This window comes from Cnephaeus nilssonii (genome assembly GCF_951640355.1).
Source record: "Cnephaeus nilssonii genome assembly, chromosome: 7".
NCBI classification, from domain to species: Eukaryota; Metazoa; Chordata; class Mammalia; order Chiroptera; family Vespertilionidae; genus Cnephaeus; species Cnephaeus nilssonii.
In genome coordinates this window covers 93,791,296-93,916,707 of record NC_137078.1, presented here as the reverse complement: position 1 = coordinate 93,916,707, position 125,412 = coordinate 93,791,296, and the positions used below count along the sequence as shown (strand labels likewise).

The following is a 125,412-nucleotide window of genomic DNA, read 5'->3' as shown; positions in this document are numbered from 1 at the left end:
CCCCGGGTGAGGAGTAACAATCAATCAATCAATCAATCAATCAATCAAATAAAACCGGGCACGTGGCTGTTTGATGCACGAAACCTTGCATGTTTCAGGGATCTTTTCTGCGAAGGAGAAGCTGGGCATCAGAGTGACACACCCTTCTGGCAGCTGCAGGCTGCCGGGGGCAGGGAGGCCGGGGCAGACCCAGGCACCAGGCTGCGGGAGAGCTGGCTTGGCCTTTTCGAAAAAGACCGATTCAAAAATACTAAATGTGAGAGCAGAGGCACAGCCCCAAGTCTGAAGGCCCTCGGCAGACTTTTAGTTCAATCCATCTGGGAAAAAAGGGCACAGACCTGAGTTCAAATCTCAGCTCGACCTCTTCCTAGGTGTGTGACTTTGGGCAAGTGACGGAGCCTGTCTGATTCCATTCAATTTCTTCACCTGTAGAGCAAGGCTAATATCTCCAGCTCAAAGGATGCAATGAACTATGCAAGCAGGGTGCCAGCCTAGTGCTTAGCATGAAACTAGGAGCTTCCATTTTGCAAAGTAAAAGAAAAAAAAAGAAGAAAAATGGGCACATTCTGGTCCCACAGCACGAGGGTCCATATTTCCAGCAGACACCTGTATAAGAAGGCACAGTTTACTGGCTTGTTTCACGCCTTCCAGCATATTCCATCCCCTCATGCCTCCCACTAGTCTTCAGGGCACCGTCTCATCTTTCCCACCAGTTCAACGTGGAGTTCTCTCCGTTCACTCAACGTCGACTCTATGCCAGGCCCCCAGGAACAGCCAAGGACAGTCCAGTGACCAGGGCTTCCACAGGGAAATCCCGCTCCGCTGGCCCTGGGCAAGGTCCTGCTGGGCCTCAGTTTCCCCATCTGTGACACGCATGTCAGCCTGGACCAGAGCTGCGGGGACCCTGCTGGCTCTGGCCTCGGGGTGGGGTGGGGCGGGGGTTGGCTGCTGCTGTCGGGAGGCTGAGGGTGCGAAGGGGTGAACAGCGTGTTGTGAGCTGGGCCAGAGAGGCATGCCCTGCAGGTCCCGACCTGTCCCTTGACGGCCCGGCTGGCCGGGGAGTGAGCCCACAGCGAGGTTTTAGGGAGGCATTAGCCCGGGATTAGGGCGGGCGGCGAACGAATTAGTGACTAAGCAGCCCCAGCCACAGCCCCAGGCGCCGGCCGAACTCCTAGGAACCGGGTGTGCCCTCCTTCAGTCCTAGGCCCGGTCTCACCCCGAAGCTCATTGGCTGGTGGTGTCACAGCTGCAAGTTTGTGGAGGCCCCGCCTCCTCCCTGGGACTAGAGAAAGCCAGATGGGGCGTACGTGGTCCCTAGCACACCCCACCAGCCTAGCACCTGGAAGAAATCTGTGCTTCTCAGTACTTGTGCGTGGGAGCTCGCTACTTTTACAACTTTTCCTCCCCGCTTTCCACGTGGGGTGATTGAGAATCCCACCTCAGGAGCTGATAGCTTCTTTCTTTCTCCCAACCCACGGGCTGCACTTGGCATCTGGGCCAGGCCCCGGGCCCTGCCTCTGTGTCTGGCAGCCTCTCCCTTAATCCCTTCTGCTTTGACTTGGTCAGGTGACACGGCTCAGGATCAAAGGACCAAAGGATTGGGGTGGTGCTAGGCCACATGCCTCACTGAGGTGGGGACAGGCTTCTCAGGGGGCAGGCAGGGGGCTGAGCCCCGTGGGGGCCTGGCTGGAGGCGACCGAGACTCTCTTGTGAGTCTGCTTTTGAACCCTGGACTTTGTGATTTCAGGGCTGGCCTCTCAACTTCTAGTTCTCCCAGGACGCTGTGGAGGTCAGTTGCCAAATGAGGAAACCGGGGCTCAGTGTCTGCATTCATTTCCTATGGCTCTCGTAACGAATTGCCACTAAGTGGGTGGCTGAATAATACAAATTGGTTATCTTCTAGTTCCGGAGGTCAGAATTCCCACGTAAGTCTCCCTGGGCAAAAATTGAGGTGTCAACAGGCCTGCATTCCTTCTGGAGGCTCTGGGGTCCATGCATGTCCCTGGCATTTCCAGTTTCTACAGACCACCCACAGTTGCTGGCTCAGAGCCTCCAGCCCCCCTGCTTTAGTCAGCAATGTTGCATCTCTCTGACCCTTCTCCCGTGGCCACGTCACCTCTGACTCCAGCTGGGGAAGATTTGGACTTTTGAGGATTCATGTGATTAGATTGGGCCCGCCGGGGCAGTCTAGGAAGATTCCCTATCTCAAGATCCCTAATCGTAATCACATCTGCAAAATCCCTTTTGCTTTGATCACAGGTTGTGGGGATTAGGATGTGCACGTCTTTGGGGGACCATTATTTTGCTTGGCACAGAGAGGGTAAGTGATCTGTCCAAAATCACAGCCCAGAAGCAGCAGGGCCAGCACTTGAACCTAAACCCAGACCCCAAATCCCAGTGACCTCTCCCACCATGCTCCTCGGTCTCTGGTTGTAACCTCGATGGACTGTGTCTGGCAGCCTCTCCCTTAATCCCTTCTGCTTTCAGGAACCTTCTAAATTAATAAAACATTTTATGAACTAAGACATCTCAGTAAGTAGGTGCTCAGTAGATATGATTAGTTGGAGGATGGAAATACCAAAGGTGGGATGGAGGAGTTGGACTGCTCAAATGTCACTCTGCCCTCAGAAGTCAGTCTTTCTGCCAAGGCTGCTGAGAGGCAGGAACTTGTTTGTGAGATGTGGCTCCTTTAAGGTGGAACTGGGAAGACTGGCCCGGTCCTGGCCAGTTTTCTCCACGGTGGGCTCTTTAGGACTGCCTCCCCACTTACCCAGCAGCCTCCAGGGCTTCATCCTAGATTTGCATTTGGGGGTAGAACCTTGAGGTCATTATTTAGCAAAAGCCGTGGAGAGGAGAGGCAGTATGGGTGGAGCAGGAGGGTGAGTAGCAGTTCCCTTGCTGCTTGCTTTCCTACAATCTACCTCAATGACAACTGGGGTCAGGAGTCCTATACAAACAGTCCTGTGTTTATCATTGTTGTGGGGTCGAACCCTGGAGTCAAAAATAAGACCACCGGAGGCTGCTAATTGATTAAAAAAGCAGGCAAGGATTTATTGAACTGGCCAGGACGGCCGCGAGGGCACCACACGCAGGTAGCCACACTCACGACCGCCCTGTCCCAGGTGTAGGCAGTCCTTTTAAAGGTCTAAACCACAAGAATTTTCCTTTGTTCTAAATGCTAAATTCTAAATTCTAGACACTGGAATGCAGACTTATCTTGCGAAAGCAGATTGTACAAAAGCAGGACTGAGCAGGGTTAATAATCTCTAAAGGTAGTCAACTCTTGGAGCCACTGAGTCAGTGTGAATCAATCTCCTGTGGTTCTGGTCCACAGGCACAGGAAAATGACCTTTGTGATGTGGTATAGATTAATGTGAGTTTCCAGGTCTCGATCTGGGGGCTGAGGTAGCTACCCTATTGTTTAAGCAAGTAAGTATGTGCAGACGTCAAAATAGCAGGGTTAAAGTTTAAACAGCAGTCTTTACCTGAGATGGATGTATGAATGTTCTCAAAGCCTTATTTCAATCATGGGGATATTGTTGAAACTGTTTATATCTGTTAGCCTACTTTTCAGCAGCTATCAGTTGTAGAAAACCCAACCCAAGTAATAAAAGGGGATTTATTGGTTCATGGAACTGAAAAGCCAGAAACAGGTTAACCTTCAGGTACAGCTTGATCCAGCAGCTCACTAATGCTCAATTCTATAGCCTCAATACAAGCTCCATTCTCAGCCAATCTTTACCCTTGTGTTCCTAAGACAGCTCCAGAAGTTGTTGGGACCCTGTTCCTAGCTACAAACGCAATAGAAAAGAGAACGTTCACTTCCCTGGTGGCTCAGAGAAATTCTGGAATGGGATTTGTTGGCCCCTGTTGGTCTGCTCTGGGTCATCTGTCCATCTTCCATTCAATAACTGTGGCCAGAAGGAGGACATGTTGAGTGGCTTAAGCCAGTTGGTGCCCGCCTCTAAAGCTGGGGGTGCAGCCAATTCATTCCAAAGCACCAGGTGGGCAAATCCCAGGCCCCATTAGGAAGGGAGAATGGATGCTGGGCCGTCGATGGCGTGGCCCTTCCAGTCATCATCATGGTCTCTTTGTGAGGACACACAGCTTGGCTCCTTCAGAGCAACGGGCATGTTTGTCCCTTTGGAGGTCATGACACGTGTGTGTGTGTGTGTGTGTGTGTGTGGCATTCAAATGAAAAAGAAATTAGGGAGAACATAAAATAAAGTTCAGATAGAATAAAGCCAGGGAGAAATTAACATCACAAGCTTGTACTTTGTCCCAGGCTCTCGGAGCCTGTTTCCTCACCTAGAAAGTGGGGATACTAACCTTTATAGTATCTAATCATGGGGGTCTAATGATGGACAAGACAGATGTGATTCCCTGACCAAAGGGCCCAGAGTTTTCCAAGTGTAAGAAGCTGTTGTTGTTATTAAAAAACGCTAACATCAGAGGAGCCTCCCCAGCTAGCCATGGAGAGGTAGTGACATTTCCAAGGCTGCACAGTGCTGGAGCTGGGACTTGAACCTGGAGCCTTCAGCTCCCTTGGCCGCCATCCACACCTCTCCCCTTTCCTCATGGTAACCACCTCCTGGTTAATGGTCCGGACTTGCTTCTGGTGCACTGAGGAGCCGGTGTTTGATGTTGTTCTTCCTCGTTCCAGGAGCGGACAGGCCCTTCGGAAATTAACGCAGGTAATTGAGGTGGAGAGTTAATCACGGCTTTGGGTTCCACTTTCCCCTGGGGCAGCCTGGCAGTGCTGCCCAGAGCGGGAAGCAGAGTGTGAGCGCCAGCTAATGATTTTTTGTTCTGGGATGAAGCCATGGGGAGGAGGCCAGGCCAGTTCGGCTCCGTGTATGTGTATCTGGGTGCTTACACACAGCTGTGTGTGTATGTGTGTGTGTGTATGTGTTTGTGTATATGTGTGTATATGTGTGTGTGTATATGTGTGTGTATGTGTATGTATGTGTTTGTGTGTGTATGTGTGTGTTTTTGTGTGTGTGTATGTGTGTGTGTATGTGTGTGTGTATGTGTGTGTGTGTATGTGTTTGTGTATATGTGTGTATATGTGTGTGTATATGTGTGTGTATGTATGTGTTTGTGTGTGTGTGTGTATGTATGTGTTTGTGTGTGTGTGTGTGTATGTGTGTGTGTGGCGTCCTGAGTTTTCCAACCTCACGGGGGGTGCAGAGTAGCCAAAACTTCCAATGGTGTGTGGTGGCACCGTGGAGTCCTTGACTTTAGGCCAGGCAAGGCAGCCGAGACTCACAACCGGAAACCAGGCGGGGCTGCAGACTTCAGACGCCACATGGCGCAGTGTCCACCTCTGATTCTACCCGAAATGCTAGATGGCCTGGCTCTGATCAGTGACATTATGATGCTGTATTTAAGTTATTAACTGAAACTTAAATGCAACTGAGAAAGGAGGAAGGGGTGAGGGATGGGGAGGATGAACCCTGCATTTATGGCACTCACCCTGACTTGCTGAAGGCAAACAAATCTTAATGGGCTGAAATTAATCTGAAGTGACCAAAGTTACCCATTGGCTAGTTTAGGTGTCCACCAGCAGGAAACAAGGAACTTGAAACATAAACTGCGTTCAGTTGCAGAAAAAGAAAGTTGTATTTCTTGCACACCTGAATTTGTGGCCTGAGAAATCCACAGCCACTGCATATAGGGTATTGCAAAAGTAGGCTTACAGTTGTGAGTACCTGAAATACAGAATTTATTCTTGTATTGTTATGTACTAATTATTGTATTATTTTCCATATGAACAACTGTAAGCCTACTTTTGCCCCACCCTGTACTTAGATACATGTGCCTGTATAAACAGATGATCATTCATGTACCTATTGATATAAGTAGGAAAAAGAATCAAAGGAGAAACATCAAATATTAGCATAGGTTCCCTTTTGATGGGGCTTCCCTGGTTTGTATTCAGTTGGCAAACGGGTTTTGCAACCATAACAAAGGCCAGAAAAGCAGTGGCTTTCACAAGAGAGGAGAGGAGCAGGCAGAACATATACCATCTAAGAGTGACTGACATGTTGGAGTCCAGGCTCCTTCTGTCTTGTTGCTCTGCCCTCCTCAATACTTGGCCTTCACCTCATGATCTAACCTGGCTGCCACGGGTCCCTCCATTACATCTGTATTCCATCCAGTGAGAAGGGAGAAAAGGGAAAAGGAGGATAGATTTCTTTCTTTTGTTTCTTAAGGGCACAATCTAAAAGTTGCATTTATCACTTCCTATTGTATGACTTGGACATATTTTGGTCATACGGTCACATCAGGTGCAAGGGATGCTGGGAAACGGAGTCCTAAGCTGTGTGCCCATGTGCTCAGCTAAAGCTTCTACTATTAAATAAGGGGGGAGTGGCTCAGCCGGTGTGGCTCAGTGGTTGATTGTGACCTATGAACCAGGAGGTCAGGGTTCGATTCCCAGTCAGGGCACGTGCCTGGGTTGTGGGCTGGATCCCCAGTGGAGGGTGTGCAGTAGGCGCCTGATGGGTGATTCTCTCTCATCATTGATGTTTCCATCTCTCTCTCCCTCTTCCTTCCTCTCTGAAATCAATACAAATATATTTAAAAAATAAAAAAAAAGAAGGCGAGAGTGGATCTGGGGGACGGGCATCCAGCAGCCTTCTGCATGGGTGGATTTCAGTATTCCTTTTTCTACTTTCACGGTCAGTGAAATCATCCTGCCCTAAAATTGCTGATTCCATTTTTATGTGTTTTTTCCCTTCCCTCTCTGATGGGAAGCACAGGGAAATAGAAGGAAGAATGAGGCTCTGAGGAGGGCCTTTAAATTCTGGATTGGTCACTCTCTAGTTGGCAAGCCATGTAAACTCTGGTGGATATTGCCGTGTGCTACTAGGTGCTCTCCCCACCAATAAAATAAAATAAAATAAAATAAAAAAATTCCTGAAGCGTCTTTTCCAGCTTGAAGGGATAGTGATGGCTGGCGGCTCTCAGGTGAAGTTCTCTCCAGGACTTGCCCTCCGCCAGTGGGAGCTCTGCCTGGCCCACGGCCGGGCCCCATTCCAGAGGGGCCAGCCCATACCCAGTATCTGGTGACCCCTCGCCTCAGTGGGCCATCTCTGAATGTAGGACACTCAAACCAGCTCCCTCATCCTGTGAAACTGAAACAATATTGTTATGAAGGTTAAATGTGATACTTTAAGTACATAGTAGGTGCTCCGTAAATAGTGACGTTAGCAAACACTTAAATGGTTAGCACCGACTCTGCCAGAGGGTGTTCTACGCCCTGGACACGCATAACAGCATCTACTCTTCACAACAAGCCCATGAGAGAGGTACTACTATTATCCCCATTTTACAGATGAGGAAACTGAGGCCCAGAGAGGTTAAGTAATGTGCTCCAGGCACCAGCTTGTAAATACTCAGATGTAGCACAGATTCCTATCAACTGGTTGGTCCGGATTACGAAGTCAGAGCCAGGAGGATGGGCTCGGCGACTCCAGGCAAGGAGCCTGGACCTCTAGAGCCTCCACCCATGTCACCTCACAGGGGTTTCCATGTCACCTCACAGGGGTTCCCACGAGACCATGGATGGAAGTGTAAACCGTGCTGCCCCGGGCACCTCTGAGCGTGACCATCTCCTGTGACTCTTTTTCTAACAATGCTAATTGTGCCCATTTATGGTACACTCACCGCATTAAACCCTCCACAAACATTGTCATTTACTTCTCATCACCCCCCGAGGCAGGTGGCTGTTGCTGTCTGTGTGTAATAGGTGAGAAGAGAGAGGCTGGGAAGGTTAGGTAAATGGCCCCCGGTCCCAGGGTGCGATGCGGATGCAAAGCCAGGTCAGTGTGAGTGTGGAGGTTGACCCTCAGCCGTTGGCCTTCGGCAGGGTGAGGCTCTGAGTGGCTGCCTCCAAACAGACCCCAAAGAGAGAGGATAGGTTTACCAGGGCTGGCCAGTCTCCCAGAGCCAGGGGTGCCAGGGGATGGGGAGACACAGGTGCCCTGGAGAAGCCCCCAGTTTGATGGGCAGGCTCAGAGGCCCCAGGAAAGAAGAGACGGTGGTGAGAAGGGGGCAAGGAAAGGGAGAAGCTGGAGCAGGAAGCTGGCCAGAGGCCAAGGCCAAGGCCAAGGCCAGTCTCTATTGCTTCACTGCTCCTCCATCTGTTCAGCCTCTGAAACAAGCCTGTGAGTAACAGCCCGGTGGCTGGGCTGTCAGTCATGAGGACGTGATGGGCCTCACGAGGAAGCCACACAGTCCGGTGTGTGGGACCTGGTGACTCAGGAGCTGCCCCGTAGGGTGGTGCGTGGACCAGCTCCCCCATTGCCCCTGGTTGCTCCCCTCCCCTGCTTGCTGTGTGGTGCTGTTTTTCTCTCTGGGCCTCAGTTTCCCTATCTGCCAATGGAGGTGAATGGTCCTGGACAGCTCTGTCCCTCTATGGCTCAGTCATCTCAGGCCAGACCTCCCAGGAGTCCTCAGTCTGGGAAATGTGGTGCTGCAGACCCCTCCCCTGGTCCTGCCCCTGCTGCGTCATTCCTCACACCTTCTCAGCTCCCCGCGCCCCCAAAGAGCCTCTCCGGAGGAAGTCCTTTCTGTCAAAGCCAGGCGTCAGTCCCTGACCGCGTAGTGGCTTTGACTTTATGTCCTACCCCGCCCCTGCGATGGGTGACATAGCAGCTTCCCAGGTCCCCTCCTTCTTGTCCTGACTGCCATCTCCTTTCCTGTGCCCTTGCAGGGTGCTGGGGATGGGGGACACGCAGCCAGACTCAGCTGTCCCTCTGTGAGAGGACCTCCCAGGTGCACGTCCAGCTGCACATCCAGCTGCACACGGGGTTTCCCTCTGGGGTGTCCCCAATGCAACCCGACAGGGTCAGTGATTGTGACGCTCCCTGCAGCTCCCTCTGGATGTGCTATATAACATTCCCTTCCCCACACTCCGTAATGTTAGTGAGACCTTTGCATCCCCCCACGCAGGGCTTGTGGCTGGGACCCAAAGCCAGGCACCCCTCAGATGGTGTGCTCTAGAGATGGCACTGTGTATGTGTTGCACATTCGTTTACCCCACTCCTGGACTCTAGACCTGGCACATAGTAGGTGTTCCATACATTTTCGTTTAAGTAAATGTGGGTGACTGGGTGATGGAACAAATGCATGAACGTGTCCTCCTCCGTACCGTGGGGATGGTATTGGTTCTGACTTCGTAAGGCTGTTGGGAGGAGAAATGAGAAATGCCTGCGAGGGGCTTGGCACACGGGAAGCGCCCAGTGCCTGTGGACTGAGATGGGTATTAGCTGGCTGCAGTTTGGCAGGGCAAAGTGATGTGAGCTGGCACAGGCCGCTCTGCTGGTCTCTTTTGGGCCTGGATCAGATTCCTGCCCGTGGCCTTTGGGAGTGAGTCCAGGCCAGCGTCTGATGGAGGAGCGCAGGACCGCTGAGTCTCAGTCTCCAGCTGCTGGGGACTGTGGGCCACCCAGACCCCTGTGTTGTTATCGGCTCGTGCCCGTAGCGGTAACTAGAGGGCAGTCCGCAACCCTTCAGCGGGTGAGGCAAGACCCCGCACAGAGGGCGACTTGTGGGGCTGGACCGGCCTTTGGATCAGTTTCTGTCTCTTTACTGAGCACCTGCTTTGTGGCTCACCCGGGGAGGGTGGGATCTGGGTAAGATGTGAGAGGCAGCTGCTTAAATGGAGCTTTGAGTCAGGCAGACTTGGGGTCACATCTTAATGGGGGTGACCATAGAGGGATCCCTTCGCCTCTCTGAGCCTCAGTCTCCTCAGTTTGCAAGTGACTGAGTGAGCACAGAACACAGGCTCACACAGCCATGCTGCTGGCACAGTATGTAGCATTTGGAAAACAGCATCTACCTCTTACACGTAATATGAGGATATGGTCTTAGCCCTTAAGGATCTTACATTCCAGCTGAGGAGACATGACGGTAAGAAGCAAGCCGGGAGTCCTAATTCCAGCCATGGTACGGGTTTCAAGTGCTATGCATCGGGGAAGAGTTAAGATGGAAACTCTCCTGGCTAGAGTGATCTGGGAGGGCTTTCTGGAGGAGGGGCTCTCTGAGCCAATCCCAGGGGAAGAACAGGCGCATGGGAGAATGGAGGGCATTTGGTCAGGGGAACAAGGTACAGGGGGTGTAACAAGAAGGGTGCTGGAGCAGGTGGTGTTTGCTGCGGGGCCTGGTTTAAGGAAGGTGTTTATCGGTTCCGCACCCAGCAGGGCTGAGAGCTCGTTTCAGCCGCTCAGGGAAGAGATGAGGGGTGTGCAGCCTCCAGTTGCCTTCAGAGTCAGCCCACGCCCCTCAGCCTACCCAGGGACCTTGGCGACCTCGCCTCTTCCCACCTCTCCGACCTGAGCATCCCCCCCGTGAATTACGCCTTGTCCCTAAATGTGCTTCAGGGCCTTTGCTCCAGTCCCCTCAGAGCCCTACGAACCCCTTAGGACCTGGCTTAAATGTCGCCTCCTCTGAGAAGTCTTCCTTGATCTGCCCAGGAGGGATGGACTCTCCTTTGTGTCCCACAGCACACCCTGTCTTCATCCGTCATAGCAAATGCACTTCGCTCTGCCGGCTACTGGCTGTGTAACTTTGGACACGTTATTAAATGTCTCCGTACCTCAGTTTCCTCCCCTGTAAAAGCAGGGGCAGTCATGGTGCCTACCTTGACTGGGTTAACCCTTGTCCAGCATGTAGAGCAGTGCCTGGCACTTACTAAGTCGTAAATGTTACCCATTATTAAAATAATGACTGTGACCTCAGAGGGCTGTTATGACGATGATGAGTTAATGAGTGTCAAGTGCTTAGCACGGTGCTGGGCACGTAGTGAGCCCTCAACACATGGGACCTATCATCTCCACTGTCACCACCATCACCACCACCACCATCATCAGTTTGCCCACCTGCCTTTCCCAGACTGAACCCTGAGGCACAGTTGTGTCTGGGCCAAATGTGATCCCCAGGGCCAGCTCAGAACCAGGCACACAGTAGGTCCTTAGTATTTCTTAAGAGAATGAAGGAAGCAAGGCGCTGAGCCAGGGATGCTGAGGAGAGGAAAGACATGAGTGAGGTTTTTGGACCGGCCCCAGTGGTGGGGTGGGCGTAGGGAAAGTGCTAGGCTGGCCTCAGCGTGGGAGCAGCCAGGTCCGGGCGGTTCTGTCGTCGGCGAAGCCAGGCCAACCTTTGGATCCAGAGCTGCGGTCTCTGCTGGAGGCCTCTAAGAGGACCTGCCGGAGAAACAGGTCCCCTCTGAAGTCAGCACCCTACGCCTCTGGTCTCAGGGAGCACAGGCCCTGGAACCCTCTGGACACTGACAGGACCGAGCCAGGCCCATCCTTAGAGTCCTGCACCTCGATGCCCGCCCACCCATGGGCATGCGCGGACACCCCGGAGCCCGGTCAGGCGGCCGCCCCTCTGGCTGCCCCGCTGTTCCCGGCAGCCGGGCCCTGAGTCACGCCGCGCTGCCTCCCTGGCTGAGAGCCCAGTCAGCTGCCTTCTGTGCATCACAGTTTTATGCCAGTTAATTATCGCCATTAATGTTGTGATGAAAAAGTTATGTGATCTGGGAGGCCCAGGTAGCCCCCAGACGCCCCAGGGCAGCTGGGGAGGCGCGCCTCCCTGCTGGCCTGGTTGTCGTCCTCCACGGGGCCAGGAGCCTTTGAGGATAACGATGCTGTCTCCCTCGTTAGTCTGGAGCTCTGGGCACAGAGCTAAAAGCATGTTTTAAAATGCACGACTGAGCCGGCAAGAAAGTAGACGAAGCACTTAAATGCAAAAAGGTGATCATGAGAATAGTAAATGAAGACGAATGTGTACACAGACCAAGAGAGGCAAGCGGGCCCTGATCGGGCAACCCCCTTCAGAGATTCCCGGAGCCCAGACCTCTGCTGGTTTTTAAATTGAGGCCACATCTACAGAGAGTGAAATTCACCCCTTTGAGTGTAAAGCTCTTGGAGTCACTTATCCGTTTTCCATCCTAATCTAGCTTTGCCCTTTCCTGAAGGTCGTGTAAATGGACCCATGCCGTAGGTCACCTTTCCTGTCTGGCTCTTCTTAGCAGAATGCATTCGAGGGTCCTGGGTGTGATGGCGTGTGTCAGTAGTGTATGCCCCGGCACGGGTGTACCACGGCTTGTCTATCCATCCACCTGTCGCAGGACAAGCTGGGTTGTTTGCGGCGCTTAGGAATAAAGCTGTTCTAAACACTGTGTGCAGGTTATGGTGTGCCTGTAGGGTTCAGTCCACTTGGGTACATAGCCGGGAGTGAGCTTGTCGGGTCGTATGGTAAGTGCATGCTTCTTCGCTTTAGACGAAACCGCCGCACTGCTTTCCGAAGAGGCTGCGCCCTTTTGCATCCCCCTCCGCAACCAGCCACGGGGAGCTTTGCTTTTCACAGATGTACACGAGATGGGAGGCATCGCCCACGACCCGACCAGGTAGAGCATGGGATCTGAGATTCCCCATCGGGTCAGGGCCTCCTCAGCCTACGCCACGAATGAAGGGGTAAACTTGAAACAGATCTGTCTTCCCAAAGGAGGTGGCAAGAAAAATGGTTGGCTGTGGCTTTGACTCAGGATGGAGGGGAAAGAAAGTCTTCCCTGACCCCCTCAGTGAGGTCAGAGCCCCGGTCCCTACTTCTTGCTCTATTCAGAGACCTCGAGCTGAGAACTTAAAGTCGTTCTTGCCGAATAGCACTCCCAGGGTCCAGTACAAAACAAACTAAAATCCTCTCTGGATGCCAAAACTGGTTTGGCTCAGTGGATGGAGTATCGGCCTTCGGACTGAAAGGTCCCAGGTTCGATTCCGGTCAAGGGCATGTACCTTGGTTGCGGGCACATCCCCAGTAGGGGGTGTGCAGGAGGCAGCTGATCGATGATTCTCTCTCATCGATGTTTCTAACTCTCTATCCCTCTCTCTTCCTCTCTGTAAAAATCAATAAAATATATTTTTAAAAAAATCCTCTCTGGAGGAAAGCACAGCAATCTAAGCCTCTGAACATTCCCACAGATGGAGTCCTCATGGTCATGAGCTCACAATAAAAAATCAAAACCCACAAAAACCAAGGTTGCTGGAAACAAATCAGTTTCACTAAAAGAGAGATGTTGACAGGAAGCCAGGAAGGCTGGTCAACAACCTTAATTGCTCTAACCACTCACCCTTTAGTTGAGACATTGTTAGCTGAAGCAGCCTCCACCTTTGTTTTTCTCCGCACCAGAGGCGGCTTCAACAATGGAGTCCCACTTCCCTTTAAGACTTCAGACTCCAAATATCAATCAAGATTCCAATTTGAACAAGAAACCACATTCTTTTAAGCATGCAAACCAAAAGTCTATAATAAAGTTTACTTTATATTTATAACCTAATTCTTCCCCATTAGCCTGGCTGAAAAAAGAAGTTCCCACCCTACTTACAGTTCGCGACTCTGCAGCTGGCCGTGGGCTTTTGTGTGCGGTGAACTTCCCTCACCTTTTTCCGGTGAATTTTCCACACCTTTCCTCGGTGTACTTTCCTTCCTTCGCTCTTAGGCGAAACAAGGTTCCATGAACAAGTTTTACTAGAACAAGAAGCAGGAGACTCGGGCCTGCAAATACTCCCGGCATTGGAATTAGAGCATGCGTATTAGGAAATAAGGGCGCTCAACAACTTAAACAAATAAAAGAAAGCATTGAACGCAGGAACACGGGATATGAGACTATTAAAAATGACCAGGCACGGTTTCTTATAAAATTAAACATGTATTTGCCATACGAGCTAGCAATTCCACACCTTTGCCAAAGAGAAATGAAAGCATATGTCCTGGAAAAGACTTAAATATGAACGTTCATAGCAGTTTATAATAGCCCATGGGTCAGGGGGCCAGTGGCAGGCCCCAGCTCCGCTGCTGATGTGCTGTGTGACCTTGGACAAGTTATTGCCTGTCTCTGGTCCTCACTATGCCCTCCCGTAAGAGGCAGGGGTTGGCCAGCTCAGCCAACCCCTCTGGCTCTGACCGTTGAAGCGTTCCCGCCTCCCCCAGCTGTGGCTTTCAGAGAATACCTGTGGCAGGCATTTCCCTTGGCTCATGCAAAAGCTGTGCCTCGGGCTCCCCGGGCCAGATCAATAAACTGGGCTCGTAAATGCCTGGCAGGGCAGCAGCCTCCCTCAAATAAAAAACGTCTTCCAAACCGGCTTGAGAAAGGCCTGCTCTGGCGGCCCTGAGTCAGGCCCCCACGGGGGCACTGGGGCAGAGGGCACCGGCTGCCCAGCCTTTCTGGGTCAAGGGCCTGGGGAGCCAGCTTCCTTAGTTATCCACCCCTCTTCTCCGCTTTCCTCCTTCCCCGGGAGATAACTCGGGCTCCAGTCCTGCCTGGCTGTAGGGCCTCGCCCCTGCCGCTTCTCTTCCTCCAGTGTCCCCAGTGGTCAAACAGAGAGGCCAATCTCTGGCTGGCCTCGCTCCTGGATGGTGACGAGGCTCCAGGGAGACAGCGCGTGGGAGCTCTTCGCCAGCAGTAAGCAAGTGTGCATTAGAGAGAGCGGGTCCCTTCCACCGACAGGGAGAGAGCTTCCTGAGGGCTCCTCCAGACTGGAGAGTCCTCCAGGACAGGGGCTGCGCCTCCTCCATCAGATCAGAAGATTTGCAAAAGGGAGAGAGGGCTTTGCCTAACTCTTAACTCCTATGAGGGAGGAGCTGTGTTTGTCCCAGCAGACAAAATGACCTGTGTGGCTGGACTGTCTCCCCATCAGACAGGAAGCTTCTCCGGGATAGGACTGTGCCTCCCCCATCAGACAGGAAGCTTCCCCAGGATGGGACTGTGCCTCCCCCATCAGACAGGAAGCTTCCCCAGGACAGAGACTGTGCCTCCCCCATCAGACAGGAAGCTTCCCCAGGATAGGGCTGTGCCTCCCCCATCAGACAGAAAGCTTCCCCAGGACAGAGACTGTGCCTCCCCCATCAGACAGGAAGCTTCCCCAGGATGGGACTGTGCCTCCCCCATCAGACAGGAAGCTTCCCCAGGACAGAGACTGTGCCTCCCCCATCAGACAGGAAGCTTCCCCAGAATAGGGCTGTGCCTCCCCCATCAGACAGGAAGCTTCCCCAGGATAGGGCTGTGCCTCCCCCATCAGACAGGAAGCTTCCCCAGGACAGACACTGTGCCTCCCCCATCAGACAGGAAGCTTCCCAAGGACAGAGACTGTGCCTCCCCCATCAGACAGGAAGCTTCTCCAGGACAGAGACTGTGCCTCCCCATCAGACAGGAAGCTTCCCCAGGACAGAGACTGTGCCTCCCCCATCAGACAGGAAGCTTCCCCAGGACAGAGACTGTGCCTCCCCATCAGACAGGAAGCTTCCCCAGGACAGAGACTGTGCCTCCCCCCTCAGACAGGAAGCTTCTCCAGGACAGACACTGTGCCTCCCCATCAGACAGGAAGCTTCCCCAGGACAGAGACTGTGCCTCCCCCATCAGACAGGAAGCTTCCCTAGGATAGGGACTGTGCCTCCCCCATCAGACAGGAAACTTCCCCAGGACAGAGACTGCCTCCCCCATCAGACAGGAAGCTTCTCCAGGACAGACACTGTGCCTCCCCCATCAGACAGGAAGCTTCCCCAGGACAGAGACTGTGCCTCCCCCTTCAGACAGGAAGCTTCCCCAGGACAGAGACTGTGCCTCCCCCTTCAGACAGGAAGCTTCTCCAGGACAGACACTGTGCCTCCCCATCAGACAGGAAGCTTCCCCAGGACAGAGACTGTGCCTCCCCCATCAGACAGGAAGCTTCCCTAGGATAGGGACTGTGCCTCCCCCATCAGACAGGAAGCTTCCCCAGGACAGAGACTGCCTCCCCCATCAGACAGGAAGCTTCTCCAGGACAGACACTGTGCCTCCCCCATCAGACAGGAAGCTTCCCCAGGACAGAGACTGTGCCTCCCCCATCAGACAGGAAGCTTCCCCAGGACAGAGACTGTGCCTCCCCCATCAGATAGGAAGCTTCCCCAGGACAGAGACTGTGCCTCCCCATCAGACAGGAAGCTTCCCCAGGACAGAGACTGTGCCTCCCCCCTCAGACAGGAAGCTTCTCCAGGACAGACACTGTGCCTCCCCATCAGACAGGAAGCTTCCCTAGGATAGGGACTGTGCCTCCCCCATCAGACAGGAAGCTTCCCCAGGACAGAGACTGCCTCCCCCATCAGATAGGAAGCTTCTCCAGGACAGACACTGTGCCTCCCCCATCAGACAGGAAGCTTCCCCAGGACAGAGACTGTGCCTCCCCCATCAGACAGGAAGCTTCCCTAGGATAGGGACTGTGCCTCCCCCATCAGACAGGAAGCTTCCCCAGGATAGGACTGTGCCTCCCCCATCAGACAGGAAGCTTCCCCAGGATAGGGCTGTGCCTCCCCCATCAGACAGGAAGCTTCTGAGGGACGGGCATTTGGTGTACATTTAGTCTGGGGATCCCACACCCCGCCTGTCCTTGTCTTTCTCCTTCAGAGCCAGCAGCCAGGAGGCGGGTGTTGTGTGTGGCTGGCACTTGGGGACCAGTGCTGGACATCTGGGAGGATGGAGGCCGCACATGGTCTCAGGGGAAGTGGAGCAAAGCAGGTGCTAAGGAAAGCAGTGGTTCGGAATGAGGTGCCCGCCCTGCCCGGCCACGCTGGCAACTAGAGCACCCAGGGCAGAGGGCCAGGGTCGGGCTGGGTGATTCAGGCCTGGGCTGGGGCTGGTTGGTTCTCAGACTCAGTCCCACCCTGACTGGCCTCACTGTGGGTCACGTGGGGAGCGGGTGTCACTGAGGCTGGGGGAGCTGGGCTGACTGACGCAGGGGAGAAGTGGGGGAGGGGGAGCAGGAGGTATGGGCTGAGTCTCTGAGTCAGAGCTGGACACTCTCTGAGGATCAGCTGCCCAATCCTCTCCTTACAGATGTAAAGACCGAGGTCACGGACAGGTGCCCAAGGTCGCCCAGCCAGTCTGCCGGGTTTTAGGGCTGGAACCCAGGGATCCTGACTCCTGGTCTGGGACTCCTTTCATTCTGGTTGCCTACTTCTTGGGGAGACCCAGCTTGTGCAGTTAGGGGCCTCCCCTCCCATCCGAGGGTGGCTAGAACCCCTATTCTCACCCCCCTGTTAGCGCTGAGCCCAGCTCACCCAGGGGAAAGCCTTGGTCTTGTCTGGAAGACTCCCTGCGCCTTTCAGCCTTCCTCCCGGCATCATCATTCACCCTCCTTCCCTTTACCTTTCCCCTGGGCACTTTGCATGAGACTTTCCAAAATTTACCCCCAGTAAAGGCCCACGTGGGTGCATGCCTGGGGGGCAGGGGAGGCTGGGGTAGCAGCCGGGAAGCTGTGGGCGCAGACTCCCGCTGAAGGTCTTGCTTAGGATCTGGGGCGCGTGGAGTTTGAGTTTCACTCCACTTATAGGGCCTGTGATTTGTCCCTTCACGTCGATTCGCAGGCATTTCTCATCTGTTCTGGGTGTCAGGCTTTGGCCGAAACAGGAGGTATGCGTATCCTCTCCTCTCAGTGGAAATGTAACTCCTTTAGTCATCAGTTCCGGGCGTCAGTGATGGATGGGCTGGGCCCCGTATGTGCCGGTGCTGGGCACCAAGTCCATGGCTGGGGCCCCTGCCCACCCAGGGAACTCACCTCTGACGGAGGAGACACGTTTCAATTAGAAGGAAATAAAGGGGCCAGATCCTCTCGCCAAGCACACATGGTTTTCTTTACGAAGGTTAATGAAGAGGAATTTTTTTCAGAACCCAGGCAGGGTGAAAGGAAAGGTTTCCCCATGTTTGTTTTCTGGGCTGGGTCTTGAATTCTTTGCAGCGACACTGCTTCTAGAAGTTTCCTTGACTCCACCAGCCCCATTGGCTGACCCTGAGCTCACCTGCTGACCTCTCCCCTGGTTTCCACCCTGGCTTGGGTGTTCAGCAGGACACTGTCGAAGTCTTGGCCCCGGAACCTGGTCCCCAGTGCTCAGTGGAGGTGAGTCATACAGCCGGGAGGGTGGGGCCCCGGTGGGGAGCAGGGGTGGGTCAGGCCTGGGGAATTCGATGCTGAGCTGGGTCCAGTTTTGAAGTCCTCACCCGTCCTGGGGTCAGTGTGTGCCATGCCGGGCAAAGCCAAACTCCCCCTCCCACCCCTCGGGCTGCCAACCCTGAAGGGGACTTTGGAGGATGTGAGCTGGACAGGGCGCAGGCCAGCGCTTGGAGGGAAGGGGCCAGGCAGGGGCCGGGTCGGGTGGGCCTGCATGGAGGTGGGCCCAGGCCACAGGAACTCTGCAGCCAGTCGCACAGATGACAGGGCCTCGCAGACTTGGGGGCAGTGTGTCCAGGAGGTCGCACAGTAGGAGAGGCAGAGGGTGCCGGCAGGGAGCGGGAGGGGCCGCTCAGGGCCTCAGTGCTGTGATCTGTGAGGTGTTCTCTGAAGCTTGCCTAGGAAGGAGATGCCGTGAGCACCTCGGAGCAGGTTCCCAGGGGACTGACAGAGAAGCAAGGGGTGTGTTTGACCCCGGGATTGAAAACCCAGACCTGGAATAGATCCAGAGACGCAGAAGCACGGGACAGACCGCAGGCCCTCAGAGAGAGGGCGGTGGGTGGGAAGAGATCCACCAAAGCACTTGCATGCATATATGCACACCCCATGGACACAGACAAGCGGGGGTGAAGGCCTGGGGTCGGAGGGGGGGGGCTGGAAGGGGTCAATGGCGGGGGGGGGAGGGCAGGCATCACTGTGGGGATGGGTGATCACCCATGCGTGGCCTCTGCCGACTGTGCCGACCCGAACTCTCGCCCCCACCCTCTTGAAGTCTTGGGGTCAGTGTGTGACCCGTTGTCTCTGCCTAATGCCAGCCTTCCTGGGTCAGGAGGTGGGAACAGGGGCCCAGGCAGATCACCATATCCATGCCCTTCCCCCTGTCCCCCAAGATCCGCGGGTGCTGTCTCCTGGAGGCCTGGGGATCCTGATCAGCCCATGAAGCCTCACAGCCACCTCAGAGGGTGGAAGTGAGGACCCCGGGCCCCAGAGGGCATGTGGTCAAGGCGAGGGTCAGGAAGAGGCAACCCGTGGACCCCCAGAAGGGGGAGTGTATGCGCCCCACTTCCTTACCCAGCCATCGGGCCCTCTGGAGTGGGCCTCTGCCCCAGGCTGGCTCCGGAGCTCAGACCAGGCAAGGCCAGCAGGGCTGGGCGGGGAGCAAGAGTGACAGAGTTGGGCAGCCAGTGCCCGAAGCACTCAGAGACCGTCACACCGTCTCCTGCCCCCCGACATATACAGATAGGGAAACCATGGCCCAGGAGGGCTCTCACTTGTCCGAGGTCTCAGTCAGGAGTGTCCCCCTCTTCTGGGCTGGGGGACCTACCCTTTGACCCAGGACAGGGGTGGGTGCAGAGCACTGGAGAGCAGCAGCTGGGGAGCACGGGCTCGGGGTCGGACGACTGTCCCGATTGACCTGTGTGACCTGGGCAGCGGCGGCCCCTCTCTGAGCCATGCTTTGCTCCCCCGTACCTGCCTTGCTGGGATGCAGGCGACCATGTGAGCTCTGGGGAGTGCTCCGAGCAGGCGCTCAGTGTGTGTCCTCCCTCCTTCCTGTCAGGGTGGGGAACGTCCGGCCCGAGGGCCATATAAGGCCCATGAAATCATTTGGTCTGGCCCTGCCAAGGCAACGCAGGTGGGACTCAAAATTCAATAAGGCCAGGAGCGTTTTTCATAGCAGCATAAATTTATATTCAGTGAATTATATTTAGCGAGTGATGTTATAAATACCCAAATGGCCCTTGGCAGAAAAGAGGTTCCACGCCCCCTGCTGTAGGGGGGCAGAGCTTTTGGGGGAGCCTGAGTTCTCACGTTGCTGACGTCAGCAAAGTTAGGGTGTAGCAACAGCTACGCTGCCTCTTGTCCGTTCTGCACGGGAGTCCAGGCTGGAGGGCAGGGGGTGGGGAGGGGGAGGGGCCTCCTGTGGGGGCCTGGTTCTGAGGGAGGACACGTTTGTGTGGTAACAGAGCCCTTTCCCAGAAAAGACCGCGGAGGTGGGCAGGAAGGAGGATGTGGCAGGGGTGTTGACAGCTTCCAGGGTGTTGGCCACAGCCCGTCTGGTAAGACCTGGCTTCCTTGCCAAAGACTTAAGGAGATTACTTTGTTTTCTTTGGAGCCAGGCAAGGTGCCGGGAGCTGGCTCCCAGCCTCCGCTCTGCAGCTGACTACGGTGTGTCCCGAGCCCCTCACCTCTCCTCTCCGGGCCTCAGTCTCCCTGTCCATGACCTTCCGCCTGGACCCCAGCAGTGCTGGAGCCAGTGTCATGGGCTGAGTCACCTGATGGCTCCCAGCCTCAGTTTCTTCATCTGCAGAGTGGGGATAAGCACGGCCACCACAGAAGGTGTGAAGGAGGCCGTGTTGTCAAGTGCAGGACAAAACAGCAAGCCCCATTTTGCAGAGGAGGCCAAAACAGCCCAGAGGGGTCAAGTGGTTGCCTGGGGTCACACAGCCAGTCAGTGACGGGCCAGGGCTCTGTCCACTGTTGGCCCAGCCTGCCCAGCCACTGACCACCTATCCCCCAGTGCCCCTTCTTTTCTCCCCAGAGACTGGGCTGTGTGGCCTCGGATCGCGTGCTGGTCCTCTCTGGGCTCATTATCCGTGACAAGCCAGGCTCCTCACAGGCCTGTAGGGACTGTTGGAGGGGGAGGGGGAGCGGGTGGGCTTTGAGCCCCCACTCTGCTTGGTCCTGAGTGTCTACTCTTTTATCTGTTTTAAACGTGAACCCACAGACTTCCAGGTTTATCTCCAAAGCGTCCTCTTCCCTTGATGTTCTAGGAATGTACGTGCCCCATTCCCCACCCCAGCCATCAGGGCCCTCCCTGGGGTGGGCCTCTGCCCCCAGGATGGCCCCAGGGCTCAGACCAAGCCAAAGCCAGCAGGGGCTGGGTGGCCTGGGCCCGGGTCCCAGGAGGCTCCAGGGCTTGACGGGGTGCCAGGGTGACAGAGTTGGGCAGCCAGTGCCCAAAGGACCGTACTGGCGTGAGGCAGCTGGGAGGGGTGTCTCGTGAGTCCTCCTGCAGGCCAGACACAGGGCAGTTTTGCCCTTCCCAGGGGGGACGTTGGGGCGTATGTGATGCAACAGGAGGCTGAGGCCAAGTGGCCCCTGAGCCTGGAAGCACTGGCACAGGCAGGCAGTGCACGAGGTAAGAGCCACCCTGGCTCCACCGTCCTCGGGGGCAGGAGAACGTAGCAATTAACACCCCATTCCCGTGGATGGTCCTCATTAGCAGGAGATCTGGGACTTGTTGCTTCAACTTCCTGAGACTGGAGTCCCTCCTCTTCAAAGCAGAAGTGATAACTCATCTCCCAGGTTTGATGCAAGATTGAAAGATGGTGCTGACACGTGCCCGGCCCAGAGCTGGTGCACCGGATGTGCTCAGCGACACCGGCTTCTGCTCTTACCATCCCTGTCTCCCACACGGTCCTCGGCGCATCCCCTGTGGTGGCTCTTACAAAACTTCCTCGCGATGACGTGTTCACACATCCCACCTTCTCCATAAACCATGCTTTCCTCTAAGGGCGGCTGCGCCAGGCTTGTTGCTCCACCGTGGCCTGGTCCCTGGTAGCGCCCACGAAATTATTGTCGAGTAAATGAGTGAGTGGTTTGGGGAAAGATGTTGACCTGTCGGTGTCATGCTTTCTCCATTGGGGGTCTTGGCAGAGGCGATCTCGTCAGCAGCCTAGATGGTGAGAACAGCGGCTGCCAGGCCAGACCCGGGGGGCGGGGGTGTCCCATGGGACAGAGCGGCCCTGGAGGAAAGAAAGGGGAGTTTTTCACGGAGCCATGTCAGGCGGCTGAGAATCCACGTGTCTGACTCTGGAGTCGGCTTTCTGTCCTTCATCCCACTTGGCCTCCATGAGGCTGTGTGTTTTGTGGCTCTCGCCCGCTCTGGGCCTCTTTGTGTCTGTGTGTTCAGTGAGGCGGGCAGGGGCGGGGGGAGGGGGGCACGTTTCCCGGCAGGGCCTGCCGAGGTGCGAAGCTCTGTGTTAGGTGATGTCCAGCGAGGTCCCTCCTCACCCCCTTCCCAGGCCTGAGTCCCCAGCTATGAGTGAGCCCGCAGGAGGTGCTGGACCCGGCTGATTCTCACAGTGGGATCTCAACTGGCGCTAGTTGGCTGACATTGGAAAATACTGGATCCCTGCTCTAGCAGCTGCAAGGAAGAGCCCATGTCAGAGAGGGAACCCCCAAGTCCCCTGCCTCTCCCTATTTCATCAAAGGGTCAGATAACGCAAAGAATGCTCATGGAGGGGGTCTGAAGGTACCAAGCAGACACTCCTACAGACACCCCACCCCCAACACACCTGCGGATCAACCAGACCCAATCACAAGGATGTTGTGAATCACTTAGTTCATTGTCCCACACTTGCCCCGTTTCTTTATTTTCCATATTTTTATTGATTTCAGAGAAGAATGGAGAGGGAGAAAGAGATAGAAACATCAATGATGAGAAAGAGTCATTGATCAGCTGCCTCCTACAAGCCCCCACGCTGGGGATCGAGCCCACAACCCGGGCATGTGCCCTGACCGGGAATAGAACCCTGACCTCCTGGTTCATAGATCCACACTCAACCACTGAGCCACGCCAGCTGGGTTTCCCTATTTATTAAACCCCACCCAGGGGTGGGGGGATTTCCTTCAGCTCGCAGGGCCTGGAAGAGCTGGCTTCTCTTCCCTGTCTGGGTTAGTTTTACCTTGTGAGCACCATGATTCATGGAATACTAGATTGTATTTCCCCTTTTTCCCTGGGCCACCAGGGAACTCAGAGAGAAGTACACCAACCAGACAGGATGTCCACCTCAGTCTTTGTCTCTCTCCACCCCACCCCGACTCTTTGACTTAATTTTCTCACTTAAAATAAACTGTTATCCTGGTATATTTTCATTCAGATGTGGGATATATATGGCTAAATGTCTGTTTCTTGAGGATCAACTACCAGGCACTTTACCTAAGTCATTGACAACTTCTACACTATGCCAGATTTTACGAATCAGGAGACTGAGCCTCAGAGAAGTTAAATCATTTGTCTAGGGTCCTGAAATACAAGACATGGCCAAGCCCAGATCGAAACCCTAGACGGTAGGGCCCCAAGTCTAGGCTTTGTCCACTCGGCCACCCTCCTTTAACCTGGAGGCCATGGGGGGCTGCAGCAGGCTTTTCAGGGGGAATGTCACATGCTTCCGACAGATCACTGCTGCCTGTGGTGTGGAGGACAGTGAGCCTGGGACCGGGAGACCAGGAGGCTGCTCAGGTCTCAGCTGAGAGATGGCAGTGGCTGGGGTGGGGGTTGGGGTGAAGGAGGGGGTGGAGAAAGGGATGGGGCAGAGAGATTTGAAAGGTAGAGCTGACAGGTCAGGTGGGGTGACTGTTTTGATGTTGGGGGTGAGGGTGGGGGAAGATCGAAGAGGTTGCCTGCGCCCAGGTAGTGTGGTTCAGTGGTTGAGCATCAACCTATGAACCAGGAGACCACGGTTTCATTCCTGGTCAGGGCACATGCCTGGGTTGCGGGTTCGATCCCCAGTGTGGGGCGTGCAGAAGGCAGCTGATCAGTGATTCTCTCTCATCATCGATGTTGCCTCTACCTTCCTCTTTCCCTTTCTCTCTGAAATCAATAAAAAAAAAAATATTTTTAAAAAAGAGTTTGCCTGGGTTTCTTTCTTTCTTTCTTTTTTTTTTTTAAAGAAACAGAAAAGTGTCTTACTTTTTTAAAAAAAAATAATATTTTATTGATTTTTTTACAGAAAGGAAGGGAGAGGGATAGAGAGTTAGAAACATCGATGAGAGAGATACATTGATCAGCTGCCTCCTGCACACTCTCTACCGGGGATGTGCCTGCAACCAAGGTACATGCCCTTGACCTGAATCGAACCTGGGCCCCTCCAGTCCGCAGGCCGACACTCTATCCACTGAGCCAAACTGGCTAAGGCTGCCTGGGTTTCTTGCTTGGGTACCTGGAGTGGAGGCAGCACCATTGGCTTAGATGGAAACAGGCCAGTTGCGGGCAGAGAAGGAGGTGATGTGCTTGGGTGGGGGGGGGGGTGAGGGGGCTGACTCCACTGACTACAAGCTCCCTCCACACCCCCACACACACCACCAGGTCTGTATTGTGCCCAGCCAGCCCCACATCTGCTGTCATTAGCACGGCCGACGCGGCCACACAGGACCTTGGCGTTCCCGAGCCCAGCAGGGAGTCGGTGATTCCTGAAGGTCTATGGTGCCCAGCGGAGACCTGGACCTGGGGTTCGGGCTCTGAGGGGACCGAGTGGATTGAGTTGGGTGACTTGTGACCCTCACGACGTCCTGCTATTAGAGCCACTGGCCCCAGGCTCTCTGCCCTGCAGGACGCAGTGTGTACCCTGTTTTCTCACGATGGCTGAGTCAGAGCCTCTGAGGTCCCTTCTCCACCCACCCGGGGGGCCAGGATCCTGCCCTGGGTTCCAGGGGCACCGGAAGGGTTGGGGTGACCTAGGGGACCCCAGGGGAGTAAGTCAATATAAGAAGCTGAGAGTTCTCAACAGGTGTGAGAACTTGGACTTCTAGAACAGCACCTGTATCCAGTGTCCAATAGATGTTTTGTTAGTGAGGGCATGAATGAAAGCCTTGGGCCCAGGCTTGGCTTCCTGAGACTCTACTGGGTCATCACAGGTATGTCATTGCTCTTCTCTGAGCCTCAGTTTACCCAGCCGGAAGTGAGGCTGGATGGATGGTCTCTAGGGGCCCTTCCAGCTTGAAGTCGGGGGTTCCGCAGAGCACCGTCCCTGAGCCCGGGGCGCTGCGAGTGGAGCAAGGCCAGGGCTGGCTCTGCAGGTCCCCCTTCTCCATGGCTGTCTCAGGCACGCTCAGGCACAGACTGTGTGTGTGTGTTGGGGAGGGGGGGTCCCCCAGAGTGGAATAGCTGGTGTCAGCAATCATGGGGGCAGCCCAGAACCCACTCTGTCTGGTCACAAGGCCTGAGGCAGGCGAGGTCCATGCCTGATGGTGGCAAGACTCACCTGGGCCCAAGTGACTTCTCATCAGCATCAAATGACTTCCCAACCAGCGCTATTCCCTCCATCACCCTCCATACCCACCAATCCATACGTAGGCAATGCTGGGGTCTGGAACTAACTGCCCATGGTCGGGTCTGACTTACAAATGGGTTTTGCTTGACCCATACATAGTGTTCTGTTGAATTTTAATGTGTGGCCAAAGCTCTATTCCCTTTGCCACAGTTGCCACTCTTCCTTATTGTCTTGCATTTGGCAGCTTCACACATTTATGGTATCTGCCTGACCCCTGAAAGCATCTGAGTTTGGAAACGGTCTAGCTCAACAGCCCCATTTGTAAACAGGGAGACTGAACAGGGGGTACTTCTAGAGCAATGGAATCCTAGATTATTTGAGATTGGAAGAGCCCATGACATCGCCAAGGTCTTATTTTCAGATCTCAGCTCCACTGTCATTTCCCCAGATAAGCCTAACCTGACCAGCCCACTCACAACAGCACCCCATCCAGTCTGCCCCTGTACCCTGCTTCCTCATGTCTCACCCCTCCTGACATCCTAGTCTCTATCCTGTGGTTTATTCTGTCTCTCTTGCTACTCTGTATGCCCCCTGAGGGTTTATCTAACGCACGTGGTTTATCTAATTCACTATTGTATCCCCAGGGCCAAGGATAAAGCCTGGCACATAGAAGATGCTAGGAAGAAATTGCTGAAGAATGGGGAAAATGAGGCCTTAGACACGGCAGCACCAGCATCAGACACCTCCTGCTGCGTTTCCCTGGGTTATTCCGGGACATCCTGGAATCGAGCTAGAGTCCCACGGTCACCTGGCAGTGGGCAGGCCTCCCCCCGCCGCATGGGGTTGCGTGTGAGGTTGACCCGGACAGGCCGTCCCAGCGGTATGGTATGTTCTACCGGGAGGGGAGAGGGGTCAATGATGTCATTCCGCTCCGCTGCCTCGGCGCCTCCCAAATTTGAGCTATTAAGTCTGGAATTTCAAGTTCAAGTAGACCACAGAATGGGTGTACAGGAGATGACTTTTGAGGTTTCTGAGCAGGGCAGTGGCCCTGGCAGGTCATGGTGTTTTGAAAGAAATATTCTCAGAGCCGGAGGAAAGAGGGAGGGAGGCAGGGAGCAGATAGCAGAGGGTGGGCAGGGAGGCCAGAACAGGAAGCGCTTCCAGTTTTTCTCCAAGAGTAAACATTTTTGCTCACCAAAGCTGTCCAAACAATACACAAAAGCACGAGGAAGAAGGTAGAACGACCCGATATTCTACCTCCCAGGGATCTAGCCAAAAATTACGAGCCCATTTAGGGTCAGATGGCCGGGGCTCTGATCCTGGCTCCACACTTTCCAGCTTCGGGTCTTGAAAGGGTCCCTTAGCGTCTCTGTGTCCTGGCGTTTTCATTTGTAAAGTGATGTTCCTCTCAGCCTCTCTGCCCACTCTCTGCTATTTCCCACTCTTTCTGCCGGCTCTGAGAACATTTCTTTTAAGACACCGTGACCTGCTCCGGCCCCTGCCCTGCCCACAACCTGCAGAAGGCACCTCCTGCACACGCATGCTGTGGTCTGTTTGAACTTGGGATTCCAGGCTTAATTGGTACCTGCCACCTAGTATTGTTGTGAGGATTAGATAAGTCAGGACATGGAAGGGGCTTAGAATATTGCCTGGCATGTGGTGAGGGCTCTGTATGTGTTGGCTCGAATTTTGTCATCATCATCATCATCATTGTTGTCATTGTTGCCATCATCGTCACCATTATCATCATCTTTGTAGATAGCTCTTTGTACACCATCCCATCTTTTCCATCCATCCATTCACCCATCCACCGACCCACCCATCCACCCATCCACCCAGCCATCCACCCATCCACCCACCCATCCACTCATCCAACCATCTATCCACTCACTCATCCATCCATCCATCCACCCACCCACCCACCCACCCATCCACCCATCCATCCATCCACCCATTCACCCACCCACCCACCCACCCACCCATCCTTTTCTAATGGGAATATGCCATGTGCCCTTAGGGAACCTGCATTTTACACGCTACATTACATTACATATGAACAAAATGGCTCTGGTCCTGGTTAATGACCTCACATCCCTGAAGCACGGTTATGTGGGGTTCTGTGTCCGTGGGCAAACCTAGACTTTGTCTTGGTGCCTTTGGGTGTAATGAACTTTGTAGCCCAAGAATATTTGTAATCAGATATGCTGGCAGTAAGAAAGATCATTCCAGGAAGAGCTTCAAAATCAAGAGTAGCCAAATAAATGTTGATGCTATTTTTATGTTTCTCGTCTCCCTCATCAGGTTGGGGGGTCCTGGAGGCAGAACCTGTGTCCCCCTCTGGCCCCATCAGACTGGTTCCCAGACAGTGGGCGTTCTTCCTTTCTCCATCTCTCTCTCTGCCATCCTCCCACCCCAGACCTGTGAGGGGGGAGTTCTGGTTGTACGTGGGCCCTGTGGCTGAGGGGGGGGGGGCTGTGATTGCTGAGGGAACTTTCCTCCTCATCACCCTCAACCTCCCACATGGAGGGAGCATCTCCACTCGCAGGTCTAATAGACTTTTCATGTCTAACAAGTCCAACATGGAACAGCCAACCTCCTGCCCAGCCTGCACACCCCCAGCCTTCCCCGTCTCTCTGATGACAACTCGCTCCTTCCTAGCTGCTGGGCCCCCAAACACTCCAGCCATCCTTGACTCCTCTCTTTCTCTCACGCCCACATCCAATCCATTGGCAAACCTTCTCAGCTCCAGCTTCAAGAATCCAACCACTTCTCACCACCTTCACTGTTCCCCCCGGGACCAAGCCACCATCATCTTTTGCTTGGAAGAATTTCACTGCACCGCCTGTTACCCACACTTTACATGTGTCCCCATTGCCCTAAGGATTGCCTAACCCATAGCTGGCGCTCAATGAATGACTGTCAAATGAATGAATGGAATTCCATAAACACCCAAGCACAGGTGGGAGCCAGCACTTGCCAATGCTAAAAGGAGGGGATTTCCAGAAATGAATCACCCCTCTCCAGTCCATTGCTCTGGGCGCCTTCTCTGAGCGTCAGCTCTGGAGTCGAGGTAGGAGGGCAGACCCTCACATGGTGGGGGTGGAATAGTGCTGGAGTCAGATGGACCTGGGTGCAGACTCTGGCTCTACCACTTACTATCAGTGTGACCTGCAGCTGTGCTTCTCCTCCTGTAAAATGGAGATACTACTGATAATTACTGGCATTTCTTTTAAAAAATATTTTTATTGATTTCAGAGAGAAAGGGAGAGAGAGCTAGAAACATCAATGATGAGAATCATTGATCAGCTGCCTCCTGCATGCCCCCTACTGGGGATTGAGCCCGCAACCTGGGCATGTGCCTTTGACCGGAATCGAACCCGGGACCCTTCAGTCTGCAGGCTGATGCTCTATCCACTGAGCCATACCAGGTAGGGCTGGCATTTCTTGTACTGAATGCTAGGTGCCAGGCACTGCACCGAACCTCTCACACATAGCTCATGCGATCCCCATACCACAGCTTTCATCTTCCATGGGGAGCCGGAGCCGCAGAGAAGTGAACTAACTACCCAAAGTCAAGGCCGTAAGAGGCAGAGCGGATTGGAGCCCAGGCATTCCGACCTCACAGGGCTTTATATGCTGCCTGACGTCCTATCACATGAGATAAGATCTGTAAACTGCCTAGCCGGCGCCTGGCGCATAGTCAGCCCTCAGAGGACACTGACATCTTTACAGTCTGGGGTCAGGCACCCAGAGTCTGAGGAGAGAGGCAGAGCCAGGGAAGGGGGCCGGGGGCTGATGGGAGCTCAGTAGTCCTGTGTTGGCCGCTGAGCTCCCCACCAGGGGCAGGAGCTGAAACTGCCTTCTCCATCCTCCAGAGAAGCCTTGGGGCCTCCTCCCCAGGGCTCCGGATTGACAGGCCTGAGTGAGGAGGACTGGGCGTGGGGCCAGGAGGTGGGGACTCAGCTCAGGCAGGCTCATCAGGTCTCTGGGTGAAATTAAAAGGGAGGAGGAAAGCACGACCCGTCAGAACTCACACTTCTTCCCGGCTCCGAGGTGCCCAGGAGAGGACCTGGGACGCCGGGAGTGAGGAGGTCGGGAGCCAGGGTGTAGGATGGCCTCGCAGAGGGCGGTGCGGCTGTGCCTGAGGAAGCCCACCCATGCGGTGTGTGTGGTGGGAGCCGAGACCTATGTGGATGTTCGCAGGTGAGAACCGCGAGGCGCTCGCCTGGCCGCAGAGTGAAGGAGTCGAAGCAATGGGGTGGGTGTGGGATGGGCGCGTGGTACCTGTTTTGACAGTCGAGCAGGTGGGGTTGGCTGTAGAGCTTGGGAGGGAGGTTCTAGGGTATCAGGTCCACCTTGGGGCCCTGGCTCTTGGGCACCAGGATTAGGACCCTGGCCTCGAGCCCTTGGACAAGGGTTCCAGCTCTGAGCCCTGGGGTCAGGCTTTGGGGTCTGGGCTCTGCGTTCTGGGGTCTGATGGAGCTTGTGTGGAGCATCAGAATGAATTGCTCAAACCAGGGATCAGGGCTGGGTGTCCCTCAGTTTCTTGCCAACAACTCACCTCTCGGAGGTGGAGGGGTGAGGTGTGTGGCAACTTGATCTTTGGAGGCTAATCAGAGTGATAGGCATCAGGAAGGACTAATTAGGGGCTGATTCAATGAGTTAAAAAAAGGAAAAGAACTTGCAACAAGACTGGGGTTTGTGTTGGCCACGAAGGGGGTGGGGGTGGGGGTAATGGCGGCAGCGATGACATCCGAGGGGCAGCAGCAGCAGCTTCTGCCGGCCCAAATCCTCCCTGACCTGGCTCTGCCCAGATGGGGGCGGGCCCAGGGACCTGGCGCAGGTTCCCCATCTGGCCCCTGATGGAGTTAGACTTGAGGATCCCTGGGGCCTTCCCAGCTCTGACAGATGAGCTGTGGATTCCATCTTGCTGTACGGACAGGGCTGGGGCCCCTGCAGATGGGGGCTCAAGCGGGAACCCTCTCCTAGAGGGGGCTGGGCTGTTACACGGTGGGGGTCTGAGCTCCTACGTCCCTCCCGGGTCTCAGTACCTGCACTCTCCCAGTCCGGTGAATGAAGGCTGGGCCCGGCTTCCCACCCAGCCTCAGGTGAGCCTCTGGCCCAGAAGCCCTCCGGGCTGGCCCTCTCTCGGCAGTGGCCTGAGGCCCCAGTGACAGGGCCGGGGAAGGAGAGCCAGGAACCCTGGAGGTCTTACTGGGGGCCCTGCTGTGGGGCTGGTTCTCTCAGAACTAAGTGGCCAGCAGAGATCCCGTTTTCTCTTGCTCCTTGACAGAACATGTGTTTCCTTCTTCTGATTTTGAGAGCATGTTTATTGAAGCTGGAGGCAGTGAAACAAGGAAGGGCCTAGGGTAGAAGAAGCCACAGGAGAGAGGCTGGGCCGAGCTGCTTGGGCTCTAGACATGTTTGGAGAAGAAGCGAGCCCAGGCGGGGCTGCTGTCAGCTCCCTGAGAGTCAGAGAAAAGGGGCCTTGGGGTCAGGCTCGGGGGACCAGCGGTTGCTGCCCATTGCTCCCCTGGCTGCAAGTTTCCTGGGGTCCCTTAGAGTTTAGGAGGTGCACACCTGTGGGGGAGGCAGACGGGGGAGGCGAAAGCGCAGGCATGCTCCTGGGAGGGAGAGCGGGTCAGTTTTTTTCAGTTACAGTTGACATGCACTATTGTGTTAGTTTCGGGTGTACAGCATAGCGATTAGACATTTATGGAACTTAGGAAGTGACCAGCCGGATCAGTCTAGTGCCCATCGGACACCATCCATAGTTATTACACACAATATTATGACTGTACTTTATTCCCCCATCTCCTGCCCTTTTAACACGGGGAGTTGCCAGACTTAGAGGACTCCCGGTGAGGGTTGCGTTTCAGATAAACAGCAACTTTTGTTGTTGTTGTTGTTAAGTACAGTAGTTCCCCCTGATCCGCGGTTTCGCTTTCCACGGTTTTAGTTCGCTGCGGTCTACCATGGTCCGAAAATATTAGATGGAAGCTTCTAGAAATAGAGAATTCAGGTGTTTTAAGTTGTGCACCGTTCTGAGTAGTGTGACGAAATACCTCGCCGCCCCGTTCCGTTCTGCCTGGGATGTGAATCACCCCTTTGTCCAGCGCCCACCTGCTTGTGTCTCGTCACGTAGGCCTCGTATGCTCTCACCTCAGCACGAGAAACGGGAGGGTGAGCCCCGTACAATAAGGTCCTTTGAGAGAGGAGAGGCAGTCATATAACTTTTACTACAGGATCTTGTTATAATTGTCCTATTTTATTATTAGTTATTGCTGTTCATCTCTCACTGTGCTTAGTTTATAAATTAAACTTTACCGTGGGTATGCATGTGTAGGACGAAACGTGGTATGTATAAATACCACCCACACGGTGTCAGGGGTCCACTGTGGGTCTTGGAACGTATCCCCTGCGGGTAAAGGGCGTCTAATGTATTGCATGGGACATACTTGTATTTTTAAATCTGCTGTTCAGCTGAAATTCTAATTGAGCGAGGCATCCCGTACTTTCTCCGGCAATCCTGTTTTAACACCAAGGGGAGGGAAGAGGTCCCTTGTGGGCCCCATCTTCCCGACTCCAGACCCCTGTTCTCATCCCATCGGTGGCTGTTTCTGGAAGGTGATTTCAGAACCTCAGGCCCTTGGTGAGCATTTGACTGGGAGCCAGGTCACCTCTGACGGAGTTGGACGAGGGGACCTCTGGGAGCCTTCCCCTCCGCCACTGACTTGTCTGGCCTGGGCCAAGTCCCTGGCCCTCTCTTAGTCCCAACAAGACGAGCTGCGTCCCCTCTTCAGTCCAGCGTGGAGGTGAAGTGCCCAGACTCTGGAGCTGGACAGACTTGGCTTCTCATCCTAGCTCCCCGATTCATGGCAGAGTGCCCCCGGGGCAAGCTGCTGCACGTCTCTGAGCCTCAGTTTCCTCATCTGACAAATGGAGAAACAATAGCACGCACCGAATTGGGTTAGGAGGAGGATATATGAGATGTGCATTGCAGGGCCCTGTGCATGGATAGTACTCACAGCCATGACGGCTCTGGGGGGTCCTCCGGTACCTGCGCTTTCCATCATGCCTCAGAGCGCGGGAGGACAGAGGGCAGATCAGGGTGCGTGTGGCAAGGAACAGAGGATGAAGCTGACTGTGTCTCCTTTGGGACCACCAAGCACCTTAGCAGCTCCAGTGCGGGCCCTGGGTTCCTCGTAGCTCCGGGCTCTGCTTGACTCTGGGAGGGGGTGTTGCTTCGGGGTCCTGAGTGAGCACTCTGAGAGGCCTCCACTCAAAGGAACCTTCTGCCTGGCGTTGGTGGTGACGAGGGCCCTAGCCACTGCGTCTCTGCACTGGAAAGCAGGCGCTGCTTCTGCAGCGGATTGGTGGAAAGTGACCCAGAGAACTCCCTGCCGGCGAGGCCTGCCCTGGGTGCAGACAGGGACGTGGAAGTGTCCGGGGAGGTGAACAAAGGGGGATGGTGTTGTCAACCCGGGGAAGTTTGAAGAGGAGCCTGAGGCTCACTGCAAGGCCTTGGCCGGCTAGGGGGAAGAGGCTGCACCCGATCATGAACTTGGGGCTCCCCCACCCCCTTACTAGGTGCGTAGCCAGCTGAGGCCATGCAAGGGGTTTTTAGCCAGCCTTGCTGGTGGAAGGGGGAGCCTCCCAGAAGAGGAGGTGTGCCGTCACCCCAGCTGCCCGGAGTCTGAACCCTCCTGGAGAGCCCGTGGGGATGGGCGTGTGGGGTGACATCACGGGAAGTGACTCATTCTCCCAGGTGCGGAGTGGACTGGTGGTTTGGAGAGAGATTTGTGTTTGGGTGATCATGTGCCCCAGGGTGTCTCAGCCCAAGAACCCTTGGAGTTCCCCCTGTAGCATGTGCTGCAGATCCTACCCCTCCCTGCAGCAGGCAAGCTAACCACCCTGACCCCTCACCCCAGTGGGCCAGCTCACCACCCTGCCCTCCCCGCCCCTCCCCAGTGGGCTAGCTCACCACCTTGACCCAGGTCTGGCCAGACTTCCCTGGCTGTCTACATCCTTGCTTGGAGGTGGCCCCAGAGGACTACATGGGGAATCCATTAGTGGTCCAGCCTGGCCCTCCTTGTCTGCCCAGAGGCCACAACCGGAGCCCCAGCCTGGAGGCCATGATGACCATTTACTTCGGGATGGAGGAGAAGAAGGCTGGCTGGGTAGGGGACAGGGATGTCCTCCTGGAATTTTCCCCAAGCCTCCCTCAGCCCTGCAAACGCATCAAAGCAAAAGAGCCCTTTGGGATCCGAGACTAGAATTCAAGGAGCGCAGGGGGAGGTGGCTATGGGACCCCTCAGACGAGCCAGGGTGAGGACCCAGGCGGCTGCCTTTCTCGGGGGCTCCCTTATTTCAAAACAAGAAAATGCCAGAACAGAGTTCTAAAACGTGTGGCCAATATGTTCTTAATTCCTTAATTATTCAGGAATAAACGAATGCCTTTAACGTGCACAGAAGTGCAGTGAGGCATAACCGTGCTCTTCACGTGGTCATTTAATTACAGGATTGATGCCGGGGTTAATCCCAGTGACTGGCAGGTTCCGACAGCCGGGCTGGGACACGGGTTTCACGCCTCGTGCGGACCTTCTCTCCTCCTCCCTCCATCCTGTTCCGCATCCGATTCCATCGCACGTGTTAACGTTTGGATTTGAGGGTTCTTGGAAAATGGGAGGCCAGGGTCCCCCATAAGTTCCCCAGGGCCACAAGAGGTCCGTGAGCTGTAGACTCTGGGAAGGTGGAGTGTGTGTTCCTGACACTGTTCATCAGGGAGGGCCTCAGTGGCCAGCCACCCCTCAGCTCAGGGGGCCACCTGACCCCTGACCCCAGCTGCCACCTGCCATTTTCAGCCCTATCGGCCCCTCTTTCCCGCCCGCTTCTGGCCCCATCGCCGCTCCCCTGTGCCCCCCTCTCCTTATCATTTCCAGTTGTGGCATCACCCCGATTCTTCACCTTCTCCTTTCCCTTCCCAGCTCCTGTCACTTCCAACCTCCAGTTTTCCCTTCTCCTCCCGGACCCCGCCCCTCTGCCCTGGGTGGGCTGGAGGGTCTGAGGGAAGATTCCAGATGTAAGGAATGGGGGTGTCGCTCACTGGCGATGGAGGTTCCTCCTTGATCCCTATTCAGCTCTGCCAGGTGCTCCTGATGCTCAGGGATGTGGGGTGGGACGTGGGGCTGGAGGGGTAGGAGAGTCACGTGATGACGGCTGAGAACAGGGCAGCGCTTAGTCATCACCACCGGCCGGGGCCAGGCTGGTCCTCGCAGTCCCTGTGAACTTGGCCATCGCTTAGCCTCTCTGAATCTTCCCCCCGCACCCCTGCCCCCGTGCTACATGGCGAAAAACATCGCCTGTGAATTTGACCCCCACTTTGCAGACGGGGAATTTCACGATCCCAGAGCACAGGCTGGCTGCCTTCATTCTACGGATGGGAAACCGGCTGAGCGGGGAGAAGTGACTCTCCATTCAGGGCCTTCGCTCAGGCCGTTCTGGCCCCGGCCCCTGTTCGCCGCTGCCGGGAAGGCTCCTGGGCTGAGCTGCCCCCCCCCTGTCCCAGCCCCATTCCTGGGCAGGCAGGGTCCCCTTAAAAGAAGGCCTGGCCAACCTGGGCCCTCCTTCCAGGCTCCGAGTGTGCCCCCCCTGAGCAATGGCAGGCATAAGGCACCCATAATTGTTATCTCGGGGAAGGAGGAACTCCCTCTGAATTTCAGTCCATCTTCTGTAAAATGGGGAGAGGAACCCCCCCCCCCACACACACACACACACACACTCAGCATACAGGGGCCGTGGGGGTGGAACTGGAATGGAGGGTAAGTGTTTTGTAGACTGCAGTGTACCTGCTCCGTCTGGGCCCTACCCTTGTCTCCCTGGGGCGACTCATCCATCCGTGCCCAGGGCAATGCCCTATGCACAGTAGGTGCGCAGGAAATGAGTGTTGAGCGGCAGCACTAGCAGGAGCCCCAGGAGCCCCTGGGAGCTGCCATCCTTCAGGACTGGAGCTGGTGGGGCCAGTCGGCCAGGGTGAGTCTCAGCTCCAGGCAGACGTGCCCACAGAGCTGACCCCACCTGCCGGGACCTGCTGGCTGGTCCCATGGTATCTCTTGTGGCTTCGGTTCAGGGGCCTTCAAGTCCAGGACACCTGGGGGGTGGCACCTCGGGGCTCCTGGCCTGCAGGCGGCCGGCCAGGTGTGAAGAGGAGCCACGGCTGCTCACGGGCTTGCTCTCCCGCCTTCCCACTCAATTCTGCATTATCCTCCCCTCCTGCCCTCGCCTCTCCCTGGCACAGTGCCGTGGGCAACCCTCCAGGCACACTGGTCCTTTGCTACCCACCCCCCCCCACCCATCTGCAGGCTGGGTCAGTGCCATTCTGACCTCCCTGCCCAGACCCTAGTTCAGGGGTCTGCGGCCCTACCAGACCCTCAGCTCTGTCCCCACGGGCTGGCAAAGTCTAAGTGGCAGGTAGGATGGATGGCATGGGAGGAACTTTGCCATGACCTCTGTATCTCTCCTCTACCTAGAAACCAGATGGTAAACTTGAAATTAGGTGTGGCCTGTGGGGCTCCAGCGAGTGGAAGCTTCTGGGAGGCAGGTTCCAGCCAAGCCAAAGGAAAAGCTTTCTAATGACCCGCGTTGTCAGAGCACAGAGGGGTGTCAGGTAGTGAGCTGCCTGTCATGGGAAGTGTTCAAGCATGGAGTCCTGTGCTGGGCAGGGGCTGACCAGGGGGACCTTCGAGAGTCCTTTCTGAGCCAAGGCCTGTGCAGGTACCCTGCAGTCTCATTCTCCTGGGGCAGGCAGGGCCCAGCAGGTCACGAGCACTGTTCCCTTGCCCTGCACGGCCTCACTCCTGCGAGGCTCAGGTGCGTGGATGGGGCGGGGGGAACATGGCTTTTCTGCCTCGGTGTCCTCTATCCTGCCTTAGGCCTTCCTATCAGGCCCCAAGGACTCTGATGAAGAAATTTGTGTTGCAGCGTCTACATTTTCCTTTTTCCTTCCTACATTTTCTGGTCGCGCTGGGGCACGCACACTCATTTTAATGTCAGCCAGGGCAGCATGCAGTAGAAGACAAATAAGCTGCTTCCTCGTCTTTTTGACCCCAGGGAGTTACGTAACCTCTCAGATTTCTTCATCTGCCAAATGCAGACAATAACACATACCTGGGAGGGTTGTTGTGAAGTGTGGGTGAGGTCATAGGTATCAAAAATTGAGCTTGTGCCTGGCACATAGAGTAAGTGCCTGAAAACACCACCCCAATAGACCCCGCCCCCACATTGCCCGTGAAACATGCCATCCTTACGCCAAAGCAAGTGGGCCTCGCTGAGGATGACCTGCTGATTTGCAACTCCCCGTCCTACCCTCTGTGCCTCCTCTCGTGAGATTCTCTGAGAACTGGCTCCATTCTCCTTGTACCTCTTTACTGACCTGGTGACCGGGCCTGCTCCGGGCAGGGGGTGCAGGGTCGGGCAGCGTGAGTCAGGCAGGGAGCTGCTCTGGCCAACACAGACGGACTGTGAAGGGGCCCCAGGAAGGTCCGAACCAGTGCTGTGGGGACAGAGGCAAGGACGCGGGCTCTGGCTCCAGTGGGCTGGGCTCTTGAGGGAAGAGTTATAGGAAGGACAATGATGGCACCTAACACTTATTAAGCACCTACTGTGTGCCAGACACTTTAACTACCTCATTTCATGGACTCCCCCGACAGCCCCAGGAAGTAGCTCTTCGGGTTACATCCATGTGACTGAGGAGGGACGTTGAGGGGGGATTTGAGGCCACACTCCATACAGAGTCCACACCCTGTTCCATGAGAAGGGGGTATTTGAAGTGGATATTTAAGAATGCCAAAGATGGCCCCCTCCCACATCCCCTCTACCCCCCTCCCACATCCTCTCTACCCCCCTCCCACATCCCCTCTACCCCCTCCCACATCCCCTCTACCCCCCTCCCACATCCTCTCTACCCCCCTCCCACATCCCCTCTACCCCCTCCCACATCCTCTCTACCCCCCTCCCACATCCCCTCTACCCCCTCCCACATCCTCTCTACCCCCCTCCCACATCCTCTCTACCCCCCTCCCACATCCCCTCTACCCCCTCCCACATCCTCTCTACCCCCCTCCCACATCCCCTCTACCCCCCTCCCACATCCTCTCTACCCCCCTCCCACATCCCCTCTACCCCCTCCCACATCCTCTCTACCCCCCTCCCACATCCCCTCTACCCCCCTCCCACATCCCCTCTACCCCCCTCCCACATCCTCTCTACCCCTCTCCCACATCCTCTCTACCCCCCTCCCACATCCCCTCTACCCCCCTCCCACATCCTCTCTACCCCTCTCCCACATCCTCTCTACCCCCCTCCCACATCCCCTCTACCCGCCTCCCACATCCTCTCTACCCCTCTCCTGCAAAGATGGGGGAAGGGCACTGGGGGGCAGAGGGTGGAGAGGTCACAGACTCATCATCATGACCCTGGAAATGATAAAGATCAGGATAATTATCCTGCCAGGCGTCTCCCGTGTGGAAATGACTGTAGTTCCTTTCATTTAAAGGGATATTTCAAGCCCATTACTTTGCCTGGCACGCCAGGGCTGCTCTTGGGGTTTGGTTGTGTCTGGGGCCTGAGCCAAAGGGACCAGGTCGAAGAACTGGCGAGGCAAACCCACTGGGGGCAGCCTGGGACTCACCCAAACTCCCGTGCCTGCCTGTCCCACCCCCAAGAGGGTTTCATATTTGGGTGGGTTCTCAGGGGTCCAGGAAAGGACGGAGGCGGGAAGATCTATCCAAGGACCCCGCTGGCCCTGGCATCTTTGCAGTCGAGTGGGTCTATGTACGTGGACTTGATCTTGGGAGGTGACCTTGAGGCTGGTGGCTCTGCCCTGCTGATGGCCGTGGAGAGCCCTGATGTGTGGGGAGGGAGAAGCACCTGTGGTTCCCTCCTCTGACTTCCTCTCCGGTCGTGAGCTCCACGGGGCCCAGGCCCTCAGGGAACCCAGGGTGCTCAGCAAGGGTGTGCACAGTTCAGGTTTATTCAGGGGACGAAAGACAGCAGGCACCCTCTGAGGCCTCGTTGGCTTCGCTCTGGGGGCCTGTGGCCGGAGTTTGCAGAACATCGCCTCCTCCACGGCCCAGGAAGGCCAGCCCCTACGCGCTGTGGCTGTGGCTGGAGCAGCTGGTGGTGTGAGGAGTGGGATGGAGGCTGGCAGACGGAGGGCTTCTCAACCCCCCTTTCTGGAGCCCAGAGCCCTGGGGTATCAGGTGGATGAGGTGGACCAGGTGGACCAGGAGAAGTTGCCCTGGGTACTGGCACCAGCCAAGTTCTAGATCCCTCCTGGGTACAGATGGGCCGAGTCTCCTTGCCGAGTAGAGGTACCTGAACCCATTCATGCCTTTAACAAGGGCTTATGAGCACCGACTACGTGCCAGACACTGTTATCGGTGCTGGGGACACAGCGCTGAGCAAAACAGACCACACTCCCTGCCCTCATGGAGCTGAGCTTCCAGCAGGAGAGATGGGCAATAAACTGAATGAGCAGAGTAACAGGAGAGTGGGGGAGAAGGCGGGGTGAGCTGAAGATTAAATGGGGTGATGGGAGAGCTCATTGAGAACATAACATTTAAGCCAATCCCTGAAGGGGGTAAGGGAGGGAGCCTTGCGGATAGCTGGGGGGGAGGGGGGAAAACCATTCTATGCAGAGGCAGCAGCCAGTGCAAGGGCCCTGGGGCAGGCCAGCCTGGCAGCTTCATGGAAGAGCTGGAAGGTCAGTGTGGCTGGAGCAGAGTGGGCAAGGGGGAGGGGTGCGTAGTGGGGAGGAGGAGGTCGGGGAGGTGGCAGGGAGCCCACCAGGAGGGGCCTTGTCTATCACTGTGGGGGCTTTGTTGAGTGGGACGGGACCCACTGTTTTTGAACGTGGGTCCACAATGTGACTTAGGTATGCTGAGTGTGGGACAGCCGGAGAGGGCTCCGGAGGCCCCGGGAGACCAGTGAGGAGGCTGCCCAGCGACCCCGGGGAGTGGCGCGGACAGTGCATTTCCTGATGGCAGCACGAGAGCGGGAAGCCTTGGGGTGGGGTGGGGTGGGGGTGTCCAGAGGTTTGCTGTCTCTGCTTCCTGGAGTCTCGGGGTTGCTGTGAAACTGGAGGGTTGAACTTTGTGGCTTGGCCCCATCCCCATCTCCCCTTTTTTAAAAAAACCCTCACCTGAGGATATTTTCTCCATTGCTTTTCAGAGAGAATGAGAGGGAGGGAGAGAGAGAGAGACCGACAGACAGACAGACAGATTGGTTGCCTTCAGTAGGCACCCGGACTGGGGGTGGGGAGTGAACCCTCAACTCAGGTACGTGCCCTTGACCGGGAATTGAACCCTTTAGTCTGTGGGCTGAGGCTCTAACCACTGAGCCTGGCCAGGGCCCCAGCTCCCTTTGGGCTGTCTGATTCTCGGGCTCCCAGGAGGTCTGCTGAAAGGGCTCCCCCCCTTAAACGAAGCTCAGCACCAGTGCTCTGCCCCACCCCCTCGTGATACAGATGGGGAGACTGAGGCCGGGGGTAATGTGCCTGGATGAGCCACATGAAGGTCAGAGGACAGCTGGATGGAGCCTAGGCTGCCCAGTGCCCAGCGGGCTGGCCTCCTGGCCCGTGGCCCTCCCCCCCATTCCCAGCCCAGCTGTCGGGGTGGCATTTGGGTGGCCTTGCGATGGTCACACTCCTGAGCCCCGGACCCTTCCCCCCTCTCCTTTCTCTGGCAGCGATGTGCCCAAGGGCGCCAAGAGCTTCAGGGTCTCTGGGAGCTCCGGGGTTCACATCTTCATTGTCTACGACCCAACACGGGTGACGGTGCCCACGGACAAAGCCCACTGGCCCCTGGACACCCATGTGGACCTGACTGTGTCCGTGGAAACAGCCAGTAAGGCCTTAGATGATCTCAAGGTAAGAGGCCCTTCCCCACAGGAGGGGGCTGCATCTCCCCCCCCCTGCACCCAAGGTAAGAGCCCCCCAAAGCATACCTCACTCACGTATCACTCCACTCACCCAAGCCCCAAAGGCTTTTGGCACCTGCGTCCACATGACACATCCTGATACAACTCCACAGACACCCCAAACACGCAAGCCCGCCCAATGCCGAACGTGACACGTCCTCATGAATGAATTCTCCCTAAACACACAGCCTGCTCCTCTCCCGTCAGGGTCACAAACATCCCACACCAATCCTGTGCTCACCCTACACACAGACCCCAAACCAGTCCCCCACTCTGGTGTAGGCTGGACCTGTGGGCGCACCTGGGCAGACGCAGGGGCACACCTAGATGTGCGGCGTCTCCCGCACCTAAACAACTGGGAAGTCTTCTCTTGCTCAGATGACAGCCTCCTCACTCGCCCCAGCCTCCCACCACACACAGTGACCCACTGATTGGGCAGGGACAACGCTCGCACAGACTGAGCAGCCTTTGAGAGCAGAGGCCCTGGAGCCCACGCGGGCTCAGACCTTGCCTCCTCTGCTTACGCGCTCCACGCCTGCCAGCAGGGCCCTGAACGGCCTCATTACACATGGGCCCTGTCTACTGGGGCCATTCTGGGGGCCCGTGGAAGTGGCCTGGAGAGAGCACTTGGCATGGGTTCTGGATCCGGGGAAAAGCTCATCACCACTGGCTGTTATTATGGGATGGAGGTCATTGTTCCCATTTTACAGGCGAAGAAACAGAGGCCTTGAGTAACTTGGCCTAAGTCAATGGCTGTGGATGCTCCTTCTCTCATTCTTTCTCTCTGACATCCCCCATGAATTTCTGAGGGTCCACCTGCTCCCTCTAGAATCTGCCCCCACCCTGCCCAGCCCTGGAAGCTGGGGAGGCACCCACAGCCCCTCTAGCTGGAGAAGGCAGCTCGGGATCCAAGCCTGGAGCCCGTGAGACATGGGCCTGCAGCAGCAGAGAGGACCTGGGGACCCCAGGCCTTGCCCTGCCTCTAAGCAGGGCTGTTGGGAGGTGTGGGTCACCCCCAAACCCCTGGTCACTGCCATCTCTGAAGGGGCGGCCATGCTGGCTTAGGGATGACCATGTCCCCACAGGTGAAGGTCTCCTACTTCGGGCAGAGCGAGGACCGTGCCCTGGGCCAGAGTGTGCTCTACCTCACTGGCGTCGGTACGTACCGCCTCCCTGGCTCTCTGTATATCCCCAACTCCTCCGTGGTGGCTGTTGAGGGTCTTAGGGGGGCCCTGAGTGCAAGCCCATGGCCAGCTGCTTCCTCCACCATTGAGGGGTGTGGCTCCCTCAGAGATGGAGACCCAGCAATACTTAGGGCCACAGGCATCTAGCAACTGCACTGCCCGTGTGTCAACAGCTAGACCCACAATAGGCCCCTTCACATGGAGTCCCAGCTGTCACACCCGCTGGAACCCCCAGGCCAGCACTAAACCCTGGAGAACCACGTGCCCCCCCCCCCCCGCCCCCCGCCAGCCTGAGCACCAGGGCAGCTGGCCCCGAAAGCTATGAAACCAGCACGCAGAGCCTCAGGCCTAGTCCCCAACCGTGGGAGTCAGGGCCTCCAACTCAGCGAGTGTAGACGAGCAAGAAATTCAAGACACGAAGGCGTGGGTCCCTCCAACACGCAGCACCACACAGGGCTGCCCACGGGCGTCCCAGAACAGGGCTTCCCACTTCTCAGGGACCTGGGGAGGGGCAAAGCTTTCCTCCACCTGGATGTTGTAGGCGGAAGGTGGGGCCCGGTGATCTCTAGCAACTCCTCTCGGTCCCTTTCTAGACATCTCCCTGGATGTTGACACAGCCCGCAAGGGCAAGGCAAAGCGGAGCCAAGGCGACAAGGTGAGGCTTTCCTGGCTACCCCAAGCCCGCAGGGTAGACAGGTAAACCTGGGCATGGGCCTGGGGTGGGGTGGGGTGGGTGGGATGCCGAGGGTCTGTGGCACCCAGCAGTGCAGGGGACCCATCTGGGGACTGTCAGATTGCCAAGGGGGAGTAACTTACACTGTGTGATGCACAGCAGCTTACCCTCTGCGTCTCTCTTATGCCACCTTACACTTGGGGCTGGTTCGTTTGCTTGGTACGTTTTCTATTTCTAGGCTGTATTTGGAACTCAAACATGGCGGGTGCTTCATAAAGGTTGCTGAGTGACTGAAGGAAGGCGAGGGGAAGGCGAGGCTTCCAGTGGCGGAGGCTGGGTGGGCAGCCCAGTTACACCCTAAAGAGTGAGGGGGAGGGGGGGGTGGGCTCAAGGCAGTACCCCACAGGAAGTACCCGGAGCCATCCTGGAGGGTAGAAGATGTAGTTTGCAAAGAAAGACCCCAGAGAGGAAGCCTGGACCACAGGGTTCGTGGACAGGATGGGGCAGGGCTGCCATGGATGGCTGTGCAGGCCATTCCCCGCACGGGTTGCCTGGATCAGGTGGTGAGTGGGGCCAATCTCACGAGGCATGTCTTGGGCCCTGGTGCAGGGCAGCCCCTACCCAGAGGGGTGAACTCAAGCGCCATATATGCCAGCAGTACCCCCAGACCAGAGTTTGAATCCCATCGACCTGACGTCCCACAGCCTCTCTCCCCTCTCCTGTGAGGTGGGAGAGTGAGCCTGCACTGCGGGGTTGGTGGGCAGAAAGCAGAGACGTGTCAGGAAGAGCGTGGATCATTCGATCAACCATAGAGACAGGGCTCCAGCCATCCTTCCCGCCTCGGCTCGGGCCTCTGTGCGGGGCCTGCGGGACTGGCCCCAGGAGGGTGCGGGGATGAGGAGGGCTTTCCAGGACTCTCCAGTGCCATCGAGGTCAGGGCGAGGCAGCCTCTGCCTGGGCAGGGCCAGCACCGCAGACTGGCGCAGGGCAGGCTGGTGAAGGCTGATCTGAGTATGGTGACTGGTGGCTGGGTGGGGCCGCTGTGAACGGTGGCGCCGGTCATTCACCCCACAGGGTGGAGTGGCTCTGGGTCTAGAGACCTGGATGGAGCTCAGTGCCCAAATCCATGAGCCCTCTGTAAACCTTCTTTTAAAAAACATTTTACTTATTTTAAAATATATTCTTGTTGATTTCAGAGAGAGGAAGGGAGAGGGAGAGGGAGATAGTAACATCAATGATGAGAATCATTGATCAGCTGCCTCCTGCATACCCCCTACTGGGGATCGAGCCCACAACTTGGATATGTGCTCTGACCAGGGATCGCACCGTGACCTTCTGCTTCATAGGTCGAAGCTCAACCATGAACCATGCTGGCCGGGCATGTAAATCTTCAAGCAAACACAAGATACAAACGTCTCCAAGCTAACAAAGCAGCCAGCCCTAGCCATGTCCAGAGCCCCTTCCCAGAGCCCCCTGGGTCCCACTGACCCCGAGGTCTCTTGTTTTCCCACAGAAAACCTGGCACTGGGGCCCTGCGGGCTATGGGGCCATTCTGCTGGTGAACTGTGACCGGGATGGTCTCAGGTCCAGGGGGCTCGACCTTGACAACAGCCAGCTGACATCACTGGATGGTGAGCGACAGCAGGGACATGTGGTGTTGTCCAGGGTGATGGTGTGCGGTGGTAAAGGGTCAGAGGGGATGGGACGGGAGCCGGTCAGTGGGGTAAGAGGGAGGCTTGTCTCAAGGGTGCCACTCGCTGCAGACCTGAAGGACATGTCCCCAATGGTGCTGACCTGCGATGGCCCTGACAAGCTCTTCGACAGCCACAAGCTGGTCCTGAACGTGCCGTTTTCTGATTCCAAAAGAGTGGGCGTCTTCTGTGCTCGGGGTGAGTGGCCTGGTGTCCTGCCCTGTCCATCCTCCGCTTCCCAAACTCTTTCTTCTCTCGTCCACCTCTCTCCCTTCCTTCCATCACCTTTCGTAACTCTCATTACAGCTTACAAACAGCCACTCCATCCGGACACAACATGTTACCCAAGAAGGAGGCTCGATAACTAGTCCCATTTTACAGAGGGATAAACTGAGGCTCAGATGCTTGAATTTACTGTCTTAAGGTCACACAACCACTTGGGGGGTGGAATAAGCATTCAGACCCAGGTCTCTTGAGTGCCAAAGCCCCTTCTCTCTCCACTGCCCCCATGTCCTCTCCTCCTTCTCCCTCTGGTCACTCAGCTCGGGATGAGCCCCCGATGCCATGATAAGCACTGTCCAGTGGGGGTCAAGGAGGGCAGGAACCAGCAAAGCTGAGGCCCAGGCCTTCCCTGGGAACTCTGCTCTACCAGAGATTTAATTAATCCAAGTCTGTGGCTTAAAACATACCCATCCTTAACCCTGAGGTGCACTTACTCGTTTGTATTAATAGCAAGAGGCCTCTCCTGCCCCTTCCTTCTTCCTCTTCATGCACCTCTGTTCCAACAGACCCAGAACTTGTTGTTCTGGCTAAATGAGCCTGGCAGGAACCAGAGGGTTCCTTGAATGCATCAGTGGTGGCAGGTTTAGGCAGGGGCCGGCCTGGGAACACCGTGACACCAGAGCAGGAGCAAGCCTTGGTTCAGGAACCGGCAGCCTTCCCGGTTGAGACCAGAACCGCCATGGACAGTTCCCAGGAGGGAAGGAGGTGGGCAGAACTACCATTTTTTTCTCTCAATTTTACTACTCTTTTTTTAAAAATCCTCACCCGAGGATATGTTTTTATTGATTTTTAGAGAGAGAGGAACATTGATGTGAGAGAGAAACATGGATCAGTTGCCTCCTGTGTACACCCCCACTGGGGAACAAACCCGCAACCTAGGTATGTGCCTAATTGGGACCTGAACCCGCAACCTTTTGGTGCACGGGACGATGCTCCAACCAATGAGCACCCAGCCAGGATTACTACTCAATTAAAAAAAAAAAAACTGAGGTGAAATTCAGATAGCATAAACTTAACCATTTTAAAGGGAACAATTCAGTGGAACTTAGTACATTCTCAATGTTGTATAACCACCACCTCTCTCTAGTTTCAAGACATTTTCATCCCCTCCCCCAAAATAAAACCCTGTACTCATTACTAGTCACTCCCCATTCCCACCCCCACCCCCTCGACCCCCAGCTCCTGGCCAACACTAACCTGCTTTCTGTCTCCATGGATCTGCTCATTCTGGACAGTTCATATCAGTGGAATCATACACTGTGTGGCCTTTGTGTCTGGCTCCTTTCACTTAACTTAATGCTTTCAAGGTTCACCCATGTTGCAGCATCTATGAGCACTGCATTCTTTTTTCTGCATGAATAATATTCCATTGTGCGGACATATGACAACTTGTTTATCCATTCATCTGTCGATAGACATTTGGGTTGTCTTCACCTTTTGTGCCAGCTGGTTTAAAGCTTATATTGACCTCGTGAGAAATAGAATGTTAGCCCATTTCACAGATGAGGAACTACGGCTCAGAGAGGCTGAGTCGTTGAGCTGACGTCACACAGCTTGTGCATGGCAGAGCTGGAGAGGAGCCCAAGTAGATCGAACACAGAGGTGGCTCTGCCCCTGGTTTCCTCTCGTCCTGTCCTTACAGCCCCACACCCATATCCCAGAACTGGCCCCTGTGCTGACTCTGGTCCCCCTAGGTGGGAATTCCCTCTCACACTACAAGCAGGTGCTGGGGCCCCGGCACCTGTCCTACGAAGTCGAGCGGCAGCCAGGGGAGCAGAAGATCAACTTCTATGTGGAGGGGCTCACCTTCCCCAATGCTGATTTCTCGGGGCTGGTCTCTCTCAGCGTCAGCCTGGTGGACATGGGGGTATGTACGGCATTGGGGGCTGGGATAGGGGCTGAGGGACTTGGGGGACCAGTTTGGAGGCTCCAGGACCACTGAGTCCTCGTTTCCCCCTAGACCCTGCCCGAGGTGCCCATCTTCACAGACACTGTGGCCTTCCGCATGGCCCCCTGGATCATGACCCCCAACACCCAGCGCCCCCTGGAGCTGTATGTGTGCAGGTGAGGCCTCACCCCCCCTGCAGCTCTCCTGCCATCTCTGGAATCGTGGAGACAGGAACAGATGCTGTTCTGTGGTGGGCCCCTCACTCGGACTGGATGGAACCCGTGAGGGCTCCCACAGGCGCAAGCTGGGAGCAGGACAGCAGCCGGCGGGCTTGGGCCCCTCAGCCCACACGCCCTGAGCAGCTAAGGTCCTGGTTGTGGTCACGGACTCAACCTCCAGTGCCCCTGCCTCTACCCTGTCCTGCCTGCAGCAGCTCCAGGACATTTTGGGTTCAGTCTAGGCCAGTGATGGCGAACCTATGACACACGTGTCAGCACTGACACGCGTAGCCATTTCTGATGACACGCGGCCGCATGCCGAGGATGAAACATTTGCTGCTCCTGAGGATGAAACATTTGCGAAATAATGTTTTTTCCTCAAAGTGACACACTACCCGAGTTATGCTCAGTTTTTTGGCGAAGTTTGACACACCAAGCTCAAAAGGTTGCCCATCACTGGTCTAGGCAGTGAGACCCGGCCCTGTTCAGGCTGCTGGGGGCTGCAGGAGACCTAGCCTCTCTCTGATGTGGGGATGCTCCTGGGCCTGAAAAAAATGTGGGAAGCCAGACTCTGGGGTGGACTGAGAGCCCTGGCCCGTCCCAGGTCCCTGTCCTCCTGCCATCTCCCAGAATCCTTGTCAGGCCCCTCTCCTCGATGGCTGGGTGAGCCTCTGTTGGCAAGGCCACCCCAGGTCCCTGCATCGAGGTCAGACCAGTGGAAAGTGCCGCTGTTGACCTGAAACATAAATCAAGAGGCAGGAAGGGTGTGGCCAAACAGGTTTGCTCTGCTCACCTTGCGCAGGTGCTCAGAGGGAATTCTTTCTTTCCTTTGGCTCCCTAACCCCACCCGGACTCCTCCGTTCAGGTCAGGCATGTGGAACGGGAGTAGATGGGCTACCTGCCCCCCTGGCCACCACCTTAACTAGTGAGATCAAGTCCGTGGGTCACCTCCACTATGGCTGCCCCTGCTGGTGCCTCACCACCAGGCTCCGTAGCCCTGGGCTTGCCCCTCACCTTGCACCTGTCACTGATGTGACAATGGGACATAGTCCGTCTCTCAGCCTGTGAGCCTCTCTAAGGCAGGGCTGTGCTTGAACCCCTGCATCCAAGGGCCACACAGGTCCCAGCACAGACTAGATCAAGGCCACCCCATCCATCCCCCACCTCCTGGCCCCAAAGCCAAGGTCAAGGTCAGAGGCCGTTATTACCCTCCCCTCTCCCTCTGTTTGCAGCGTGATAGACGCTCATGGCTCAAATGAGAAGTTTCTGAAGGACATGTCTGACCTGGTGTCAAAAGCCAACTGCAAGCTCATCATCTGCCCTTGGGTCGAAAACCGAAATGATCGCTGGATCCAGGTGGGCGAGGAGCAGACCCTGGGGGAGAGTGGGGTGGCCCGGGCGGCCTGAGCCCGGCCTTCACCTGGCTTTGGGAAAGGCTCCAGAGAAGCCAGGCCACCTGGGACCCAGGACTCAGGGTGGGGGTATGCAGGTTAGGGGAACGCTTCCCGCTGCCTGCATCACCCCAGTCTCTCCCGCTTCCCTCCAAATGCCCTGGTCCCAGACAGAGTTCTCTCCTAGCCAGGGTCCCAAGGGGCCTTTCCTGCACCCCCCAGATCTTGGGGAGGATCTGCTGCCCCGCCCTGCCCCAGGCCAGGGGGGATCACCCCGTTCTGAAAAACCACACCAAGGAGGTCACTGTAGTCTTTTCGTCTCTCTTCCCAGGACGAGATGGAATTTGGCTATGTGGAGGCACCCCACAAATCCTTCCCCGTGGTCTTTGATTCCCCCCGAGACAGGGGCCTGAAGGAGTTCGCCTATAAGAGGATCCTGGTATGTGGCAAAGGGCAGAGTGGGGAACCCTTGGGTGGCTCCTCCTATAGGACCCCGATCAGTTTTGCCTAGTCCTGGTCCTTTAGGGGGCAAAAAGGACACAGGTGGAGGGCTATGGCAAATGGGGTGTCAGTGGGAGGTTTGAGCAAATATGCAAATAGAATGCAAATTGATTCATGTTCTGGGAGGGGCTAGCTAATAAAGTCTTCTTGAGGACCTTTCTCCCCCAAGAGGGAGCCAACAGAAGGGAAACCAAACTGCCTTTTGAGGGGAATGCACCCTTGTTAAATCCTCATGGCTCTTACTTTTTTTTTTTTTTTAATATATTTTATTGATTTTTTACAGAGAGGAAGAGAGAGGGATAGAGAGTTAGAAACATCGATGAGAGAGAAACATTGATCAGCTGCCTCTTGCACACCCCCTACTGGGTATGTGCCCGCAACCAAGGTACATGCCCTTGACCGGAATCGAACCTGGGACCCTTGAGTCCGCAGGCCGACGCTCTATCCACTGAGCCAAACCGGTTTCGGCATCATGGCTCTTACTTTTATGAGCTGGGGCCTCTCTTCAGGTAACAAAGATTTTCTGAACACCTACTGTGTGCCAGGCGTGTGCTGTTTCCTACACATAAGAGCAGCTCTAGCAACTGAGCACTGAGGTCCAGGCACTCCCCAACTTTACAAGGTTATTCATTTAATCCAGGGGGCACCTCAAGTCTCTCCTTCCTGAGGCTCAGAGAGGTTAAGGTACTGGCCCAAGGCCACCCAGCTAGTGGTGGCACTAAGATGCAAAACCAGAGAGGCTGCCTCCATAGCTCCTGCGCTTTACTGCTGGGCTAGCCTAGAAAGGTCCTGAAGCTCAGGGACTCTGCCTGTTACCAGCCCCCACGCCCCCACTGCCCGGATAACCCCGGTGTCTGAGTGGGGGGGGGGGGGCTGTGGTGGGGAAGTTGGGTGCTCAGGCACACAGAGCAGGACATTCACCCCAGCCTGGCGGGGTCAGGACGAGACCCAGCAAAGGGACAATGAGCCCTGCAGGGTGAGTCTGCGTCAAGGGCTTGACCTGACCCGGGCATTTCCCCACTGACTTCCACTCGCATCTTTATCCTTTCCTTCTTTCTACTTCCTTTGGGTTAATTTGTCATCCCCTCCCCCCCAGCCCCAGCTGGAAACAGAAGCTAAGAGTTGTCAATCTTTTCCCTTCCTAATATGCGTCCAGAGCTAAGTGCTTCCCCAGGAGGACAGCTTCAATCCGCTGTGTTTTTATTGCCTTTCTGTTCAAAAGACTGTCCCGTGTCCACTTGGATGTAGTCTGTGGCCCACAGGTTCTGCAGGAGTGTGTCACCCAATTTCCAGACACTGGGGGCTTTTCTAGTGATTGTGCTCTCATTGGCTTGGACTTGAATTGCAGGGTGCTCAGAGAGTGGGGGGTCTGTGAACAGTGGATAGAGGTGGTTTTCCTGTTCTAACTGACCCTTCCTTCTGGGGGTGGGGGCGTCTTGCTGGTTCTCCCACAGGGCCCCGACTTTGGATACGTAACCCAGGAAATCCCTTTCGCTGGCGCCTCTGGCCTCGACTCCTTCGGCAACCTGGACGTCAGCCCACCGGTGACCGTGGGCGGCAAGGAGTACCCCCTGGGCCGGATCCTCATCGGCAGCAGCTTCCCCAAGTGAGAGGCAGGGCGGGAGGGAGGCGCAGGGCGTAGGACACTGACCGCAGCATCCACCCTCCAGCTCCCTCACCGCGAACACAAGTCTCCAGTCTGAGAAGCGGTCTTAACTTCCTGCATGGGTTCAAGAATCAGAGACTCGGAGGCATAGACCAGTTGTTGGCAAACTACAGCTCACGAGCCACATGCGGCTCTTTGGCCCCTTGAGTGTGGCTCTTCAACAAAATACCACGGCCTGGGCGAGTCTATTTTGAAGAAGTGGCGTTAGAAGAAGTTTAAGTTTAAAAAATTTGGCTCTCAAAAGAAATTTCAATCGTTGTACTGTTGATATTTGGCTCTGTTGACTAATGAGTTTGCCGACCACTGGCCTAGACTCTTCGATTTGGAAGGTCACAGAATCTTAGGAGGACACTTACAAACTGATGTTCACGGTCTTTGGCCTGCCTAGAATTGTGTGAGCTTAATGACACATGTACATATATATCTATGTCTCAGGAGGCCTCACATAGAAAGCCAGATTCCCAGCCTCCTGAAAGTCAGAAGAGCTGGGGAGATGTGCAGTTTGATGCACAGGCAGGAGATAGAGCTGTTGCCCGCTCCCTGTAGGAGGTCAAAACATCTGCTGACCTAGCCAAGCTCGAAAGGGCCCAGGGGTCAGCATGGGTTGCAGGTGGCTGGTTCGGATAGTGTGGGGAGCCTCAGGCCGGCACACGGTGCCCAACAAATGCCGGTCCATGCTTCATCGTGGGTTCTCCACTCTGCGCTCACATTTAGAACAATCTCTGTGCAATGCTGCCTCCTGGTGGCAGCTCTGATGTAGCTCAGAGACCAGGTCCGATGCCTCCTGGGTTGCCCCTGCCTCCGGGCAGATGGCTGTAGAGCACCCCTAGGAGGGACTCTGCCCTTCCTCCAACCTCCATGTCTCTGATTCCTGCCGCTTTCTGCTCATGTGCAGTTTCTTCTCCACCATCTCACTGTTTTGTAAAAAGTCTTTTAAAATTGCCAACACTGGCCCTAGCTGGTTTGGCTCAGTGGATAGAGCCTCGGCCTGAGGACCAAAGGGTCCCGGGTTTGATTCTGGTCAAGGGCACATACCTTGGTTACAGACTCCTCCCTGGCCTGGGCCTTGCTCGGGGCACGTGCAGGAGGAAACCAATTGATGTGTTTCGCTCACATCGATGTTTCTCTCTGTCTTTCCCTCTCTCTTCTACTCTTCCCTCCAAAAAAAGAAAAAAAGAAAAAATACCCTCAGGTGAGAATTAAATAAATAAATAAATAAATAAAATAAAATTACCAGCACTCTATTAAGATAACAGAAATACAAGAAAAATATTTCCCACAATCCCATCCCCAAAATCAAAGCAGTGTTGTCCAATCTGGTGGTTCTACCTTGTTGGGACTTCCTTCTAGACGGTGCCTATGACATATTCGAGTTATATCGGCCCTGGATTAGCACACAGTGGTTCGAAGGAATGGATATCATTCACATCATTCACAGATATGCTTTTAGCATCTATTATATAAGAGATACGGAGTGAGCATAGACAAAAATCCCAGCCCTCCTAGAACTTGGATCCTAGTGTGATGCCAGACAGGAAGACATCAAGTGTGCCAACCAGTAGCGGATGGTGTAGAGAACAATAAAGCTGGTAAGAGGGTTGAGGGATTGTTTTAATTTCAAAGGCCTCATAGTGAAAGAAGGTAGCATTTGAATTAAACTTGTGGGGAGTGGGCAGCAATTCTTAGTAGAAATAGCATGTGCAAAGGCCCTGAGGTAGGAATGTACCTGCTATATTTGAGGGACAGCAGGAGGTCAGGCTGGAACTGAGTGATTGAAGAGGAGAGTGGCAGGAGGGGGGACGTCAGAATTGGTGGGGCTGTGCAGGTCCTTGTGAAGACTTTGCATTTACAGTTAGTGAGATGGGAGTGATGTGAGGGTTTTGTCCAGAGGAGGGATATGCTCTGACATATTTAAAAGCTTCCCTCTGGTTAGGCTGCGGAGGAGCAAGGCCGAAAGCTGGGAGAATGGGGAAAGGGACAGGCACTGGGATTATTTAGGTGAGGGAGGTGTCACTGGCTGGGTGGTGGCAGAGGAGGAGCCCGGGCAAGGCCGGATTGTGTTCTGTTTAAGGTGGAACCACCAGATTGGATGCGGGCTGGGAGTGCATCCGTGTGTCCTTAAACTGACAAGCCAGGGCAAGAAATGTGACCCCTTTTTTGTAAAACATATTGAAAAAAATCTTTGCACGTGTGTTTGCACATGGTTACTTGTGTCAAGGAGAGTGGAAAGTGCCCAAAGAATAATATATTGTTCTGACTTTAGACAAGGCTTCAGCTGCCTCATCTGTGAACTAGGGACATGGCCCTTCCTGGGTAACGTCTCCTCAGCTCTGGGACTCCAGCTCCTGCGCCCCTGTCCCCTGTCCCCTGTTCTAGGCCACCCTCGTCCCTCCCTCCTTCCCTGTCTCTGCTAAGAAAGGCTGGTTTGAAAATGCTCAGACTTCATCTCAAGAACCACAAACTGAGTGGGCAGTGGTTCTCTTGAGTCAGCTAAGATGCTTGTCAAAATGCAGATTCCACACCCTCAGATGAGCTACATCCTCGAAAACTCTGAGATGTGGAAGACATCAGGGCCCTGCATCTGACCTCCACACCCACAGGTCACCATGAGGTGATGGCCACTCTCTCCCTCCCCCGGCAGGTCAGGTGGGCGGCGAATGGCCAAGGTGGTGCGTGACTTCCTGAAGGCCCAGCAGGTGCAGGCGCCCGTGGAGCTCTACTCTGACTGGCTCGCCGTGGGCCACGTGGATGAATTCCTGACCTTTGTGCCCACCTCCGACCAAAAGGTGTGCCCCCTCTCCTGCGTGAACCACCTCTACCCTTGCCTGACCTGATGGGACGAAACAGGGCAAAGCTACTTGGGACCAACTCAACACCTAATCCGTACTGAGCTCAGAGGCAGGGTACCCCTGAGGCCAAGGGCATTAATCTTGGAGGGCTTCTTGGAGGAGGTCAGAGCTCAGGTCAGGAGGGCACTCAGTGGCTCACTACTCACACACATTCTCACACTTACTTGGTGTTTCCTCTGATCCCCACCTCTCAGCCAAAACCCTTGTGAAATGACACTGATAAAAAATTGGTAACATTTACTGAGCACCTATTGTGTGTACACTTGAGGCCTGGTGCACAAAATTCGTGCACGGGGGTGTGTGTCCCTCAGCCCAGCCTGCACCCTCTCCAATCTGGGACTGCTGGCTCCCAACTGCTTGCCTGCCTGCCTTCCTGATTGCCCCTAACTGCTTCTGCCTGACAGCCTGATCACCCCCTAACCACTCCCCTGCCAGCCTGATTGATGCCTAACTGCTCCCCTGCCAGCCTGATTGCCCCTAACTGCCCTCCCCTTCAGGCCTGGTCACCACTAACTGCCCTCCCCTGCAGGCCTGGTCGCCCCCAACTGCCTTCCCCTGCCAGCCTCATCGCCTCTATCTGCTCTCCCCTGCTGGTCTGGTTTCCCCCTCCCCAACTGCCCTCTCCTGCAGGCCTGGGTCCCCCCCAACTGCCCTTCCCTGCAGGCCTGGTCCCTCCCAACTGCCCTCCCCTGCTGGCCATCTTGTGTCTACATGGGGGCAGCCATCTTTGACCACATGGGGGCAGCCATCTTGTGTGTTTGAGTGACAGTCAATTTGCATATTACTCTTTTATTAGATAGGATGTTTTAATTCACTTAATTCTCATGAGGTGGCTACTATTATCATTGTCCCCATTTTGTAGATGAGAAAACAGGCTCAGAAGGGCAATTAACAGGTAGGGTAGGATTCAAACCCAGACAGTGGGCTCTGGGCCAATATGTTAATCCCTTAGTTGACCGCCTTGCAGAGAGGGCACAGCCTTCAGGGAGCAAGCAGCCTGGGAGGGGGCCTGAATTCCCAGGTGGGTAAAGCAGGGAAGGACCCCCAGGCAGGGAGAACGCCATGGACAAAGGCCTAGAGGCCTGAACCAGCTTGGAGGACCTGTTGGTAGTTCTTTGTAGCCGGTGGGTGACGTTGAGGTGAGAGGAGTGTCCCGTGCGTGGTCTGGCCTCTGAACTCAGGCCCCTCCTGAATTTGGGGTCTCCGGCACTAGGGGGAACCCGTGCACTGAGCTCTTCTCCCTCCCTCTGTGCCAGGGCTTCCGGCTGCTCCTGGCGAGCCCCAGTGCTTGCCTTAAACTGTTCCAAGAGAAGAAAGCGGAGGGCTACGGGAAGGCGGTCCAGTTTGATGGTGAGTGCCAATGACCCAGGCGTCCTGCGGGGACGCTGCCCTGACACTGCCAGCCCTGGGCACCGCTGCTGCGTTTCCTGACTGTGCCCCGTCTACAGGCCCTTTGACTGCAGATCTGAGCTCAGAGCCCGACGTCACTAATTCTCCTGACTCTCACGTGGGAGCTAAGGATGAGGGCGCTCCCTCTCTTGGGCTAGGAAAGGGGAGCCGATAGGTGGTGATCTGCCCGAGGCACACCCAAGGGGGTGACCTCCTCCATACAGTGGGCGGTCCCTGGCCACACCCCGGGACAGGAAAAGAGCAGGAAGCAGTGAGCATGCCCCTGTGCCATTCTGTGCTGGGCACTCGTTCTGACCCCTTCGGATCTCCCACGCCCTCTCCTTATCCCTTTTCACAGACGAGGAGACCGGGACTCAGAGGGAAGCAGCTTTCCCAGGGCCGTGCCGCAGGGAGCAGCAGGGCTAGGGGCTTAAGGGAAGAGGGCCCAGAAGCCAGGTGGGTGGTCAGGGCCCCTCTGTAGGCCCTCCTTTGGGAACTGACGGACCCTCCAAAGGCCCGTTGGCCCCCCTGAGCACCTTCCCCTCCCACCACAGAGCTCAGAGCTCTGCCCTGAGGAACGGAGCCTGGGAAGGGATGTGGAGTAGCCTGCGGCCTGGAGAGACCTGGGTCCAAATCCTGGTCTTGCCATTTGCTGGCTGTGACATCACGGATGCGTTCTGAACCTCTCAGTGCCCCCGTTTCCTCTTTTCTGAATTGGGGGGATAATGAACCCTACCTAGCAGTGCTTTAAAGGTTAATAATAAACTCGGTGGGAGTCCCAGAACATGGTGGATGTTCAATAATGGTAACCATACGGCGATTGTTAGGCCCTGAGCCCAGGTGTCCCTTCCCAAGGGGTCTGTGATCCATCCCCAGGATTTACTGGCAGCCAGAGCCAGGTCCTATCAGGGTTTGCTTCTCTGGCTTTCTCCATCCTTGCTTCAGGCCCTGGCACTGAGGTGGGGAGGAAAGTCTGGCCCAGACCACGAAGGCCTGAGCCCACGGTGGCCTGGGCAGGACTCCCTGAGCCCATGTACAGTCCCCCTCTCTCTCTCTTGCAGGGTTAGAGCAGCAGGTGAAGAGAAGCATTAATGAAATGCTGGCCGACAGAAACCTCCAGAGCGACAGTCAATTTGTGCAGGTGAGGGGCAGGCCTGCTGCCTGTTCTTGGGGGTCCCCCATCATCCAGAGAGAACGGCTGGGGGCTGCTGAGACCGGTGGGTAGGGTAGGGCCCTAGGGAAGGTCATTTGAGCCTCAGTTTCCCCACCTTGGGGTAGCAATGGCACAAAGATCAAAGGCGCTAAAAGGAGCTAAAAGGCGCAGAGGCTGCACATAGCAGGCACTCTGCAAGCCTAGGATCCGCATTCACTCCCCCAGAAATGCATCGACTGGAACCGGGAGGTGCTGAAGCGGGAGCTGGGCCTGACGGAGCGGGACATCGTGGACATCCCCCAGCTCTTCCACCTGAGGGGCCCCTACGCAGAAGCCTTCTTCCCTGACATGGTGAGAGCATGGGCTTGTTCTGGTTCTTGGGGCCTGGCAGGGGCCGGGTGGGGACCCCGTTGGGCCTCCAGAGAAGAGAAGAGCACCCCCTGTACAGGGACAGGTGGCACAGGTGGGGCGGCCCGCACCCTCCATCATGTGTGTGCTTTCCGTGCCAGTACAGACCGCCCATCCGTGGCTCTCAACCCGGGCCACTTTGCCCCCAGGGCATTTGGATCGCCTCAGTAAGGGGGTGCCGCTGGCACCCAGTGCGGGAGGGCAGGGGCGCTGCACAACATCCCGCAGGCACACAGGGCAGCCCCAGGACGCAGGGCGTGGTTTTCCCCAGACGGGAAAAAGAAGTGTGGTTTGGGTCCAAATGTTTTGGGCTTCCGTTTCTGGGCCTCAGGCGCCTTCTCTGCTCCCCAGTGGGGCTCCTGAGTCCAGCAGGTGGGGCAGGCGGCAGCCACCCCCCGGGCTGTCATTAACTCGGCAGCTGACAAGCAGGTGAGAGCCTGTGAGCTCAGCAGCCTGGCCCCTGGGAGGGGCCTGATGCTATCGGCACGGTCCTGGCCAAAGTGCCCATTATCCCCTTGGGAAAGGGTGTCGGGATCTCTGTCCCTGCCTGCCAGATGCCAGCAGCACCCCCCACCCCCACTTGTTGTGACAACCAAAATGCCCCGGGGGCAAAATCGCCCCTGGTGGAGAACCACCGTCCTGAGGCAGTGCCGTGAGAACTTTCTGGGATGATGGGCATGCTCTGTATTTGCACAGTATGACCTGGGAGCCACTGAGCCACGTGTGGCTCCTGAGCACTTGAAACGTGGCTGGTGTGGCTGACCAAATTTTTACTTTAATTTGAGTTTTAACAGTCACAGATGGCTAGTGGCTACCGTACCCGACAGCAGAGGTCTAAGGGGTGACCAGCTCCGGTCTGGCTGAGGGTTGCTGGTAAGGCCTGGGTCAGAGCCCATGACCTTGGTCAGCCCTCCTTTGGCTGTAGCCTTGCCCACACCTGCCACATGCCCACTCCCCAACACACACCATAGGGTCCCGGTCTGTGTTTACTGGAAGGGCCTGCAGGGAATGCTCAGTTAACCCCTCATTTGTCAGATGGGGGAACTGAGGCCACAGAGGGGAGGGGTTGGCTTGCTCAAGGTCCCCAGCGAGCCAGGGGGCAGCCTCCAGTCTCCCGAGTCCTCATCCAGGAGGGGCCCACCTGGCTGGCTCTGTCCTGAACCCTGCACCTGGCTCTTCGCCCTCCCCTTAGCCTTCCGGCCCCACCCCTCCCCTGGCAAGTTCTGGCCCATTAGTGAGCAAGTGGGTTGCTCAGGGCCAAGGCCATGGAGCTGGCCTGAGAACGTCCAGCTTAATGTTGGTCCCAGCCTAGATGGCTCTTCAGGGCAGACTTAGGGGTGAGGGGCTAGGGCTTAGAGATTAGAACGCCACAGAGTCCAGGGCAGCCCACCCCACACTGAGATGACCCAGCACTACCCTCTAGAAGCGGGTCCAGAATGTCCCCTCCTCTGGCCATTAAGCGGATCTGAGAAACCTCCACACCCTGCACTGGGGAGATGTCCCTTCCTCACCTCTAGGGCCCCCCAGCCAGGGCCCCCAAATAGGGAAGCAGAGATGCCACTGGAGATAAGCCCAGGTGCCCCCAAGGGCTCCCAGCTCCTTACCCCAGTCTCAGCCCCAGGCCGCCAAAGTGCTCCATTCTGGCAGAGGATAAAGCGTGTGAGTTTTGGTGTGGGTCAGACCAAACCAAATTTCAGTCTCCCACTTCTCTGTGTGGCCTTGAGCATGTTACTTAACCTGTCCCAGGCACAGCCTCAGAGGAAGGCTGTGCGGTTTAGTGATGATCTATCGGGCACATAGCAGATGCTCAACACATGGTGATAATTATCAGGGCTTCCGGGGACAGTTGAGCAAGCTGCGCCTGAACAAATGCACCAGCCCTACAAGGACAGTCACACCGTAGACCGTGTAGAATGTAGATGGTATATATATATATTTAAAATATTTTTTTATTGATTTCAGAGAGGAAGGGAGAGGGAGAGAGAGATAGAAACATCAATGATGAGAGAGAATCATTGATTGGCTGCCTCCTGCACGCCCCCTACTGGGGATCAAGCCTGCAACCCAGACATGTGCCCTTGACCGGAATCGAACCTGGGAACCTTTAGTCCGCAGGCCGACGCTCTATCCACTGAGCCAAACCAGCTAGGGCGATGGCATATTTTTTTGTACAAGTTTCTGACAGACGATGGTAAACTCTTGTTCTAACCAAGTTGATATGACAACTTTCTGAGAGATGGAAGAAAGTGTTAGAGGAAGGTGTGTCTTTATATAAATTTCCCGTGTATGTTACTAACAGCCCTGCCGGTTGTCAATCCTCTCTTCCAACCATGAATCCATTTCTTCTCTACTTCCATAGACCTTCTTCGTTCTTTCTTTTAAAATACATTTTTATTGATTTCAGAGAGGAAAGGAGAGGGACAGAGAGATAGAAACATCAGTGATGAGAGAGAATCATGCATCTGCTGCCTCCTGCCCGCCCCGACCAGGAATCAAACCATGACCTCCTGGTTCATAGGTTGATGCTCAACTACTGAGCCACGCCAGTTGGGCAGGACCTTCATTCTGAGAGAGCCCCGGCCCTGGTGGCCCAGGGGTGCTGGCCAGGGTGGGACAGGCCCTGGGGATGTGTCTGCCAGAGCCACAGGCCAGAAGGGTTCCCCATGTGCCAAGTGTCCGCAGCCAGCCGGGCCTCCCTCTTGCCTTGTCTCTTCTACAGGTGAACATGGTGGTCTTAGGCAAGTACCTGGGCATCCCCAAGCCCTACGGGCCCATCATCAACGGCCGCTGCTGCCTGGAGGAGAAGGTGCGGTCCCTGCTGGAGCCGCTGGGCCTCCACTGCATCTTCATCGACGACTACCTGTCCTACCACAAGCTGCTCGGGGAGATCCACTGCGGGACCAACGTGCGCCGGCAGCCCTTCTCCTTCAAGTGGTGGCACATGGTGCCCTGAGCCTGCTCCCTACCCGCCATTCTCTCTGCCCGCCTGTTGGGAAGCCCGCCAGAGTGAAAGCGAGGAACCTCTACCTGGCCTCCATCCTCCAGGGGGACGTCTACTAGGCACATCCCTCAAGTGCCTGCAACCGTGCTGGCCACCGTGGGCACAGGGACACAGGATGGGCACCGCACAGCCTCACCTCCGGAGCGGCCTGCCCGCCCGAGAAGGACCACCCTCCGTCTTCCCTCCCCCCTCTCCATCACAGCTCCCAGAGGGCCTGGAGAAGACCAACAGCTCTGGCGTGTTCGAGGACAGAGATGCATGGCCTCGGCAGGTGTCCGCTTTGCATCGCTCCCCCTCCGTCCTGAGGGGCCCTTGTGCTTGCCGGTTGTCAGTCCTCTCTTCCAACTGCCAGGAATGGGGCTCAGGGAGCCTGGGCTCCGATGTGAGGGCCCTGGGCCTGGGCCACCTGTGGCTCCTGAAGGACCAAGGACCTGGGCTGTCTTCTCCTGCAGGGGACCCCCGGGCTGTGACCTCCCAGCCCCCTCAGCTGGTTTACATAGGCCCATAAGGACAGGAGAAGCCAGCTGCGGAGGGTTTGCTTTAAAAAGAAAAAAAAAAGCAACAAAAACCTTTTAATGCCTGACTCTGTCCTCAGAAGGGTGCTTGTTATCTGCTTGGACAGCCTTTAATTACAAGTGCTGGCTGCTTCCAGCTCAAAAATGCGACGAGGTCAAAGTGAGGCCTGGGAGGGCATCAAAGGCAGGAAGCCTGGCAGGAGAGGGGGATGCCAGGCTGGCAGAGAGGCCTGAGGCACGGGACAGAAGCTGATGCCAGGCTTCCGCGTCCCGGGCTCCTGGGCCTTGGGTTCTGGACTCTGCCTGTGAGGGCAGCCGGCTGTTCCAGATGGAGCAGGGAGGGGCCCGGATGTGAGAAGAGGGTGGGGGGCCATTAGGCTATCTCTGAAGGTGGGGTTTAATTCCCTGTAATAGTCTCTAATTATTCCCTTCCTTCTGCAGGCAGTGGGAGGGGAAGGCTTGCCCAGGCTCCCTCAGCAACCCCGTGACCCGGAGCGTAGCTTGGGTTTCACCTGTGGGTAAACTCCCGTGACGGCCCTGTGTCCCCTTGTCTAGAAGGGAAGATGCCGTTGCCACAGGGGTTCATGGTCCGGCCCCGGGGGAGGTCACCGGGACGTGCACAGGCAGGCAGGCAGGCTTGGCCAGAGCAGGGTGAGAGGTGGCTCTTGCCCCACACAGGCCTGGGCAGCAGGGAGCAGCCCTCTTCTCTTTCTCCCACTGCTTGAGGGGCCACCTCAGGGCCCCCCAGCCCCTGGGCCTTTACCTTCGGGGTTTTCAGCGGCCCCTGGTGAGACCTGGGTTGAGCCAGCTGCTGTTAAACTCTGTTAGCCTTGGGACACGTAGTAATCAGACGCTTACGTGGAAACCCACACAGGAAACTGACAGAAATGGAACCGCCCTGGTGTAAGGTGGCGAGGGCAATGCACCTTCCCCTGCCCCTTCCGGAAGGCTCTGTGGGGCCCCCATCTGCAAGCCCCCGGTCTTACCGGCTCATTCTCTGGTCGTCATCATGAGGAAACCCAGACGGAGCCAAGAAGAGAAGGGAGATCTTCAGGGGCTGGGGCCCCAGGTGAAGGGTGGAGAGGGAAGGGGGTAACGCAGAGAGACGGGGAGCAAGCCCCCAGAGCAGCACTGGGTGTGCGAAGCGCCGGAATTGCCGCAGGGGCTGCTGGGGGACACGCATGTCCCCTCTGAAAACGATCCAGGTGACTGGTCACCTCCTTTCTGGTTAATAAAAATGTCAACATGCATTTCTTCAAGTGGCCGCCCCCTTCGCGTCTGTTTGTTGGCTGTGAGGAGGAGGGAAGGAAGTTTCGCCAACCACACCACCAGGTAGCCAGGCAGGCTGCTCCATCAGGACGGCTGGCACGTGCCCGCTGCCCGGAGCCAGGCCCTGCTGAGCTGGCTGCCAGCGGAGGTGGGCCCTGCCTCTTCATTTCGCCTCCCTTCCTGGGCTGCCTCCGCTGTCTCTCAGAGGGAAGGCCGACTGGGGCTATGGACAGAGGCCGGAGGGCCCCCAGCGGGACTGGTGCCCGGGGCCACATGCTACTGATTCCCTTTCATTTCTGCCTCTAAAGCCACCGCCCACCGCGTTACTCGGCGGTCTGATTTCAGGGCTGAAAGTATCTCCCTCGCATCCTACACACTGGTGGCTGCCTCAGATTGCACCCTTTGACATTCACTCACTCACCCACTCATTCACTTTATTTTCGCTTTTGTTGTGCACTTAGAGGCAAAAACCTTGCCACCCGTCATTAACACTTTAGTCTGAACGAGCCACAGATCTGTTCCTAAAAGCTGGTCATAACTGGGAAGAGGTAAAGGCCTGGGTCTGCTGCCCAAGGGAGAGTCAGGGCTCTGTTCCCAGCGCAGTGGGCCTGGGGTGGGGGGGGGGAGCCCCCCACTTCCTGTATCTATTTCCCAACGGTGCTCACTGTAGGCTGAGGAGACTGTCTAGGACTTCCTCCTGAGCTCAAACTCTTACCCAGAGCTGAGTCAGCCACCAAGCATTTTACAGCCCAAAACGTGAGGCTGTCACCGGACCCAGCAGCCCAGCCACTCTCCCTGAGAAGAACATCCCCCCAGAAACTGGGAGACCGGAGCGCCAGTCTTAGAGTCTTGCTGAGGTCCCCGACTTTGGCAAGTGCTTTAGCTGGGGACTCTGGGAAGCGGGTCCTGGTCTCCACCTGGCCTCAGCCATCCGCAGCACCAGGGAGAAGAGAGGAAACCTCTATTCAGCACCTTCTAAGCCTCCGGGGGCAGGGCGTGCCCCGGCCACGCTCTCTGCCAGGGCTGGTGATTAGCCACATTTTCTACAGGTGAGGAAACCAAGGCCCCGAGAGCCCTGTTCATGGTGGAGTCTGAACCCAAGACCCCTCTTGCCAGAGCCCTTGCTCCTGCTGTTCCTCCAGGTGCCTAAAAGTCCGCGCTGGCCTCAGTTTCCCCACCTGAAGAGCAAGCCTGCTCCGACATTCTAAGCTCTCCCTAGTCAGAGAGCTTTTTCACCCTCATCACTTCCCCCTCCCAGAGGCTTTGGTATCTAATAATAATAATAATAATAATAATAATAATAATAAACAATAACAACAACGCTCATCATGAAATAATGCCAAGCTCTGTACTAGAGCTCTACCCACATTGTCTCATGTAAGCCGCACAGCAGCCACTTATCAGATGTGAAAACTGAGGCACAGAACAATAAGTGACTTGCCCCAGGTCACCCAGCCAGGATGTGGCTGAGCCAGGGCTGACATCCAATCCTGCTTCTAAAGTCCACACGCTTAAAGAAAGAGGCCGGTGTTCCTCAAAGTGCATCCACATTCTTCGGGGCGCTTGTAAAAAATCTAGATGCGTCAGACTGAGGCCGGGCCCAGGAATCTGCATTTCGCCCACTCCCCAGCAGGGTAGAGAAGCTCCCCACTTTACTCTGAAAATGCAGGAAAAGGGGATGAGGAGGATGGAAAGTGAGGGACACAGACCAATACTGCACAGCTCTGTACCCCACCCACCCCCACGCCCCCCAGGCCCTGGTGCTCTCTCTGGCCAGGTACCTGTAGAGACTTGCTCCCCTTTAAAGCCAGAAATTAACTCCCTCAGTGCTGGGGTGGAAGCAACAAGTTCATGTGCAAATCAGTTTTCTTCCAGCCCATCCAGAGATCCCGGCTCTAGGAAGGGGCTTGGCCTCCAGGACGGCAGCCAATGAGCTAGCGCCCTAGGCTGGAGGGGCAGGGCCAGGGTCTTTTAAACCACTGGCCCGGGGGCCTGTAGGTAGGCAGTGTTGGGTTTTGTGGCCCCAGCCCAGTCGGAGGCCAGCATGTCCCTGCAGAGAATCGTGCGTGTGTCCCTGGAGCATCCCACCAGTGCCGTGTGCGTGGCCGGCGTGGAGACCCTGGTGGACATTTATGGGTAAGAGCCGGAGGCCTGGGCTTTGCAGGCCCTCGGTGTGAGCTCCCTGGGTTCTCCCTATGAGCTGTGTAGGGCATCTTCAGGCTCCGGCCTGGCTCGGCTGCCTTCTCCTGAGCCTTGGCCTTGGAACACCAGCCAATCACAGGAGCTTGGGTCCTCACCTTTGGCGAGGAAAGACTCTAGCCAGGAAACTTGAAGTGTGGGAGACCGAAGGTGGGTAGAGAGGCTTATCGTGGCTGAGCTCTGGCCAGGGCCTGGGGGGCGGGGGGGGGGGGGCGGTGCTGGAGCCACTGGGCTTGCGCGTTTTCTCTGTCCAGAGGACCCTGCAGGCTGGGCTGAGGGTCTGGCTGAGCACATAGGAATAGGAAGAGGCACACTGCCCCTCCCCATACCCAGTTCCTGCCAATGAGCCTGAAAACAGTGTCAATCTTTTTTCTTTTCAATTACTTATACGTAGATAGCACTTACTCAGTGCCAGGCACCGTTCTAAGAGCTTAACAAGCCTCTTAAATTTAACTTTCACAACCACCGTGTGAGCTAAGTTTGTTCTTCTTCATCTTATTTGACCGGTGAGGAAACCGAGACACAGAGAGGGCAAGCCATTTGCTCAGGTCACAGAGTTACTAAGTGGCCAAGTCAGGATTTAAACCCATTTCCTGGCCAGGAGCCTTATGAATTTGGCTGCCCGCCACTTGAGAATGAGGGGTTTCCTCCAGTTGTTTGATGCCCATGCATTATGCCCCCACTGTATACCCATGTCCTTAAGGCCATTGGCTGGAGACGAGACCCCGCCTTCTCCCTCTCCCAGGAGGAAAAGGAGACTTTGGGAAGGGTTTTGGCTGAACTGGGGACAAAGGTAATCAAGGGCCTGGGAGGGGAGAAGGCAGAGCCGTGTCCTTGCTCCCATCTTACCCACCAGGCTTCTCAGCCTCAGCGCTATGACGTGGTCGTTCCCTGGGGCCGGGGAGAGCTGGTGGCCCATCTGCGCACTGAGACGCTGAGCAGTGTCCCTGGCTTCCACCCACCGGGTGCCAGGAGCACCTTTCACGGGTGACAACCGAAAATGTCTCCAGGCATTGCCAACTGTGCCGGGGTGGAGGGGGTCACCCCAGCTGAGAACCACTGTCCCAGATTAAAACTTAAAAATCGGAGTGAACTGAGTCAGAAGCAGAGATAGGTTGGTCCCGGGTAGTAGATGGGAGGGGGTGAGGAGCTGGTCATGGGTGGGAACCAAGTCTGAGCAGGCCTGGCCCAGCGAGGTCCTGGGAGCTAAAGCCGGGTTGAGGCTGGGTGGGCAGTGAGGGTGGGAAGGGGATTTGGTGGCTTCTGAGGAGGGGGCAGCCATAGAGACTGTCCCAGAAGTGATGAGGGAGGAGGGGTACTTGTGAGGCCGGGCACCACTGCCTTCTCCAGCACTTCCTGCCCATGGGGGTGACTCATCTGCCCCCGCCCACCTCCTGCCGGTAGGGCAGATGTGCCCCAGGAATCCCGGGGCTAGCTCCTCCCCTGAAGAGCTTCCTGAGAGGATGGAGGACAGATTGGGGTCCTGAGAGGCAAAGGCAGCAGTGTCTTGGGGTAATAGAGTGGGTGGGCCACGTTGGGGTTTGCAGAGGAGGCTGCGGGTGGGTTAGCCACAGGGTGGTGGGTGGAGCCTCCTGCACCTTCGAACGAGGGATTCTTGGGTCTCAACGACCAGCCCCCCTTGGTATTTCTTTTGGGTCTAGTGTGTGCCAGGCTCGGGGGACACACAGGTGAACAGGCAGGCATGGTCCCTGTGCTCTGAGGGGCCCATCCTGCAGTTCTGCAGAAGCTGGGTCACCCCCCCCAGGGGGGGGGGCTGCGGAAGGGACTCCTGCCCGGCAGACAGAGCAGTCCTGGGTTAGCGCTGAGGTCTCTTCCGGCTTGGAGAGGCCATGATTGAGCAATCCTGATGCTCGGACTGTGGGCCAGCGGGAGAAGGGACAGTGGGCATGGTGACTCAGTCCTGGCCCCGCGTTTTAGCAGCTGTCTGACCCTAGGAAAGTCGCTTTACCTGAGTCCTCTGTATGATGGAGATGAAATAATAATAATAATAATAATAATAATAATAATAATAATATCAGCAATGATACTTAGAGCCTGCTCCACCCAGTCACTGCCTGGCGCTTTACATATGTTAACTAATTCTCTTAATAATTCCAGGAGGCAGGCATTATCATCCTCCCCATTTTATAGATGGGGAAACTGAGGCACAGAGAGGTTAAGTCACTTGCCCCATGTCACACAGCCAGTGGGGAGTGCAGAGCCAGGATGCAACCCAAACCATTTGGCCTTTTGTTCCCAGGGCTCTTGGGAAGATTGGATGAGATTGTGCATGCAGAGCACGCAGGTGAAACCTGGCCTGTGGTGAACATTCAGTTATGGTGACTGTCACCATGATTATCATCGTTGTCACCATATTGAGGCTTTATCCTGACCCTGTGGGCAGCCTCAAGTGTCCCCAAGCTTGCCGTACACTGGGGAGCGACCTCTGAACAGTATTGGGAGAAGGAGGAGATGAGAAAAGAGACCTCAGCATAGGCTGAGCAGTCAGGGCAGGCTTCTCGGAGGAAGGGCACCAGCCAGAGCCTTGAAGGATGAGCACAGGCAAGACCCTGGGCCGCTCTGTCTGAGGCAGCGGATTAAATCCTGTCTTCCCGCCTCGTGCTGAGTTGGAGATGGCCCTGACTAGGCGAGGGGGCTGTTTTCCCGAGCAGGGATTCATGTGCTGAGCCACGCCCCGGGGATGAACGGACAGGCAGGGTTGAGAGTCGCTGCCCACGTCACCCCTTGCTCAGCAGAGGTGGTCTAATGGGGTGAAAAGGCTTGGGCACCTGTGGGCCAGTGACCCCGAGGTTTGGTCCGAGCTCTGCCACCATTTGAAGTGTCATTTGGAACAACCTCCTGCTCCTTCCTGGGCCTCAGTTTCCCCATGTACCCTGAAGAGCAGTGGGTTTCAAGCTCTGCTCCCAGGGGCCTCGGATGTGACAAAGCAGCTCCCCGCTGTCTGCAGCCGATTTTCACGCGAGAGCTCTGACGGCCGTGTGGAGCGGGGCCCTGGGAGGCGGCACTTCTCCAGCTCTTCAAGACAAAGGTGTGGCCGCACTTTCCTGGGGCGGGAAGAACGCGGGGTTAAGGAGGGCCAGTGGTGTCCTGACCCTGGTTCTGTTGAGAGGCCAGGATCTGGGAGCCTCACTGAGCGGGAGGAGCGGCTGGTACCTCCCCGAGGAGCCAGAGCTGCCTGGGCCTTGGTCTCCCCTGCCCCTGGGGGCCACTCGGTGGGGCCCTTGGTGGTCATCTTGTGGACCTGTGTGTTTCCAGCTACAGGGGCCTTTCCTGTCAGGTCCTTGGCTCGGAAAGTCTGCTTTTGTCTTCCCAGAGGTCGATGGGTTTGGGTTTGCAAGGGAGTGGGGACAGAGCGGGCCACGAGTCCTGGCTGTCACTTACTAGCTGTGTGACAAGTCACCTGTCATCTCTGAGCCTCAGTTTCCTCATCTGCAAAGTGGGGATAATATGGCCATGGGAGCCGCCTTCATCCCATTCTCACCATCGAAGGGAAGACACGAGACACCAGGGGAGACCTGACCTGTCTTGTTTCCCAGGACGGGGTGGGCTCACCCGGAGTCATCCCGTGTGCCCCGGGGCACCGGCTCCAGCATTGCTGAGACAGCCCACCCTCGGCTGTGCTCTGGCTTCGCTGGGCGTCAGGGTGGTTTTGAGTGCAGGTCCCAGGGCCCTGCCTGCAGCACTTCTGGTTCTGGAATCACCAGGTGGGCCCGAGGTTGGGCACTGCGAGGGTGACCAGCTGTCCCAGTTTGCCCAAGACCGTCTAGGTTCCAGCTCTGCGAGTCCTGCACCCCAGGAAATGCCTCCATCCCTGGCAAACCCCCTGCCGCGCTTCACCCTCCGTTCCCCGCCTCCTAGGCTGGCTGGGAGGGCTTGGTGCTGGGGGGCCTTGGCCTGTCCTGTGCGCGGACAGCCTCGTCTGGGGAGGAACCGGGGCTCCGAGCCACAGGCACCTCCTGGGGCTGGGCCGGGGGACACGGGCTAGAGCAGCTCGAGGTGGCCTGACCACTTCCGCTGACTTCCAGGAAGTGGGACACCCAGATCCTCCCGTACCTGACACAGGTCCTCCCATCAGCCATCCCTTTGATCTTCCTAACACACAGCTTCCCTGACGGGGCATGAGCACTGCCCTGGGGGTCTGAAGCCCTACCGTCTAGTCCCTTTTCTCCGAAGCCTCAGTTTTCCCAGCAGTGAAATGAGGGCACGGGTTCAGGTGACCCTGACTTTCGCTCACCCTGAGCATTTACACCCCCCGCCACTCCTTTGATCTTCTCATTATCCCCCTTTATAGACGCTGGCACTGAGGCAGAGGGAGGCCGCCCCACTCCCTCGAGGTCACACACCTAGTGAATGGCCAGGCTGGGATTTGGACCCAGGTGACCTGGCCCCAAAGTCCACAGGCTTAACCACCTCCTAATCAAGAGCCATCGCTGGCCCCCCTTTACAGAGGGGTGGGATGAAACAGCTGGTTTTGTTTATTAAACTTGACTTCCGCAGGCTCCGTGGTAAAATGTCTTCCTCACAGGTGTGTCCTCCCCGTCTCGGTTCACCTGCCTTCCTCAGGGGAGCCTTCGCAGACACCCTGGCCCACGCTCTCAAACCGCCTCCGGCTTCCTGTGCCCTAATCCACTTTAAGAACCCCTTCCCCATCCTGGCAGGCAGTGTTCCAAGCCTTTCCTCCCAATGACCGCATTTGAGCCTCATGGTGGCCAGTGAGTTTGGCTAAGTGGGGGGTCATTATCCCACTTTATAGGCGAGGTGACCGAGTGCAGGGAGGCCAGGCGACTACTCAAGGTCACCCGGCTGATGACTCCTGACTCTGGTCCAGGCCCCACCCCTGACCCTGTGGCCCTGAGCCCCATCTGGCTGCCCTGGGCAGAGCTCTGTCCTCAGCTCCCAGTGGGATCGAAGGCTCTGGGGAGCACAGTGCCTGTGTACACAGTGGGCGCCCCTCAGACAATAAGAAGATGACCAGACTGATTTCAAACAGGTCTCCCCGACGAGCTGGAGTGGGGAAACGCAGTCCCAGGGTCAGATAACATCACAGACTTCTTAATTCCACAGTTAATGCCTGGGAAACTCACAGGGGAAATGTGAATGAACATGGAGCCTTGGAATGCAAGACGGTGTATACGTTTGTGGGTGGTCGAGGCTTGACTCCCAGGAGCTTACTGGGAGGATCTGAGAGGCCTGGGGTGGTCAGGGAAGGCTTCCTGGAGGAAGCAAGACTTTGAACCAAAGCTCAAGCATCTGAACAAGGGCTGACCCCTCTAGCACTTCCCATGGCTCCCTGTTCTTCCCAGGTCAGTACCGGAGGGCACAGAGATGTTCGAGGTCTACGGGACCCCCGGCGTGGACATCTACATCTCTCCCAGCTTGGAGAGGGGCCGGGAGCGTGCGGACACCAGGCGGTGGCGCTGTAACGCAGGGCTGGAGATCATCGTGGTCATGAACTCTCCCAGCAATGACGTCAATGACAGTCATGTGAGTGGGTCCCTGGTCTGGGGGCAGCGCGGGGAGGCAGTGATGTAGCTTCACTGGGCCCCCTTTTCACCCGGAGTACAGAGTAGCATGGTGAGTAAGTGCCTGGCCCTGGAGCCAGCCAGCGCGGCGACTTAAGGACACAAAGTGTGGCCCTAGCCAGTGTGCTCCATGGATAGAGCATCAGTATCAAGGGTATGTACCTCGGCTGCAGGCTTGATCCCCCGCCCTGGTCAGGGCGCATGTGGGAGGCAACCAACTGATGTGTCTCTCTCACATTGACATTTCTCTCTCTCTTCTCTCCCCACCCTTCCACTCTCTCTAAAAATCAATAGAAAAAGATCCTCAGGTGAGGATTAACAAAGACAAACAAACAAGAAACCGAAGTGTGTGGCCTTGGCCAGTGGTTCTAAGTGGTTAGAGCATTGAGCCCACGCCCTGAAGGGCTGCAGGTTTGATTCCTGGTCAAGGGCAGGTGCCTGGGGCAACCAGTCAATGTGCCTCTCCCACATCGATGTTTCTCTCTCCCTCTCCTTCCCCCTCCCTCCCTTCCTCCTTTCCATTCTCTCTGGAAAGCAATGGGAAAAATATCCCCTGGTGAGGATTAACAACAACAACAACAAAAACCACCACCAACAAAAAACCAACAATACACACAGTGTGTGTCCTTTGCAAGTAGGTTCCCCACCTGTGGGCTGAGGTTGCTTAGGTTATCCCTGCAGCTCTGCGTGAAGGAGAGAAAGCAGGGACCAGGGACAGGGAGGGATGCTCTTTCTGGTGAGACCCCCTTCCCACGGTGACATCTCCCCAAGTTGCCTCTTCTTCCTCTAATCTACTCTCTTCCTGTCCCCATTCCCTTCCCGGGGGCATAATGACTTCCCTTCCCTCCTCTCTCTGCTCACTCAGCTAACGAGAGTGTCTTTAACCTGCCCCAGCTGTAGGCAACATCCTGGCCCCAGGGCAGGATACACTTAGAACGGGGGAGAAATGGGGTGGCCCCTGAGCTTGGCACAGGTGATGCCACCTTATATGGCTGATGGGAACCAGGACTTGTCATACGGGAGCGATGGAGTTACACTCCATGTCAGGAACGATGTTTTGGAAAACTGTCCCTTTAAGAGCACTGACCATGAGCCCATCCAGCCCTCCCAACAAGGTGGCTTTGATGCATCAGGCTCCTACTGCTTTATTGTCCTCACCGTCTCCGGCCCCGCCTTAGACAGTTACTGGGTGCTGGCTGTGGGCCAGCACTGTGCTGAGCATGTCACACGAGTTCCTTCCTTAATCCTCACAGCCTATAATCACTCCTGCAGGTAGGAACTGTTATTATCCCCCGCTCTCGAGCCAGGAAATTGAGGCCCAGAGCCGATAGGAACTTTTCCCAGGGTAGTTCCACGTGATGCATCTGAATCTGAGCCCTTACACAATGCCGCCTGCCCACCGCTTACGATAGCTGATGTCTCCTGGCACTTTCTGTGAGATCAGTCTTTTACACGTGTTGTTTTAGGCTGCACTACAGTCCTCTGAGCTACGAACCTGTATGGTCCCAGTTTGCAGATGAGGAAACTGAGGCGGCTGGGAAAGGTGAAGGGCTTTGGCCAAGGTCACACAACCCAGAGGTGCTGGGCTCTCTGAGACCAGGCCTGTCTGACTCCCAGAGATAAAAACATTGGCTTGGAGAGTGTCCCAAACCCTGCCCAGTCTGAACGCTCCGTTGTGCAAATGGTGGGATTGAGATTGAAAGGGGAGAGGGGCTTGCCAACATCACACAGGAGTCATCGGCAGCACTGGGACCAGGTCTCCATAGAATTCCTCACAAGTAGGCCCATTTTACAGATGGGCCAACCAAGGCGTGGACAAATAAATGGCACAGAGGAGGCTAAAGGAAGAGCTGAGTTGGTAAACTCAAGTTTAGTGCACAGAGATCTCCTCCCCTCCTTGCCAGATATTCCAAGGCCTGTCCTTTGGGGTGGGGGCTCTTGGCTTCAGCCAACATGACCCTGGGCCCATCTCTCCACAGGTTCAGATTTCCTACTACTCCGGACATAAGCCCCTGCCCCTGGCGTACACAGTGCTCTACCTCACCTGTGTTGGTAAGTTGGGGGCCATGGTGAGGCTATGGCCACGGGGCGTTGGCCAAAGGCAGGATGGGAAGTGGTTGGGAATGACACTGAGCAAGGATCTTGTTACCAAAATCAATGAGTTTTATTTTTCTTAAAGTCAGAAGTGCACATTTTAAATTTCAAACAGTGAAAAAGAGTATATAGTTGACCCTTAAAAAACATGGGTTTGAACTGCATGGGTCCAATTATATATGGATTTTTTTTTTTCCAATTGACCCATTCAGTTCAAACCTGTGTGTTCAAGGGTCAGCTCCATGGTTGGGAATCTGAGTCTGCAGAGGGCTGGCTGTAGTTATTTGTGTGAGGTCAGTGCCCCTAACCTCTAAATTGATCCAAGACTACAGGTTCCCCAGGCCCAGCATCCTTCTAAGACATGCTGTGTTTATATAAGTAGACACATGCATGCGTGTTTATTCCCCCTTTTCGTAAGCAAATGGAAGCATATATAGACATGTAACTGGACCTTGCTTTTTCCAATGTAAATTTTTTTGGGCTAATTCTCTACAAACTGATATATAAACTCCATGCAACTATCAGACAGGAAATATAAAGTGATTAATATGTTAAAGGCTTAGAGGAAAAGGTGGGTAACATGCATGAATATACGGGGAATTTCAGCAGAGAGATGAGAACTATAAGAAGGATTCAAATGGAAATGCTGGAAATAAAAATCCGACGAAACGTGTTTTTGATGGGTCCATAGGTAGACATGGCACAGCTGAAGAAAGAATTGGTGAACTCGAAGACAGGGCAACAGTTACCGAACTGAAACACAAAGAGAAAGAAAGAATGAAACGAACAAAATAACAGAACAGAGATTCAACAGCTCTGGGCCAGTATCAAACAGTCTAAATAGAACGTTATAGGGCTGACCTCATAAATCTCATATGGAAGTGCAAAGGGCAAGAATAGCCACAACAATTTTGAGGAAGAACAAGAGGGAGGGATACATGGTACCAACCGCTTTTCTCCAAGTTGTAGTAGTTGAGGCAGTCTGATTAAATACAGACCAGAGAACCAGTAGAGAACTGGCCATAGACCCCTGCGCAAATGGATACCATGTGAGAATCAATAAACTTGGAACCATATCTCGTACTATACTGAAAAATAAATTCCAGATGGGTTAAAAATCTTTTTTAAAAATATATATTTTTTATTGATTTCAGAGAGGAAGGGACAGAGAGATAGAAACATCAATTATGAGAGAGAATCATTGATTGGCTGCCCCCTACTGGGGATCGAGCCCGCAACCCTGGGCATGTGCCCTTGACTGGAATCGAACCCAGGACCCTTTGGTCCGCAGGCCGACACTCTATCCACTGAGCCAAACCAGCTAGGGCGGGTTAAAAATCTTAAGGTGAAATCAATATTTTAGAACTTTTAGAAGAGAATATCTGTAAACTCAAGAAGGTCAAGGTTGTCTTTAACAAGGAAAAACAATAGCACAGATCCTAAAGGGAAAGATTGATAAGTTAGGCTGCATTAAAATTTAAAACTTCTATACAACAGAGGAATCCAACTCTGGACTGGGAGAAGAAATCTGCAATGCATATGGCTTCCTTGGAGCATAGAGATTATGGAACACTGCCATCAATAAGAAAAAAAGTCAAATGACTAGAAACAGGGGGAAAACATGAACAAGCAATTCACAGAAGAGAAAGCCCCAGGGATCAGGGCCCAAAGGAAAAGACGCTGAGCTTAGTGCTGCCAAGGCTGTGGAGCTGGGAGCTCCGTGCACTGTGGGTGGGAGTTTGCACCATTATGGTGGAACAAGCACACGGAGGGAGAGCAATTAGCAAGAAAGTTAAAAATGCTCCATCTTCAGGAGGCATTTTAGAAGCAGAACTGCTGAGTTATAGGAAATCCACATTGTACATTTCGATAGATATTGCCAAATTGCTCTCCAAAAAGACAGCACCACTTTATATACCTGCCAACAGCATGTGGGTGTGCCTCGCCAACACTGTGCACCATCAGCCTTCTCCCTTTGTGCCAGTCAGAGAGGTTGTATCTCATCGTTGCTTTAATTCGCCTTCTTTTAATTAGGACCGAGGTTGGGTATCTCCCTGCCTCCCCCTCCCTGAACACACACATGGTTCATTGGAAAATATACACTCAGAAAAGTGCAGAAAGCTTTATTTTTGTATTGATTTCAGAGAGGAAGAGAGAGGGAGAGAGAGATAGAAACATCAATGATGATAGAGAATCATCCTGCACCCCCCCACACACACACACTGGGGATGGAGCCTACAACCCTGGCATGTATCCTGACCGGGAATCAAACCGTGACCTCCTGGTGCATAGGTCAACCCTCAAGCACTGAGCCACACCGGCCAGACAATAAAGCTTTATTTTATACACACACACATAATGAATAGTTACAAAGCAAATGAATAGCCATCGCCCAGGTCAAGAAATGGAACATGACTAGCACCCCAAAGTCTCCCCCAAATATACCTGTCTCTGATCTCTGGCCTCCTTCCTGTAGAGGTAGCCACTACCTTGTGATAGTATTTTCATGCTTTTCTTTGTGGTTTTGTCACCTGAATATGCATACCCAAATAATATAGTCTATTTTTGCCACTCTTTGAACTTCCTATGGATGGAATCACAGTGTACATATTATTTTTCGGGTGGGACTTCTTTTGCCCACATTCTGTTTATGGGATACATTCATTCACTTGTTGCATGGTGGTTGGGGATCTTTTCAAGTTTAAAAGTTATTTCAAATGTTTCCTTCTTCCCCTCCCTCTACCTCTCTCCTGTGAATGCCCCATTTGTGTTATAAAATCTCCCCCAGTTCTAGGGAGACATGTTCAGAAAGTGAGATGGAAGCTGGGATTTTAAGAGTATGAGATGAAGGTGAAGCCCAGACAGGCCACAGCCGGCAGATGGCGGAGCCCGGATTCACATCCACGTCTGCCTGACACCGAAGTCCAGGCTCACTCCCCCATCCCAAGGAGATGAGACAGCTACACACAGACCAAGAATGCCAGGGCAACCTGAGCTCAGTGCAGGGTGTGCCCCAGACAGTGAGGGCTGTAGGGATACAGAAGAGGGAGGGATCAGGGAAGGCTCCCTGGAGGGGGCAGCATTTGTCCTGGGCTTTTACTCTGACCCTGCTTCCTCCCCAAGGCTGCTTCCTTTCCCCAGCCCAGGGAGAGAGGCTCCAGATGCCCCCACCTCTGGGCAGGGTCTTTTCCGTTTGCCCAGCCCCAGGTGGGCCCTGAGAGCAGAAGGTAGAAGGTGAAGGTCATAGGCCTGTGTTGACCTCCTGGCTCCCCTTGCAGACATCACTCTGGATTGCGACCTGAACTGTGACGGCAGGCAGAACGGAAGCTTTGTGGACAAGGTAGGACATCTCCCCTGGGCCCAGAAAGGGGTGTGGAGTCTGGAACTGCTCTAGGCTGGGTTCATAGAGGCGAGGTTGTGACAGGCACCCCCTGCCTCCAGCCGATGCCGAGGTCAGGGGAGCCAGGCATGGTGGGACGCTTCTATTACCAGGAGAAAAGTCATCACCAGGGACTCTGAAGCACACACGTGCTCAGCGCTAGGCTAGGCCTTGCTCTGTGCGAACGTCCTTCTGTATTTTTCAATCTAGGTTGGGGGTCAGTAAACCTTTTCTGTAAAAACAAGATAGTAAATATTTTAGGCTTCACAAGCCATACAGTCTCTGTTGCGGCTACTTGATTCTGCCATTGTTGTGTGAAAGAGCTATAGTCAGTATGTAAACAAGTGCATATGACTGTGTTCCAATAAAACTTTATTTACAAACACAGGCCAAGGGCCGGATTTGGCCCATGAGCCATAGTGTGCTAACTCCTTGATCTAGGTGTAAAGGGAAGTCTACCAAGTATGAAACCGTTAGAGAACTTGGGGCTGAATTGTGGTGGCACCTCATGTAGTAGGAGTTTGGAGGAAAAGGTCAAGGTGGGCTGGGTGAGGGAGGAAGATTTTCTGGAAGCAAGTCCACTTGAGCTGGGCTCTAAAGGGATGTAAAAGGGAGGGCAGTCCCGGTGGAGGGAACAGCAGGCGCTGAGGCTGGAGGGAGGGATGGACTTAGAATTAGGAGGTTGCCTGTTGTGAAAGAGGACAGACAGCCACGAAAGACAGCTGCCAGTTTGGACTTGATGATGTGGGCAGTAGGGAGCCATTGCTGTTCATGTTCTTTCTTTTTAAAAAAATAGTTTTATTGATTTTAGAGAGGAAGGGAGAGGAAGAGAGAGACAGAAACATCAATGATGAGAGAGAACCATTGACTGGCTAGCTCTTTGTGCCCCTCACTGGGGATCGAGCCTGCAACCTAGGCATGTGCCCTGACTGTGAATCGAACCGTGAACTCCTGGTTCATAGGTTGATGCTCAATCACTGAGCCACACCGGCCGAGCCACTGCTGTTTCTTGATCAGGAGGCGCTTCAGTGAGAGTGGACCTGTCCTCAGAGGGCAGCATGGGGTTGGCCAGCCAAGAGGATGCTGGGGAGGGAGGCACAGGTTTGGTCCCACCCCCCCATCACCAGCTTTGCTTTGTCATTGGCAGCGCCAGTGGGTCTGGGGGCCCGATGGGTATGGGGCCATCCTGCTAGTGAACTGTGACAGGGACGATGTGAACTGTGATGACCGGGACAACTGTGACCAGCACGTACGCTGCCTGCAAGGTGAGGGGCCCAGGGCAGCCCGTGGCCCTGGGTGTCCGGGGTCACTGCTCACCTGGTTTGTAGGGGCTCCAACCCATGGGCACGGCCCTGAAGGCGGAGCTCGGGGCCAGAGGTCCAGCTCCCAGACACACCTTGACGATTCCCCAACCTGCCTCGGGCTGGCAGCTGCCCCCCGCAGCATCCCCGGTGCCGTGAACGCCCCAGGGTGGAACTCAAGAAAGAAGCTCCCACCTTCCTCTCCCTCCAGGGTAGCAGGGGATGCTACCATTATCTGAGCACCTACAGTGGGCCAGGCCCTCTCCCCAAATTCTCTGTCTGGCTCCCCAGACCTGGAAGACATGTCCGTCATGGTCCTGCGGACCCAGGGCCCCGCTGCCCTCTTCGACGACCACAGACTCGTCCTCCACACCTCCAGCTACGACGCTAAGTGGGCACGGGTCTTCCACGCCTGCGGTGAGTTCACGCCCCTCCCCCGCTGCCCGGCGCCAGGGGACAGCGCTGCCCAGGCTCCCGGGTGCCCTGGGGGCCGGAGGAACAGTCAGATGCGTGAGCTCTGGGCCTGGCCAGCTGGCGTCTCCAGCACAGGCGTGGCCCGAGGTTGTTTTATTGGATGAATGAATTTTTAAAATGTATTTCAAACATTTCATGTTTAGAAATGTTTGCTCTCAAAATATTTCAAACATACACAAAAGCAGGGAGAACAGTGTAACGAACCCCCAGGGGCCAACCCCTCAGATTCAGCAGTGATCGCTCTCGTCCTTCTTGCTTCATCTATCCCTCGCTGTTTACCGAGGTGTTCCTCAGCCAGTCCCGGGCACCACGGGCGTGGGCCCTGTAGCATTCGGGGTGCATTTCCCGGAGAAAAGCCATGACTACTTCACGTAGCCACAATGCCAGTATCGCAAGTCGAAGCAAGGATGTAAAAGACCTTCTAGCAATACAAATGGACACAAGTAATAAGATGCTCTCTTTTTAAAAAGACCAAACAATATAAAAGCATCTAGAGTAAAAAATAAGAGTCCTCTATCCCTAACCCTCAACCTGACTCTTAAAATGTGTTCACTGTTAAGGATCCGGTATGTGTTCTAACTGCTTTTTCTATATGTACTAAATGTGCCTCTGTGTGTGTGCATGCATGTGTGTGCGTGGTGTGCCTATCCTGCTTTCCAACCTGTTTCTTTCACTGAACTCTATACTCGGCCCCTCTTTCTGTGCATGTATCTGGTCTGCTTCATTCTTTTCCCCAGCTCCATAGCATTCCGAAGCATAGAGATGCTGTCCCCTACCCTGTCCCCTGGGTCATTCGGCTGCTGATTTTACAATAGGTTCATTGAGGGCAGGGACCTAGCTCGTGGCTGTATCCTGAGTCCACAGCTGTGCCTCAGAGGTGCATAGTAGGTGCTCAGTAAATGTTTGTTCGACGAACACGTAAACAACCAGTGAAGACCCTTGTGTGTGTGTTTTGTAGGCAAGACACCTAGAAGTGGAACGGCTGGTTAGGGGTACACATGACTTTGTTAGATGCCGCCAACTTGTCCCCCACCCCCAGCCTTGCCCACACGGCGTATTAAGCACCTTCCCCCCCTTTGCCAGTGGGAGGTGAGGCGCAGGAATTGTCTGGCCTGCCTTTTGGGTGAGGTCACGCAGCTCTCCTGCGTCCCTCACGCTCCCCGGGCCCCCCAGGGAGTCACAGCTGCTACTTCGGTCCCCTCCCAGGTCCCGAGGACTCGTGTGAGGCCTACAGGCATGTGCTGGGCCGGGACAAGGTGTCCTACGAGGTGCCCCGCTCCCACGGGGACGAGGAGCGCTTCTTCGTGGAGGGCCTCTCCTTCCCCGACGCCGGCTTCTCGGGGCTCGTCTCCTTCCACGTCACCCTGCTGGACGACTCCAATGAGGTAGGGGTGGCCGGGCAGAGACGCGGACAGAAAGGCTCTGTCCTGGGAGAGACGGGCACTGCTCGTGGGAAAGATCCCCCCCCACCCCCCTACCCCACCCTGTCCTCTCTAGAACCCGAGACGAAGCGCTTGCTCAGGGCCCGCGGGTCGGAGTGAGCCCGGCCTCTGGACCCCCAGCCCGGGCTCTGTCCTCTCTGCTCTACCCCTGCAGGATTTTTCCGAGTCCCCGATCTTCACTGACACGGTCGTGTTCCGGGTGGCCCCCTGGATCATGACGCCCAGCACCCTGCCGCCCCTCGAGGTGTACGTGTGCCAGTGAGTCTGGGGAACACGGGCGTCCTTCCGACCCGGGTGACCCCCCCGGCCTGGCTCTGTCCTGAGCCACTTGCCCGGCTTGTCTGCAGGGTGAGGAACAACACGCGGTTCGTGGACGCCGTGGCGGAGCTGGCCATGAAGGCCGGCTGCAAGCTGACCATCTGCCCACAGGCCGAGAACCGCAATGACCGCTGGATCCAGGTACCACGCGCCCGGGCAGTGCCCAGTCAGGACACCAGCCCGGAGGGGAGGCTGGCCTGTCCCCACGGGGTGGGGCAGGGGCTAATGGGGAACACCCAGGAGGACCTGGGCGCTGGGTCGCCCTCCCCGGACACTGCTCTTTCTCATAGACCTAGGGCTCGCCCTCTGTCTCCAGAACTTTCTGGAGACCCAGGAACACACTGACGCTGGATTCAACACCCATTCACCCCCAGGATCTGGGCTAGGCACTGGGTTGGCCACACACGCCCTGCCCTTAGCAGCCTGGACCAGTGGTCCCCCAGGGATAGTGAGCCGTCTGAGGCATTTTAGATGGCCACCCAGACGTGGTGATGTTACTGGCTCCTGGCCCCTATGGGAAGGAATGATCTGGCCCCAAATGTCAATAGAGCCGAGGCTGAGAAGCCCCAAGGTGGTGAAAATCCCAGCTCTCACCATCTAAGATGCGGCAGGGGCACCAGCTAAGTGCCACCTGCAGGAGGGTTTGCAGGAGGTGGCATCCCCTCTGTCGGGGGATCAGTGATGGCCTCCAGGAGGAAGGGCGTCTGAGCTGGACCGGACTTGGCAAATGGCTGGGAGATGACTTCTGCCATTCAGTGAGCGCTTACTAGCCAAGTGCCATCGCCATAGTGTCATTCCATCTTCTTGACAACACCCTGTCATTACCCACCCGAGGAGCTCTCAGGGGTGCAAATGCCCAGGGCCAAACAGCTAGTAAGGGCCATGCTGGGACTCAGGGGGTGATGGTCCGGGCCAAGGAGCAGCATGTGCAAAGGCCCAGAGGTAGGAGGCATGAGAAAGAATGTCATGTGCTCACTTTGGCCAGGGCCAAGGTTCTGTCAAGGGTAAGAGTTGAGGAGGGAGACCGTGACTGCCAGGCTAGGAGCTGTCATGGCTGGAGGTTCCTCCGATGAACCAAGTTTATTAATGAGACAAGTCGGATTGGATTCTGGCTGTGCTGCTGACTGGCTGTGCACCCTTGGACAAATAACGAGACCTCTCTGTTCCTCGCTTTCCTCATCTGTAACACAGGGTAGTAATAGTGCCTCCATATAGGCGTGTCAGGGGGATTAATGGAGTTAATACCCACCAAGAGTCTAGGGCAGGGCACCTAACAGTGAGCTTCTCATTGGGTTTGTAGGTTGTCTATGCTGGGCCATCTTTGCCTCCAGGACCAGAGGGGTCAGAATTGGCTTGGACACGTTTATGAGTCTGAGAAGGAGGCAGATCTGTATCTCCTCAGGTCCCCTCAGCCCTGTCCAGCGGTCAACCCCTCATGACCGCATGTGGAGGCCAGAGGTGCTGGCTGATGCCCAGCGCCTTACTTGTCCAACCCGGGCCACCCTGAGTCCTTCTCGGTGTCCACTCTGCCCTGACCCAGCACGGGGACACCGCCAAGGTCGTGTCCATGTTCTCATTCATTCCTGGCCTTTCTTGCTGTGTGACCCTAGGCAACTGTACTCCCTCTCTGAGCCTCTAGCACCTCCTTCACCCCCAAGGGCAAAGTTCCCCAAGGCAGAGAACGCCCGAGAGCAGTCTTCCCTGAAGTGCCTAGTGCCAAGCAAGCGTGGGAAGTGGTGGCTTCCACAGCGGCGTCTCTCTCGTTCGCAGGACGAGATGGAGCTGGGCTACGTTCAGGCGCCGCACAAGACCTTCCCGGTGGTCTTCGACTCGCCCAGGAATGGGGAGCTGCAGGACTTCCCTTACAAGAGAATCCTGGTGAGTGGTCCAGGGGGCAGCCCAGCCCTGGGGGTGCATGGACATGACTCCGAGGGGTGTGGAGTACAGGGGGTAGCGCTGGGAACCGCGATCTTTAACAACAGGAGTAGCGTTGCCAGGTAACATGTAGGAGATGCCCGGTTAAATTTGGATTTCAGATAAGCAATGAGTATCTTTTTGGCGAAAGTATATCCTCAACATTGCATGGGACGTAGTTATACTAAAATATATTTGTCGTATGTCTGGGATTCAGATGTAACTGGGCATCCTGTATTTTTATTTGCTCAGTCTGGCGAGGGGAGCAGGGCAGCGCAGCTGCTAAGAACACAGGTTTTGGCATCAGAACAAGTCGGCTCTGCCACTCACACGCTGTGTGACCTTGCCTGAGTCACTTTCCCTCTCTGAACCTCCGTTTCCTCATCAGTGGAACTGACATGCTGGCCCTGGCCTCACAGGTGCTGGTGAGGCTTCTCCATCTGTGCAGGGGGAGCCTGCTGGTGTTGTTGGTGATAGGGTAACTGTGGCGTGATGGGTGCTGAGCAGGATCTCCTTGAAGAAGGAGGGGAGTTTCCATTGGTGCCTAGAGAACGGGGCCCCTCCAACCCCCGCACTGGATCACACAGGTGGTCGGGGCTCTCCCCTCTTAACACCCTTCTGAGAGGTGGCCCGGGAAGCTCTCTCCTCTTCCAGAGCTGAAAGCCTGAGGCTCAGAAAGCCATCAACAGCCTCGTGGCCCCCAGAGACAGGCCACGCTAGAGCAGCCAGATGCCTGCCCTTGGGCTGGACTTGGCAGAAAGTCTGTGCAGAGGAAGCGGGTGGCCATGGCCTTGGGCTCCGTGTCTAATGGAGTGGGGGGGGTGCAGGAGCAGCCAGGGCCCTCTCTGCTGTCCCCCTGTGACCATGGGGAATGACATGCTCTAACATGGCAGCAGGGCCAGAGGGCCTGTGTGTGTCCCAACTTGGGCCCTTGCGCACGCCTGAAATATTGAGTAGATCAGATCCCAGTCTTGGACTCAGTATTTCCATCTGAAGAATGGGCAGGCACCCCTGCCCCAGCTTTAAGGAATTCAGAACCCAGAAAGTTGCTTCAAGCTCTTCATGATGGCCATCTGCCCCCCTCGGCCACCCTGACTCGGTTTCCCCATCAGGGTCCAGATTTCGGCTATGTGACTCGGGAGCCGCAAGACAGCTCTGTGTGTGGCCTGGACTCCTTCGGAAACCTGGAGGTCAGCCCCCCAGTGGTGGCCAACGGGAAAGAGTACCCCCTGGGGAGGATCCTCATTGGGGGCAACCTGCCTGGGTGAGAGAGGAGCAGGGAGAGGTGTTGCTGGGATGGAGGCTGAGGGCGGGGGGGTGGTGATGGTGGCTGGGGGGTGAGGGGCTACTAAAATGGTAGTCCTGGATACAGGGGGAGGTGTGGCAGGGAAGGCAGTGGGCTGTTCACCAGACACTGTCCACCATTACCTGGGAGTTTGAGAAGTAGCCTCAGACTCCCCAGGTAATTGAGCAGGGCCCAAGAGGTCCTTCAGCCCTTTTATTTTACAAGTGGGCTCAGAGAGGGTGAGTGACCTGGGAAGGTAACACAGAACACAAAGTTATAACTAGACTTACGTCTTCCCATTCAGAAAATAAGTAGATGTTACTACCAATTAAAAAAGAAGAAAAAGCTTAAAGTCTCAACAGTCCTTGGAGAAACTGCATTTAAGTCAGAGCTTGTTTATACTATGATATAAATGACTAATATCAAATCTTTTCCTGAGAGCAGGAGAAGGGAGATATAGGACATGAAAATTGAAATGGCAGTAACGCATAGAGAATAACAGATTATGTCTTTATTCAAACGTAACACCTGGGTACCAATGGAAAAGAGAAGGGATTATATGATAACTAGAGGCCTGGTGCATGGATTCATGCACCAGTGGGGCCCCTCGGCCTGGCCTGCGGGGATTGGGCTAAAACCACCTCTCCGACATCCCCTGAGGGATCCCGGATAGGGCACAGGCCAGGCCGAGGGACTCCACTGGTACACGATAGGGGCTGGGGAGGGATCGTGGGAGGGCTCCAGGGCATGTCCGGCCCTTCTCACCCAGTCCTGATAGGCCAGACCCCAGCAGCAAGCTAACCTACTGGTCGGAGCATCTGCCCCTGGTGGTCAGTGTGGGTCATAGCAACTGGTCAAATGGTTGAACAGTAGGACACTTAGCATATTGGGCTTTTATTATATAGGATGGTCATTAGTTATGCAACAGACCAATGCGTAGAGTGAACCAAATTCAGCAGAGTAGTTAGAACAGACTTGGGGTCAAATAACAGGTGACTCAAGAAGCTTTGGGGGGGGACTAACTGCCCTCAAACATATGATCCCACAGAAAGAGGAAGTTAGATATTTTTTCAGAAGGCAAAGAAGAATGGGATCTAAACTCACTACCGTAAAATGCTGGGGCCATAAGGCCCTCCAGGGGGATCTTGTCCGCCTCTCCCCACTGATGTGCAGGGGCTGAGGCTGCAGTGAGAGAAATGTAAGACAAACTCAAGGAAAGACCACCCGACCACCCAGCCATGGGGGTGGAATGTAGGGGTGCAATCAGTCTCTTGGAGAATGTGAGGATGGGGTGCGAGGGCGGTTCTGAGGATTTGCCTGGGTGATGAGCCCTGGTGTGAGGGACCTGTCCTGTGTGCCCCCTGGAGAACTCACCTTGGGATCAAATGCCATCTGTATGTATGTATGTATGTATGTATGTATGCATGTATGTATGGTACTTCCTGCTTACAAAGGCAATGCATGCTTTTTGGTAGATATTGCAGGCAGCTTGAACTCTTGTCTTTCCATTGCTGCATAGATATTTTTTTAGTTAAGCAATCCTTTTTAAACCCCTTGGGCCCCAGGTCAAGAGGCCGCAGGGTCACCCAGGTGGTGCGGAACTTCCTCCACGCGCAGAGGGTGCAGCCCCCCGTGGAGCTCTTCGTGGACTGGCTGGCCGTGGGCCACGTGGATGAGTTTCTGAGCTTCGTCCCGGCCCCCGATGGGAAGGTAAGGGCCTGGTGACACGACGGTTGGCGTCTGGGCAGGGGATGAGCTCCAGGGCCCGTGCTGAGGAGTCTGCCCTCTCCGCACAGGGCTTCCGGATGCTCCTGGCCAGCCCCAGCGCCTGCTTCAAGCTCTTCCAGGAAAAGCGGAAGTGGGGCCACGGCAGGGCCCTGCTGTTCGAAGGGGTTGTTGGTGGGTACCACTGTCCCTCATCACAGCCTTCAACCCCTCCACACACACCGTGACTTGGGGGAGGGCTGGCAAATTTCAAAGCAGGGCTGTCCGCCTCAATTCAGGAGCCCTCACCCCTGCCACTGCTCGCCCTGCTCCTCCAGCCACCATGGGCCACGGGGGCGGGGGGGGGGGGTGGTGGGCAGAGCTGGCAGGACAGCTGGTGGACGATGGGCTTGGGATGGGCAGGGACAGAGTGGAGACCGGGCCAGCCTCATGGGCATGCGACCAGGGTAGCCCACAGGGCCCTCTGCTCAGCGGGCCCCTCCCTTGAGGTTTAATGCTCTGTTGCCACTGTCCTGAAATTCTGAATAATTTGTGCTTTGTGAGTGAAATCCCATTGGTTGATGGAGCATCTAATGGGGGCTTGGAGCCTGGGCTCATGATGGCCCCGTGAACAGTCCCGTCTCCTGCCACCTCCCAGGGATGAGCCCCTTCTGCCAACTCCTCTGCTCCTTGGCGCCCAGCCCCAGGCTCCCCGCCCCGTCCCTGCCAGGTGACAGCTGCAGCCGGCCGACCCCTGTGGGAGCCTGGGTGTGGGGAGGGCTGGGCACATGTCCCCTCAGCATCTGGGGGAGGGGCTGGCCTCAGTGGTCCCCGTCCTGGACTGGCAGCTCCATGGGGCACTGGAGATGATAATGGTGGGGATGATAATGCGTGTCTGGCGGGGTTGCAGCGAGGGTTGAATGAGGTACCAAAGGTAGAGCTCCGACCTCGGGTAAGAGCTGGATAAATAGCAGCTGTGAGAAGTGTGCGCTGCTGGCTCTGGCCTCCCCTTCCCTGTCCAGCCCTGTCTCCTCGGGCACCCCGTCGAGCAGGCAGGAAAGCCAGGCCTCCGGGGAGCTCCATGCTTCACCCCCTGGAGCGCAGGGACAGGGTTCAGTGGTGGGCGGGTGGGTGGCCCAGCCCTGCCCCTCCATGAGACCGAAGAAGAGGAATCATCACCCAGTGCCCTGCGGGGAGGGGAGTTGTAAACTTCCAATTAAAGGCATTACCACTTCCAATGAACTCAAGCAAAGGTCTAAGTTCCTAGCGCTGTGGTCCCCTGCCCCTCCCACCCCTTCTTCCCCTCCCACCCCTCCCACATCCAGACTTGCCCTGAGGCCAAGCTGAGCTGCTGACTCTGCAGGACCAGTAGCTGCGAACTTGGCCCCTGCCTGGCTGCTTCCCAGAGCAGGGGGCCCTCACTGCTGGCGTTGTTCCTGCCCCCCTCCCCGCCCCCTCTCTCGCCTTCACAGGTAACAACCAGGTCAGCACCATCTCCATCAACCAGGTCCTCTCCAATGAAAACCTCATCAGCTTCAATAAGTTCGTGCAGGTACAGTGTCCCCATTGGCGGAACCCAACCGGAAGCCAGGCACGGGAGACCTGATTCTCTAGGATGGGCCTCCCAGGGCCTGGAGCAGAGGTGTCCAGCGTCTGGGTCCTGCGGGCACAGAACCAAGATGGGGTTGGACAGCAAGGCTTGTGTCAGGGACAGTGCCTGTACCAGGAGAGAGGAGGGGCTGGGGGAGACGGAGGGCTGGCCCTGAGGGAAGGAGGGGCTGGGGGAGATGGAGGGCTGGCCCTGAGGGAAGGGGGGGCTGGGGGAGACGGAGGGCGGCCCTGAGGGAAGGAGGGGCTGGGGGAGATGGAGGGCTGGCCCTGAGGGAAGGGGGGGCTGGGGGAGATGGAGGGCGGCCCTGAGGGAAGGGGGGGCTGGGAGAGATGGCTGAGGCCGGCCCTGAGGGAAGGAGGGGCTGGGGGAGATGGAGGGCCGGCCCTGAGGGAAGGAGGAGGCAGGCAGGCTGAGACAGACACTGGGGAGTCACCAGTGTCTCCATGGTGTTCAGACCATGAGACTGAAGGAGTTCCCTGAGGAGGGAAGGGTCTAGAGAAGAAAGAGGGTCAAGGATGGAACCCTCCGGAACGCTCTCATGTTGAGCCCCGCGAGTGGGACAGGACCTTGAGGGGTGGGCCACAGGACAGTGTATTTGACGAAGGGATGCAAAGATAAGGTTCGTGGGGAGAGTTGATCCGTTGGCACCGAGGCAGCCCGCCTCTCCTTAACCGGACATGACCCCATGGGGCCCGCAACACACATGGCAGGGGCTCCCCAACTCTACCTCCCTCTCTCCCCAGAGCTGCGTCGACTGGAACCGGGAGGTGCTGAAGCGGGAGCTGGGCCTGACGGAGCGGGACATCGTGGACATCCCCCAGCTCTTCAAGTCCGAGAGGAGAAAGGCGGTGGCCTTCTTCCCGGACTTGGTGAGGCCGCCCCCGCCCCCCGTGACCTAAGGTCTCCTCAAGTTAGGCGTCAAGCCTCCCCTCTGCCGAGGGGCACGCTGCTGGGTCGCTGCCACGGTTAAGGTTGGGGTTGGGGTTGGGGTGGCAGAGAGCAGCAGGGTCCCATCACGGCCAGCAGAAGGGCTGCTAGTTGGCTGATGGTCGTGGTCACTACAGATGCTCACTGGCCAAGCCCCTTGCTCAAGGGCCATCAGGGACGGGCTCCGCCTGCTCCCAGGGACCCCCTTATATTTGCGGGGTGAACGGATGGTTACCCGAGGAGGTGTGTGTAAAGCCCGCGGCATCAGCTGGGGCCGAGGTGCCCATTCTGCTCCTCGTCCCGGCTCACAGCGCTTCATCCATCCCCCACACACTCGGGTACCCCGTGGGAGAGGCAGAGATGATGGAGGCTGCTCCCCGCTCTCACGGAGCTTCCAAGCTCGTCCCGAGGTGGGAGGCTTCCCCTCTGCGGACCTGTCCCAGCGGTCTATCTTGTATAATAACGTGATGTGGCGGTTCAGAGGTCGGACAAAGCACTTGCAGCCTAACAGGCAGGACTGAAAGTCCAAGAAGGCTTCATGGAAGAAGTGGCCTTTGGTTGAGCCCTGGGGGTTCCAAATGTGAACTTGCATCTGGAATGCCTGGACCACTGGGGCTCCACCCCAGGGGTTCTGATTGAGCAGGTGTGAGGCAGGGCCTAGACACGCTACCTTTCCAACCAGGACCCAGGGGCCACCGATGCTGCTATCTGGGGACCACACATTGAGTAGCACTGCTAGAGATCACCCAGGTCCCCTCCCCACCACCCTTCCCCCTCCCCCCTCCCCCTCCCTCTCTATCCTCCACCCCCATCCTCCAGAGAAGCACTTTCCCATCATCAGAGCCTTGCAGAGAGCCTGTCCGAACCACCATTGCTTCATCCCCCCCACCCCCCACCACCACCGCTTTCCTTCCTTTTTCTGGCCTTTGTGCCTTGCTCCGTTTCCCCACCTGCAGGGCCTCTCATCACTCCGCTTCCTTCCTGCACATTCACGGCAGCCTTGCAGTTGTGTATGTGCTCCCAGAGCGTGTGCAGAGGCTCAGATGCTCGTGTTTGCAGGAAACAGGGCCACCTGAGCCAGCTCCAGCCAGAGAGGACGATGTAGCACAAGGACCCCTGGAACCAGCTCTCATCTCTGTGTCCATTCCCATCCCTCATCCCCTCCCGCTTCCTCCCTCTCCCCGCCTCCAGCGTGGCTTCCTTTGCCTCTCTGTCCCTGGGGGTGAACAGGAGTGTGACCGCGCATTATAGATACAGACACACAGACTGACTTGACTCCTGCCACGTGAGCTTCAGACATCCGAGAGAGGGAATCTGATTGGTCCCGCTTGGCTCAGCTATCTACCCTGCTCCACAGGCTAGGAGGTGGGAGTCTGTGGCACAAGCATGGCAGCCACCACAATCCCCCAATAGGAAGAGCAGTTGCCAGAGAAATAAGTGCTGGTGAGCCGGGCAGACGCTCCACGGGAAGGCACAGCTGGCTAGAGGTCCTACCAGCCCACCTTCCTCTCCCACTTCCTGAAAGGGCGAGTGGCGATTTACAAGGCTGATTCATTCAGGTCCTACCAGGTGTAGGGAAGGTGTCAGGGTAGGAGCCAAGCATGAACTGCCGCCCCTGACCCGGGACCTCCCCGCTCTGCAGGTGAACATGCTGGTGCTGGGCAAGCACCTGGGCATCCCCAAGCCCTTCGGGCCCATCATCAACGGCCGCTGCTGCCTGGAGGAGAAGGTGCGGTCGCTGCTGGAGCCGCTGGGCCTCCACTGCACCTTCATCGACGACTTCACCCCGTACCACATGCTGCACGGGGAGGTGCACTGCGGGACCAACGTGCGCCGGCAGCCCTTCTCCTTCAAGTGGTGGCACATGGTGCCCTGAGCCTGTCCCGCCCACCCTCCTCTCCCCCTGGGGTGGGCCACAGGCCGGGGGGATGGAGACTGAGACAGGCCCCTGAGGGAGTGTCAGGAGACCCCGGGTGTCCAGCTGGAATGCCGAGCGTGACCCGCCCCTCTCCGAAGCCGTTTTCCTGCAAGTGTTCACGCCTCACCAGCAGCCCATTTGGTTCTCAGGCTTGATGCCGCCCGGCCTTCCAAGGGGACCTCATTTCTTGTGGCCTCTCATGCAGATCAACGAGGCCCATGGGGACTCCGCCACACATCCCCACCCCCAGAGCCTTCCCGTGGAGCCGAATCCTCTTTGGGGCCTAGAGACATCCATGCATCTCACCTGCCCTTTGGCCTGTGTGTCCGATGGCGGAAGGACCTATGATTCCGCTCTGGTCCTGATTGCCTCTCTCTCTGCAAGGGACCCGCCCCGAAGTCAGTCCTTCCCCAGAGGAGAGATTCCGCCCGCAGCCTCACCCGCAGAGAAGGAGCTGGAGGCCCACTTCGCTTGAGGGGGGACCATCCCTCCAACGGCCACGCTCCTGACCAGGCCTTGAACTCTACCCCGCCCCGTGCCCAACATGAGCTTTCTCGTAGTAGGAGGAGCTCTCGGCGTGGGTTGAAGAAATGATAGTTGTCCCTGAGCTTTATAAACTCCCCATCATGTGCCATTCAGAAACCTGACTTTGTGCAAAAACCTCCTGGAATGTCTTGGAGATGAAAGTACCTGGGGGATTCCTGGAGGTTGGAAAGACAGTGGGTGCAGGGGTGAAACATCCTCCATGACGCATAGGTGCTTTGTTGGCCCTGGGACCTCGCTCTGCAGGCGGGGACACCCCCGGCAGGAGTTAGCCCTGCTCTGCCTCAGAAGGGGCCGACAGGGGTCAAACCCATAGAGCTGGCTCCGGGAAAGAACCCTCCGAGTGCAGGGGGAGCGGGAGAGAGAGCGGGTGGTTTTCTCCAGGTGTGTGTCAGTTACACATGTGTTCTGTAGGGTCCAGCTGTGTTCCCATCACTGGCGAATAAACCCACAGAAGCACGAATGGTTTGCGTCTCATTGTGGCCCTTCTCTGGGATTCCAACCGGGCAGTGAGAACAGGTGCCTGCAGCTGAAGCATGTGCTTGCCTGCCCCCTTAGGAAGACTATGAGATTGCTCTGCCTTCGCCACAGGATGGGTTAGGGCTGGCATGGACCCATCAGTGCAAGCCCAGGGGTCAGCTGCCAGGCTGCAGGACCCAGTGGGCCTGGCAGGGCAAGGGGCGGGGCTGTGGCCGGAAGGTTGCGCGGTGAGTGTGGCAATGGGGGAAGCCGATGTGTGGGGAGCATGGGGCAACCTGCTGCGGGCCCTGAGCAACATCCCCTTCCTGCCCGTGGGGAGGCCTCAGGAGCCCCTAAAAGGCCAATGAGCTTGCTTCAGAGCCCCAGGAAATCACGGTCTCTGCTATCACTGTCCCAATAGCTTTATAAACTCCCCATCAGGCTGCCATTCAGAAATCTGGCTTCGTACAAAAACCTCCTGCAGTTTCTTGGAGATGAAAGTATCTGGGGGATTCCTGGAGGTTGGGAAGACTGTGGGCAGGACAGGACAGTAAGAACAGTTGGCCCTGGGATGGGCAGGATGGGCTCGACCATGTCCAGGCACTCTGCCCACACACCACAGGCTCCAGGGGAAGCAACATGGCACAATGGAATGGCCACGTGCCTCAGAGTCCAGTGATCCCATGCGGAACGGGTACTCTCAGCTGTGCACTTAACCTCTCTGAGCCTCAGTTTTCTCCTCTGCGAAATGGGCATAATTGTGCCTGCCCCACAGAGCTTGCATGGGATTTAAGTGACATGATTAGTGACATGATTTAAGTGCCTGGCACTTGAGTAAGTGCTCAATAAATGATGACTATTGCTATGTCACATCCCCCAGCCCCTCCTCTAGCCACTGCTCTTTAGATAAATTCCCAATTCCTGCATTCTCATCGGGGACAAAGGTCCTTTGAGATCCAGAGGGCAGATGTGGAAGGGAAGGAAGGAAAGACTGTCCTGGCAACTTTCAGATCGTATCCTGCTGGTCTCAGCTATTTATTTATTTATTTATTTATTTATTTATTTATTTATTTATTAATTATTGGTTTCAGAGAGGAAGGGAGAGGGAGAGAGAGATAGAAACATCCATGATGAGAGAGAATCATGCATCGGCTGCCTCCTGCACACCCCACACTGGGGATCGAGCCTGCAACCCAGGCATGTGCCCTGACCAGGAATCAAACCCTGACCTCCTGGTTCAGAGGTCGTTGCTCAATTGCTGACAGCTTTAAGAGATGAATCAGGAAGGAGGCTCCGGCCCAGACAGGAAGCAAAGGCCTGTCTTTCTTGTGAGGATTTACAGCTCTGGGTGGCACTGAGCCTGCTCGACTCACACTTTATTCTGAATTAGGAATAAGTAACTGCAGGGCCTTGGAAGGAGGTTGCCCAACGCTGGTCTCCTGCACCTTGGCCGGTGGCCCCGGAGGGTGGGGGTGTCAGGCTGGGGTGGCTGGGGCGGCTGGGGCTCAGGCAGATGGCAGGAAAGGAATTCTGGATGACACACAGAGCCTGTGAAAATAGTCACTACAAAGTCAATGTCATCCCACAGCTCCTGCAGCGTAATGACGGTGGGTGTGCGCCACGTGCCGGGCATGTGCTGGGCACTTCACACACGACATACATCATCTCCTTTGCTCATCACAACAGGCTAATAGGCAGTTACCATGACTGCCCTCACATGACAGGTGAGGAGACCGAGGCACAGAGAAATGAAGGAACTTGCCCGGGCCACAGAGCGGTGAAGTGGGGAGACAGGTTTGAGCTTAGACAGGTGACCTTCACAGCCTGGCTTCTTAACCAGCCACTCCAGCAGGTCTGAGCACTTTCCACCCACTGGGAGGAGGGCTGTGGTGTCTCCCACTTCTGCCTATTAGAATCACCTGGAAGGCTTTATAAAGCGAGCAGCGTGAGGACCCCCCTATCAGAGACTCTGTCTGGATACAGCATCAGTGACCCCCCCACATGTACTCCTAAGCATCCCTGCCCCTCCCCCTCCCTAGTAACCCTCTTCTCCATCTAGAATCAGCAACCATGAGAACTCCATGGTCACATGTGGGTGCAAGGGATTCTGGGAAATGCGGTCCTTGTCTGGGCAGCCGCCTCCCAGAGTGGAGTGCACGTTATAGACAAAGGAAGTCTTTGCTGGCCGCCAGCCACTCCAAACCCAGAGGAGAGAGAGAGAAGGCCAGAAAAAAGGTCTCTTTCACGGAGGAGGCATCCCAGGTCCCAGCCTTCAGTTTTCGGCTCAACTTTCATTTCTATTCATTTCATGTTGTCCCCCCTTCAGGGAACTAGAGTCCTAGCTGCAGCCACACAGCGATGGCCCAAGCCCTGCAGGTCCCTCTCTGCCTGCTCCTCGCCCCACTCCCAGGCCCACTCCGGCTGCGGTTCTGGGTCAGCAGGGTTGCCTGGAGAGAGATGAGTGCGCCTGCAGGGGGAGCAGGCAAGGCCCCCCTGAAGGGCCTGGGGGCGGAGGAAGGTGTGTGAGGGGGTGTCTGGCTTTCCTGCTGCCCGTTTGTGGCGAGGAAGCAGCTGAGGTGTCCACGTGGAAGTAGGTTGAGGGGGGACCATCACCTGCCAGCCTGGACCCGCCTGGGGCTCAGGAGTGAGAGTCTGCAGGTGGGAAAGGAACCAGGAGCCGACCCCCAAGCACACGCTCATTTCATGCATTAGATGTTTACTGAGCACGTCCTATGTGCCCAGGCCGCCAGCGTGTGCTGGGCTCTGAAGACCCGGTTTTCCAACGGCCATCCAAGGAGTCTGTTGCACACTTTTTCCTGATAATAAGCATTTTTTTAATCCTTACCCAGGGATATTTTTTCCATTGATCTTTAGAGAGAGAGTGGAAGAGAGGGAGGAGGGAGAGGAAGAGAGAGAGAGGGAGGGAGGGAGAGAAAAAGAAAGGGAGAGAGAAGCATCGACGTGAGAGAGAAGCATTGAACCTGCGACCAAGGTATGTGCCCTGGACTGGAAATCAAGCCCGAGACCCTTCGGTCCGAAGGCCAATGCTCGAACCACTGAGCCAAACCAGCCAGGGCTAATGATAAACCTTTTTGAAAGTTAAAGTTTCTGATACACTTTTTATGAGAACTCTGCCTACAGCAAAGCCTTGATTGGCCAGCAGGCTTGAGCACTTTCCACCCTCTGGGAGGAGGGCTGTGGTGTCTCCCGTTCGTCCAGAATGATGTGCCAGTGGCCGTCACTCCCCTACGACCTGAAGCTCAAACAAGCAGTGGGCAGATTTCCCCCAGGCCAGGGTAGGCGCGGGGCGGGGCTCCCATTCCCCGCAGTGAGTCACCCCCGTTCTGGGCCCCGGACCTTGATCTCCCAGTCCCCGGCATTTTCTTGTGATGGTGGCGAGGATAAGGATGGTTGCTCCCAGGAGGCAGGGACAGGAGTCACCCTTGGAATTCCTAGAAAGGAACGCACACCCGGACACCCAGGCTGGGCACTGTCACTGCGGCACTCTCAGCTGAAAAGAAGCCACCGCTGAGCCTCTCTCTGCAGCAACTCTGTCTCTGAAGAGCTGAAGGCCAACCGGAAAGCGAGTTCCGCAGTTTCTTCTTTGAACCGTTCTTGGGTCTTTAAAGGAGGCTCAGCATCCTGAGAACCTGCATCTCAGAGCTAATTATATTAATCCGGAACGTCCCGATCACAGAAATTACAGCTGCCCCAGGCGGTTCCCAGGGCTCCGGCAAGCAGGGACCTGAGCGGGGCGGGGCTGGGCATCCCTCCGAAATGTGTTTTTATGTGAGTCACACCACCCAAGAAGGTACTGGACAGCTCAGTCATTATAGTTCTGTATTTTTTTTATTATTTTTTTATCCACTGGACACACTCCTCAAGGGATTTGAGGCCACTTATAAAAAGTCAGCCCGCTGATGATTAAAAATTATAGCAACGTAAAGACACCGAAGCAGGGAAAATCCTGGAAAGATGGGCCGGGGGAAAGGTCAGACACCTCTGACTCTGAGGGTCAATGTGGTTAAGATCAGAATTAGGGCCTGAGCTTCCCAGCAGCCCCTGCAGAGAAGGGAACCAGAATGAGCCATGTCATCCTCCTTGTCAGAGGGAAGGCAGCCTGCCACCCGATTCCTACCACACGTGAGCCCGTACGGAAGGACACGGAGTGGTCAGCGTCCTCAACGACCTGCAGCAGCGAATTCGATGAGCGGTTTCCGGGGCCCGGCCCTGTGTGCTCATCTGTAAAATGTGGACGATGCGCACCTTCCTGGCCTGTTGAGAACTAGACCAGCGCCTGGCAGACAGCGAGCCCCCGACTAATGTTCACTTCTTTACTTTCTCTCCTTCCCCGTCCCCACAGCACTGGTGCCTTAGTCACTGTCTCCGAGACAGCTATGAATACTCACACCTGTGTGATTCGGCACACGTACTCCGGCCCTGGGTCCGGCTCAGGGAGAGATTCTGGCGCTCCAGCCGGGATGAGCAGCCGTGGACCCTGACTTGAGGAGGCTCACAGAGGAGCAGAGAAGTGGGACTGGCAAGCAGGCAAGGCAACATGGCCTGGTGAGTACAATTATAAAGGAATGATAGTAACTACAATAGCTTCCATTTTTTTAACGACTTAAGCTGAGCTAGGTACTGTTCTCGTCAAGAACAGCATGGGAAAGGAAACCCACAGACCATGCATACAAAATCCTAAGCAAAGCTCTTAGCAAACTAAATCCCAAAAGGATACTGTGTCAGATTATACCATGTCAGATCAAATAAATAGATTCCCAGGAATGCAAGTTTCACCCTAGAAAACCAGTTCAATAGATTAATAGGTCAAAACAAAACACAACAAAACACAACACAACAATTTATACAATCAACTCAATAAATCAGAAAAAAACAGTTGATAAATTTTCTATTTATAACCTTAAAATAAAGCTTACGCTAAGAATAGAAAGGAACTTCTTTATTCTGACGAAGAACACCTACAATAGTGGCTCTCGGAGGGTGGTTTTCTGACCAGCAGCATCCGCATTGCCTGGGAACTTGTCTGAAATGAAACGCCTCAGGTCTCACCAGGACCTACTGAATCAGAAACTCGGGGCCAGGAGCAGTCGGGGGCAGCAGCTTTCTGGTTGTTGTTGTTGTTTTTAAATATATTTTTATTGATATCAGAGAGGAATGGAGAGGGAGAGAGAGACAGAAACATCAATGATGAGAGAGAATCATTGATCGGCTGCCTTCTGCATGTCTCACACTAGGGATTGAGGCCATAACCTGGGCATGTGCCCTGACAGGGAATTGCACCCTGACTTCCTGGTTCATAGGTCGACACTCAACCACTGAGCCACGCCGGCTGGGCACTTTCTGCTTTTTAAAAAATATATATATTTTATTGAATTTTTACAGAGAGGAAGAGAGAGGGATAGAGAGTTAGAAACATCAATGAGAGAGAAACATCGACCAGCTGCCTCTTGCACACCCCCTACTGGGGATGTGACCGCAACCAACGTACATGCCCTTGACCGGAATCGAACCTGGGACCCTTGAGTCCGCAGGCCGACGCTCTATCCACTGAGCCAAACTGGTTTCAGCGACTTTCTGCTTTTTAATAAGCCTGCCAGGTAACCCTGGTGCTGCTAGACTTGGAGATCCACTGATCTACAAGAAACCCGCATCACACTTCATACTTAATGATGGAATGTTGAAACTACCCTCCTAGGATCAGAACAAAACCCGGTGCCCACTGCGGTCACTTCTGTTGAACAGCAAGTCCATTGAACAGAAAGCTCATGCAGTGCAGGGAGGCAAGAAAAGGAAGTAAAAGTTTTTAAAAAATAATTTTTATTGATTTTTTTTTTTAGAGAGAGACGGGGGTAGAAACATCGATGTGAGAGAGAAACATCAATCAGGTGCCTGACCCCGGGGATCAAACTGGCAACCTGGGTATGTGCCCTGACTGGGAATCAAACCCACCACCTTTTGGTGCATGGGAGGATGTTCCAACCAACTGAGCCACACCGGCCATGGTGGAAATAAAAGTTTTAAGGATTGGAAAGGAATGATGCTATATGTAGAAAATCCAAAAGAATATCTAATCTATAAAAATTAATAAGGTGGTTTAGCTCGGCAATAGCTGTAAAACCAATATACAAAAATCAATTGCATTTCTATATTTATGGAGAATAGTATGCAACTGTGCTGGAAACATTTGAGAAGATCTAGTGGAGAGAGAGACCATGTTCCTAGATGGAAAGTTCAATATTGAGATGTCAATTCTCCTATGAATTAATGCAAACCCAATTAGAATGGTTGTAACGTGTGTGTGTGTGTGTGTGTGTGTGTGTGTAGAACTAGTAAGTGGATTTTAAAATTTATATAGAAGTGTTAAAAGCCAAAAATCACTGAGTCCCTCTTCAAGACAAAACGTGAGCTGAGTTGCTCTACCAGGTATTAAGACTTATTATAAAGCTGTAGCAGTGAAGACAATGGAGAACTTAAGCAGAGATAGACGAATAGACCAATTTCATAGACCGGAGGGACCGACATTTTTTTATTGAATAGAAGGAGTTGTTTATAAACCCTATATACTGGTCTGTCACTGTTATACTGCTCTGTCACTGTTATACTGCTCTGTCACCGTTTACATATATTCCATGTTTATTTTCTCCCAGTGGCTTATCTTTTTTCTTTCTGAATCTGTCTTTTAATAAAAAGAAGTTTTTAATTTTTTTGTTTTGTTAATCCTCACTCGAGGATATTTTTCCATTGGCTTTTAGAGAGTGGAAGGGAGGGGAGAGACAGAGAGAAACATCAATGTGAGAGAGGCACATCGATTGGTCGCCTCCCACCCAGCCCCAGGTTGGGGATCGACCCTGCAACTGAAGTACGTGCCCTTCAGCCCGCAGGCTGGCGTTCTGTCCACTGAGCCAAACCTGCTAGGGCAGACGTTCTTAATTTCTATATAGCTCAGTTTATCATTCTTTTTCTTTATCATTTGGTTCTTTGTGGGCCAGTACCCAGGATACATAAACAACCCCCACTGTGCAAGAGGCGATCCTGGCCTCCAGCGGGCGAAGAGCAGAGGCTGTGCTGACCTCGGGAGGGCTGCCGGGGCCAGCTGCTCCGGAGCCCGGGAGCTCAGGGAAGAGCAGGGGGCCCACACGGTGACCAGACCGCGATGCCACGCCAAGCTGTCTCTCTCCGGAAGAGTCCCTGAGTGCCTGGGGGTGGAGGGCAGCTGTGGCAATAAGGCCTTGCTACCTCCTGGTGGAGGTGGAGGTGTGGGCGTGGGGGCAGAGGAAGGAAGGGTCGCTGGGGTAGAGGTCTTAACCCAGTCTCCCAGGTGGCTCCATGGTCAGTGAACTCATCAAACTACATGCAAGTGTTTCATGTGCCTTTTTCAGCGGGAATGTGGCCTCGGCTGCCTTCAGCTCCTTGAAGGCTGGGGACGCCCCTCCTGTCCTATGACAGATGCTGCCAGTGTCCCCCATTGCCTCCCTCCTCAGTTCCGGGGACCCTGTCCCGGCACCAGCACCTGCACTCTGCCCAGGGTTTCTCTCCCTCCGGAGCCTGCCGACCCAAGTGCCAGGGAACATGTCCCCAGGAGCAGCCCTCAGCAGTGACAGGGGGGGGGGGGTGTAAATGCCCAGCTCCCCTGCTCCTGGGCTCGGCTCGCTCTGGGGTGCAGCCCACCCCACTCTCCAGGGCTCCCCAGTGGGTTCCGCTCATCACCACGCTGGTTATGGAGGTCCCCGGCTCACTCTCACACCCTCCCTGGCTTCCCGCCTTCCCTGCCCCACAAATAAATTATGTCCACTCAGACTCTTGTCTCCGAGTCTCCCCAAACTAAAACCCCAGGAGACGGAGAATGCGAATGGAGAGTGAGGAGAGACTTGTTTTGATTCTGCACCACCTGCCCGGGACCTTAGGCCAGTGGCAGCTCCCTCCCGAGCCTCAGTTTCCCCATCCACAGGGAACGGAACACCAAGGGCATCTCTATTGCTCCCTTTAAGTCTCAAAAGGGCGACGCCATAGGAGTTAAGAGCACCTCCTGTGAGCTGCGTGTTCTGTGACAGCTAATTTTATGTGTCCGCGTGGCCAGGCCGTGGCACTCAGATATGTGGTCAAACAGCAGCCTGAAGGTGGCGGGGAAGGTGCTTCTTAGACGAGGCTCACATTTAACTCGGTGGACCGCACAGTGTGGGTGGGCCTCGTCCAACCAGTGAAGGGCTAAGAGCAATGACTGGATGTCCTCCAAGGCAGAGGGGATTCTCCCAGCAGGCGGCCTTCAGACTGGGGCTGCAACATCAACCCTTCCGGGGTCTCCAGCCTGCCTGCCCCCACTCCCGCCTCCACATCATGTGAGCCAATTCCTTGAAACTCTCTCCCAGGATCTAGACATTGGAACACATAGGGATATATTCTTAGAGAGAGAGTGGACTCCTGTGGCTTCTGTTTCTTTGATCTTCGCGTCGTGTTCCTTGAAGACGATGACACGTCTGTCTTCTGTGTCCCTAATGCCTGGCACCATGTCTGGCACAGAGGGGCGCTCAGCAGATGTCTGTTGAGTGAATCTGAATCAGAAGCCTGGAGAGTCTGGGGTCGTTTATTCCCCACTCCCCAATCGCCTGGTAAAGCCTTGTGGTTAAGGCTTTGCAATCAGCTCGATCCAGATCTTCTTTCACTACCAGCTGTGTGGTCTTATTCTAGTCATTCAACCTCTCTGAGCCTCCATTTCCTGGCCTACAGAATGAGATTAACCCTCCCTTCCCCGTGGGGTTGATAAGAGGGTCCGGTGAGATGGTGCGTGCCAGCAGCTGAGCCCGGAACCCTGCCCAGAGCTCAGGGTCCCGTAGTCACTGTTATTGGCTGGGAACACAGACAACAGAACCCTAATATTCCTTGCACAAAGGCCCTGAAGGAATCACTAAGTTTGGAGACCAACCTTGAAGTCAGAACATCCCAGCAAAATCAAGATCTGGTTCCTTTCGACCTGGGGAGAGAGTCTGGCACCCAGCAAGGGCTCAGTCAACTGCACGGAGGGCTGGTGCAGAAATATCATGTTGTGGCCATTTGGTGCCCGCTCAATGAAAACTAGGAGGAGAGCCCTACAGTGTGAGGATGTGTGACAGCCCCACGCCTCGTCACCCTGCATCCTCGTCATCTGAGGGCTCTGGGCCTTATGGGGCCAAGAGGCATGTTCATGCAAACCCACAGGGCCCGGGAGCGGCGGCCGAAGACGCGGGGCCACCGCCCTTGAGGAGGGGCACGGGAAGGCCCGCAGCGCTGGGAGGGGCCGGCACGCTCTGCCAAGACCTCTGTAAGTCCATCCAGCAAAGTAATCCGGGAAGAGTCCGCCCCCCAGCCTGGCGGGACAGAGTGCGGGCGTCAGGGTTATTTTAAACCAGGCCTAGGTTCAAGTCTGCGTGGCAATGTTGTTTTAACAGAGCTCCAGTTCCAACTTCAAGTTGCTGCCGGAGAGAGGTAACCACAGTCAACCAGAAAAAGCAAAGTCCCGAATTGCCTGCCAGGCCCCACACCCCGGCTCTGGCCCTTTCCCTCCCTAACATCCCTCCTGATCAAAATGGCCCTAAGGTAACATCAGCAACAGAATGGCCAACTTCGGGACCATGAATTCATCTCATTAGGAACTAAATAAACACAAAATACCGCGATCAAAGTGGTAGAAACGAAAACTCTTGCTGGGAAGGCCAGGGTGACGTGAGCAGGAAACCTCTGGGAAGCAGTTTCAAATATTAGAAATTCTACCTTGAGGAGATAATCAAGGAAGTAATTCTGTTCAGGCAAATGTTTATTTGGGATGAGAGAGAGAGAGAGAGGGAGAGGGAGAGGGAGAGGGAGAGGGAGAGGGAGAGGGAGAGGGAGAGGGAGAGGGAGAGGGAGAGGGAAAGGGAGAGAAAAGAGACTGACTTATGCTTGCTTAAAATGTGAAAACATGTGGGAACGGGCCAGTCTGGACAATCTCAACACACTCCCAATTTTCTACTTGATGTTATGGAGAGGCTGGGAGGGTCTTGATGTTATGGAGAGGCCGGGAGAGTCTTTGTGTTGGAGGATGATGGTTTTAAGTTATACCTCTGAAAAAATGAGAAGTCGAGCAGGGTAAGAGCCGTTTTTCCATAAAGCCAACAGACTATATAATTCCTTATTACATTCACTGTTTATTACCTGTCTCTTTCTCCTACAGTGGTCAGCAAACTGTGGCTCATGAGCCACATGCGGTTCGTGAGCCGCGGTTTGCCGCTCTGTTGACTAATGAGTTTGCCGACCACTGGGATAGGGGCTTAATCACAAGGAACAACAGCCTGTAATTATTAGAATCGAGAATCTAGGTCAGTGGTCGGCAAACTCATTAGTCAACCGAGCCGCAGTTTGCCGACCACTGACCTAGAAAAAGGAACTCCATGAAGGCAGGATGTTGGTCTGTTTTGGTCACTTTGTGCCCACCGTGCTTAGAACAGTGCCTGGCACACAGTAGGCACACGATAGATTTGTGCTGAATAACAAACCTGCATTGGCTTATTCTCTTTGTGGTATTCACAGCCAGTTTAACCTTCAGCTTGCTGAAGAGAAAAAGGGAAGGAAGGAAAAAGAAAACTACCCCCAAGGAACCTCAGCCTGGGGGCAGAGCCCAGGCTTCCTGTTGACTTGCTGTGTGACTCTGGGCGCGTCACACACCCTCTCTGTGCCTCGTCTCCCACCCACAGAACACGGACTGGACTTGGTATGCTCTGAGGGCCCCTAACTGTCAATTGGCGGTTCCCTCCTCCAGCCTCCATTAGAAGATCAAACTAGTCCTAATCATATGACCAGCTACAAAAATGGGGTTTATTAAGACCTACTGTATGCAAGCAGTCCTGTGGATGCATCAGGGTCCCAGGTCTGGCCGTGGCATCTGCTGGCACAGAAAATGGAATTTGAGCCTGGAGAAGGCGGTTTTGAATCCTGGATCCCACGTTATGGGCTGTGGGGTCTAGGGAGTATCATTTAGCTTCTCTGAGCCTCAGAGGCCTCGTCTATAACGTGGGCATCATGATGGGACCCACCTCGTGGGGATGCTGCATGAAGCAGGATTGGAACTCAGGCCTGCCTAACCCCACAGCCTCCGGATCCCCAGGTGTGATGCCTCCTTTGGGTGCTCCTGCTGGGACTGCCCATCCACCCCCTCTCCCACCACTGGCCCAGGTGCAAGCTCAGCTCTGTGGCCGAGTGAGTGTCCCATTGGCAGATGTGACCCACCTGCAATGTCTAGTCTGACAGCCAGAGGCCCCGGCAAGAGGCAGGGCATCCTGCAATGTGCAGGGAACGCTGGCTTCCCGCTCTGCCACACGGTAGCCTCTATTTTCCCTTCTGTAAAATGGGTAGGTAGTCACAATCAGCTCCTATACACCTTGTACTGCAGTAAGAAGTAGATGTTATAGCCCTAGCCGGTTTGGCGCCTTGGATAGAGTGTCACCCTGCGGACTGAAGGATCCCGGGTTCGATTTTGGTCAAGGGCACGTACCTTGGTTGCAGGCTCGATCCCCGGCCACCAATCAATGTGTCTCTCTCACATCGATGTTTCTCTCTCTCTCTGTCTCTCCCCCTCCCTTCCACTCTCTCTAAAAATCAATGGGAAAAATATCCTCAGGTGAGGATTAACAACAACAACAAAAAGTAGATGTTATAAAATCAGAAAAGCTCATGCCACGTGGGCAGGCCGCTCATACGTCTCATACTCTGGAGCAGGATGTTTGGTTCAAACGCTGACTCGGCCGCTGGCCGCTTATCCTGTCTGAGCTGCTGCTTCTGTAAAGTGGGAATAAGAGCGCACTGACGCTGAGAGCTGCCGCCAGAATGAGATGAGGGAATAACAGCACCTACCGCACAGCTGTCTCCGGGAGCTGCTCTACGTCAAGTGCAGGGCAAGGCACCCAGCACACAGACAGCACCCGTGTGGGTGACCCAGCCGGGGGAGACCTGCCCACGCCAGGCTGGTCTGTGCACGTGTAGCCCGGGCTGTGACCTGTTGCCTAAAATCTTGAAACCTCCCCCTGTGCTAGCCGTAGCCGCTCTGAGAGCCCAGGTGGGCGTAGTTAGGCAAGATTGGCTGCACCCAGGTGTTCAGGGCCCCAGGCCTGTGACCCCACCTCCAGGCGTCCTGAGCCCTCTGCCCTTCCTGGGAAACTGATGGAGCCGGCCTGCCACTGACTCTGGCATCAACACCCAAGGGGTCAAGGGGCAGATCCAGGGCAGAGGAGGGGCTGAGAGTGCCAGCCTGGGACCTGAGTGGGGAGGGGCTAACCCACCGAGCACAAACCGCAGGTGCTGACTCATGGCCTCCGCTGGGCAGTACAAAGGAACCAGCCAGGGGCTTCCGGCAGCAGCAAGGACCAGCTGGCCGGACCATGGCCCAGGGGACAGTGATCCATGTGGCCCCAGAGCAGCCCACCTCTGCCGTGTGTGTGCTGGGCACCGAGGCTCAGCTGGATGTCTGCGGGTGAGCAGGGGACATCCTGGGGGCGGGGAGCAGGCCCAGTGATGCTGGATGAACAGGTTCTGACACAGGCTGTGCGGTTGGCTCGGGCTCCAGCCTCTGTAGCTGTTGCCGGGGGAGAAGCTGGAAAGGGAAGACTTGAGTGGCTCTGGGAGGGGCCCAGACTCAGGGCAGTGGGGTCTTGGCCACGTACAAGTGGGAGTTCCCTGGGGGCCTCACCACACATCAAGTATGATCACTGAGGCAATAGAAGCTCAGAGAGGGTTTGTGATTTGCCTAAGATCACACAGCAAGTGTGCCCCGGAAGCAAGGCTAGACCCTGGACTTCATGACCCAGGCCTGGTTCATGGTGGCAGCCAAGCCTCCCTCCGTGGGTGCCTAACAGCTTGGGTGTGATGAGACAGGCTCGGCCGTGGGAGAGGCTGAGGTGGGAAACCTGGCCCTGCTGTTGGCTAGCTGGGTGACTTTGGGCCTCTGAGCCTCAGTTTCCTTGTCTGTGAAATGGGAGTAATACCCACTTCATAGGGCGGTTAAAGATATTAAATGTGAAAACCATGAAAATGTTTGTTAAGTTCTTAGCACAGTATGGGACATATCCCTGTAGTTGCTCATTCCTTCACCCATTCATTCAACAAACACCAAGTGAGTACCTACTATGTGCTGCTAAGCCCTGGGTCAAGATCTAGTTAAACCAACTGGTCCAGGAACACTCTCGGAGGGTGTGCGTCGCATGGTCGGCGTTGTTGTTGTTGTTAGTAATAATACTGGCAGCCCTGGTTTCCTCCATCCCAGGCTGGGCATCGGTGGTCCTAGAATGGCCCCTGCAGGAATTTCTGGGGAATTTCTTTGAAAGTGTCACTGGCCTGGACGTGGGCAGCGGGAGAACAGCAGTAACTGCTAAGGTGGCTTCCCAGGAGGGGAGGCGGGAGACCGAGAGGGGGAGGAGGAAAGGAAAAGAGAGCCTCATCTGAGGGCTCCTCCTTCAGGGAGACAGGGAGCCTGCCCCTCAGCTCCCTATGGTCTCCCAGACTCACGGCTGACATTCACATCACACTTCCCACACAAAGCTCATTCCATAGCCTATGAGGTAGGCAATGTTGTTATTCCCACTTTACAGAAGGAGAAACTGAGGCTCTGAGAGCCACACAGCTAGTCGGTGAGGATTCAAACCCAGGCAGCCTGGGTCCCGGACCTTCCTCTCTCCACTTCGGTCCCTGGACCAGCCTTCCCATCACTTCTAACCTGCCCTGCACAGCAGTCCCCAGCCAGCGCCTTCCTCCCATCTGCACAGCCACCACCCGGACTGCGGCTGAATTCTCTTCTTAAAACACAGCTGGGTCGGCACCCCTCCTCAGCAGCACGCACCCTTGACCCCCTCCCCGCACAGTGCATGCCTCCACACCCTTGCTCAAGCCATGCCCTCTGCCACTGGGCTCAGACCCCGGGGTTAGAAAGAGGCGAGGACAGACCACACGGGTGTGGGTGCCTATGCCCGAGCTGCTGTCAGCTCTGCCTGTGATTTCCATTGGCTGTTGGGAAAGTGCTTCCCCTGGAACAGGAAGTACATGGATGATATGCAAACAAAATTCCTGGAAACCTGTGGAGGCGCTTTCTGTGATGCGTGTGGCTGGGGTCAGGGCTGATTCATGACCCCAGGGACTGGGTGCCAGCCCTTCCATCGGGATTTCTAATCCTCACAGAAGCCTGCAAGGTCAACGCTATCATCGTGCCCATTTTAGAGATGAGTAATCTGAGGCTTCAACAGGTAAAAACATCTACTCAGGGTTATGTAAACTAAAGGTGGCAAAGCCAGGAGATTTGAACCCAGGCCTGTCTGATCCTAAACCCACCTGCCTCTCCAGCACACACTGCCTCTGAGCGCTGCGGGGTTGGCCTTGCTGTGCACGGCTGCCTGGTCGGTGGAATCCATGCAGCTTCCCTGGGGCTTGGGGAAGGCCCAGAATGGGTGCGGGGCCAGGAGGCCCAACCACGGTGGGTGTTCTGAATCTGCCAGCGATGGGCTTCTCCTCTTCCTCAATAGGAGACCATGCAGTGTGACAGTGAGGAGCGTGAGCAAGCCTGTTAGTGTCTCGAGCCTCCGTTTACCCATCTGTAAAATGGGAGAATCAACACCCACCTTGCTGGGTTGTGGCGAGAGTCAAATTATAAAATGCAGGCCAGGTGTCCGGCAGAGAGGTCCCCCTTTGCTAGGAGAGTCGCGTGAGCCCCACATGTGTGAGTGTCGCTGAGTAAGGAAATGCTGGGTGCAGGAGCTGGAGAAATGATGTCACTCGTGTGGGCTCAGTTCTCAGTGCCGCCTCTACAGAGACTCCTGGACGTTACAGGAAGAGTCAGCTCCGAGTTGTCTTGTGTTAACACACGTGGGTGCCCCCTACACGGAGACACAGTGGAACCCCCATGCGTGAAACTCCCCTGTTGTTTGGTTGCCTGCCACCTTTCCGGAAGCCAGCCGCCCCATCCCCTGAGAGGACAGGGATTGACAAAGGGAGACTGAGAGGACCTCTGGGTGGAAGTGCGGAAAGGGAGGGTGTGCGGTTTCCTATTGCTGCTGTGAGAAGTTACCACAGATCTAGTTGCTCAAAATGCTGTCTCTCAATAAAATGGGAAACACACACACACACACACACACACACACACACACACACATACACACACAAAAAAAACCAACAACAAATGTATTATCTTACAGTTTGGGAGACCAGAAGATCAAAAATGGGTCTCACAGGGCTAAAATTCACGGTGCTAGAGTCAGCGTGTCAGCAGGACTGTGTTTGTGGAGGCAGCGAGAATCCACTCCTTGCCTTCTGCAGCTTCTGGAAGTCACCTGCATTCCTCGGCTCATGGCCCCTTCCAACAATTGCATCACCCTGGCCTCTGCTTCCATCACCCATTTTCTCTCACTCTACCCCGCCCACCCGCTCTTCTAAAGACCCTTGTGGTTACACTGGTCCCACCCAAATAATCCAGCATAATCTCCCCATCTCAAGATCCTTAACCACATTTGCACGTCCTCTTTGCCGTGAGAGGTAACCTCTGCATAGGTTTGGGGATTAATATGTAATCATCTTCGGGGTTCTGTGATTCTCCCTGCAGAGAGAAAATCTCATTTGGGGGAAGAAATCCCTCCTGATTGGAATGATGGGGAAAGGATTCGATGGTGCAGGTCCCATTGAGATGGGTCTTTGGGCTGGGTTGGATTAGTGATTCCTTAGATTGTGATGAAAGAACATGCTCCCTATACTATATGTTACCTGTTCTTTAATATTGGTTAAAATTTGTTTTTTTTAAACATATTTTATTGATTTTTTACAGAGAGGAAGGGAAAGGGACAGAGAGTCAGAAACATTAATGAGGGAGAAACATAGATCAGCTGCCTCCCTCTCGCCCCCCACCGGGGACGTGCCCGAAACCAAGGCACACGCCCTTGACCGGAATCAAACCTGGGACCCCTCAGTCCGCAGGCCGATGCTCTATCCACTGAGCCAAACAGTCCAGGGCTGTTAAAATTTGTTTTATGGCGAATTATGTGGTTATATATTTTTTCAGTGATCCATGTGTGCTTTGCTTGGGGAAAAATCTATATTCACTAGTTGTGGGTACAGAATTCGATATATGTCTCCTAAATCAAGATTGTTACTTGTGTTCCTTTTTTGTCTGCTTAATCTATTGTTATTTGAGAAAGAGGAGTTGAAATCTTCAACCATGATGGTGAATTTGTCCACTTCTCCCTGTATGTCTATCAAGTTTTACTTTATATATCTATTAGAGGCCCAGTGCATGATTGAATCATGCACGTGTAGGGTCCCCTACACGCTTTCGCTTTTCGCGGTGGAGCTGGGTGCCTGTCCGCTGGTGCCAGAGCAGACAGGCACCAAGCTCCCCCACTTTTGATGGTCCGCCGCCACTGAGGGGGGCTGCCGCGGACACCTGGCTACCCTGCCGTTGAGAGGCGCAGCTGGGTGTCCGCGGCAGGCCCCCTCAGCGGCCACGGATCTGGCCGTTGAGAAGCACACGGGGCGGGAGTCCCGCCCCCTGTGCCTCTCAACAGCAGAGTAGCCCCCCTCAGTGGCAGCGGATCCGTGCCTCTCAATGGCCGGATAGGCCACCCCGAGTCCCGCCCCCCAGCCTCCCGCCGCCCAATCGTGGGTGTAGCGGAGTGATGGTAATTTACATGTTACTCTATTATTAGATAGGATTGAGCTATGTTATTAGGTACATACAAGTTTAGAATATCTTCTAGGTGAGTTGAACCTCATTCTTTAGTTGAGATCTTCTCTATTGATAACAGTGCATTGTTCAGGTCCCATTGAGATGGGTCTTTGGGCTGGGTTGGATTAGTGACTCCTTAGATTGTGATGAAAGGTATTAATATGCCCAACCCAGCTCTCTTTTGGTTAGTATTGGATTAATGTACTTCATCTTTTATGGGTCCTTATATTTTAGGGGTATCTCTTATAAATAGTATATAGCTATTGTTTCTTTATCTAATCCCAAACTCTCTTTTAACCATAAGCATTAATCCATTTACATTTCTTTTGAATATTTGTATGTATGGATATTTTTTAATGTTTTTATTAATTTTCAGAGAGAGGAAGAGATAGAAGCATCAATGATGAGAGAGAATCATTGATCAGCTGCTTCCTGCATGCCCCCTACTAGGGACTGAGCCTATATGTGCCCTGACCAGGAATCGAATCATGACCTCCTGGTTCATGGGTCAACACTCAACCACTGAGCTACACCAGCCAGGCTGGACAGGTTTTTACCATTATTTTTATTTGTCTTTATTTTTTCCTATGTTATCTTTTGCTCTTTTATTGCCTTTTTGAATGGAATTTTCCTGTTCTTATTATTATATTTTCTGCATGTGTAGAATTTTATGAACTCCATTCCTACTATTTAAATTTAATCATAAAATTTTAACTCTATAAAATCTAGATATACACACTGTTAATTCCATAATTTTCATATTTTTAAAAAATGTTTTTATTGGGGGGGGAGAGAGAGAGAGAGAGAGAGAGAGAGAGAGAGAGAGAGATCCCCCACACAAACCCCGACCAGGGATCAAACCCACAACCTGGGTTTGTGCCCTGACCAGGAATTGAACTAGTGACCTCCTTTCGGTGCATGAGATGATGCTCAACCAACTGAACCACACCAGCCAGGGCTACCATTTTGATATTTGAAGACCTTTTTTATACAGACAAAGTGTATATTTACCATTTTATTTGCTCACCATTCTCTCTTGCCTGTCAGACCATGCTTCTGGCCTCCGATAGCTTCTTCTTAAAGTATGTCTTTAGAAATTGGTTTGGTGAAAGTGTGCTGGTTTTAAAGTACCAGCTCTTCTTCACCTGAAGATGTCTTTGTTAAAATATAACTTGGTCATGTACACAATTCTAAGCTAATAGTTATTTCTTTGACATGTACTTGGAAGATATTATTCAATGGTCTGCTGGGCTTCATTGTTGCTATGGGGAAGCTTGCTCTCCGTCTGACTGTTATTCCTTCATAGGCGATCTGGCTTCTCTTTCTGAATACCTTTAAGATCTTCTCTTTGTCTTTGGTGTTCTTCAGTGTAACTACTGAGTTGTGTGTGTGTGTGTGTGTGTGTGTGTGTGTGTGTGTGAGTGTGTGTGTGTGTGTGTGTGAGTGTGTGTGTGTGTGTATGTGTGTGTGTGCGCGCGCGCAGAGAAGGGAGTCCTTGGAGATTTTCCTGACTTCTCATGATTGCAGCAATGTTTTAAAAAATTAGATTTTAGCCAGATCCAGTTGTTTTTCAAAAAGGAAGGCCCTTCAGAGTACTGGTCTGCCATAATTCCAGAAGCAGAAGTCTGTCTGATTCTTTGTTTGGGCACAACCCTGTGTGTGTTTGTGGAGAGCAAGCCTCCGGGGTGCACGTTGCTCTATGCACACATCCGTGTGTGTGTCTTTGCTGTGCACACCTCCCTGCAATGTTCCTAGTTCCGGGGTAAGCCCTCTGGACCAGGGGACTTGTTTTGTTTCTCACGACCTCCTGACAACCTCCCGTGGTTAGGGTCAGACTGGCTGATCTCTGGTGTGGACACTTTGGGAGAAGGAAGACAGCTGCGGAGAGCTGTGGTGGGCCAGACTCACCGTGCCTCTCTGTCCTCCCTGTCTCTGCCTCTCTCAGCTCTGCCCCCACGGGCTGCACCTTCTTCAGCATCAACGCCTCCCCCGGGGTGGTGGTGGATGTGGCCCACAGCCCTCCAGCCAAGAAGAACCCCACAGGTTCCTCCAAGTGGCCCCTGGACCCCGGGCTGGAGGTGAGCCTGAGGATGAGGGCTACCAGCAGCAGCATGGGTGATGAGAAGGTGAGTGCGGCAGCTGTGGGGTGGGCTGTGTGCGAGGAGGCCAGCCGGTCAGCTACCCACCGTCTGCCCTGCACTGACCCAGAGCCCAGCCCGGGAGGGCTTCCATCTCTCTGAAAAAGCTCATGATGGCTCAGGCCAGCCACGGCGTCCTCACAGACAATATAGGGACGCCAGGGGGTTATTGATAGCCCAGGGTTTTGATGAAATTCACTTATTCAGCAAACGTTTCGTAATCACCTACTATATGCCAAGCACCGCCAGGCCCTGGAGATACAGAAATAAACAAGACATGGGGGGCTGCAGCCTTCACGGAGCTTACAACCTATGGGTGAGGGTATCAGATACTATATAGGGGAGCAATTACAGATGGTGGTGAGCGCTATGAAGCCCGCAGCCAGGCAGCAGGAAACTCTGGTCCATGCCGGCGTATTTAGCTTCTTGTGGCTGCTGTACCACACACTGTTGGCTTAGAACAGCAGAACTATATTCTCTCGCCAAGCCGGAGGACAGACATGGGAAATCCAGGTGTGGGCCAGGCCACGCTCCCTCTGGAGGGCCTCAGGGAGAATCGTTGCTCTGCCTCTTCCGGCGGCTGGTGGCTGTTGGCATTCCTAGTCTAGGGCCTCATCACTCCAATCTCAGCCTCTGTGCCAGACTCCTCCTCCTCAGTCTGTCAAACCCGCCTATTTCTCTCTCATCACTGCATTTAAGGCCTCCCCCAGTCATCCAGGATGATCTCATCCCAAGGTCCTTAATTACGTCTGCAAAGATCTTTTCTCCAAATAAGCTCACACTTAACCGGTTCCAGGGATTAGGATGTGGACCTATCTTTTGGGGCACCACCATTTACCACTGCACCCTCATTGGCTGTAGATGGGCTCAACAAGACCCTCTGGGGTTCCCACGGAGGGCTGGGCCAAGGGCCATTTGTTCTCCCAGCAGGACAGGCCTGACAGGCTCCCCACTGGGGCAGAGAGTTGCTCTGCTGTAGGAGCACAGAGCTTGGGTATCAAAGCAAGTTGGGGAGGGTGCAATCAGGGAAAACTTCCTGGAGGAAGTGGCAAGCTGAAGAATGGTCTGAGTGACCCACCAGAGAGAAGGAAAGAAGAGTGAGAGCTCTTACATAGGTAGGGGATGTGACCTGTGTGTTCACCCTGGGAGAGGAGAGAGTGAGACTCAGGTTGCGGAAACTGGGAAAGATGTGATGGTGAGAAGGGAGAGTGGAAGGGAAGGTGGGGGGTGGGGGTGGGGCAGAAAGCCAGTATTAAAGGGTTTCCATCAGGGACATCACTTTGTGAAGGCAACAGGAAGCCAAGGAAAACATGTCATCCAGAGAGTAGCAAGGCTGCATTTGTGTGCCTGATGAGGCAAACAGCAAGGGGCAGCTCGTGTTTGTTGAATGACTAAGGGAAGTCATGAGTGGTTTCCTGCTGTCCTATAGGTTCAGATTTCATACTACGGACCCCAGACCAACCCAGTCCATGCCCTGCTCTACCTCACCGGGGTGGGTAAGTGACCAGGACCCCTCCCCCTCCCACACAGCCTTTCTCCAGGAGCTTACTCAGACAGAGCAGAGAAAAGGCACAGCTTCTAGCCAGCCACGTAGCTGATGGTTCAGAAAGGTTCCCTCCTCAGTCCGGGAGCCACAGAAGGTACAACTGGGGAGGGAGGGCGTTGCAGGGAGCTTCAACTTCTTAATATTTCGTTTCTCAACTTAGGAGATGGTGCACAGATTTTCAATATATGAGTCTCTTATCTTTTTGACACTTTAACTGCTATTTTTTTTTAATGTAGATGATGACATTGTCTTATGCAGTACTATACACCAGTGTTCCCGAAATTCCATTATTGGCATCCCATTATTTTTGCCATATCAATGATCTACCTAGACTCCTATTTATTTAATATTCTTCTTTAAATAAAGTATATTTCTAAATCTTGAACAGCAGCATAATGACATTATTATTATTTAAATGTGCATTAAATGTATGGACTGTATCTGAAACCTTCAGGTTTCATTTCATTAATCAATGTCATTCATTATTACACATTTATTTCATGGATAGACATTTTAATAATAATGAGGATAATGATAATAATAAAGCACCAATGCTATAAACTAGGCACTGTGTTAAGACTTTACATTTAAACCTTACAATAATCCAATGAAATTGTTACTATTGTTACTATTATCCTATTTTACCCTGTACCCTTACCAGCCCTCTCCTCTCACTTGGTGGATTTCAGAAATCTCCTTGAGCGCGGACATCACCCGCACCGGCAAAGTGAAGCCCACCAAAGCCGGGAAGAGCCAGGTACCTCAACCTTGACTGACAGGCAAAATGCTCCCTGCAATTCTCCTCTGGCGCCCCCTGGTGGTGATGGGATGGCTGGCGGTCTGCCTCACACAATCCCGTGTTCTCTGGAAGACACAATTTAGGAAGAACCAGAAAAAGAAGGACATGTAAAACACCATTAGCACTTTGGTTTACATATTTTCCACCTCTTCTACAAAACTAGGTTTTTCACCGGCCGTGACTTCAGAGAATGCGTTGCCCTACAAACTGGAAACCAGAGTCACTCAATTAATGCGCCTGCAGAGAGGAAACTCTGCAGGCGGGTCTCAACTTTGGCATAAAAGTCCCCCGCCCCAGGCTGTAATGCCTGGTCAGGGAGAGTCCCATGATGCTGCCCACGTGGGGTGAATGACAGAGAAAGGAAGAAACGGCAGGGGCAGGGGTGGGAAGGAGCCTGGCAGGGCAAGGAATGTATGTTACAGAAAGAGAGGGGTGGTGCCTGTAGGTGAGGGGAGTCTTAAGTGGGGTGCATGGATATACCCCAGGGACAGCCCTGATGCTGTGTTCACATCAAGAGGAAATGACCCGTCAAAGGCTTAAGATCCCTTTGTTGGTTCCGTCCAAAGTGGGGGAAGAATTCCACCTCTGAGGGTGGAATCCATCTTCCGTCCCACCCCACACGCAGTCATTCCCGGAGGGCGAACGCTCTCCCACCAACAAAAGACATCATGGCTACCAGCGCCTGCCCCAAGGGGCTGCCTAATGCGCTTTAATCTTCCCCAGACAGCCACTGGCTGCCAAGAATAGTGCCCATACTCGGGTGAGTGAGTCATTAAAAGTTGGCGTAAGAGGAACTATTTAGATTAGAATCTTGGCACAGATACTTAGCTCCGGTTTGGTATGCCAGTCCAACCGCTTTCAAAGGCTGCGAAAACCAGTTGTACTGTCATGGGCTCCTTGTTTAAAGCGGATGGATCGCATTTTTGGTGAACTCGGTCATGACGTTCGGGGCAAAAATCCACCCTTGGGGACCAAAGAATGACCGAATGTGGGAGCGAGAGATGTGAACTGTGCGAGGCCCTGGGATGCTGGGAACAGGTGGCTCTGCTTCCCCAGCAGTTGCAGGGACACACACAGGCTCTAAGTGCGCCCCGTCTCTGCTGGGTGTCCACAGAGGACCTGGACCTGGGGCCCCCACGGGCAAGGCGCCATCCTGCTGGTGAACTGTGACCGAGACAACCCCCAAACCTCCGCCATGGACTGCGCCGATGACAAGGTGCTTGACAGAGCAGGTAAAGACCCCCAAGAGCTATGGGATAGAGCTTCGTCATTGAGTAAAGCCCGTTGTCCCGAGCCTTGTACCCGCCCTCAGAAATCGGGGCTATTGGAGGCGTGTCCTTGTTGGGGTGTCCGTGGTATTAGGAGAAGGAATGGACAAGGGTCCTGAGAGGGCAAGTGACCTGCCCAAGGCCACACAGCAGCCAGAGAAGAACTAGGGGCAACACTGCACTGAGCCCCAACGCCTCCTCCAGGCCCCAGTTTCCATGCCCCCCACATGCTACCCAACCCAAAGTTCTGCTTTCAGGTCAAAACTGGGGCCTGAAATAATTCAAAAGGGAAAGCCTGGCTACTTCCCCAAACCCAGGTCCGAGCAGCCCCGAGGCCCTGCACGTGCGGGTCCCGGCTCTGACAACTCAGAATTGTTCATTCGTTCGCTCCTTCTACACAGGCTGAGAAGTATGTGCTGTCTTCCTCCCCACTTTACAGATGGGGAAACCGAGGCCTGGGGAAGTTAAGCAATTTCCTCAAGGTCACACAGCTAGTAAGTCGCAGGCTCAGGATTTGAACCTGGGCATCCCAACACCAGGCCTGGTTTAGGGGCACAAGGATGGTGAGGGGGCCGGATCTCCACCGGCACACCTCTGAGGAAGGCATATTGCCCACCTTCCCTGGAGAAGGGGGCTGAGGGGGTGAGGCTGGCTAGCGAGGGGAGCGGCTGTGGCCTTCCCGGGGAATTGGTAGGATAGCATGGCAACAGATGCATGCAGGTGGCCTGGCCTGATGCCGAGGGACAGCCTGTGCCCGGTGCCCGGCACACAGGCAGCCGGTACCTTTGTGGGCACTCCCAGGGCCTGGGCGCTGTCATAAGCCCATTATGCAGATGACCTCACCCTTCCCTCTGGTGGGCACTACTCCAAGCCCTGTTTACCGATGAGGAAACAGGTGCCGAGGGCTGAAATAACTTCCCCTAAGCCCCCCCAGACCCAGGGCTCAAACCCTGCCCACCCAGTGCCCTTCGCCCTGTGACTATTGTCCAACCCAGCTCTCCCCATGCCTTTGTCGGCCATGATTCCGGGTGATTCAACGACTTCGCTTCCCGCTCAGGCCCAGGGGACAACGCTTTCCACGTATTCATCCCAGTAGCCAGCCCCTGCCCCGGGCTAGTCATTGTTCTAGGTGCTTCCAGGTTTTATCGGTTCTGGAGGCCGGGTTCAGAGCCTGAGCAAGATACTAGTACATAAGGTGGCGGCTTTGCTGGGCTGAAGCTCATCCTAGCGGGAGAAGCCCATCAGCTTGAGTAGCTTTCATTCCACAATGAAAAGCAGCATTTGACCCCTGGAAAGGGCATGGAGGAAAGGAAGCCAGGTGGCATGGGAAAGGGCCGTCTGCTGGTGGGGAGGGCAGGGCTCCGGGGCCTGCGTCTCAGGCCACACCTTCTCGCCCCAGACGTGCAGGACCTGTCCCTGGTGACGCTGAGCACGCGGACGCCCCGCGACTTCTTCTCCCAGCACCAGCTGGTGCTCCACGTGGCCAAGTCCGAGATGGACAAAGTCCGGGTGTTCCAAGCCAGCCGTGAGTTGGCCCGGCCGTCACTTCCACGCTCCCTTCCTGCCCCCGCCGCGGGCACAGCCCCTCCCACCCGCTTTGGCAAACATTCCTGAGCACCTACTATGGGCCAGGGTCCAGGACCCGAGGGCAGAGTCGGGAGCAAGACGGACAGCGGCTCTGCCCACCCCTCCTAGAAGGAGCACGGACAGAATGCAGACAGACTGACAGGTGATGTCTGAGCTGGGAGCTCTGAGAAGGAAAGAACCCTCCCAAGGACTGTTGCCATCTGTCACCATTCTCTCTCTCTCTCTCTCTCTCTCTCTCTCTCTCTCTCTCTCTCTCTCTCACACACACACACACACACACACACACACACACACACACACACACACGACTCTTGTTTAAGGAGACTCTTGCATCCACACTGACTGCATGTGTTAGGTTATCGTTTGCTCTCCAACATCCGACAGTAACTTCTCAGCAGCTCACGAGCACCTGCTGCTGTGTGAGCGCCAGGCGCGGTTCTAGGCACAGGGCAGAGAGCAAAGACCACAGCGAAGTCCCTGCCCTGGTGCCACTTCCGCTTCCGTCTCAGAGGGCTGGTAGAGATGAGGAGGAAAATAATTAAGTAAACGGTGCCTCAGATGGCGTTAAATGCGATAGGGAAGAATGGAACAGGGAAAGGGATGTGGGTGAGAGTGGATCAGGGAGCTGGGGGAGAGGAAGGTCAGGGAAGGTGTCCCCCATAGGGAGTCATTTGAGCAGAACAACCACATACACACCCTGGGGAAGGACAGCCTGGGCAGAGGGAACTGTGAGTGCAAAGGTCCTGAGGCAGGACAGTGCCCGGGGGCTGAGGGATGGGGGGGGGGAGGGGGGAAGGGGGCTGGTGCATCTGGAGTGCAGTGTGCAAGGGGTAGGTGGTAGGTGAGGGTGGAGGAGAAAGGGCAGAGGGGCAGCCGGATCAGGTAGGCATGGGGTGACGTTGGCTTCTCGCCTGCGGGAGCTGGGAGGTGCTATCTGAGAGTTTTGTGTAGGAGATGACTTGATTTTACTCACATTCTAGACCAACGTGACTTGACTGACATTGGTTTGGTGACAAACCAACTCCTTGCCTCTGCCGAGGCATCACCTCCTCCAGGTAGCCTTCCCTGGTCCTCTGGGCGTCCCTCCAGCACAGCACGTACTGCCATCTGTGATGCTGACTGTCTTTGCTTCTCCCTACTCACCCAGCGACTGTGCCCTCCCTGGGGACCAGGACAGGGACCGTCTCCTTGGTCTCCCCAGGTGTCAGCGTAGAGCAGGTGCTCAGGAATGAATGAATGAATGAATGAACAATGAATGAACCACAATGTATATGTTGGAAGTGGCTCAGGCACTCCGTCACTCCATTCTTGGACCCCAGGCCGGGGTGGGGGTTATGTCCCAGTTGGGGCTTTAGTCCCTTTCTCTGAAGGGGAGGCTTCGGCCAGATTTAGCTGTGAGGGGCCCTCAGGGCGACATAGACCCGAGCCTCCCCTGTTCTCTCCTAGGGGGCAAACAGCCCTCGGGGTACCGGGTGATCCTAGGGCCCCAGCAGCCCTCACACGCCCTGGAGCTCCCGGGCGGCCAGCACAGCACAGACTTCTACGTGGAGGGCCTCACTTTCCCAGACGCCAGCTTCCCCGGCCTCATCTTCCTCACCATCTCCCTGCTGGACACGGCCAACCCGGTAGGCCAGCGTGGAGGCAGAGGGGGCCCTGGGCTCAGACAGTGGCCCAGCAGGGGAGGGGGTCGGTGGGGACCCTGGCTTCTGTGACAACCCCTCCCCGGCCCCTCTCCCTGCAGGAGCTCCCCAAGGCCCTGGTGTTCCAAGATAGTGTGGCCTTCCGTGTGGCTCCCTGGATCATGACCCCCAACACTCAGCCCCCGAAGGAGGTGTATGTGTGCAGGTAAGGGGCTCTGGGGTGCTGGGGACGGGGCAGAGATGCACCAGGGGGAGCCAGGGACCAGGAGCCCGGGGTTCTGGCTGCAGGCCCCCCTGCGCTGGCTGTGTGATTGGGGGGAAGCGTAACCCCCACTGCACTGGCTGAGGGTCGGGGCCTGTCTGGACCCGCTCAGAGGCAGGCAGTTCCGGTAGCTGTCTGTGCGGAGGCTGCCCTGCCCGCATGCAGGCTGAGGGCTGCTTTTAGCTCCCGGGGCCTGAGGAGTCCGCTGGACCTGCAGGATGAGGGCCTCAGCCGTGAGTTGCTCAGAGTGTGGCCCTTGGACCTTCTGCCCCAGAACCTGCTGGGACTCAATTAAAATGCTCCTTCCAGCCAACCTCGGAACGGTTGGGTCTTGTAACCGGGGGTGGCCCACCGGCATTTAGCAAGCTGCTCCGGGAAGCCTCGGTGTCCAGTCCGCAGCCTAGGGGCCCCTTTTGAGTATGCTGGGGGTCGGGGCCCCTCCCTTCTCCTCTTCTGATTGCTTCAAGGGAGGAAGGGGTGAGAGTGTAACCTGGTACTCAGGACACAGTCTGGAAGTCAGGGAGGCCTGGGTTCAAATCCCAGCGCCGTCCCTAGACAGCATGACCTTGAGCATTGACCTCCCCGCTCGGTGGAAGAGGATACCCATTCGTTTCTTTCACGGACTGTCACGGGGGTTTAATGAGATGATATTTGCTAAGAGCAGAGAGACGGGACAAGCCAGGTGTCTCTTCAGGCTGCAGCATCTCCTGAGCACCCACTGTGCGCCTCCCCAGTTCCGGCCAGGCCCGAGCTCTTGCTCCAGCCGAGGGGCCCTGCAGGGGTGCAGCTTGCCCCCTCAGATCTGGGCCACGGCCACTGGCTGCTGGGTTCGGAACACTAAGGCCTTTCGTCTCTGCTCTTTCTAGGACATTTGATAACGAGGACTTTGTGAAGTCATTGACCGCCCTGGCCAAGAAAGCCAGGTGCAAGCTGACTGTGTGCCCCTTGGAGGAGAGCATGGAGGACCAGTGGATGCAGGTTCGTGGCCCTGTGGGGTGAGCAGAATGGGGGGCGTAGGATGAGTGACCCTTAGGTCAAGGGTCTCTGGGGGACCCAGGCTCCAGGGGGCTCAGCCTAGAGCCTTGCTGGCCACCCTTCCTCAGATGGGCAGGGAGCTGGAGCCTCTGAGGGTTCTGGCATAGGGGACGCGGGCAACTGATTTGCCTGACCTTGACTGGGCTGCTGCATGCCCATCAAAGTCACCAGGATGAAGGCCGCCTTCTGTGTAAACACTCTCAGACGACCTCCGGACACGCCTCAAAGCTTCTGGGCTCAGCCACCAGACCGGGCCACCCCTGCTCCAGCACCTTCCATGGCTCCCCTCCTCCCCTCCTCAGCCTGCCTCCAGGGCCCTCCCACTCTGGCTGCCCCCTGCCCCCGGTGGCACCATTCTATTTCCATTGCCCATCACGCCCTGAGCTCCCTGAGGGCAGAGACCGCGTCTTTCACCTCAGCACCCCAGCGCCTGGCGTTGGGCAGTGCCCGTGGGCTGTTGGTGGGCTGAGCCGAACTTCTTTTCTGTGCCCTTGCTTCGCCCCGAGGCTCTGCCGGTCCAAGTCTATAACCTATCCCCCCCACACACACACACCTCTGCCTATGCTGTTCCTTCTCTCCGACCACCCTCCCCATTCTCATCCCCTACGTCCACATCATGCCTGCCCACTCCCTGAGAGCTCCCCCTCCGTAAATGTGCCCAATCCCCCTGTGGGAATTCATCCCTCTTTCCACTACCCCCCAAACCCCCCAACACCCTCTCTTCTTCTCTCATCATTCCCTCTGTGTTAAATCAGGGTGAACCACGTGGAACGGCTGATAGGCCTCCATTCTTGACCTACAGGAATGGCAGTTTCATATGGGTCAGCTTACGTGACTTCTGCCCAATATCGCATCTGTCTGCTAGAACACAGGCAGGATTCGCACCGATTCACTTCTGGTCCTTCCCCTGACCTGTCCCCCTTTGGGAGAAGGCCATTCCTACGCCTGCCCTCCAGGCTCGGCTCAGCAATGCTCCCCCGTGACCTGTCCCACCCTCGCAGCCCTTCCTCCGTGTTCCCACAGACCCCTCCCTTCCTTCCCATCACCTCCTAACCAGGGTGGTAAGTCCCCAGCCCCCTGGATCTCACCTCCAGGACAGTGCCTGAGGCTCGCTCAGTCAGGATGGGTCCCCCGGACCCAGTGGGGCACCCCCAAGGAGTGGCGTGAAGGACACTCAGAATTTCACAACGCGTTTGTGCAAACCCAGGACGATAAGCTCTGCTTTCTCAGAGCCCCTCCCCTGGGTCCAGCATCCTGCAGGAACTTGTCCTTGGCCGCCACGGGGAGAAAGTGTGGAGGGTTCTCCCCGCCCCTCCCCGCGCCGCGTGCTAATTCCCAGGCAGCGTCTGACCAGCCTCCCTCCCGCTCGCTGTGCCCAGGATGAAATCGAGATCGGCTACATCCAAGCCCCGCACAAAGTGATGCCTGTCGTCTTCGACTCTCCGAGGAACAGAGGCCTGAAGGAGTTCCCGGTCAAGTGCCTGCTGGTAGGTGCTGGTGGGGCACCGGCGACTGAGACCCCTGCCTTGAGGCCTCCTTCTTCATTGCCTGTTTCCTCACACCCCTTCTCTGGCTGAGCATCCAGCTCCCCCAGGTGCGATTCCTGCCCAAGCAGCCATCATGCAGGTGCACCATGTTATCTATATATATAAAAGCCTAAGCGACCGTCTGACCATTCGACCATCCGACCAGTAGCTATGACGCGCAATGACCACCAGGGGGCAGACACTCAATGCAGGCGCTGCCGAGCAACAGCAACTTTGCAAAGTGCCCTCTCGTACTGTGGGACCCTTTGGGGGATGTCAGACTGCCGGTTTCGGCCTGATCCCCACAGGCCAAGGGACTCCACCTGCCGGAGGGACCCTGCTCACTCCACAGACGCCCTTTAAGCCCTGGTGCCGCCCACAGACGCCTCCTGTGGCAGGTCGGGGAGGGACCACAGGAGGTTGGCTCCAGGGTGTGTCCGGCCCATCTCGCCCAGTCCCACCCCGCCAGCCACCTTCTAATTAAATTTACTTTCAATGTGCACGAATCCGTGCACCGGGCCTCTAGTTTTGTTATAACCGCAGTGGGATCTGGCTCTTTCTTTCCCAAAGCCCTTTCCAGCCATGAGCTCACCTCGTCCTCAGGATAATTCTGCTGAGGACGAAGTTCAGGCTTGGCATCCTCGTTCCACAGAAGATGCTCTTGCTGCAAGGTGGGGTGGGGCTGGCCAGGGCCTTCCCCAGCAGCCAGCTGGAGGCTCTGTCTTGTGGGTGGGGTCTGGCCTGCGAGGGGCTCCCCTGGGATAGGGGGCGGGTTCAAGATCAGAGTGGTCATTTCCCAGGTGTGACTTTATCAGCCAAAGACTTTACATGTGTTTGCGGGGTAGGGTGGGGGTGACATATTGTTAAATCCTATGCTTGGCCAGCCTGGCAGGACTGTGCAAACTCAGCTTAGAATGAGAACAGTTACACTTGCTGAGCATGCACTGACTCATTTCATTCGTCTGACACATTTCATGCCCATGCTATCCTAGGCCCATTCTATAGATGAAGAAACTGAAACTCAGGGAGGTAAAGCAGCTTTCCGAAGGTCACACAGAAAGAGAAGGGAGAGGTTGGAATTCACACCAGGCCCGGCTGCCTCCGTGAGCACTCTTAACCACCCGCCTCTGTGCTTTCCCAGGAGGAGTCCAGGCCTGCACTCCGCCCCCACAGCCCCTTGACTCCAGGGGCCCGGGGAAAATGAAGGAAGAGTGTGGGGTGCAAGGGTTGCTATGATGAATGCCTTTCCAAGGAGCACTCTGCACCCCAAGGGAAGGGGAGGTGGCCCTGCCCACACGGGAGGCTTTGAAAGGAAAGCTAACTTTAACTCAGTCCCTGTCCACGTCTCGCTTGCTCTCCTGCGCCGAGCGGTGCAGCAGAGATGTCAAGTTCACGGTGCCTCACTGCTCCGGAACCAGGTGACCCTGTGCGAGGCCCAGCCAGCTGCCGCTGAGACCCGGGCCCTGCTCCTGGTTTCAGTCCTGCTCTGGTCAGTGGCCCCCTCTCCCACTTCGATATCCCAAGTGTGACAAAGGTCAGAGTCTGTGACTTCACAAGCCAGACATCCAGAGTCCTGCCAGCCAGACAGACCCCTCAGCACAGGCGATGGCCTCTTAGCCAAGCCCGTCTGTGGTACTCCAACTCAGATCACTCAGGAACAGACTTGGAATGACATTGAAACACATCGACAGGCCGCTCACTGAGGGTCACTTCCCCTGTCGCTCGCCTGGCCTCCTTCCTGTTCCTCAAATTTGCTCAACTTGTTCTCACCTCGAGTGGCCTTTGCGTATGCTGTTCCCTCTGCCTGCAGTGCTCTCCCAGGTTGTGTGTCTGGCTGCTTCCAAACCTCCAGGTCTCTGCTTCAGTGCCTCCTCCAGGAAGCCGTCCTGACTGCTGTGAGGGAAGAGGGCAATGGTGACCTTGGGTTTTGACCTCTGTGAGAGGCAGGCACCATCCCCCGAGAGGGGGAGAACAGTGGGAGGAACAGGGGACCTGAAGCAGCCACACACCACTCTGAGCTTAGCATCTCCTCTGCAGAGTGAAGAGAAAAGGGACATGTTGTGGATATCATGCCCTAGTTCCATGGTCGGCAAACTGCGGCTTGCGAGCCACATGCGGCTCTTTGGCCCCTTGAGTGTGGCTCTTCCACAAAATACCACGGCCTGGGCGAGTCTATTTTGAAGAAGTGGCGTTAGAAGAAGTTTCAGTTTTAAAAATGTGGCTCTCAAAAGAAATTTCAATCGTTGTACTGTTGATATTTGGCTCTGTTGACTGATGAGTTTGCCGACTGTTGTGGAGCGAAGGCGAGTAAACAACCACTGGAACCCAGACCAAATTTAAATTTAGGGAGCCTTTATTAGCCAGCCGGGCGACTAGCCAGATGACTGCTCTGCCATTCTCCGTGCAGGGAGTCTGGAGAGCAGCAGCGACCCTTTGTGACCCTTTAAGCCCATTAACCACATCCGGTTTTTGCAGAACAAGTAACCCAAGACAAAACAGTTTTCCCAAGCAACGTCAGGATCATGCCAATGATGACCATGTTATTCACAGGGTCATCCTGTTCTTCAGAAAGCTGACAGTGTTCTGTGAAAGAAGGCCTACGTGCTGGGAAGGGGCCATGAGACCCTATCTCAAGGCCTGGCCTGGTGTCAGCACTGACAACTCTATCTGGGGCATAGTCCACGGCCTCTCTGGAAGCATGCTCAAAAACCCCCACTCTCCAACACTGACCACTGTCCTAGTTAATAAACTGGGCTTACCAGGCAGCTGGCAGGCACTCGGGACCCAACTAATGCCCGTGCCTTTGCTTGCCCACCCGACCCAGTGAGCCTTCAACGTTCCACAGTGATAATGGTGCCTGCGATGGACCAGCCGCTGACGGTTACCGAAATCCTCCCGGTGACCAAGCTGATCTTGAAACTCAGACCGCCCCCTCCTCCCCGCCTTCACCCAGGGGCTATGTGCTCTGACTCTTGGCATGCGCTTCTCCCCGCTCAGGGTCCAGATTTTGGCTACGTGACTAGAGGCCCCCAAACAGGGGGCGTTACCGACCTCGACTCCTTTGGGAACCTGGAAGTGAGCCCCCCAGTCACCGTTGGGAAGAAGAAATACCCGCTGGGCAGGATTCTCATTGGGGACAGCAGTTACCCCAGGTAAGGAGGGAAGGGCAGCGGCGGGGGGGGGGGGGGGGGGGGGGCAGGACGCGGGGATGCCGTGCGAAAGCGGAGGCCAGACGGAAAGCCTTTCCTACTTGCTCCCAACCCCAACGGGCTCCACAAACGTCCGGGCGTGTGAAAGGAATCACAGTACAGGGCCAGGATGGGGCTTAGGATCCCAACAGACCCAAGGTCACCTCCCTGCACCGCCCCATACACTCTGTAGGCCAGTGACTACTCACTGCGCACCTACTGGGTGCCCGGCGCTACGCGAGGAGGCGGGAAGGAATGCAGCCATGAACGTGACAGACAAGTCCCTGCCACTATTGTAGTGGGGGAGACACAGAAAAGTAAACAAATGAAAAGATTTCAAATAGCGAAGGGAATAAAAAAGAGAGGGCAGAGGAGGTGGGACTGTGTTTGTCAGGGGGCCAGGGAGGGTTCCTCTGGGGAGGAGGCTATTGAACTGAGTTCTGATGACAAGAAGGACGTGACTGTGCAAAGATCTGGGGAAGAGGGTCTCTGGCAGACGAAAGAGCATGTGCAAAGGCCCTGGGGCAGGGATGTGCTTAGCAACGTTAAGAAAGCCAGCGTGGCTGACACAGATTGAGCAAGAGGAAGAGCAAAGGGCTAGATCACAAAGGACCTTGGAGGCCAGAGCAAGGAGAAAGCGGGAACTTAGAAAGGCACAGGCACATCCCCAAGAACACACAGCTAACAAGGGATCACCAACACGGGGGGGGGGGGGGGGGGGAATGGGAGAGACGGGGAGGATCAGCCCCAAACCTCATGTTTATTCACACCAGCATCTAGGCTGGGTCAATAAGCAGTGCTTTCTGAGGCTAAGCTCTGGTCCTATTTACCTTACTGACTCCCTGCCTCAGTTTCCCCAATTAAACTGGGATGAAAATTCTTCAATTCCTCAAACGTTAGAGGATATAATAAAAGCAGCCCAGGTTCCTGAATCCCTTTCCTAACTTCTTGGCCAAGCCCCTGCGGAGACCCCCCTGCTGACCCCTCTCTGCTCCCCTAACGCTCCTCTCATCCCGTGTGGGCAGCGCCAAGAGCCAGGAGATGCACCAGGCCCTGCAGGACTTCCTCGCTGCCCAGCAGGTGCAGGCCCCCGTGAAACTCTACTCCGACTGGCTGTACGTGGGCCACGTGGACGAGTTCCTGAGCTTCGTTCCCGCGCACAAGGTGTAGTCTGGTGGCTGCCAGAGGCCACATGCTCCTCCCTGAGCCCCAAGCACAGCTCTGCACTCTGCCTCCCCCCGTCCCCCGCAGGAGGGGGCATGGAGGAGGCGGCCAGCTGGGTCCAAGCCACACTCCCTGCACCCTCCGCAAAGCCCTCCTCCTTGGGAGCCCCCTGGGCAAGGCTGACCTCTGACCCCAGTGTTTCTGCCTCCAGGGCTTCCGGCTGCTCCTGGCCAGCCCCAGGTCCTGCTACAAACTGTTCCAGGAGCAGCTGAAGGAGGGCCATGGGGAGGCTCTGCTGTTCGAGGGGGTCAAGAGTAAGTGGGCCATGCCTTGTTCTTCCACGTGGGCACCTTCCTCTGCCTGCACAGTGCCCTCCTATTGCCAGATGGAGTCATTCAGGCACCGGCCAGCTTCTGAGCGCCTGCTGCGTGCCAAGCACTGTGCTAAGCGCTGGGGCTGCTGTGTGAACAGGGCCTCGGGGTTCACGGTCCAGGGGAAGTGAGGCAAGAAAACAACTACAAAGAAAGGGAAGGAAGGAAGGAAGGAAGGAAGGAAGGAAGGAAGGAAGGAAGGAAGGAAGGAAGGAAGGAAGGAAGGAAGTACAGCAAAGGGCCTTTGGGGGGTGTCTGGAAGGAGCTCAAGGAAGGCTTCCTGGAGGAGGCAAAGACCAAGCAAAAGCATGAGGGTTGAGCAGGAGTTGGCCAGGCATTTGGGGCGGTGGGATGAGAGGAAGAGAGATATTCCAGGCAGAGGGAACAGTGAATGCAAAGGCTCAGAGACAGGAGGACGCAACATGTGTTGGAGGAGCTGAAAAACACTTTAGCCTGGCCAGAGCAGGGAATGAATTCTTTTTTTTTTTTTTTCATAAAATCCACAGACACAGGCCAGGGTCAGAGGTTGAGAAGTCTCGTGGCTGAGAGTTTTCACCTAATATCTGTAGTGTGCCATGTGGCTTTGGGCAATGGCCTGACCTCTGTGTGCCCCTCGGTGAACAAGATCCCTTTGGAGAGAAGAGCCTTTGAAGGCGTGAGAGCAGCACTTTTCATGGGAACTTACCCCGATGAAGCAGGTTCTTACAGGCATGTGCCTCCCGGAGGCTCACGACGAGCCTGTGTTAGGAATTGTTGCTGCTCCATTGCATGGGTGGGAAAACTGAGTCCCCACTGCTTACTAGGAAGAGGGCAGTGGGCCTCTGGTTCATCTGCATTTTTCCCCTTTTTCTTCATGACAGAAAAGAAGCAGCAGAAAATAAAGGACATTCTGTCAAACAAGAAATTGAGAGAACATAACTCGTATGTGGAGGTACCAGCCTGGGTGCCGGGAGATCCTGCAGACCAGGCAGAGCTGACACCCTCCCCCCGCCCAGCCCCCTTCCCTGAGATCAGAGCTGACACCCCCACCCCAGCCCCGTTCCCTGAGATCAGAGCTGACACCCCCACCCCAGCCCCCTTCCCTGAGAACAGAGCTGACACCCCCACCCCAGCCTCCTTCCCTGAGATCAGAGCTGACACCCCCACCCCAGCCCCCTTCCCTGAGATCAGAGCTGACACCCCCCCAGTCCCCTTTCCTGAGATCAGAGCTGACACCCCCCCAGCCCCCTTCCCTGAGATCAGAGCTGACACCCCCATCCCAGCCCCCTTCCCTGAGAACAGAGCTGACACCCCCACCCCAGCCCCCTTCCCTGAGAACAGAGCTGACACCCCCACCCCAGCCCCCTTCCCTGAGATCAGAGCTGACACCCCCACCCCAGCCCCCTTTCCCGAGATCAGAGCTGACACCCCCACCCCAGCCCCCTTCCCACAAGGCAGACCTCCTGGGCTGCGTGCTGGCTCAGGGGCGACGGGCCCTGGGATGTGGGTAGCTGTAGGAAGATGGAGAGCTCGACAGGCACACACACAAGGGGATGCATGGAAGAGAGAAAGTCAGGGGAGACAGGTGCACTGCTCAGAAACAGGGGGACACGGGCAGGAGCGAGGCCAGGCGCTGCAGTGACAGTGACTGGAAAACAGGGACAGTGGGGGAAAGAGGGAAGAAAAGGAGGCGTCTGTGACCCTGCCCCTGTCCCCCCAGCCATGCCCACCACCCTCCCCTCCCCCCTCTCCCCCAGAGCTGCATCGACTGGAACCGGGAGGTGCTGAAGCGGGAGCTGGGCCTGCGGGAGCGGGACATCGTGGACATCCCGCAGCTCTTCAAGCTCCGCATGGACTTCACGGGGACCCCCAAGGCCGAGGCCCTTTTCCCCAACATGGTGAGGAAGTGGCCTTCGGGCGGCCCGCCTTTGCCAGTGGCCTTGAGTGAGACAGGCCAGCTGGGCTCTGGGTGCGGCCCACGGGGCTCGGTGTCTCCTCATGCCGGGGGTTTTCATGGCCCATCGGCTTCCAGCGCCCCGTGGGCATCTCCGCGGCACCCTGGGAGTCAGAGACGGTCGTCACCCCCACGGACAGAGGAGGCACAGGGAGGGGGGTCTCTGGCACAAGAACACAGAGCTGGCGAGAGGTGGGGCTCAGCCAGGGGTCCACTGCAGAGCCCACGCTCTGACCATTAGGCTGCACTGCCGAGGGGGGAGGGGGGAGGGGGTAGGAGTGGGCTGGGGGACACACGCAGCAAACAAAATGCTCCCCAGTTGAGTTAAGCGAAATAAAGGCGGGGCGCCTGTTCAGACTGGGTGGCCGGGAAGGCCTCTCTGAGGAGGTGGCATTGGCAGTGCCGGGCCGGCACTCGCCTGTCTGATGGGTGGACTTGAGGGGTCCCACCTTTTTGTGAGAACTTTTAACTGTGACCCAAGCCCCGTCTTACGTGGCTGGCTGTGTTTTTACCACTCCTCTGCCCTGTTACTCTGTCTCTTCGAAGTAACTTCACCCACTTCTATTGGGGCCCCTCAGCCACCCCCTCCTGCGGGAACTGGGGTCACAGTTGAGAAAGAAGCACAGTGGTCTTCAAACTGGGTTCCCCAGGACTCTAGGGTTCCTCGGCTGTGCCTCAAATCCAGTGATTAAGATTTCTTCTGTTTCATGCACTGAAGTTCTGCAAAAGGTTTTGTTTAGAATAAAGGACTCCTTGGCCAAAACCAGGCAGGAGGGGGCACCTTCTCTCGCCCCCGGAAGAGAATTCCTTGGCCCCAAGCATTGGTTTCTCTCCCTTGGGCCCAGCCGGGTTTCCCAGCTCCGGGCAGAAGGCTGATGCCGCCTGCGGGGGATGAGGGTCTCAGATGCTGTGTGCGGCTGACTCTGGGCCTCACCGCCTGAGGCCCCTGCAGGCGGGCTCTCCCACAGCCCGAGTGGGAGGTGGGCACGGGCGGGGACAGGCAGAGAAATTGAGGGTGGGCACTCGGTGTGGGCTGTGTCTTGAGCGCTGACAATGAGATGCCTCTTCAGTGATTCCTGAGCCCTGGAGACTGACGCTGCACCTACTGTGTGCCAGCACACGTGTCCTTATCTAACTGTCATAGCAATGGAAACAGTGTAGGGCTCATTTTGCTGATGAGGCTCAGAGTGGGGAAGGGACTTGCCTGAGGTCACACAGCTACTGAGTAGTCGAGCTGAGATCCAAACCCACATTGGCCTGGAGCCAAAATCCCAGTCTTTCCATCTCACTAGGCCACCTCCCAGTTTAATGGAGGAAACAGCCATTTGCATAAGTGATAATAGACAGAACGTGCTACAAAAGAGGTCGTCACATCCATCCATTCAACAGATACTTATTAAGGGCCTACTGTGTGCCAGGCACTGTGCTTGGAGCTATGGGAACATCCATGAGGAGTTTGGGGATTTGCAGGCGCCTTCACACAGGGGGTGGCATTTGAGCTGAGCTCAGTTGAGAAACAGAGCTGGCCAGAAGGTGGTGAAGCCTGGGTCCCAGAGTTTGACACACGTGGGTGGAAGTCCCAGACTAGCCGGTGGTCTTAGGTAGCCCACTATACCGTGTGGGCCTCGGTTTCCTCATCTGTGAAGTGGGGCTGTTATTTCTGAAGGCCAGAAGGAGGGGGCGCTGGGATAGTGACGCGGGCTGCACGCCCCCGCCCCTGACCCGGGACCTCCCCGCTTTGCAGGTGAACATGCTGGTGCTGGGCAAGCACCTGGGCATCCCCAAGCCCTTCGGGCCCATCATCAACGGCCGCTGCTGCCTGGAGGAGAAGGTGCGGTCCCTGCTGGAGCCGCTGGGCCTCCACTGCACCTTCATCGACGACTTCACCCCGTACCACATGCTGCACGGGGAGGTGCACTGCGGGACCAACGTGCGCCGGCAGCCCTTCTCCTTCAAGTGGTGGCACATGGTGCCCTGAGCCTGTCCCCCTGGCGTCCTCTCCCTTGGGGAGCTCCTGGCCAGAGGCTCTGGTCCCCTGCAGTGTGGCCTAGCACGAGTTCTTGGGGACACGTTGGCTCCCCGGGGGGTGGCCCCCCTCCGGGCAGCGGCTTGCTTCTGTCCCCTGTGTCCCCTCTGAAGATCCCAAGATGGTCCAGGCATTGCAAACTCAGTTCTGCTGTGAGAAGCTGCAATAAAGGTTTATGATAATCACTTCGTACATGAAGTCAAGCGCCCCTTCCTTCACTCTCACCTGTTGTCACGGTTGAACCGGACATGGCGAACTTGAGGGCCAGTGCGCCTGCCTGCGCCTGAGAATCGGATGCCATTCATGTTGTGCTTTGGGGGAAAGGCAGCCGAGGGGTGATGCAAGAGCCCAGAGGGGACCTACGGGGTTGGCCGTGTGTCAGTGTGCCCAGTGGTTAGCGAATCCGCCTTGTCCTCCCTCGATGGTTTCAGTCCACCGGCTTGAAAGCCCTGTGGAGCAGGGGTTCTTGCTGCTGCTTCACCACGGACCACCTAGCGGGGGGTGGGGGGGTGGGGGAGTGTGTGTGCATAGTAGGAGCCGTGGGTTATTGTGGAATGGATTCATTAGTCCCCTTTCTGTGTCCTTTTTGCATATTTTCTTCTATGGCCCTGACATGGGGACATAGATTCCGAAGTAGAAAGTAAAGCATGATGACCTGAGATCTTTGAAATTGAGGCCGGGTGTTGGCTCGTAGAGCTGGGTGGTCAGACACCCAGAGGTACCACTGTCCCGTGGCTCGTGGAGAACACGGTGGATAAGATGGGCGGGCGAAGCCTCTGCCCTCGCGCTAGGGAGAAAGGGACCATACACCTGGGGGAACGTGCCTCCTGCCTCGTGCCTCGTGCCTCGTGCCCCTTGCCCCGTGCCCCGTGCCCCGTGCCCCGTGCCTCGTGCCTCGTGCCCCGTGCCCCGTGCCCCGTGCCCCGTGCCTCGTGCCTCGTGCCTCGTGCCCCGTGCCCCGTGCCCCGTGCCTCGTGCCTCCTGCCCCATGCCTCGTGCCTCGCTGGAGAGAAGCAGCTGCTCGCCGCCCACAGTGCTGGCCACAATGCGTCAGCGTT

General features: G+C 55.5%; 3 protein-coding genes across 7 annotated transcripts; all 3 read left to right on the top strand.

The window, feature by feature from the left end:
* Positions 1–28,941: 28,941 nt before the first annotated feature.
* PADI1 (peptidyl arginine deiminase 1) lies at positions 28,942–60,026 on the top strand. 2 transcript variants are annotated; one of them, XR_013813744.1, is made up of 16 exons: positions 28,942–29,185; positions 39,728–39,908; positions 41,044–41,116; positions 41,736–41,797; positions 43,329–43,446; positions 43,579–43,704; positions 45,483–45,655; positions 45,749–45,852; positions 47,127–47,250; positions 47,617–47,724; positions 49,241–49,392; positions 52,094–52,238; positions 53,558–53,651; positions 54,049–54,146; positions 54,752–54,831; positions 55,069–55,084. XR_013813744.1 is itself a non-coding variant. In XM_079776242.1 (16 exons), exons 1-16 carry the CDS (start codon positions 29,094–29,096, stop codon positions 58,202–58,204), a joined length of 1,992 nt encoding a protein of 663 aa, XP_079632368.1. In that variant the 5' UTR covers positions 28,959–29,093; the 3' UTR covers positions 58,205–60,026. The 2 variants fall into 2 exon arrangements, 1 of the variants encoding a protein (XP_079632368.1); XM_079776242.1 differs by lacking the exon at positions 54,049–54,146 and adding an exon at positions 57,971–60,026 and having other exon boundaries at positions 28,959–29,185; positions 55,069–55,194.
* A 151-nt stretch (positions 60,027–60,177) lies between these two features.
* PADI3 (peptidyl arginine deiminase 3) lies at positions 60,178–92,400 on the top strand. 2 transcript variants are annotated; one of them, XM_079776241.1, is made up of 16 exons: positions 60,178–62,172; positions 67,560–67,740; positions 69,758–69,830; positions 73,151–73,212; positions 74,399–74,516; positions 74,844–74,969; positions 76,233–76,411; positions 76,623–76,726; positions 76,816–76,927; positions 78,557–78,664; positions 79,813–79,964; positions 81,551–81,695; positions 81,782–81,884; positions 83,162–83,241; positions 84,045–84,170; positions 91,512–92,400. In XM_079776241.1, the coding sequence occupies exons 1-16, from the start codon at positions 62,081–62,083 to the stop codon at positions 91,653–91,655; spliced, it is 1,905 nt and encodes a 634-aa protein (XP_079632367.1). In that variant the 5' UTR covers positions 60,178–62,080; the 3' UTR covers positions 91,656–92,400. The 2 variants fall into 2 exon arrangements, with proteins under 2 accessions (XP_079632367.1, XP_079632366.1); XM_079776240.1 differs by lacking the exon at positions 91,512–92,400 and adding an exon at positions 85,871–88,198.
* Positions 91,695–124,730, top strand: PADI4 (peptidyl arginine deiminase 4). 3 transcript variants are annotated; one of them, XM_079776236.1, is made up of 17 exons: positions 91,695–91,714; positions 97,709–99,644; positions 105,817–105,997; positions 107,439–107,505; positions 108,245–108,312; positions 109,469–109,586; positions 111,022–111,147; positions 112,656–112,834; positions 112,951–113,054; positions 113,978–114,089; positions 115,526–115,633; positions 118,670–118,824; positions 119,886–120,024; positions 120,236–120,338; positions 121,256–121,326; positions 122,132–122,272; positions 124,073–124,730. In XM_079776236.1, exons 2-17 carry the CDS (start codon positions 99,553–99,555, stop codon positions 124,304–124,306), a joined length of 1,998 nt encoding a protein of 665 aa, XP_079632362.1. In that variant the 5' UTR covers positions 91,695–91,714; positions 97,709–99,552; the 3' UTR covers positions 124,307–124,730. The 3 variants fall into 3 exon arrangements, with proteins under 3 accessions (XP_079632362.1, XP_079632363.1, XP_079632364.1); XM_079776237.1 differs by lacking the exon at positions 97,709–99,644 and having other exon boundaries at positions 91,702–91,714; XM_079776238.1 differs by lacking the exon at positions 91,695–91,714 and having other exon boundaries at positions 97,578–97,889.
* The last annotated feature ends 682 nt before the right edge of the window (positions 124,731–125,412 follow it).

Coding starts and splice junctions, on each gene's coding strand:
- PADI1 (XM_079776242.1), top strand. CDS start 29,094: ATGGCCTCGCAGAGGGCGGTGCGGCTGTGCCTGAGGAAGCCCACCCAT. Junction 39,909..41,043: donor AGGCCTTAGATGATCTCAAG/GTAAGAGGCCCT, acceptor ATGTCCCCACAG/GTGAAGGTCTCCTACTTCGG. Junction 43,447..43,578: donor CCAGCTGACATCACTGGATG/GTGAGCGACAGC, acceptor CACTCGCTGCAG/ACCTGAAGGACATGTCCCCA.
- PADI3 (XM_079776240.1), top strand. CDS start 62,081: ATGTCCCTGCAGAGAATCGTGCGTGTGTCCCTGGAGCATCCCACCAGT. Junction 62,173..67,559: donor ACCCTGGTGGACATTTATGG/GTAAGAGCCGGA, acceptor TGTTCTTCCCAG/GTCAGTACCGGAGGGCACAG. Junction 79,965..81,550: donor ATTGGGGGCAACCTGCCTGG/GTGAGAGAGGAG, acceptor CTTGGGCCCCAG/GTCAAGAGGCCGCAGGGTCA.
- PADI4 (XM_079776236.1), top strand. CDS start 99,553: ATGGCCCAGGGGACAGTGATCCATGTGGCCCCAGAGCAGCCCACCTCT. Junction 112,835..112,950: donor TGCTGGACACGGCCAACCCG/GTAGGCCAGCGT, acceptor CTCTCCCTGCAG/GAGCTCCCCAAGGCCCTGGT. Junction 115,634..118,669: donor TCCCGGTCAAGTGCCTGCTG/GTAGGTGCTGGT, acceptor CTCCCCGCTCAG/GGTCCAGATTTTGGCTACGT.